At 47.3% G+C, this 119,522-nt stretch overlaps 2 protein-coding genes across 4 annotated transcripts; both read left to right on the forward strand.

Annotated features, from left to right (window-relative positions):
- Positions 1-6,663: 6,663 nt before the first annotated feature.
- PRICKLE2 (prickle planar cell polarity protein 2) lies at positions 6,664-96,004 on the forward strand. Of its 3 annotated transcripts, XM_072347215.1 has the most exons (9): positions 6,664-6,771; positions 6,964-7,049; positions 68,009-68,192; positions 77,991-78,104; positions 79,371-79,508; positions 79,873-80,076; positions 81,501-81,687; positions 83,914-84,768; positions 93,554-95,998. In XM_072347215.1, the coding sequence occupies exons 1-9, from the start codon at positions 6,730-6,732 to the stop codon at positions 94,420-94,422; spliced, it is 2,679 nt and encodes an 892-aa protein (XP_072203316.1). In that variant the 5' UTR covers positions 6,664-6,729; the 3' UTR covers positions 94,423-95,998. The 3 variants fall into 3 exon arrangements, with proteins under 3 accessions (XP_072203316.1, XP_072203318.1, XP_072203317.1); XM_072347217.1 differs by lacking the exons at positions 6,664-6,771; positions 6,964-7,049 and adding an exon at positions 47,824-47,956; XM_072347216.1 differs by lacking the exons at positions 6,664-6,771; positions 6,964-7,049 and adding an exon at positions 60,001-60,475 and having other exon boundaries at positions 93,554-96,004.
- Positions 96,005-110,441: 14,437 nt separating this feature from the next.
- On the forward strand, positions 110,442-116,228 carry PSMD6 (proteasome 26S subunit, non-ATPase 6). Its single transcript, XM_072347165.1, has 8 exons — positions 110,442-110,696; positions 110,956-111,161; positions 112,566-112,711; positions 113,514-113,733; positions 113,843-113,951; positions 114,330-114,498; positions 115,702-115,779; positions 115,926-116,228. Exons 1-8 carry the CDS (start codon positions 110,552-110,554, stop codon positions 116,020-116,022), a joined length of 1,170 nt encoding a protein of 389 aa, XP_072203266.1. The 5' UTR covers positions 110,442-110,551; the 3' UTR covers positions 116,023-116,228.
- Positions 116,229-119,522: the final 3,294 nt, after the last annotated feature.

The following is a 119,522-nucleotide window of genomic DNA, read 5'->3' on the forward strand; positions in this document are numbered from 1 at the left end:
GAGGTGGATCAGGAATTAGATGACCCCATTAATGGTTTACTGGAAATCTTCACTGATTATGGAAGGAAAAATATGCAGTCTCTAAAATGTTGCTTTGGGGAGGACTGTGAATTCAGGCTGAGGATCTGTGACCTGATCGTGATCAGCTTCAGCATGGAATTGCCACCCCACCAGCTCCCAATACCTGGAGGTGGAAGAAAAGCCTTCCCCTGGCTGTTTGGTTTGCAGCTGGAATGGCCTTAATGGCCCCTGCTGGCACTATGACCATTAGCCTGTGACCAAAAATGTCCTTCTTCACTGTCATTTTTCTTTAATAAATGATTAAAAAGACTCAAATGTGGGCTGCTGTGGAGCCACGTCTCCATGCGTGGCTCCTGAATAATGTTTCCCTTTCCAGCCCAATATAATGATGGGGTTATTTTAACACTTCTGACTGTTGGCTCCAGTAATTCTGTGAAAATTACAGTGCATTCCTCTAGCCTTGTTGCACAACCTACAAGTACTAATTGCTTCAGAGGCACAGTTGATCTCTTCAGCCTTCTCTCCTGCCCTAACAGTGAGCATTTCTTCTTCTCTAGAGAAACTCATTTTGTTGAAGGCTGCTGGAAAGATGTCTCAGGGAGCTTGGTTTGAATCAAGGTGTTTACTAGAAAACTGTCTTCTGTATGGCCATGAACATCATATTGAGAAATGGGGAGAGGTGGAAAAGACCGAGGATGGTGAACATTTCCCACTGAGGCACTCACAAACTGGATCTCCTGACCGAGTCCTGTTCCCAACAGCTGACTGAGGGCTGGCTTAGGGAAGGCATTAACAACCCAGCCGAGTCAGTAAGTCCTCCCATCACTTGAACTCTTCACACTGAGAGAAACGCCTTTTCGAGAATGACATCTGAGTTCATCCAGAAGTCTCTACGCTTTGAGCTGCTGCTCATTCATTGGGAGGGGATGGGTGCCTTCCCAGTACAAATTCCTGGCTCCCGCTCTGTAGCTTTGTACAGGAGGAAGGAGCAGAACGCCCAAAGCGGTGCCTGTCGGTCTCTCAGCATTTTCCAAGTATTTTTGCCTGTTCTGGAGCAATCCAGGCAGCGGGGATTGTAGCCTTCCAGAAGCAGATTTAGTTGACAAGTTTCTGACCTCTCTTTGCAATAGTGAGATGAAGAATGCTGGGAAGTTATTTTTGGCCTTCTCAGAAGAGTCTGACTTTCCACTTCAAAGCTGGCTTAATTTTTAAGCTATGTTCTATTACCAAACATAAGGCACCGTTTTTGAAAACTCAGAATGAGAACAGAGTACTGCTTTAACCTAACCCACATGCTTTTTGTATTTTATTTCCTAGGGGAAGATTGGTTTGTTTGTTCCAATAAAAGAAATAAAAACATCAGAACTGAAATTTCTATGAAATGATTTCTGCCCCTCTCTGGTTATAAAAGGGATTTCTGAAGTGTTTGGAAACACGACCTGTTGGCTGTCAGTACACAGAGACCTGATGCAGGCGCCAGGAGAAGGCAGAAACATGTTTGTCCTTCCTGAAGCTGAGACAGGGGTTGGTCCTTCATGGCACAGGACGATTCATGGCCATGCCCATCAACACACTGTCACCAGCAAAACCTCAGCCCTGCTTTGGGGTGAAGCTGCGCTGCCAGCTGTGGCATCCAGCTGTGGAGTGTTTGCTGGTACTTGGCATCTCCGGTTTTCAAAGCATGAGGAGAAGAGCCAGGAGTTCAGAGAATCCTCTCCTTTGTATAGGAGGCAGAGGGTGCCAGGGGAGGCAGGGCTTTGCATACATTCTCCCTTTAAATCATTATTTGGCTCCATTCACATGCTTATAATTTCTTCATCCTACTCTAATCTGTGACTACATTTCAAACAAGCAATTAAATTAATCAAGTCTTTGCTGCATTGTCCTTTTCTAATCCATCCTCTCTGGCTTGCTGACCTTTCCCTTTGATGCTGTTCTCTGCTTACTGCTGCTTTCCCCCACCCTACGCAGAAAAGAACATTTGGTGTGAGATGATTTAATTACTCCTGTAGCAGGGAAGGAGAACAGCTCCCTGCAAGCATCCCAGCAAAAGCCAACATAGCCAACAAACAGTGGCAGGGGCTTGTTTGCTCCCATGCCTCCGGATTTTGAAACACAGAATGATAGAATGGATTGGTTTGGAAGGGACATCAAAGATTATCTAGTTCCAGCCCCCAGCTTTGGCCAGCCCTTGGAGCAGGGCCAGATGGGTGATGCTGGGAGTGAGCATATCTCTGAATCCTGGCATTCTGGGGACCAATGCACCCAGGTCTGTGACACGTCAGATCTAAGGGACCTTCAGCCATTACGTTCTATTTTAGAGGTGTTGCCAAATTCTGCTGACTGGATTGCATAAAGTGCCTTGGAGTGTCTTAAAATCCTCCCAGCGCTTTTGTCAACATCTACAGCACCATACAGCTCTGTGCATGGCTCACCTGGAATGACCTGGGAGCTGCCTTTGTCAGATGCCTGAGATAATCTGATAATTTCCACCGCTACATCATCTTTACTCTGCGTTATGCAAATGGTATGTGAAGCTTTCTAGATATGACTTGCATTTGGATTTTTCCTATTTCATCATGCCTGGGCCTTTCAAGAGCCTAAATGCACAGAAATATGTCACCTGGGAGCATGCAAGCTGTAGGCAGTGAGTATCATAGAATCATCCCAGAACCACAGAATGGCTTGGGGTGGATGGGATCTCAAAAATCATCTGGTTCCAACCCCCCTGCCTCACTCAGGGCTGCCAACCACTAAACCAGGCAGCAGCTCAGGCTGCCCAGGGCCCCATCCAACCCGGCCTTGAGCATCTCCAGGGATGGGGCACCCACAGCTCTGGGCAGCTGTGCCACTGCCTCACTGCCCTCTGAAATACTTCCCCCCAGCAACTTACCTGAATCTTCCCTTTTAGTTTAAAACCATTCCCCTTGTCTCATGTTACCCCACGTGTCTTTGATACTTTTCTCATCTTCAGGAATGCTCCTGAAATGTTGAAGTAGCCTGGAAAGAGTGCGGCTTTAAGGTGCAAAGCAAATCATCCTGCTGGGTAGCAAGCAAGCTCAAGGGAGTGAGAAATAGCAAAAAGTTGCTTGTTGCTATAGAAAGAGGAAGTTGTGTACCAAGTGGCAGTGCCACTCTGTGTGGCTCTGTGCAGCTTCCAGTTGAGCACAAAGCAGCACAATGTAGCACATCTCCATCCTCAGTGAGAGGCAAGAAGCAGGACTGATCTGAACAGCAAAGAAACTCGGTTCTGGGGCAAAAGGGATATAAAGCAGCAATTTGAGGGAGTGAGGATGTGCTGTGCCCAGAGGATGCACACAGCGCACACTTCGCCACGCTGGCACCAGAGGGCATTGGAGCCTGAGCTTAGCTCCGTCCTGCAGAACTTCCTGATCCCACAGCCACAGTGATAGAGGGGAGGGTACACTGCTTCTTTTTCTCCCCTTTATTCTCCCTTGTTTTATTATTACTATTTGGGATCGTTGTGTTCCTTCTTGGCTCCGTGCTTCCCAGCAGGTGCTCGCCTCCGCACAGCGGGGCTGGGCTGCAGGTTTTATTGGTGCAGAGCCCAACTCCTCAGCACTATTTACAGGGAAACTGAAGACTGCCTTCAAAATTAACAATATCTGACTATAAATCTTACTGCGTTCCCTAGCAACTAACACAATAAAACCCTAAGGTTAAAAGGAGAAGGGTAATTTGGAGATACCTCAGGGAGCGCGTCATGGCCATTTGCATTCCTGGTTGGGAGGACAAAAAAAGAAAACAGATCCATGTGATATTTACAAATTACTGTATTGACGGAGGAGAAAGGTGGGATCATTCGGTGTGATTTTAATCAAAGCACCTCAGAATCGACAAACCCAACAGAAAAACCTCCCTGCAATAGTCAGACGGCTGTGATTAAAGAGCGCTCTGTAAACGTGCGGCCATCTGCAGAAATGGCGGAAGGGTTTTGTTGAGTTGCTAAACCCACTTTGTTACTGGTTTTGACATCTCAAGTGTGTGTACCACAGATTATAAATGTTCGAAGTAAATCTGACCGGAACGAGCCTGATGGAATATGCCCTAGAAAAGCCTACGCAGTGAAAAAAAACACATTTCAAACTGAAGTAACATAGCATGATTCATCCCAGCCTGGGTTCCTGTTATGCACAGCACAGATTGAAATTCCATATCCCCACCTCAAACTGAGGTTTATGTGCAATCTTTTCTGCCTGCAGTCATTGCAAATCTCAAAGCTGGAAGGAGAGGAAATACTGACTTGTTCCCCTCCTGAAAGACCCTCATGGGGGCATGTTTATTCAGGGAGGAGGTTTGGGAGGAGAAATAAAAGCCTCGTCCCTCACATGCTCATTCAGCAGACGTGGCATTGAGAGACATTTTTAAGCCCTCCTGTTGCTGTTGGAAGGCTTCAGATAATAACAGTTGGGCACCTATCACTTTTAGGGTGACAGGATTCATGTTGGGCTGTACATCACGGGCTGCTGCCAGGAGATGCACAAGAGGATGATGGGACCAAACCCGCCTGGATGTGGCACTGGGGAGAAACCAGCAGGCAAAATGAGGCTGCTTCAGAAGGGAAGAGGGTCCTTCTTGCTGCGTACAAATGGAGATAACTGGGATTCAGGCTGCCTTAGTCACGAGAAGGGCTGTGAGTGTCATCCTGAGGAAGGTTTGGTTGAAACACGAATGGGAGGAGAAGATGATGTATAGAACAATATAAGTGACAGCAGCAACAATAATTTGTCAGACAAACTGTCTGGCATAGATTATCCGTGTCTCAGTTTCTGAGTCTATGTGACAGCAGCATCTGACAGCCCCCACCTCCAAGCTGAGCCGATCTTCTCCTGAGAGGAAGATCTACGTGTTTAGAAAAAGAAATATATATATATATATATATGGGAAAACAAAGTAAAAACTTTAGGATGTACTTCATGTGCCAGCACAGGTAGGCCCAAAGCTGTGTGCCTGTCCCCTGCCCTCCTTGCCATGCCAGCATTTGTGCATCATCCCCCTGAATACAGCGAGCACAAGGGAGTGGGAGTGATTTCCTGAGAAGTCTTCACTCTCAGCAGCTTTTCTGGGGGAGGAAAGAGGAGCACTCAGGGCAGTGAGATAATGTTTCCCCTCCCTTTCCCAAACACATCCTAAAGACGATGTTCTGGCCTGATTTTCTTCTTATGCAGCATTTGAGCATCCCAAAAATGTGGATTGAGTCCTCCTGACAGCCCTGGGCCTGAGGAGGACAATGACTCCTACTTTGTCTTTGATGTCTCAGGTCAGAGAGAACAAGTGTTGGTAGTTAGATTTCCCAGATGGACCCAATCCCATGGGGGCTGTGTAACCTCGATGTGTTTGTGGCTCTGGGTGCTGAGCACTCCTCTTGCCTACCAACCTGAAGCTGGCAGACATGGGTGTAGAGCGATGGGCAGGTTTGGTGGCCCCATGGAGATGCTGGGTTGGAGGACAGGAGACCAGCTTTGCTTCATTGAAGTTTCAGACCTGCCTCTCCATCAGCAGACTGTGATTCAGCACAGCCACACCTCCAAGGACTGTACCCTCCAACTTTGACTTACTTTTGCTGTTTTAAACTTAGAGCCGATGTCCTCACCGGCCCTGTTATTGAGGGCACACAGCATCTCTTGCAACAGCAAGGCAATTAAAAGGATTTGCAGGTCACCTTTAAAGCATTTCCCACAGCACGTCGAGTCTTGTTATAAGTTCTCTATCCATTAATGCTTTTATTTCAGCAGTTTTAATTGAAGTTTTAAATATTCTGAACCTTATGCAAGACACCCAAAGTGCTGCTGAATTGCAGGTCCTCTCTTGCACAATGTTCATTCCCTGAAATCCTATTGACCTTCAGTGGAGACGACAGTCACTCTGTACCACTGATATTACTGTGTCCTATATGGTATATCATGTGGTGGAGTCGCCATCCCTGGAGCTGTTAAAGAGCCGTGGAGGTGCAGCACTGAGGGTTGTGGTCAGTGGGCATGGTGGGGGTGGGTTGGTATTTTGTGATTCTATACAGGTAGGGATGTTCTAATGTGACACCATCTGTATGTGTTCGAGGAGTTTGCCTCTGTCCCTGAGCGTTCCTAACATATCCTTGCAATAATAGCACAGGAACAAGAAATTGAGAGGGAAACCAAAAAGGAAAATGATGTGAACATTTGGCAGAAAGGAGCAATGAGAAGAAGCTGGGGGGGGGGGGAAGCTGGAGGGGCAAAAATAGCAACTGCAGAACAGAATGGGGAGGGAATGTTAATGTTTTCCCACTGACACGGAAAAACCCCGTGCAACAGGATTATCTTTCAGAATCGATCACCCTGGAACTTTTTGCACGAGACATTCCAAAGGCAGCCACACTGCTCCCGGCCACACTGCTGGTCACAGCTGTAACCTCAGCCTTTGCCCCTTCGGAGCAGCACGATCCCATCCCTTCGGGGTCTTTCCATTTTTCACCCTCGTGCTGCGGAGCGCTGCAGCGGCACGGTGATGGGGGGGGGGGGGGTGGGATGTTCACTCTGAAGCGGAGCGACGGCACCCGGCGGTGCGGGGCGGCGGGCGGACAGGCGCTCCCGGGGCGGTGCCTGGCGGCTCGGGGGCGGGGAGGAAGGGGCGGGGGCCCGGCGGAGGGGCGGGGGCGGCTCGGGGCGGCCACTGCCGCGCACTCGGGCTCGGACTCGGCTCGGCGGGGCCATGTTCGGCCGCGGTTCTCGTAAGCGGCTTTCGGGCCGTTCGGTGAGTGCTGGGGGCGAGGGTGGGTCTGTCTCCCTTCAGCCCTTCCCGGTTCCCACCTGTGGCTCCGTCCCGCTGCACGCGTGTGTCCCCGCTGTCTCCGAATGCTTCTTTTCTGGGTGTCCCTCACCTCCCCGTGTCCCTGTGCCCCCTATTTCCCCCCCTATCCCTGGATGACCTCTGCTTTTCTTGCAGCTGACGGCGTCGGGGGAACCGGAGCGGGGCCAGCCCTGCAACACCTGCGGGGATCAATGCCCCGGCTTCGCCCTGCACAAATGGAGGTAAGGCCCGGTGACACGCGTGTTCCCACTACTCAGATGCAGCGAGACTGGGTCCCACGGGTTGGGCTTCCTCCGGTGCTCTCCCCACGCAGAGTTTTGGAGCTCCACAGAGTATTTTCAGCAGTGTAAATGTGGCTTTTCAGGGAGTGTTTGTGCTGGTCTCGATGCCCCTGCTTCATCAGGTGGGTCTCTGTCTCCCGTGGGAGTTTTCTGCCCCGTGGAGCAGAACCTGGGTGTGTTGGTACCTGCTGTGGGGTGCAGCCCTGGGGGAACTGGTTTGTTCCATACCATGTGCTGCTGTCCTATGGAGTCAACCCTGGCAGAGAACAGCAAAAGTGGAATTGGCAAGGGGTCATCGTGTGGGACCCGTGGTTGGTGGTCCCAGGTGGCTTTGTGGAGCTCCCACCTCCCTTCTGATCGCGCATCAGGGTTTTGCCCCCTCTGTGATGCTGAGCAGTAATGCATCTAATGAGATAGATGAGCCCTCTCTTCCAGCAGAGTGTGGGAAAGACCAAGTCTTCTCACCTATTTCTCCTGTGTTCCATAAAGACAATAACATGGTGCCTATGGAGCACAGAGAACCCTGGCCTCATGCTGGGTCAGCCCCATTTTTCCTCCCCATGTGCTATCTGGAAGTGAGTTCTGTTCACAAGTGATTTGGGATTTAGTGATATTAAACCTTCTGGACTGGAGGGCTCTAGAAGCTGGTACTGACTTAGAGCCCTCAGTGACCTTTTAGCCTTACTTTATAGGCTATCCTCTTTTCCCCAGTATCTGCCATGCTTCTAGCACATCCTCCTTCTCAAAGCTGCATCTCAGCAGATTAAAGCGTGGGTCCAAAGCAAAGAGAGGGACACTGAATTGATTTATGAGTGCTGAGTTGTGTCTAAAGCTCCAGCCTTGCAGATGAGCAGTGCAGTGGAGCCCATGGGCCATGCTCTACCCTGGGGATGTGGCGTTGGTGCAGCTGCAGGTGGTGGATGAGTGGAGGTGATGGATGAGCCCTGATCCTCCAGCCTACACAGGTGCCAATCTGAGTAGCCCGTGCCCCACCTCAGACCTTCAGAAGGTCAGGACGTCTCCTGGCTGCAGGAGGTGTGCCCTCCTGCTAATTGGGATCTGCCATGTGTGTTAAATCTATGAAGTCACCCCTGAGTGTCTTTTTCCCAGGACTTATAAAATGGTTTCAATAGCCGCCCCAGGTTTTCTCATGGCTGAGGTCTGGGGCAGCAGGTGTTGTCACAGAGGTGCCTTTTAATAAGTTAAAGTGTCACAGAGAACTTTCAAGTGTAAGATAAAAAGGGGTGGTCAGCAGAGGGATTTTTACTCTACTCTGAATACTGTGCCCTGATTTTCTGTGCGCTGTGTTACCAATAGGTTTGCAAAATGAAGCGAGGAGTTGATACAATCTTACCAAAGGCCACTGAGCTTCTTGGGTGGTGTCAGATGTGTAGTGGTGACATGCTTGTGACCTCTGCAGCAGTGCTGCCTTCTGTGCTGCTCTGCAGAACCATTCAGCAGCAGGCTTTGCCCTGCTGGGAGCACCCACACGCAGCTGCCCCCTGCAGGTCCCACCATGGATTTGGGTTGAAATAGACAGATCCTTCTCATGAAGGAAGGGGTTACCTACCTTGGGCAGCAGTACATAGGATTGGGTGTGTGTCACAAGTGTCCCCTGCTCTGCATCCCGCAGTGGGGCAGGTGTGCTCCAGCTGCATGCCTTGCAGGGGATGGTAAGCCCTCCTGCATATGCATTCACATTTAATTGCCTCGATGTAAGAGTAATTATGCAATTAAAACAGAAAGGCAGCTTGTTTGCCAAAGCACAATAGAAAGGAAGGATGTTCATGTTTTACTAGTGAATGGCTTATTAGTGCCCAGGATGTGTAATAGCAGTTACTTCTGTCGTTCCCAAGCACGCTCAGGAGCAGTGCCCTGCGTGCATGGGGCCATGCAGCTCCTGCTGGGGATGCTCAAGGGGCACTTTAACTCCACAAATGGGATTGGAAAATAACAATAGTCTGTAAGGAGATCTACAGATTAAGGATACAAACCCAGATCAATTAACCACTGGAGATTTGTAAAGCTTTTTAAGACCCTTTAACAGCAGAATTTTGCTGATAAATGGGGATTGGGCTTTTTTCTTCCAAGACAGGAATTGGTGATGTGCTTTGGGGAGAAATAAAAGGATTTATGAGCTTGTAGGCGCTGAAACCAGAGCACGTCCCTGTTGCTGTCCTATATATACGTGATCGTGCAGGACTGAATTGCCTTGTTACCTGTGATTCTAGGTGTGATCTGTCCGTCAGGCAGGCAAATGGCTTTGTCAGGCACTAAAGGTTTTTGCACCCACATACTCTCTTGAAAGCCACTTTGCTCAGATGGAGAGGTGGCTTTGAGCATTGGCTACATTGATCATTCCTAGGAGCACACGCATCCTTCTGAGCCAGGGAAACCACTTGAAAGTAAATTGCATTCTGCAGAACTGCTGTATTTTCAGAATAAAGCCAATCTCTGTGATGTGGGGGGAAAAAAAAGATGAAAGGGGATTCCCAAGTAATGCAAAACTATCCCTGGCTTTAGAGTACATTTCTGAATATCCTTAATCTTACCCTTAAACTCTGATCTTGCGTTCAGGCTGGTGGATGAATTCCCTTGATAACGTGTTGCAGGGAGGGAGCTGCAGATCCTGTACCATTAGACCAGGACACATTGCCTGCTTTCACCCACTGCTACCAGATCCCATCTCTGATTGTAAGACACGAGTTCCATCCTCAGTGCTAAATCATTTAACCCCAAAGAGAACAAAGCAAGCCAGGTCTGAACAGACTAAAGGTTGTATTCTATCATCCCTGGGTGTGAAGTCTGTGAGGATGCAGCTTTAGGGATACAACCACAATAACCTGCAATTGCTTGTGTCCTGAACAGCAGAGCAACTCCTAATTCTGTCACGTTATTTTATGGCAGGCTGTCAGTAAGGTATGTAAGGACCTGTGTGGGCCACGGTCTTGAGGATGGAAACTGGGCACACACAGTAAAATCCCCGTTAATGCAGGCTGATATTTGAAAGGTGGCTTTGTGTGTGGGAGAAGTGAAATCAAATTCAATAAAAATCTCCAGCTCCTTGGGAGCCCGGTTGCCGTTTTCTAATCAGATCTGCATTACATTAAGCCGGGTACCATTCAGCTTGTTAACAGGCTTTAGTTTAAATAAAGCTGTCACTGGGGTTGGGTGAAGGGATGGCCATTAGAACGGTCTTTTGCATAATGTCCCGCAGAGAAGAGCCTGCAGAGAGGTGGGCTGGGAGGAGGGAGAAGGGAGGCGGAGGGAACTGCTGGCTGCTGCCTGATGCAATTAGTGCGGGTGTGCGAACCCTGAAGGTGACAAACAGCTCCGACACCACCCAGACTGCTGAAGGCCGAACCCAGCAGAGCTGTGCTGGGAGGTGTGGGGGGACACGAACCACCTGTGCTGCAAAGCTCAGGGACAGCAGAGTGCTGCAGCTCTCAGAGTGAAGGCAGTCAGGTGCTGTGGCAGATAATTTTAACAGTTGTCTTAGAACATTGGGAGAAGTCTTTGTTGCCATAGTTATTCTTCTCGCTTGCAGAAGTGGTAAATAACAGCAGTAAACATGACATAAGGCTGCCTCGCTGTTTTGCATCTTTTCTTGGCGTCTCTTTTTCTTGTGCGTGCGTAACTGTTGTCCCTTGCAAACACATGGGGTGAGGAGATCTGCTCGGCGTGTTCCTGTCACACTGCAGTGTGGGGTGACGTGTCCCAGGTCGTGCCTGGCCCTGGGCGGCTGTTTCTGGGCCAACTGACTCAGAACCCAGCAGTGTTCTGGGTTATTACTCAGGCGTTTCTTTGCTACCGTAACCCATTGCTTCGTTGTCATCTACTACAGAAGTCTGCTGACATCTGGTCTTGCCAGGCCTGGGAGGTGGAGAACATTGGGAAAAGAGTAGATGTGGCACTGAGGGCTGTGTGTTGGTGGGCTGGATGATCTTAATGATCTCTTCCAAACTTAATGACTCTGTGAAGCCCAGGTAATGCCTGCTCAGGGTGCTGAGTGATGGTGCATCACAGGAGCCCATAGACAAGGAAAGAGGAGATGGGTAGTATGATAAACCCACCAAGTAAGTGGTAGAACAGAACTGAGGAGATGTGTTAGGTTGCTGGATGGTGGTGGCTAGGTCGCATTGCATCGCGTGCCTCTGTTTTGTTGACAGTAGCTTGGGAGTTGCTAGTGGCAGTGTTTTTTTATGTTCTTTGCATGTTTATACAGTTCCTGTCCCCAGACATGATCCACCCTTGCGTGGAGAGCAGCACATACGGCCGTGGGGTGACAGGAGGCTGTGTGCTTGCAGCCCAAATATGCATCTTCCTTCCCACTGGTGACTTTTACCTCATCCAGAGAGGTGATAACACTTATAATGCAGCACGTGAACGAATAGCACCGAATCCTGAAGCATTTGTTTCTACTTCCAAAAAAAAAAAAAAAGTACAGATTATTGCTTCCATATGTTTCCAGCATTTTTAGTAGGTTATGTATCTCTCACACACACGCTCCCAGCTTTTCCCTTTCATGAATAACATGCTTTGTGCCTTTCTCCCCTTTAGGATTCAGATATTCTTCACTTCCTTGTATGTTTATTTGAAAGGCTTTGGGGATATGAGAACAGCAATGCCTTATCTTGAGCAGGCTTATGCTCTCATTGCTTCCCCGGTGAGCAGTGTTGAGTCCTGCAGTGTTTTGTTCAGATTTCCATTTTGCAGCACAGGAATGGGAAAGCTGTGCCAGTGGGGAGCGCAGCTCCAGAGGTGAGTCCCCATGGGGCTGCGGGGGTGGCTATCCCACAAGGACCCCCATTGAGGGATGCAGAGTAATCAGAAGTGGTTTTTGCTGGCTGATTTCTGAGCTCGTTGTTGGGTTGGTAAGATGAGCTTGTTCTTGGGGGCTGTTGTTGTAAGCAGGTCAGGCAGGGAGAAGCCAAGCCGTTCCTTGCCCCGTGACTCATTGCCAAAGCTGGTGTCCTTCAGCTGCTGTTGGGCCAGCTTTTGGGATGGGTGGCTGCCCATCACCTATGCTGCACCTCCCTTGCTATAAATGACCTCAGCTGTCCTACTCACCTGCACCTGTGAGATTAAGCACTTGTGCAAGCATTTGAGAATTCAAGGCTGAATTTTCCACTGAGAGACTCAGAGCAAAGGTGGAGTTCCCTGAAGGTGTTTGAACCATGTTGAGGTCCCCAAATGCAGGCTAGGGCTTTGCCTTGGATGGGCAGTGGGCACATCCTGCCTGTGGGTCTCACTATACTTTGCCAAAGGGCAGCATGACATCAGAATATGGCTCTGGGCACATCAGGGAGTAAGGATCCCCATGGGTTTTCCAGCTTCACCCTGGAATAATCCTTTCCATAAATGCCCAGAGAACAGCTGAGTCTGGGGGCTCCCGATCAGATTTTTTTTGGCTGTCCCTTGTACACTGTCATACCCCACTGCTAACACAGCCCCTAAGCCAACAGGGACAGATAAGGTGTCCTGTTTGTATTGGCTGTGAGACACCATATCCATTTTAACACAGCACCACAACATTACAAGGCAGTGTTGTCACTGGCAAAAAGCCTGAAATAAATTCTTTAATTTTTTTTTCTGTGTGATGTACAAGGGAGCAGGTTAGGTACGTGCCTGTATCTGGGCAAGCCCAGGGAGCCTGTCTGAAGTCCTTTACAAGCCATTGGGGATTGGATTGCAAGAGCTCAAAGGAGCTGGGACGCTTCTTGATTGAATTTCATCTGAACACAGGAGCCCCAGTCTGCAGCTGGTGTAACTGGAGTTGCTGCAGGCTGAGCTGCCCAGGAAAGCCCAAATAGCAAATTTCTCATAGGAAAGTGCTGTGTGGATATGTTTTCTGCATGTTTTGAAGCAGCCTCGTGTAATTCTAGTTTTATGAATGGGGTGAAAAAAGGCTAGTAGTGTGATGTGGGGTTTATTTAGTCAGCTTTTGGGGGGGGTTATTTTGTTCTTGTGAGTGGACCTGATGAGTGAGGGGGTAGAGCAGAAAAACACTGAGCTCTGATTTTACTTTATGTATCTTTTACTTTATACTCTTAGACTAAACAACTACTTTGTAAGTGTGAGGTTTTCTTTTGTGGGATTTTTTTATTGTTATTGGTTGGTTTGGTTTTTTGTTTGTTTGCACTAATTCTTTGGACAAATGCCTTCAGCTGCATCTCAGCACTCAATGAGTGAGGTGCTCCCATGCTTCTTGCCTAGTGTGAGCATGAATGTGTGTGTCCTAACTTCCCAATGGCAGCAGGGCAGCAGCCACCCTTTCTCAGGGCCTGGGTCCAACCCTCAGCCACATCACTGAGCTGATTGTCATCACCAAACACATCTCCATCCCAGATGAAATCACCCAAGACACAGAGCTCACAAAGTGCATGGCCAGGATAGATGGGCTTGCATGAGGGATTTCCTTCAAGCAGAAAGCTGTCAGCGCTGAAGGCTACAGCTACAAATTCGGGTGCCACATTGCATGTGATTTAGTGGGAGGTGGTGCACTGATTTAACAGCTCGCCGCGGCTGGGTGGGCAAGATGCTGTACCCCCTGCAGCCCCCAGCCCGAGCAATGGGGCATGTCAAAAACTTGGGAGGAGCAGAGGGATGAATGCCCTCCTCTGCTGCCCTGAGCTGCTCAGCCCTTTGGAGAGTTTCACTTGGGTTTTGTTCCCTGCTTGCCGTTAAAAAGTCAATCGGCAGCCCTTTATTCTGTTCAGGCTCCCCTCCCTCCAGCCCCAGTAATCCATCCTTATTATACCACTGAGTCACTCTTCAAATAATCAATTGCGTTTTCATTGTCTGCCTTGTAAGTATATCACCCAGCTTAAGGACTGCAGATAGCATCAGCCTGGCTCTTTGGCAGATGGTTTTGTAGTTCATGATGATGCTCGTTTGGATGTTTACTTTTTCCTCTGATGAATAAACTCCCAGGAAAGCTGGGCTGGGGACTCTTCCCCATCCTTCTGCTCTGTGGTCGCTATCTAATGTTGGAGGAATTTGTAATGTTAGCAGAATTGTCCAATATGAGGGAAGCTGATTATGGGGTGAGCATGGCTGATGTTGCCATGAGCCTTTATCTTAGGGAAACCCCAATGGCTGGAGCTGTCCTCAGATTTGACAGAATAGATCCGTAAGAAATTCAGGGTGCATTCTGCCATTGGAGAGGCCATTTCTTCCCCCTTGTGTGACTCTCTCCAGGACCCTGATGCTGGAGCTTAGCACTCCGAATGCTAAGGATCACAATTACTATTCTCACCTCCTTGGGAGGCGCTTTGTGCTCTGCCATCACTGCAAATATTTCATCCCCTATCCATTGCCCTCGTACGGATTCTGCTGCTGCGGCGATAAAAGACATAATGGCTGCTTTCACTGATAAGGAGAGTATAGAAATGTAATTACTGAAATCCTTATGTGGGTGGAGGAATCCCTGTGAGGGGTTCTCATGCTCATGAGCCCTTGGCTGTTCTGGGGAAGCTGCCTGCAGCTCCTGGCAGCCGGGTTGGAGCTGCTTGGCCGCAGCTGGGAGCAATTAGGAAGCACTGTCTTTCTCCTCTCCCTCCCTCCCCACTTTTTTTCCTCCTCCTCTTCTTGAAACCAACCCATTGGCCCTGGGGAACCAGGAAGGAAAGCCCCACAGCTGATAGTGCGTGGGTCTCTTCAGTCTGGCCCTCACGAGGAGTGCACTATAGCCAAGGGGAGAGGTATTATATAAAGTAGGCCAACAAAAAAAATATTTCCATGGCAGCAGTAACTACAGGAGACCTCCCCAATGTGTGCAGGGTGCGTCCTGTTTCCCTGCCTTCAGCTGTTTGCTTTGCAGTGTGCCCAGTGTGGCACCAGCAGTGACTGGCCACACTACTGTCCCCTGCTGTGGCCATGGGGATGCATTGCTGTGCCTGTGTTCTGCACTCTGTCTGGCTGCTAAAAAGATGTTTTCAGAGGGTTCCTTAGATGCCAAGAAGTCTCAAAGCCACCTTTTACCTTCTGTCATCTCACAAATGCATGTTTGATCCTTAAATACCCACGGCATGACAGTGAATAGGCTTTCCAGGATCCAATTCTTCCTTTTTATAGCGTCTTAGAAAGATGCTTTTATGTTCCCTCTGGCTCAGCCAGTGATGCTTGGCCTGCAACCAAGATGGTGAAACTAGGACAAGAATCACTTAGACAAGCAAGCTGAAAAGTTGTTAAGGATACCAACTTTTTTGTCGGGGGAAAATATTGATGGATGGTTTAATTTAAAAGAAAAAAAAATGAGTATTTCTCATGGAATCATAAAATTGCTTGAGTTGCAAGGGACCTCTTATGGCCATCTGGTCCAACTTCCCTGCAATGAACAGGGACACCTAGAGCTCGATCAGGTTGCCCTTTTTGATCAGCTTAATCTGAATGCACTTACAAGAAGGTTTAAGGGAAGGAGAGTTTTTGGGGTGCTGCCACCTCTAGGAAATGCTGGCTGGAAAGTGACCGCCTATACTGGGAGTGGAGTTATAGAATCATAGAATCACTCAGGTTGCAAAAGACCTCAAAGATCATCAAGTCTAACCGCAGCCTAACCGTAGTACTCTAACGACCCTCTGCTAAATCATATCTCTGAGCAATCATATCTCTGAGTCCTCCCAGCAGGAGCATAGGCAGGCAGCTGGGATTTCTGGGTGCTGTGCAGCTTCAAGCACTATTCTTGCAAAGGCCACAGCCCTGCAGGAAGCAGGTTGTTGCTCGAGGCTGCCCAATATATAAGGAAGCTGAAGGCAGAGGAGGACAGGGCTGATCAGCTTTCCCTGCTCACGTGCCAAACAAATGGTAACATTCATCACCGAGCCCTGTCTGTGCCTTATTAAATCTGTTTTTGGATTTAATAAGGCCATGTGCTGGTAGTGCGGCCCCTTTAAATGTCAGGTTGGAGAGGAGCTGGGAAGCGAGAAGACAATAAAAGTTAATATTCTGAAGTCAAGTATGTGCAGTGTAGCTCAGATTTTTAATATCAAGTGCATAATTTATTACAGGATGTAGAGGTTTCCAATACATACATTTGAATATGTTTTAATATTATCTTTCCTTCCAGTAGCAGGAACAATGGTGTTTAACAAAAGAAAAATGATTCCATGTTTCCATTCGTTGGTTCCAGCGTGTACCTCTAATAGGTGTGGGATGCACCGAAGCGTGAAGGCTATCTGATAAATGCCTGGATGATAAAGCTGTATTGTTTGCTCTGATTTCTTTCAGCTATTTTCAAACATATAAATAAAACATTTTTGAAGTGTACACCACGCAGTTGAGCACAGGTTATTTACTTTGTGCTGATGTACCCTACAGGGGACACCGTGAGCCCTTTGGTGCCCGAGAGCAGCGACCTCATGGCATTAGTTCTGCACGTTGCATTCGAGGTGGTTGCACATCATTTTAACAAATGTTTTATCCTAAGTGAAGTTACATGTATTTAAAATGCTATCAGTCTCCTCTTTAAGAAGCATTTGTCTTTGTGTACAGCAGAGGGCACTCGGTGCTGCTAAGCTGGGAGGCTCGTGGAGAAAACCATGGGGCTCGCGTTCTGTTTTGTATATGTGTGTGTGCATATAAAAAGACGTAGGGTGGCATATGTATAAAAATAATTCTAGCATGTCATATCCAACTGAAATGCTTGCAATGTTGCTGGAGTTGGATGGGGTGAGTGCTTTGATGTTTCCATACTCAGTGTGTGAAGGCAAAAAGAAGAGGCCCTGGGTAGCAAAGGGTAACAAGCTTAGTTTTCATTGCACTCACAGTCTAGAGATGAATTTTTTAGTTGTTAATTCGTGAGGAATTCAGATGTCCTCTGTCATCCCCAGGAAGCTACTTATCATAGAGTTGTTTGATTTGGAAGGGACCCTTAAAGGCCATGTGTTCCATCTCCCCTGCACGGTGCAATGACGCCTACAGCTCGATCAGGTGCTCAAAGCCCTGTATTTGAGTTGGGTTGATCTGAATCTTTGATAAGAGATACTGCAAGAGGTGGACATGTGGACACCTGCATGAAATACAGGTCAGCAAGCAGTGTGAGAGGGCGTGAGGTTGGAGATAACCAACAGATGCCAAGCACACATCTAGGTGGATTTTGCCATTGGGTGCTGTGGAGTGTGGAGATCAGAGAAATGTGGGAATGTTGGAGGGGCCTTATTGTAACAGGCACTAATTAAGGTTTGGATATATGGGAGTAACCCAAGATTAGAGGTAGGGGTTTTGTAAGCAGACTCATGGGAGGGCAGCAGGCTGTGCTGCAAGGCTGCAAACAGTCTGTATGGGGTTGTCACAAGCAGCATTCATCCTTGTCTGAGTGTTTTGTAAGACCTTGGTGCAGCTCAGGCACAACACACGTGAGGGTGCGGCTGGTGGCATACTGCAGAGACCCTTCCCACTTGGGTAAAAGTGCACTTACATTGATGGATACCGATAATTATCCATGGGCAGCATTCCTGGAGACCTTGCTGGGCTATGGGATGGGATCAGACTTGTTAGACCGATTCCTGTTTTACACATTTTGGAGCTAGGCGATCAGCCGGGCACCATCTCACCAGATCGATGTTCCTAAGCTAACTGGGACGCACTGGGATTTAACCCCCTGCAGCTTCAGGACAGGAACAGAGAGCAGAACAACAATATCACACCACAGCCAGGACCCCAACATGTACCCATGCTTCTTGGCTTTACCTATCCTATAGGCTTTGCTGGTCATTATCCTGCTTTGGACAGGCGGCTCACTGGGAAATGAGGGTTACAACATGTTTTGCAGGAGCTTTGCATCATTAACACAGATTTGGCAGTGTGAAGTTGGACAGAGTGTGCTTGTGGGCAGCCAGAGTTGTAGGAGCGACCTTCGAGCCTCAGGGCTCACCTTAGCCAATGTCAATAAGCTATGAATGAAATGAAATGAAACTACTTAAATACACCATTAAAATATGTTGTTATGTTAGCGTGTGGACCTTCGTGCAAGATTGCTCTTTAACTGTAGCCATTAAAGGACCCCCATGGAAGAGCTATAGGAGGCTGCTAAAAGCCATCTCTGGCCTTAACCACTTGTTGGCTACTGAGCAGATTTTGCACAGAGGTGAAAGCACCGTGATTTGGAGCATCTGCATCAACTTTGCAGCTTGAGGATCTTGTAGACAGTAAGAAGAAATGAATTTAAAAGGTGCTGTGTGTTGTTTTCAGGCGTCAAAGCCCAGCTGCCCTGTCTGCTGGCTCTTGTCCTCTTTACATGTGGTGCCCAAATCCTGGTGGCAGAGATGTGTTTAAGGGGGTCCTGCACGTCGTTTTGCCTTCTGGACTTTTCCAGATGATGCTGGAATTTGAGTAGTTCATAAAAAGAGCAAGTAGCCAAATAAAGGGAGTTGGTGGAAAGGCCCAATATATTTTATGAAGAAAGAAATGTATCCTCTAACGTGAGAGTTGTGTATTGTAAAATTTTGCAGGGCTGCTAGTGCTGTTAAATGCTGGCTTTTCCTCCAACCACTCTCTGAGTGCACGCAGGAACTGTGCAAACTTTCTTTTTGGCCTGAACTCCTCCAGGTCTGGGTGGGATCCTGGCCCTGGGGAAGTTGGTGGGAGACGTGCCCTGAGTTTCTCAGGGACCTGACATGTGGTCTTCAGCATGAGGCAGGCGATGATAGACTTTGAATGAAAAGTATTCGGCCTTTTATAGGCATTTTAGGCTAGGTAAAATACAGCTTTACATCTTCTTAATGCTTTTTGATGGCAAGAACTGCAGCTAAAAGGCCAAAATCTGTCTCGATGGTGGTTCTCCCTGGGAAATGCCTTTGTGCAAGCCAGGAAAAGTTAAGCTGTTTTGATTTAAGCAATGGATGGGTTTGCAGCATGGCGACGGTGCACGCTCTCACTGCATTTCTAACCATGGCAACCCAACAAGTGAAATTTCAGACCGGCCCCGAGGCTGAGCACAAGGCTTATCAATGGTTAAAATCCCCCCTAAAGCTGTTTGGGGTCTTCAAGCAGGCTGTGATCACTTGGGGTGAGCTGTCTGCTTGGGTGGATTTCATGCACCATTCACAGTTGCAGAGATCTTTCTCTTTTTGCTGCCCTCAAGCACATAGGGTAGCGAAATGGTTTACCTACGTGTAGCATTACTGGAGGCTGAGCCCCTGCCTGTCATTTAAGAGACACACAGGTTTGGAGAATAGCAGAACAAATGGGGATTTTGTTCCAGATTCAGCATTCTTTTGCTTTTCTGCAGAGTTGTCTGCAGCTTCAGCCTTGGTGCTGGCTGACCGGTGAGATTTTAACTGAGGCTTTTTAGTATTCTCCTTGTGCAGCCTGGATTTGTTCCGATGGGCTGCAGAGATGTGCTGCTGCTCCAGCTAAGCTTGAATTTCTTCACTGATAAAAATTTGATGTAATTCTTCTATCTTGGCCCCAAAGGTCAGGGTTGCTGAGCTCAGCTGATTGTACGAGACCCATGGAGTTCTGATCTGATCTGACCCTAAGAGTGTGTTCTTCTCTACCCAGATTTTAAAATAAGGTAAAATCCTAATTTCTAAGCTGCAGTTACAATGTAGTCCAAATCAACCATCTCTCCCCTCTCCCTTCTGGGGCCACTCGGCTCCTGCCTGTTTTCACAGGGTCGTGATGATCATGGAATCATAGAACTGTTCATGTTGGAAGGGACCATTAAAAGTCATCTGGTTCAACTTCCCTGTAATGAACAGGGATGTCCACAGCTAGATAATGCTCTTATGGAGAGTGGGGCTTAGAAATAGGACGTGGGGCCACACCAAGTGCCATGCAGACCACTGTGCTCTTCAATCCCCAACCCCTTTCTATGAGCTTCCTCCAAGGCGATGGTGTTTGCTGCTAGGGCTTGGCTGCTCTTGCTCTCCTGGTGTCCACCTTTTGAAGGGATCCACTGTTGGCTTTATTAGGAACTGTCCTAGGATTTTTCTTGCTTGCGAATGTGATCTTAGATGTCTCCAAGTCTGTGTGAATCGTGGTATTAGAGCTGCTTTGATGTCTGCATCGATACTTCTTAAGGCAGCTCAGAACAATTTTATGCAGTAGCCCCAAGGTGCTTGCACAGAAAAAGGTGCTTTGGAAATATGAATTCTGTTTGAGGACAGATTTTTCTCTCCTGCTCTCTCTCAATTCAGGACAAGGCAGTGAAAATGTAGCATTTAATTAAAGTTAGTAAAGGTTTGGAAGTGAATTGCTATAAACATAAAAGGCATAATCAAATGCCTGCCTAATCCCCACCTTTAGGGCACATTCAATGCAGAAAGAGCATAATGTGTGTGAGACTTGGATTGAAAAGCGATGAGGATTTGGGAGCAGATCTTTTATAGCTGGAGCTTCTAAATTCTTTCACTTCAGGCTTAAGGATTTAAATATCTGTGTATTATAGGAAAGCATAAAGCTTGGTTGATGCAGTCTGACACCATCCCATCAATCATTGTGGCTGTACACCTATATAGGCCTCGCAGTGGGTAGTACGGCACAGTGTCCCAAACATGGGTGTGATGGGAACCAGCCCCCAGTGAATGCCAGCCTCTGTCATGGGCTTCTCCTTCTCTGAAGCTCTTCAGACAAAAGCACCTGAAGTATTTCCCTTATTGTCCTAAAGCAGGATTGGAAAGGGATTATGTTGTTAATGCAGTTTCAGCCAGAGGAGCTGGGCTTCTGCAGCTGCCTTCTGCAATCTTAAGCTGCAGTTTAAAATAAATAAATAAAATTGAAACAATCTTTTATCCTGAAACAGTCAGAGAGAAGGAACCAAATGCTGTTATCTCCCTGGGTCTCCAGAGAAATAAAAGCTCAGTGCATTGGAGCTGCCCAGCTCTATTACCATCTCCCTTACCTGCCCACGTGTCCCCTGAAGCCAGGTGTCCTGCAGAGCATTATTTCCTCGTTTCCCTAGAACAATTTTTCCTTCAAGCACTGTCTTGTCAGTGCTCTGGTGTGGGACACAGGGGGATGTGATGGCACGTGGTGTATTGCAAGCCAGACGAGACAAGAGAAATAAGGAATCCTGCATGCAAAGGTTTCTGCCCTACAGTGTGATATGGTGACCGCAGCCACCACCCAGACCTGTGATGTGGTACAGGAGTGCATACCAAAGTGGCTGGCAGCAGGCTGCTGTTGCTCTGTGCAGGTGGGATGGCAGTGAAGTGGTGTTTGTAGCTATTGGAGATTGAGTGAAAAGGATCATCTATACATTGGCTTGAATCAAAAGGACTTCAGAGTGGTATTTTTGGAGACAGGACTATTGGGAGTGAGGCTGGGGAGTGGAAAGAACCATGGTTAAGGCCAGGATTTGTGTTGTGATCGAGTGCTCCATGGTTTTGCTTTGCAATTAAGTGGTATTCGGCTTTGTTTAGCTTTGGGTAGGAACCAGGCTTTGTTCTGTGGTCTGGCTGTGATTTCTGTTGCTGGTTTTAAGGTGTGAAAATCAGGAGTATTTCTCTTGGTTGAGAAGGAGCAGTGAGGTTTCATTTAGACGCTGAGCCATGTGTCTGCAGGAAGTATTTCCTATCCCACAGGGCTGCAGGGAGCAGACTGGCAACCTGGGATTGCCCAGCTGAGAGCATCAGCAATGGGATATGTAACCCAACAGAGAATGAAACAATCCCATAAATGACAAGGGGCAGAAGGCAGAGCCCTGTGTACTTGGTGGCCAAGATGAGAGATGCCCAGCACAGGGTAACATTAGTCCCATGCCTTGTGGTGCGGGGCCCCATGGAAACGGGAAGGGCTTTCTTTTTCTGTTGAATCGGGCTCTAAGCCAGGTGAAAGAAAACATTTTCCCAACACCAAATGGAAAAATGCAAGGCAGACGTCTTAAATGAACTGTTAAAGGAATAGAGCTGTGAAAAGAGTATGTTTTCTGTGTGCCGGGGTTATGCATTTAGCAGATTTTTGACTATTGGAGACCTCTGCAATTTGTAGACAGATAAATCTGTTGCAGCAGCTCACGGTGTAGCAAAAACTGAAGACAAACACTGGGATCTCATCAGTGTTTCAAAGCTCACTTGGACGGTACCATTCTGTCCTTCCAAAAAATCTAGGGGCATTTTTCCTTACCCCTTCCAGCCCTCTCCACTCTGTTCCTGCAGATCACTGGCAGCTCTACTCGTGCTTTAAAATAACCCAAGCTAAAAAGTGTGATTTGTGTTTCAGCGATTTTGATTACACCCACATACTATATTTATTGCCGTTTAAATCGTCTGTGTTAGCTCGAGATGTGTTTCTTTTGAGCAAGTAAAGAAAAAGAAAAGACTTGACTGTTGCTAACTGTTGCTAAGGAAAAGAAGATATTTATTCATCGGGGCACTTCTTTCACATTGTGAGGCTGGTAGCTATGGAGGAGGAACATAAGGAAAAGACACGGTTATATATTTCAGCCTTTCCATTATTGCTGTTGGACTGCAGCCATATCTACTGATGGGCAGCAGATGTCATTCCCCTCCAGGATCATACATCTCAGTGTGGTGAGAGTTATAGGTGCCTGATGTGAAAACCCACTGAGCATCCCTGGGCACTGCTGGGTCCCAAGCGTATGAGGCTCCAGTGGTCTGCAGCTCCACAGAGACTCCCTTCTCCTTAGCTTCAGCTTATCATTTTCAAAACTCCCCATCAAACCAAAGAGCCAAACGTGAAGCACGTGGCCATGTTCCTTCCCTGAGCTCCTGCTTCTGGGAATGTGCAGCAGTACCATTAGCTGCTTGTTGCAGTTAAGAGGTTTTCCTTTTAGCTGTCATAGCAACAAGAAAATATTGTTTTGACAGAAATCGAATTAAAAATTAAATTTGTCTCTTTCCTAGTAAGCGAATTGCTCACTTGTGAAAAATATAAATCACTTTGATCGGGATGGATATCGTTGTAAGTACCTCTGCGTGCTTCCAAAGTGAGTTTTGCAAATGCCTCATGCCACATTCTGTCCCTGCTGAGTTCGTTTAGAGCATCCCGTGAATCTGAGCTTTATTTAATGTCAGGCTTGGGCTGAAAAGCTTCCTTGGCAAAACTTTCTTGGTGCTTGCAACCTGCTAGAGCTTGGGGGGAAGAAACAGGTCTGTCGAGTTCCTGGGAGCAAAGGGAATGACTCCTCCAATGTAGCGTTTCTGTTCTTTCGATTGAAGCTCTGGTGTCAAAGCCCAGACAAACAGCAATCCCATGGCTGTGGTTCTTGGAGCACGATGCTGTCTGTGAGCTGGGAGCAAGGAGAGGTGGTGAGTCAGGGAGTGGTGCGGCTGGTGGGGCGCGGGGAGCAGTGCTGATGGCTTTGGGTTGCTCTTCCCCACCCAGAACATGGGCTGCTCAGGGACTTTCTGAGCCAGGTACGATTCACAGCAGTTCTTAACCCCAGGTGTTTTTCTGTCCCATGAGCTGCCCATTCTCCCTGAGAATCCACACTTGCTCTTGGCACTCAAGAGTTCCTTCTGGTGTCGCTGGGCTGGCACCTCCTCATTCTGTTGTTCTTCAGAGCTGAATGGCTTCCTGCAGCAAGTCTTGGAGCTGCGTGGGGTGAGGGTGGGGGGAGAAGGAGGAACAGAGGAGAAAGGGAAGAGACCTACCCAGCTGGGGTTTTCACATACAAGTGCTGCTCCAAAAGTAATGCCTCCTATTTTATTACATTGGCCCACAACATCAGAGGTGGATGTTAGTGATATGGCATTAGAGGCTGAACCTTCCTGCCAATATCCTATTACACTCTGTTGCCACACAACAGATGGCTGGAGAGAAGCAGTCTGACTAAATGGTGTCTGACATGGAAGTGCACTTGAAGAAGCAAAGGTGTTAAAATGAATTCTTCCATGTGGGCAACAATAGCACCCATTGGCATTCATCAACGCTTGCTAAATGTTATGAAGTGGATGTTGTGACAGTGGATGGTAGCATAGGAAAAGCTGGACTGCAAGGGCAGTGTTTTCCTAGCAACAACACCATCATAGCAGCTATGAAGCAGTGGATCCACCTCAGCTGGTGCAGATTTTTATGAGCATGCCATGCAGTCTCTTGTTCATCACTGGTGAAAATGCACAGATAATGGTGGTGGCCATGTTGAAAAGCAGTGTATTATAGCTGAGAACTGTCTCTGCCAAATAGTATTATTGTATTCTTTGCATTACTTTTGGAGCCACTGATGTGCATGGGGTGCATGATGTTTAGAGGGGACATCCCAGTGCATGACCCTCTAAGCTGCTATATGTACAAGCTTCAGTGTGGTGTTTCCAGAAGTAGGGAGAAGGGGAGAAACCACCTGGAACATCACCAGGTCCACCTTCTCAGAGGAGATCTGTGGACTATCAGTCATCTCAGCCATTCAGGTGCCCAGCTTATGGTTGAAAGTCAGCTTCCTTGTTTGAAATGTCAGCATTGAACTTTATAGCAGAAAATTTGCTTTCTCCTCATGGAAATCCCCAAACATAGCCTTTTCCAGCCAGCTCTGTTCTTAAGCATTCAGTATTGATCTGTGAAATAAAATCAGGCTCAGTCGGCGGCAGTATTATCTGCCACATGCTGATGCAGAAAATGATGCTGGCATTGATTCCTCTTTGCACACGAGGATGCCGAGGCAGGCTGTGTCCATGATCACCCAGTTTTGCTCAAACACTCTTTTTCCCCTAACTGAGCTCTGCAGCGGTGCTTCTCAGCATTTAATGCGGGTTATACTTCTATTTTTTGCATGTGTTTGTCGTCAGCAATGTGCAGAGCAATGCAGGCGTGCTGCTGAGAATTATTACATCACTGCTTTTTTCCACGCACGTTTGAAAAAGCAACACAAAAATTACACATATAAACAGCAGCATCTGTGACAGCAGCCTGGCCCAGGCAAATTACTACTTGAGAAAGTCAGCAAGGATCTCATGTGATTCACTTCCCTGCTCGCCAGAGCCACATCGTGCCCAGCGCTTTATTCCAGCCGCGATAGGTGTGTCTTTTTCTTTTCCACCCACATCAAATTCTTAAAATAAGAGCGCTATAAAAGGAAAAAAAATAACCGGAGTTTATTTTTCTCTGGAGCACGCTGGGCTCTGGAAGTTGTTATTATAGGTGAAGTCATCGCAGAGGAGCTTGTGGAGCCCTTGGGGAAGGGTGGGAGCAATGCTGTTCTTCCAGAAAGAGCAGCACTGGTGATGTCCTTGGGCAAGGGGATGAAGGATGGAGAAATCACTGTCGATTTCTCACTGTGATTTTGGCCAAAGGTTGGGTATTTCAGTGTGCATCCCCCTCCAGCACAGGGCTGCCGGGAGCAGAGCGGATCCACCCTGCAGTGCTGTCCCTCTGCTGGCTGCGCTGCCCAGGCCACGCAGACAGCTGGATTGTAGCTATTCTTTCTTTATTTCACATAAAAAGGAGTTAGATCCTTGTTGCCATGGAAACCAGCAGCCCTAATTATAAGGAGTTTGATTCAGTGGATGTAAAAAGCTACAGTTCTTCCTTTTTTTCTTATTAAAAAAGAAAAAAAAAAGAAGAAGAAGAATAAAAGAAACCAGCCATGAGATGATAACCCAATGACTGGTGTGAGGCCCATCTCAAGAGTTTTCCAGGAATATGCAGAATAATACCACTTGACCTCTCTGGCAGCGAGCTGGGCTGGGATCAGCAATCCCATCCTTGGCTGCCCATTACTTGTGCTCAGTCACAGCTGCCTTCAGGCAACCGGCTCAAAACAAATCTCAGTCATCATATTCTGTTTGATTTGCTTGGTGTTGCCATTGTCACTTGCAGTCAAAGGGCATAGGTGGAAGTAATCTGCCTGGTTTAGGTACTGCTCAGGGATCTGGGAAAGCAGCTCAGCACCTCTGGGTGCAAGAAGGGCTGTCCATGAATAGCCCCATTGAGCAGCTGCTGGGCTTGGAGCTAAGCAGTGTGTTAACTGCTTTGCCAGATCTGCAGGAATTTGCTAGTTTTGCAGACGGCAGTGAAGTAGGATTTACATCAAAACAGGATGCGAGTGGAGATGTAAACAATGCGTAAAGAATGCAGTGTGTGTGTGTGTGTGTGTGTAAAGTGGCCTTTTCAAGTGGCCTCTGAGTTCATCTCCCCCCTGTTGGTCTGCCCTTCTGTTCTTCTGAGGGAAATCAGCAGAAAACTACAAAATTAGGGAGTGTTTTCTCTTTTGGCTTTCTGGTTTGTTTTCTTTCCAGCAAGCAGTGAGCAGAGGTGAATGTCCCGCACGGGTCGGAGTGTGGGTTGTATTTGGGTCAGGAGGGTTACTGGGGGGGGAGGGCAGAGATTTGCACATGGATTTCATTATTTTATTCCATTTTTAGAATGTGCTTACTGCGAGTTAAAACTCAAATTCGTCTTGTAACACAGATACTTAAATCCTGGCCTGGAACCTTAGCTGAGAGGGGAGCGTTTAATACTCGCTAAATCCCTATTTCAAATAAACATGTGAGAGAGTGGCTTTCTGTTTTATTGGTGAAGAAACAAAGCTGATATTTTAGAATATACCCAATTAAATTCTGCAGAGCGGGCTTTCATAAGGGGATAAAGGACTGAGGCTGAAAAGCAGGGACTGTTCAGTGGGTGCTCTGATGTGCCATGAGGCCTCCCCTCAGTTTGCTCTCTGGGCTGAACAACCTAAGGGACCTCAGCATCTCCTGTTTCCTTCCAGACCCTTCCCCATCTTTGCAGCCCTCCTTTGGGCTCTCTGCTGGTTTTATGTGAGGCTGGTTCTGCTAATAGCTTCCCATTAACGGTGTGCTGATACCATGGTTAAGTGGCATGGTTAAAGTTGCACACGTGGGTGGTTTATCACAGGCAGCAGAGCCTCCTCCTGTGCTTAGCAGTAGGCTTGTGGTTTAAGTGCCGTGCTGAACCCTAGCAAAAGCTCCTCACCCCAAGCAAGACTTGAACCGGGCTTTTTCAGGACTGAAAGAATTTTTCTGGCTTTTAAATGCCTGGGGCTTTTTACAAGACATCCATCTCTGCTTTTAAAACCCCGCCACCGTGGTGTATCAGCACCTGACAGCTGTGACCAGGTAAGAATTATGATGTCTTGAACAGAATTTATGAAACTACAAATTACCTTTTGCCCACAGAAAACTAGAACAGTGTTAGTGGTTTGGGGTTAATACAAAGGAACCACAGTATTTTTTTTTCATTCAGCAATCGCCATGTGACTGATATAATTTTTTAATGTACCTGCCCTCCCAGAGTTTGGAATGTAGAAATATATATAAGGTATTAAAAAAAAATTACAAAAACCATTAGGCAGGAATAGCACGTTAAAATGTATTTTACATGTTTTTCTTAGCCCCAGTTAACCATATGTTAAAATAAACTTCAGCAATGGCAACAATTCTCATTCGAGATTATGTCTTAATAAAATAGTATGTGGGTGGTAAATACAAGCAAATACATTGCTGCACCGGAATGGGGGCTGAGCTGTTTTATATGATATTTATCTAAACCATCCCTGCTGAGCAGCTTCCACCTTGCATCGCCTGTGCTAAGGGTTTGGTCCCCTTCCCATTGGAGTTGATGGGACATCCCCGGGGGGCAGTGCTGCCGATCCGTTTCTGCTCGTTTTAATTGTCTTTTTACTTTCCAACTCTTCACAGAACCGAAGAGGAAACGATTCTGTCTGTATTTCATTTCTTTTTAAGCAGGAAAAAGTAGCCGGGGTCAGCTGCAGGTTGTGTGTTAGTGAGGGTTTCTGGAAAGCTCATCAGCTGGTAACCTGAGTGTGTTGCTGTGCTCTGAGGAGTCATCTCCCCGCCCCATGCAGATGGTCACTCCCTGTTTAGGTTTTGAGGGTGTCGTTTTGTGTTGTATTGCTCTGGTCATTTCTGCTCACCCAGTGAAGGCCAAGCAGTGTTTCCATGCATTGCCTACATGCAGTTGCTGTGATTTTAAGTGGTCATGCATTGCTGCTTGCTCTCTTCTCAGAGAGGAGAACAATGTCCAGGTGATGCTCCTGCCCAGAGCCATAAGCCTTTCAACTCCTTCTGCCCTTGAACAAACAAGATTTGTATTTTGATACTGCTTTTCCCCTAGTTCACAGAAAATTGCTTTTCCGTGTGCAGCTTTCCTTCTTGGCCAGTGCTCTGGAACTTGCTGCAGTAGTAGCAATGAACGACTAAATCTGCATTAAGGGCCAGCAATTTCCTTGCGTGGCTGACACCGCTCTAATGGCCAGGAAGGGGAATAGCTCAGCCTCACAGTCCTGTGACCTGGATTTCAGTGGCACAGCCAGACCATTACTCCTCGTTCTCTTTTCATAGCACCTGATTTTCTATCCAGGTGATAAAGGCAGCAAAGTGCCATGGAGGCAAATAAGCTGCAGCATGTGGATAAATCAAGGGGCTGTCTCTGGATATCCATTGCTCTCCTGCATTCTGGGGCTCAGGATTGCTTTAGGTTTCAGGACCCAGGCTTTGCAGGCATGGCAGGTGTGGTGTTTGGGGCTGGGTCCCATTCCCCTGCAGTGGCTCAGTGTCCCACCCTCGTCGGATGCATGCCGGCACTTGGGTTTTCCCCTCCTATCTATCTTCACTGCTGATCATTTACTTAACTTTACATTTATTTAGAATTGAACTCCAGCAGGCTGTTTTAATTGGTGGGATTGTGGCAGTGTTGTGCTAAACTGGAGACAGATGGTGCTTACACACAGACCACACATGGAGGTGCTGGGGGGGCGGCAGGAGGACTGGCGCTGGAAGCTCACCTCTGCTGTTTTCCTTCTTGCACAAGTGTATCCTAGAAAAGCAGCAGTTTGTTGGCCCTGTCACTTTGTCAGGACACCCAAAGAGCTCTTTTTGCTGGGGACAGATGGATGGGGTAGTCCCTGGTCCCAGCAGCATCGCAGAGCTTTGGCGGACACTGCCTCACCTTGCATCTAGCACAGGGTGTGGGGATGAAGCTGGGCAAAGGCTCTCTAATGAGGCAATATAATGCTTCATTATGAAGCGTTGTGTACAGACATAATTAGCTTAGCACACCAGTTGCCATGGTGTCTGACACACGTTGGTGTGAGCGCTGGGTTAACAATGTGTCCAAATGCTCAGCCAGTTCCTTTCATCGCCTGGAGCTGGAAGAAAGGAAAAATCCCCAATCCTGATGTGCAGAAGGGAGGTGCTGGGTGGGCAGGGAGCTGGGGCTGGGTGGGCATGGGCTGTCACTGTGGCCCCAGCCCAGTGGGGCTTCTTGTGATCTTCATGGATCTGTTAGAAGATGCTGCTCCAAGTGAGTGGGGAGCACTCTTGTCTGCTTCTGCTTTCTGGGGGGTTAAGTTGTACAACCAAGTAGGATAAACTAGTTCTCTCATTGAGGGGATTGCAAAGTCATAGTGTAGAGTTATCCCTGTGTGGGTAATGTGTTGGTTTGGTGCCTGGCTTGTCTCTGAGCTCCCTCCCAGTGCAGAGATGCCCTCCCTTCAGCCTCTACACCCACAGCTGGAGATGTAGGGCAGTGCCCCAGAGTGCTGATCATGCAACCAGAGATGTTTCTTGGTCTCAGGCTTTGCCTGGGAGGCTGTGATTGAAAGGCGCCCTCTGAGATTAGATTTGCCCACCTTGGCCATCTTGAAACTCTGAGGAAGATAAAAGGAATAAACCTGTCCTCCTGTTTTGGGTCCTACAAGTGGGCAGTGCACTGGTCAGTGGTTTGGGGAGCCAAGAAAATGTGCTGACCATGTGAAAGGGCAGGCTTGGCGCAAGGGTGTACTTGCCTCCCAAACGGAAATTGTGTTGCAACTTGGAACAAAGAATCTGTAAATGGTGCTGCAATGAGAAACTCATGTCTGACTTGACTCTGGTGGGATAAGGCAGCTTCTGACCTTACTCAAAGTCAATGGCAAAGTAACAACTGCTCGGAGCCTGGCAGCTGGATTAAGAGTGATCATAATAGAGTACTAACATGGCAGTAAAATCAGACAGAAATGCTGGGACATGCTAAGAAGTACAACTGGAGAAGCCCCATTCTGTCTTCCTACTGACTATATGCTCCCAAATGTTTGGTCTGGGCTTGGCAAATGGCTCCAGAAGTGGGACTGGGTCTGGGGCTGCATATCTCTGATACGTGTGATGATGAGAAAGGCAGAGAGCACTGTCTTAGGGTATGATTTGCCCAGGACGAACTGAAATGTACTCCTTGGTTGTTTGCTGTGCTGCAGCCAGGGCGCTGCTACGTGCATTTTTATGAGGCATTTTATCTAGAAGTGTTTTTTCTCTCGAGGACACTTTAAGTTGATTTTCCACATCAATTTATTTTTATAATTGCATCATGTTTACTGATTCTGGCTCATGAATTTCTAACATCTGAATGTTGTAACTGCAAGGCAGCCAGCCCTTCTGTGGAGATTGCATTTCATAAATACAGAGCAGAGAAACAGATACAGTCAATTAATTAGCTCGCACTTAGCCTCAGTAACAAAGTGAGTCAGAGGGTGTTTCCACCGGGCTGCACCCCACTCGGGGCTTTGCCACAGGCAGCTTCTTGCTTTATTTCCATCAACAGAAAGTCTGGTTGCACAGGGGATGTTCTCTGAATGTGGGAAGCAGGTGTGATGTTGTTTTAATACACCCCGACATGTGGTGCTGCTTCCTCACACCACCCTGTGCTGCTCCCCCTTTGCTTGGCATCCTGTCTGCATGAGAGCTTGCTCCAGTTGCAGACAGCTGCAGTGATTTCGTTGTGACACAGCAGCCACTAGGTACATTGCTCTTTCAAAAGGCATTGCCTTCTTCTTAATGGGAAGTATAAATAAACATAGAGAAAAGAACAACCATTGCAGTGTTTATGAAGCAAGCTAGTAGTAACACAGGTGAATGGGGGAAGGTTGGGAGTCATTAGTGATATTAGCAAGGATGAGCCAGGATTTCAATTAGATTCTCCTATGGATTTTGTCGCTGGCACTGAACTTGTATCAGCTGCTTGCTCAGCCATTTGGGAGTGCCATTTAACTTAGGAGTGCTTATTTCCATCCCTGAAGCAGTGATCAGCCGTACAAACCAGCACTCCCCAATGGTGCATCCCAATACCCTCCTGACTCTGTGACAAAACAGTGCCGCAAAGCAAAAAGCCACCCCAGCTTTGCCATCATCTGTCATTTCTCTTCAGAAATATGTGTCTTTTTTGAACCGGTTGGGACTTGCAGAAAATTGCTTTGTGCCTTTAGATGACTTGTGATCATTAGATTGCGATGTGCCACGGCCTGTTATGGCATGTGGTGCTCAGGAATATCCCCCTGGCTTATCCCCCTTGATGGCCTTGCATTGAGCTTTCCCACATCTCTCAGATTTTCTGGCTTCCTGGGCCTCAGTGCAGGCATTGCACTTTGTGCCTCCTGTTAATAAATGGTATTTACATAAGTAAGAGGGTGGAATATTGCTCGCAGCCCTTGTTTGGTGTAGAGTAGCTCTCGAGCGATAAACTGTTTATGTCTAAGAGGTAAATGATGTTTAAATGAAAGGGATGAGCGCATAGCTGAGGTTGGTGAGCAGAGGCAAGCAGCAGAGCAGAAGTCAAATATTCGATTTGCAAGGAGTAAAATCATTTTCTGTCCCTGTTCCTTTCCCAGTGCAGCACCCGGTGGGACGTGCGCTAACGTTCACCCCGTGCGGAACATTTCCTTACATTGCTGGCAAGCAGGACGTTTTTCAACAGCTTTGTGAACAATATGTCAATGGCAACTAAACAACTTTTAAATAACGTTTACAGACGGGTGGAGAACAGCATTTTTCTCCCAATATCAGCTTCTCCAAAAACACAAGTGCCGGTTTGTTCTGTGATACTCTGCTAACGTGATTTATTACCAGCTTCATCGTTTTATGGCCTTTGTAAATAATTTTTGATTAATTCCGAGAGTTTCTTTGGTGGCTTTCGAATGGCAAAGGAAAGAGCCAAGCTTGGCAGTTGGATAGTTTGACGTATTTATTGAGATCTGTGTACACTGATTATCACGCCCTCCAGCTCCTCAATGGTTTTGTTTACTCTGAATAGGGGTTTATGCACTGCACATGGAAGTACTATAAAAATTAAAACAACTTACATTTGTTTTCCTTGCTGTCTGAGCTCCAGCCTTGCAATCCATCCCAGCCGCCCAGCAGGCTGGGAGAAGAATTTAACAGGGCAGAAGCAAGATATGGCAATTCTCACTTAAAGTGTAGCCTCTTCTGAGTTAAAAAGGCCTATTCTTCACCAATAAAACACCCTAAACTCAGGGTACATGCATGAGACACGCAAATTAAAGCAGAGCTATTATAGAGTCTTGTTGGAAATATATGACCACTTTGTCTGTGTGGTATATATTCTTTTTATTTTATTTAAAAAAGAGAGCTGTTTGCAATCTCTGTTTATGAGTGGTCCCATCTGGAAACCATTCCTTCAGACGTGCATCCTACACAATAGATCAGTATTTTGCTGTTTAATATCAGTCTGGCTCCCCTGAGCATACAGTATATCCAGGCACTGGATGTATTTCTTATCATCTATATTGCTTCATTAATACTGCACATAGTGACCTTGTATCCGTGCAGTCGCTTTTGTGTGGTTGCTGTCGTCTCTTGTAGCCAAACAAAAGTGCGTGCCAAGTAACCGAGGTCACAAATCTGGGCACACAGATGCTTATGGGGCTGTTAACCACCACCGGCCAATTAAACGTGGCCTCTGTTCTCTAAGCCTTTGACCTGACAGATTGCTGGAGGATTTATTTATTTTTTTATTTTTAATGTTGTTTTGTTTTGTTTTGTTTTTAAATCGATGTAAAACTCGTGTTGGAAAGAGCAAGGAAAAATGTTGTCAGACCGTCTCTCAATGGCTGGAGTTAGCTTTGCCAGGCTGAAGGATTGCTTTGCGCCACCTGTGCCGATGTTGCACTTTGGAGGCATCTGAATGGGGACTGTGTGCTTAATCTGAATGCTCTTGTCTCAGCCAGCAGCTTTTCTGCATCCATGATGCTGAGCTGATTTAAATGACCCTCAAACAAGTCTCCTGAATGTGGGAATGCCTTTTTTTTTTTTTTTAAGCCATAGTATAAATGGTAACGTTGTCCTCTGCAAGTGGATGGGGGAACATGGGACACTTCCAATACGGATGAATGCATGAGGGAACTCTCTCCCTTCTCCTAAAAGGAGAAGAAAAAGAAAAAATGAGGAAAAAAAAGAAGGAAAAAAAACAATGCAGAAAGACCCAGGATTGAGAATTGCTCAGTCCGATCTGGACCCATCAGGCCCTGCCCTGGGCCGTGTACAAGTGAGGAGGATAGCAAGGAAGCTCGACCTTGCTGAAACCCAGCAGGATTTGTTACTTCAGTGAAGAAGCATGCAAGCCTTTCCTTGCATCTGTCTGAGAAGAGTTATGCACACCCAAGGAACCATAGAAACAACAAGTAATAACAGCGGCACTAAATGGCTTGCTCTAATCAAAAGCAGACTGTTGTGGTTTATATTTGAGCACTGTCATTACAAGAAACTCTGTAATGAGAATTATTTTTCTTTTCACATGCATCAAACGGATTCCCTGTATTAACATTAACAACCTTCCATGGAGCCCAAGGTATTTACAAATTGGACAGTGCTGCTTCCATCTTTCAGGAAGATTTTCAGTTCCTATTTAAATCACCCAAGGCAGTTGTGCTAGGCAGATTGAAAACATGAGCTACGTGGAAAATAATGTGCATGAGCTTTGCTGTCGATGAATATTTGTAGTTCTGAAGAGACTCAGAGCATTGCCCTGTGTTCGGTTTTGACTTACTGAGCTGCATTTCTAATGTCGAATGTTTGGAGCATCTGAAAAGATAAAGATGGAACATCCTTCTGCAAGTGGCAACTGAAGCTGAGTTTCCCTCATTTGATGAAACCCTCAAGGCCTTATTGTAAGCAACTCTGGATTTTGATATGTGATAATTGGGTTTATGCAGAGAGTGGGGCTCTTCCTAGCGGAGATGCAAGCTGCCAGAAGTACAGTGGTTAATCTTATTTTTTTTTCCCTTTGGAGAAGTTGTATGTCAAAGGGGACAGTGTTGATGTTCTGTCTAGCACAGAATAGGCAAATCTGCTTTGGGATAAGCTGAAATGCTTTTTCAGCCTCATTTTTAAGAAGCACTGGTGGAAACATTCTGCTAATCACTGCTGTGGCATTCATTTACTTTGCAAACAAAAGGCGCGTTTATAGTGGATAGAGTCTATCCTTAATTGCTTGACAAGAAAGCGTGGCTGTGAACTTGCAGGAGAGTTACACACATTCCTGCCATTACAGTTGGGCTGCCATCAGTTGACTGAGTTTTTGCTTCCATTTCCAGCTGCCACTCAGAAGCAAAATGCCTGCCAGCCTCAACCTTGCATCTCCTAGAGTGTTAGCAGGGATTATATGCTTGCATGCAGTTATTCCAACAGATAATCACACCTACCTGGTGTGGTATATGTGTTGGAGAGATGATGCTCAAAGCATGAAGTCAACAGCTAGCAACTCTGGAAAAATATTTTTTTCTTCATATATATATATATATATATTTAATAAAATTAGTTATGATGGTGTGATATGTTGCAGTGAACAAGCAATGTTGAGAAAAGAGAGCCCTGTTTGGAGGGTATCACAGCAGCTGGACCTTTGATGCTGAGGGCTTGGAGGAAGCCTTCAGGAAGGACAGGCAGTGAGGTTTTGGTTGTGCATGGGGACATCCAGCCCTGCTGAACACAGCAAGGAATTGGGCCAGGGAGGAGGTAGTGCCCTGGAGAAATACTTCCTTGTTTCTCAGGATAGGTATAATGGGATAATCCAGATTGATTTGCTGTGGGTTAAAGCACCAGGATTAGTTCCTTTGCCGAAGTGCTTAGCATGCAGAGTGCGTGTGGTGTCCTCCAATAAAGCACAGCCATGAGTGTTTAAGGGAGCATTACAAGTATTTTAATGACATTTTTCCCCAGGTGTGTTTGTCCATTTCCTCCTTTAGTTGTGTCTGATGGGCCTGTAAAAGCACAGGGAATGAATGAAGCTATACATGAGCAGTGTGGGGCTGTCTAACAAGGAAGTTTCCAGAAATGAAATGGTGATGCCAATTCATGATTCTCTGGCCAGTTACAATTTTGCATCCCAGCCAGTTAAGCACTGTGATCACCCCGACGAGGGTCCCAGGTTGGGTTATTGAGCACAGGGACTTAATGTATAAATCTCAGGGTCTGTTTCTCTGATAAGTATCCCACATGAGAGAAGAGGAGGCAGAGCTGCAATGGCTATCTGCGTCTTCATAATGTTTTGTTGGTGCATCCAAAGTTTTGGGGCTTTTTTTTGCTTTTTGCTATCCCCCCCCACCCTCCCCAACTCAACAGAAATTATTCCACTTGATTGTTCTCCAGAAAATAGCCATTAAAGCAGAATCTCCCTGTTTCTGCTCTGACACAGTGCTGTGTGATTGCTCAGGCTGCTGGGTCATCTCTCATCAGTTCAGTCAACACCCTGGGTGAACACATCTGTAAAATTTAGTATGTGTTTAAATTGGAAATGAAAAATTCTTCTTTTTGGGTCTTAATTCAGTATTTAGTATTGAAGAGTTGAGTGAGCTTTTGGAAGTCACGTCTGGTGGCAGCTTTCATTCTCTTTTGGCACCTAGACATTAATTAGGTATGAACCAAGCAGCTCAGCTGAGGAGCCCATTGTCCCCACCCATGAATGCATATGGGGATAAACGAGTGCCTTGACTGGGGCAAGCGTGCGCTCTCCCTCTGTGCGAATTCACATCCCTCCCTTTGAAACTGATGCACAAATCTACGTGTCACCATGCTGCATTCTCAATGTATTTAGCATGTGTGTCACGGGAGTAGTTGAATCATAGTGTAATTCAGAGCAGCACAACTGCTGTTGGTTCAGCTTTGTCCTCATCGTTGTCCTTATCAACTGTGATCTTGACTTCGGGCACCAGTCTTGCTGTTGGACACACGACAGCTGTTTTGTTGAGGTTGCTGTTTGCACATTGGTTTGTGGCGCTGCCGTTTTGGGCAATAACAAAAACATTGAACTTCCTTTTTTATAATATTGGTTTTCTGCTGTGTATGTTTATGGTATCTTGGAAGTAAAGTGTACTTTTGCACGTTATATTTTACATTGCGGAGAAGTGGTCCAAGAATATTTGGTATTACCAAGTTGTTTTTTAATGGGAAACATCTCTGCAGATACAGACTCAAATTTTCATTGCATGCTTAGTTACTACCAGTTGTGTGCTCAGTTAAGCAGATGCATCCACACCCATTTCCTCCAGTTGGAGTTCAATAGGATGATTTGCTTGCGAGACCTGTAGGATTTCAATAAGCCAAATTTGCAATGACAAACAAGGGAATTATAAGTTTTGCAGAGGTTTGTGTGTGCTGCTGTTAAGGTACAGGAAGTACTGTTTTTTCAGGTGTAACCTGGGTTATTACACACTTGTTCATGACAAGGTGGTCTTGCAATAGAGTTCTTCCAACTCATCCTGCAGTGTGTACAATTGCCTCTGCAGTCAGTGCATCAAACCCTCAGGGCATGGGGCTGGGCCAAATGACTTTGCTTGATTCTTTCTTTTTTTCTTTATGGTTAGTTGTTTGAGATAGTGACTTTATATCTCGTGTACACATAGTTCTGCAACAGGCTACTAGTTTCATACCGATTCCTGATCTTGAAAAGAGTTTTGCAAGGTGGTAAGCATTCGTCAGAGAATTACTATTCAATTTTGTGGTTGTTCAAACTTGACAGCAGCTGCTGATGTTGAATCTCCCTGATAGCTATTGCAGAAACCTTTCCCCACAGCAACCATTATAGCAGGGAATATCTCAGCAGTGACCAGATCCATCCTGCCTGGTTCTGAAAGGCATAGATCAGATACCCTATTGCATGTGTGGTGGGATTGCGAATGGGTGGCATGAAGTTAATCTTGCATGGCATCACTCTGCTTTCATGCCCCTTTCAGGGCCCGGTGAGCCATTTTGAGCCCAGGTGTGTGTGATCCTTTTGAAATGTGTGGAGCTGTGATACATTAATCATAAGTCATGAAAACTCGGTGTTTTTCTACACTGACCTTGTGCACCACAGCCTTTTGTTGAGTATTGAAAGTCAGTGGTGTGACTTATGGTTCAGCTGTTGATAAAGATGCCCAGCACTTTTTGCAGGAGGCTGCAGTGATTTGTTTTGAATGTCAATCTCACTTCACGTGTTTTGATAAACATCCTTAGTATATCATGTCTTTCTCAATCTCTCTCTCTCTCTGTTTCCTGGAGTGGTAATGGATTGTAGGAACCTTAATAAGCAAATTCAGACTGATCCATCAAATAACAGGGCTGAAAGGCGTCGTGTCGTTCTCTCGCTCAGCAAACAGACACGGGATATTAGGACTGTGAGTTGCAGACCTGTGTGAATTTAATGGGCAGGTTCTCATGATTCCCAGGGCCTTTGCCTGGAGCTCTAAAATAAATTATCCTCCATAATTTTAATATTTCATGAAATCTTGCAAAGTGATGGCATTGCGGGTAGATTAATACAAAAGCTATAAAATGCACATGTGCCATATGTTAGATGAGCACCAAATGGGATGCCTGGGATTCTTAGCGTCAGTATCATTTTTATGTTGGCATTAACAGTGATTAATGATGTACTCCTCCCTAGTAAGAACCTCGATAACGTGAGTGTTGTTACTTCACTGTGCATTTGCTTCATGCCAATAAACTGATTATTTGGCTAGATTTATGAAGGACGGAGATAAAACACCTGTGCCTTGGAAAGGCTGTTCTGTGCAGCACAGTCCTTCTGGCTACAGTGGAGCTCAGTCACCCGTGGCAATTAGTCCTACCTGACTTGAAAAATCCCCCGAAACCTGGCTCCCGAGTGTTTGATAGGATGTGGATGGTGCTGCTTTACCTCTGTAACTCTGCGGGGGCCTACAGTCATGACTGAATCGAGCGGAAACAGGAGAAAGTGAAATGTCAGGGAGGCTCAGAGTTCTAGCAGTAGGAGACTGTGGGAGCAGTTAGCAGTGCTATGATAGTGCGTTAATAAGAAGCATAACCATTTGGTTATTCTGCATGTGTGGTGTTTGTTGGGGTAGTCAGGCTGTGGAAGGTCTCCAGGCCATCACGGTTCCTGCAGAACCAGGTCGGTGCTGTGCTCCCCGTCTCACCTCTGTGCACTGATGTCTAATTCAATCTGTTAAATAGCTGGGCTCAATTACGCCAGGTTCATGCTTGGTGCAGACGTGAGCTCTTTGACAATGCTCGCTTCCACACTAATGAGCCGTCTTGGGTTTCTGCATTAATTCCATCTGTCCTGCTTTCTCTTCTCACACCGGCCTCCCCAGGCGCCTCTCATTTAAGCAGCCCTGTTTAAAAGTAACAGCTGAAATGTGAGTGCAATGATCCTCCCTTAGTCCTGTTCCAGGTGCGAGTCCTTGCACCCAGCCTGCTCTACTGGTGCTCTTTGTAAACCAACAATACTAAAAACAAGTTCTCTTTAGATCTTCCTCTGGAGTCTGGTGAAAACACCAGAAAACACCAGAAGATCTTCCTCTGGAGTCTGGTGAAAACACCAAACTGACATCTGCCAGTTGATTTGTATCATTTTTTTTTTCACTGGCATCAAGGCAGCACTGTGCCTTGGTGTTTTGCTGTGTCCTCCACAGCCGCCGTGTCTTTTCCTTCCCCTGGGTCCCTCCTTTACTTCAGCCTTTTGCACCCAGGCTGCTTTCTCTCTTTCACCCAGTCTCCTTTTCAGGACAGGGTGGCAGGAGGTGACAGGGACGTTTTGAATAGAGTGCACTTCTAACCAGGAGTTCATTCTGCAGCTCACTGGGAGGTTTTAAAAATTCATCCCCTTTGTGTTGGGTCTTCCTTTGATAACTGAGCACAAAACTATGTTTTTCTTCCTGTGTTTCCTGGTTAACATTCTAGTCGGTGCTCTTTGTAAGGAGTAAACAGAGTTCACTTGTTAAATATTCAGTTCTCAGTGTTTTAGGCTGCCACTTTTTCTTAAAAAAAAACACAAAACCAGAACCATAAAGAAATGCAGACGTATGTAGTACTCACAAAGTACTCAGACAAGAGAAGATTAGTTGGCAACTTCTTTGTGTTTTTGTAGGAAGAATCACAGAGGACATGAGTCTAACCCCTGTGTGCAGCATTCGTTCTCTTTGTGCTATTTGTTCAAAACAGAAAACAACTGAAGTGTATGGGAGCTGCTGGCAGCCACCATCCTTCCCCAGCACTCTTAGAGCGCTCTGAGTCTTCTGCTGGTGTCTTTGGAACGTGCCCATGCCCACCTGGGAGGGCACCCTTGGGTTAATTCTGAGCATCCTTCCTCCTTTAGCAGAACGAGCACTAGCAGGGTTTTGTTTCTAATGTCAGTTGGCCAGCATAGGGAAAGTGATGTCAGGAAAACCATTTCTCAGTGACAGTGTGATTAATTTCTTCTTAAGGGAAAGAAAGACTTGGGTATTTTTTTCTTTCCCGGCGTTGCCTAAAGATGGACTGACAGTAAAGAACCCCGTGATTAATTGCACCAAAAGACATATAATAGACACCTTTTCTTGGCACGATAAGCGTTTTGTCTGAATTTGCTGTTATCTAGTTGGCTCAATGCAGAAAAATAATCTCCGAGACTGCTGTAAGGGATGTTAACTGCATATTCCTTATTATAGATTGATCTTTGATATCTGCTTTTCTTTGAGCTGTTTTATTCCCACAAGTGATACAAACCCTCTGCCATTTTCCATATATCGTGTTCAAGTAGCTCAATACATTTTGGAGCCTGTATGGGGACATTTAATAAAGACTTGATGATTGCCTTATTCTGAAGGTTATGTGATATGAAAAATTATATATTGTTTTAATAACTGAATATATCTATGCTCTCAATTTCAGATAAAACAATATTTTTCTAATAAGGCTGAGAAATAATACCTTTATTTTTGTCTGCTTGTGTCGTCTAGAGTGTGAATATTTTTCCATCTGTGGTTTCCAGTAAAATGGATTTTCCACCTCTCTGAAATTTCTGCTGAAGTCCTAGCGATATTTGCTTAAAAGTAATCAGGTATTACCCAAATCTCTGTTCAAAGCAGCAGTGACCTTACCAGTGGTGAGCAATAATTGGATTATTTTCAGAGATGTAGGAAGATTCACTGTAATAACAAAGAAGAAATACCAAGTGATAACACCACTTGTCTTCCACAGCACTTTCCATAGGATGGTTTAATAGCTTAGCATATTATGAATAATATGAATAAGAAAGGCTTGGGGAATAGGCACTGCTTTGCAGTTGGGGGTGATGCACGTTTCACTGGGCTTTTTGATAGGTTCTTATTACTCAAATGCATTTACTAGGACACCTTCATAGGGGCAGGATGCAGACCATCTTTGCACCATCAGGGTGAGTAAACACACAGCCTGTATGCCATAGCCTGGTAGCAGTAGGCATGGTCCTATTCCATGTCCACCTGTCTGAATGGGTGCCACCACCACACCTTTTGCAGCCCATGGAGGACAGTGGCCCTGCAGCCACTTACTGCCCTGGGTTGCAGGATCGAGCTAGTGGGGTTTCTCTCTGAGAAGCTGAGCTGCTGTGAAGACAAATTGGAAGCCATTTGGAAGTGCAAATCCATAACAGCACGCTGTCGGGTGAGCCTGATTGCCTCGCACTCTGGTTTTAATTGTAATGAGTTATATGGCTCTGCACGACAGGGTGCCAAGCATCTTGGCTGAAACTTGCGTAATTCACGTAAGTGTTTACACAAAAGCCAAGTAAATGTTAAGCTTCCTACAGACTTCAATATACACGAGCTCTAGTTTGTATTCAGTTTTAGAGACAGGCAGAGGAAAAGCAGAGCGTGTGTCTGCCTATGTGTGAGCTGCATGAGTTAAAAGATACAAGAGCAAAAAAGAAAAGCCTGACCGCTAGCTTTCCTTTTAGCAGGCTCTGCAGTGACCTGACAGGTTCCTCTTCCCAAAACAGAATTCTGTGTAATTCAGTTTTATTACAAGATGCTCGAGGGCTCTTGTGAATTTTTGCTTGTTGACCACTAAAAAGAGGCTTCTGCCATTGAGGTTCCCAGTGTGCTTTGAAGTTCTCCTGTGATGCTTCTAATTACTGCAAGCAAGCCTTCTACAGCACAGCTTGCCACGTCATTTAGCCCACTGCTGCTATCCAGATGGGACCCTCCCAGCTATGGCCATGTCCGCCATGTCAGGCATGTGGATCAGTCTTAAGTCTTGACCCTTAGTAGTGCTTAACTGCTGGGACGTGACCTTGGCTGCAGCATCAGTTCCAACTATGTCACATGCCATATTGACCTGAGAAGAGCTGAAATTTGGGACCCTGCCCAGCAGCCAAACCCTACATCTGTAGGACACTGGTGATGCCAGGATGGCTTTGAGATAGCACAACCAACCAGCTATTTGGGAGTCTATTCAGATACTTCCCTGGGCACTCTGCAGCCTTGAGAGCTGTATACCTGAATGTAATTTTATTTTTAGAAAGCACACCAGAGAGCTTAACGGCCTCATTAACATGACAATTGCAACCCTTACTGTTGGAGAGTCTTTTAATTGTCTCCATTCTCTGTGCAGAGCCACTTGTAGTGGGGGGTTTAAACTGGGAAATGCAAGGAAGAAAGTGTTTGTGTGACTGGAAACCATGTGGACTTTGAAGTAGAAAGGCAAGTGCTTGTTTTGAAGCATCCTTGCAAGATTCTCCCACAAAGCATCCAAATATACAAGTTAATTCCCAGTATTAGGGAGGCCTTTCCTTCAAAGAGAAGAACCAGCTCTTCTCAGTGCCTTCAGAAGAGGCAATTTTTTGCTATTTTTAAGACTTTCTCTGGGAAAATAAAACTAAGTAAAAGCGTTTAAAAGGCAGCCCAAGCTCCCATTTAAGCAGGTGGATCAGGAAGTTGGGAAATAAGAGAACTGCCTCCCAGAAACAGCCAATGCTATGGCATGGGGATCACTGACCCGAGGGTTTGTGCCTTAGCTATCAGGACGTCTAACCTCCTCACTGCTGCTGTGCCAAAAAGAATGCATAAAAACAGGTAAAAGAGAGAGGAAGGGAGAGGAAAAAGGATTGATGTTTGGTTTTCTAGGGAACTCTGATTATTCAGCAGGAGTGGGAAAAAAAGCTGCGGAAGATGTCAATAATCTTCAGGATTATGCTAAAGCCAAGCTTCAGTCGTTTTACTGGAAAAATGCATGAGGTCTGCCCATTTAATAACCATCAACAAGAATTTCTCTAGGGCTTACTGTACTTTCATGAAAAGGATCAGTTGTCTTTAAGAGAAATGGTAATTCTGGTATCTACAAATACCCTTTGGAAAGCGTGTTCCAGGTTGGTACGCTTCTTTGATTGGTCTTTTTCTTCTCGTTTTCTTTTTATGATAATATCTTACACTCGCATCCACAGTTACACAGTAAAGTGATCAAAAGCAAAGAGTGGTTTATCATGGAAAGGCAAACCCCAGCTGTACGCCATGGTGCGGGCTGCGTCGAGGTAAAAACACGACGTGATTTTTAGCTACTGCTGTGTTTGTATTTGGTGCCAGAGGTTCTCAAGTGATTTTGCAGAGCGTGGATACGGTGCAGTCAGGGTTTCCAAAAAATCTGCAATATCTTGAAATCTATATAAGATCTCACCCTGCTGGGCTTAATTTTAGACTATGGAGTTTATCGTTCAAGGAGGAGAAATGGATTTGCGGTGTGCTGTATTTAATCAAGTGCAGCAAAAATCTGTCGCAGGCATCGTTCATCTTTGTGAGCCAATATTTGTTTCCATTTTAGCTATAGAATAACCCTGCCCCAGCGCAATGGGCTTCTTCGTTGTGCAGATCTGGTGTCACTGGGATTATTGCTCTGGGCAGGTGCTGGCTGGCTGGTGGGGCAGGGCAGTCCCTGTGTGTGTTATTTCTTTTCTTTTTTTCTTTAATGGGGTTGCAATACTGAGAAATGTATTCAATTGTTGTGAGAGTGCCAAGGGCTCAGGGTTTGGGGATGCTTGGAAATATGGGAAAGTACACGCTGTTCTCATGTTGGCTTCCAAAGGATGAGATATGTCCTGAGAGCCTGAGCCATTATATTTCCAGGAGTAAGAGGGTTTCAGGTGCATGCTTTTCCTAGAGGGCAATGAGAGGTGATGGGAGTGGGGTGAGGAGTTTCCACCCTATATTGTGGTAATAGACCAGGCTGTCCAGTTGTGAGCATCTCCTTTGCATGGGTCATGCCAAAACCTAAGCTATGGGTAGCAGAGTAATTGCAGCTAGAGAACATTTTATGATTTAATGAAGACTTTTACGAAATAGTATGATTTCACCCAGCTGGACCTCAGTGCATATGTGTAGCAGGGCCCATAGCAATGTGTATGAAGAGCTCCAGCCCCTCCAGCAGCTGACGGAGCAGCCAGGATTCTTGCTGGCAGAAATGTGGGGCTGGCAGGTAGAAAATCCAACCCTCGTGTGTGGTGTTAATGAAACACCCAGCTTTGTACCTAGAGCCCTTTGTGTGGTGGGGCTGTTTGGATTTATCACTGCATGAGGCTCAGCACCACGGGACTTGTGTTGCCTGGGGAAGAACTCCAATAATGGCCACAAATAGACCTCTCCTGTATCTCATTTCCAGCAGCCCTTAATTCAAGAAACAGTTTCTATCACTCTGGGTTCTGCCACAGGCAGAGAAATGGCTGAGGGAGAAAGAAGCGACGCTCCCTGAGCTGTGGGGAGGGGTGGTTGGATTCTTCTTAATTTGATGCATTAAAAAACATAATCTCCTGATTCTGTTCTGAGCGCCGTCGTTGCCTCATATATCTGCATGTCCTGCAGCAGTGAGTTCTCCAGCTTTGCACGAGCCTGGAGCGATGTCTTGTGAGCCAAAAAAATAAAAAGCAATGTGAGGAGGGGGCAGGGAGGGATGTGATGCCAAGTGGAACAGCTCTGTCTCACCCACCCCGGAGAGAAATCATTCGGATGCTGAAAGAGACAGGCTCCGTTGCGCAGATTAATGTGCAGTGTTTGGAAGCAGCCAGGAACATTTTATCCGCTCTTGGTGAGGTGGGAAGGAGCTGGGCAGTTCATCTCTGCAGAAGCCATTCTTTTCCCTAAGAGGGCATTTAGAGAAAAAATAAAAAGAGTACAGAGGTCTCTGGGAGCTCTCAGGCACTTTAATTGGCTGAACAGAGCACTTTTTGGTTGGGATTAATATGGATATTTCTTAATAACCTGTCACCTTGTCAGGAGCGTCAGGGTCAGGATTGCAAGGCTGCTTGCAGCTGGAGTTCTCGCCTTTCCTTCTGGTTTTTATTATTACAATAGCTCCTGTTGTTGCATATTCAGAGGCATAGGAAGATGGCGGGGTGTTGGTTTCTGCTTTTCTTCACTTGCAACTATTGTGGGAGCCAGAAAGATGCACCAGGTCAGACTGTAGAGAAAAGCTGCTCTGAAAAGATGAATGCTGGTTCTCTGGGACTGGGGGGACCCCAGCATTGCCCCCACCTGGGGCACTCCAGACTGGATCAGCACTTGATGGCTGGAGCCTCTGAATGCACACGGCATAATCAGAACAAAGCCAAGCAAATCCCAGGCAGAACACGAAGAAAACAAGTGATTTAGCAGCACTCAAAGATGGCTTCAAAGGTCCTGAGCCCATAAGCACTGTTACAAGTATTTTGCCACTGCTCTTGCTGCCTTTCATCTCTCAGTGGCCACCAGGCAGGGATGCCTGCAGGGAGCAGGCCGCTCCTTTGTGCAATTGTTGGAGGTTAATTTGTTTTTCACCCTTTTCCACCCTTTTCTCACTACCCTTCCCCTCCCTGTAGTTTCAGTGCAGCCCCAGGAGCCCCAACCTCCTCAATCAGTGGGCATCATTTCCACAAGCCTTCCTGGGAGCAGTATGGATGCACTCTGAAGGCTTCTCCAGTTTTGTCCTCCTGAAGCAATTATCTCCTGTCTTGGATAACCACCACCTCGCCTGCCCCAGGAGAGCTGTCTGCAGAACAGAGGGAGCTGCAGCCTTCCCTGCTCCCTAATGCTGTTAGACATTGCAGCTGATAAAGCCTTAGCGAGGCATTTGCTCCTATAATTACTCTCTTTTATCCACTGATAATTTTGATAGAGTTGCTTTTGCAGACCCCGCTGTCATCAAAGCTCTGTGAGTTGCCCTGTTAATTGTAGTGGGAATTAATGGGAATTACGGGCGCTGTGGGCCTGACTGACCGAGGGGAACACAGAACTGGACCTGTTCTGTGCTGCCCTTCAAGCTGCTGGTAAAGCAGTTCCTGGGTAAAAGTGGGTGTGGAGAAGGTAGGTTTGAGCATAAGCACAAGATAAAGAGCTTAATTGCAGGGAGTGCACGTGCATTTTCATTGCATTCATGGTGTAATTAGCAAAGACTTTCAGATTAACAAGGGGGGAACAGGGCCACCACTCACAGCCTTTGTGGTGACTGTCATCAGATGTGCTGGGATGAGGCCATCTCTTGATGGTGCTCCTGTGGTGTAAATTGATTTATCACCGTTGATGGGAAGTGAGTTGGAATCAAAGCATCCCTGCTGCTGCCTGACACCACCTGAGGTCCGGGCTGTCTCCAGGTATTCCCAAACAGCCATAGACACCACACAGAGCGCTTCCTCCAAGTTATCTTTGCAGAGAAGTTTACTTAAAGATGACGTGCAGCCTGCAGAGATGAAAAGAGTAATGTGTCTTACCTGCACAGAAGACCCATAAAGTCTTTGAATATGGGAGTCACATAGAGACCGTCCTTAGAAGTTCATTAAGGATAATGCAGCATATTGCTTTTAAATGCTCTTGTCATATCTGCCTGTTCAAAATGCACACCCAGTCTGTTGTTTGGAGCAAAGGGCAGTGATTAGAAAATGCCCTTAATAAGGAGCACGCATTCCCGGGAGGGAGGGAAAGGTAATGGCAGAATTGAGGCACTTCTTTTCTAACAATGAATGGATGAACAGCACTTAATCAGTTCCATGTGTGCGCGTCAGGGTGTTTTAAAGTCTGTTTGCTGGTTTTTGGACTCATCTGGTGTGGAGGAGGGGCAGTTTCTCTGCAGTGTTTGCAAGCAAACAGTTTGCACGTTGGTAAACACAATGAAGTCCTGCTGCTGAGTGCTTTGCAGGCTCTGTTGCTGCCTGGATACAAACTGTACCCCCCCCAGTCTCAGATGCAATTGCAAAGCAGGGAGTGAAAGCCTCAGGTGCAGGGAGGATATATGCTTAGGAAAAGGGAAACACCTTTCATAAATCATGAATGTCTTGTTGGGCCCTTTAGGATGGCATTTAAGAGCAGGAGGGAGAACATTTGTGATACTGTTACCCATGTCTCTGATTGTGGGCAGCCCTAACATGGTTTGTTGTGGGGATGCTCCCCGCTGTCTCTCATGGCAAGGTGCTACCGCTCACCTGCCAGAAGCAAAGCAATAAGGGAAGCTCAGATTTGCAGTACAAGGGTGGGGAAAGCCTATTTTGGGTCGGCTGTCAGTCAGCTTGACACTAATTGGTTGCAGTAAGTAATCGTTCTCCATGTAAATTAGACTCCAATTTCCTCTGTAGTCTGTCTGCTGTGTGGGCTTTGGGCTCTAATGAGGTTCTCACGTGGCGAACCTGGTTTGTAGCTGCTTTTGTTCCTGGAGATCCAGCCCAGCCCTCCCCACTGAGGGGGCTTTTTGGTCCCTCCCCTGGGAGAGATGGCTTGAGGCTCCCCATGTTGCCCAGTCCAAAATAATAACTTTAGTGTAATGCATGTTTGGATTATTTCTAACTTTAAAACTTGCAAAGGGACTTATTAGACGTACAATGGGAATATCCCTCAGAAATATTCCCTCCGAGTGGTGGGGAGCCTTGTTTGCTTCCCTATGAATGGAGCCCATTCAGCCCTAACCTCTGCCATGGCTGTGGAGCTGCTTGCACCTGGCCCTGCAGCTATGCACCTGGAGCACACAACTCTGGGCCTCTCTGTTAGAAAGTAACCACGCACGCATGCAAAGCTCACCCAGATGCTGGTCTGCATCTTGGAGCCACTCCAGAGCTGAGTATCTGTAACGAAGCACAGAAATCTGCATTTGCACAAGGGGCTGTTACCTGCGGCCACCCATTGTTTGCAAATCCAGGTCGCTGTGTGCAAGAGGAACCAACCATACATGGGGCAGCTCTGGTGCTGCTGCTGTGAGGGATGGCCAGGTCTGTGTGCTGCATCTCGACAGTTAACGTCTGCAGGAAAGGAGAACCATATGTGGGCACTAGGCAGGCTGCTCTTTGCCAGGAGCATTTAGTGATTCAGCAGTCAGCTTTGTGAAATTTGGTGCAACTTCAGGAACTGTGCTCTCACTACTTCTATAAGCCCTTTCTTTATACGGTACAGTCATGCCCTAAGTGTGCTGGTGTATGGTTGGACATTGTGATACGTACTGTTTTTATTGGCCTTAGCAAGTTGTGATCAGGGGGTACGTGCAGAGAGGGGCTGGTGGTTGTCTTTCTGCAGGAAGATAGGGATTCCTTACAAGTGGGTTAGGGAGAAAGAGGTAAAGCAAACCGAGTGTGGGTTTTTTATTGCTCCTCTTTCTGTGCTTTGCACACAGGCAAGGTAAGCGTGCTCAGACCGCTAGTCAAAACCATAAGGGGATGCTGGCTCCACCGAGAGCTAAATTTGGGTAAAGGGACAGGATTGGATTAAGGCTTACGATTTTCACCAATAAGCTAAAAACGGCGGTGGGCGTCACTCCGCGAGCTGGGGAAGCAGCCCTGAGCTCCAACTCCCCAGATGACCTCCGGCAGCTGAAGGCACAGCGGCTGCAGCAGGATGCAGCCTGGCCCTGGCACCAACCTCAGCGCCGAGCTCAGCCCCAGCCTCTTGCCTGCCCCTGTGCCATACCTGGGGGGCTTTCAGCATGTGACCTGCGTGCCCGTTTAGCCCAGTAAGTGATCACCCTCAATTTACAGCATATGAAAGTGTAAGCTCTTTTAGTACTGTACAAATGTTTGCATTGGGAAATGATTTTCTTTCCAGCTCGGGTTTCCACCCACACTGCGTTACCCGCTGCGTTCAGTGCCCATTGCCCCTGTGCTGTTGGGGCAGATGGGGCTGGCATTTGGACCTATGGGCTCCATGCAGCCTTTAGGTGCTCTGCTGTCCCAGCTTCTGAAGCTGTACTGCTTTCTTACTCTGCCTAAGAAATCTGAAGTGAGGAACCCTGTGGGAGCCTGGAGCTTATCGTCAGCGCTCGCTCTCCAGACATGGTGTGTGTGTCTTCTCAGCTGCTGCAGGGATTTGCGTGGCATGACAAAATGTGAATTCTGAACCTTTGGCAGCTGTGTTTAATAGAGAGGAAAGGGTTATTTTTAACTTTTAGATGTTGCTTTTTTTTCTTCTTCTCCTGAGTTATTGTAAATTCTGGGGAAAATGTCCAATTTATTTGAGGCAAAACAAAGGTTTCTTTTAAGTGAAACAAAGGCTTCAAAGTCCTTAATCAAGCTTTCTGGATTCAATTGCTTTCAAATGCTTTTGGAATTAAGCAGAGAGGAAGCTGCATTTTACAACTCGGCTGCTCGGTGACAAATTATGTGTTTGGTTGGAAAAAAGGATCCCTACATGGGAGGAGCAGGAATCTGCACTGAGCTGCTTGTTTACCTCTGTTTGTGTTTGTTTAAGCAGCGCAAATGAGCTGCATGCCTCCCTCAGGAAGCAGATGTTTCTATCCGTGCATCTGGTGGGGCAATTGGAGAGACAGGCAGGGTGCTGGTATGCACGCATACAAACCCAACACCCATTGCATTGGGTGGGAGCCTTAAAATATTCGGGTAGCAGAACGTGGGAGTGTGTGGCTGTTGGGGGAAAGGTGCTGAGAGAGCCTGGGTGGTGATAAATGTAGATTTCAAGTTCTGTGTGTTGTAGGAGAAAGTAGCTCTCAATGGGAATAAATGTGGAATGGATGGGTGCAGGGAGCCGATGCATTGCTGCATCCCTTGGAGGAGCACAGCATGTCCCATGAGCAGCCGTAAAGATGCCAAAAGAGAAATGCCTGTAGCCCGACCTGTTGGGCTGTATTCCTGTTAGAAGCTGCTTCCCCCTCACCGGGCAGATGCAGGGCTGCATCCCACAGCAGGACTGCGCTTGTTCGTGGGGCAAATTCCTTTGGAAGTGTGAATCATTGAGTTGGGATTTTTGCGGTGGAGGCTGGGAGATGATTAAATGTTCTGTCTGCAGGAAATTACCAGGAGATTTCAGTATTTTCCTGAATCAGCCTCAGATGGTGTGCAGCTTTTGGTTCATACAAACGAGCAGTGTTACGTGGAAGTCCCTGGGCTCGGCTGCTGGCAGGGCTGGACCCAATGAGTTCCTTACTGCTCTGTTGTGCAAGTGTGTTTGTGCTCTGGTACCATTTAAATAATGGCAGCAGCATGCTGATTCCTCTAATGATCTTGATTAAATTATCGGTTATTTCCTTAATTAGTCACTTGATCTACTTGCACCTCAAATTAGTCTGTTCACATAAAGAAAGAAAGAAAAGAAATCTCCCCTTTTTTTTTTTCTTTCACTTTTTAAGTCTTGTCCTCACCAAAACGTGGCTGCTATCTCATCTGTGTGCTCCTGCATCAGGGCTGGACCCCCCAAAAAGCCTCTTATTTGGGGTCCTTTGGTGGCCTTTCCAATAGAACCGAGGCTGGTGACCTGGAAACCCTCCAGCCATCTCAGTCCAGTGGTGGACATGGTGCCAGTCTTCTCTGGTGTGACACTGAGAGATGAGCATCCATGCTCCCCAGGGGCTACTCTGATAACTGGGGATTTAAAAAGCGATGGTGTAGGTGTGTGTCTGTTCCCGTGTTATGTGAACAGAGCAGTATGAATGCATTGTTCTCGTGTATTAACAATAAAAATTATCTGAAGCAATGTTGGCACAGCCTCCTTGCTGCACAGGAGGTTTTGGGTGTGCTCACTGTGCAGCCAGGATGTGCAGTCGTCTTTGGGAAAGCTCACGTATTGGAGGCACAAGGGACAGTGTCTTGGGGAGCCCTCCAACCACCATTTGTTGCCTTCACCCCCATATCTTAGAAAGACTCAGTCTACACTTTGGGGACTCCTTGTGATACGCATAGAGTGGCTCATGCTTCAGACAGCCAATTTGTTCTTGCTTTTGTACTGTGTATCACTCTTAATGACATTCCCCTTGTTAGCCTTATCTTCACACCTCCCTGCTGCAGAACTTGCTGAAACACGGATTGCGTAAGGAGGCTGTATACATTGGAGAGATGTAAGTTGGGACTCTCCCAGCTAAAACAGAACTAAATGCTTGCCCTCTGGTTAAATTTTACTATTGATGCCAAGAAACTATGTATTTGGGATGAATTACCGAGAGCTTAAACATACACAAGTATTATTCCTTGGAGCCTTCTATATTTTTAGCAGTGTGGCATGAATTTGGGCTGTATGACTCCCCTCTGCTAGCAGACCTTCCTGTGGCTGTATGATTGCTGGCACACCAAGCGTGGCACCTGGCTGGGACAGCTCTCTCAGCGTACAGAATGATAGGTGGGAAATATTCCAAAGTACCAATTGTAATGGCTTGGAAGGCAGAAAATACCCTATTAGTTTTATGTCTTGATTCCTAAATGGTTGTCCTGACTCTGGAGGTGGTGAGCTCTCACAGTCCGCTGTATTCTGAGATGCTGGAGTGTGGCCAAGTGTTGCAATGCCAGAGGGTGATGCTTCTGGGAGAGGATGGAGCAATCCCATCCCTCCCTATGTCCATCCTTGCTTAGCCACAGCTGAATAATGGATGTGCTCTCAGGCTTCAGATGTGGGAATAGCAGCCCAACCCCTGTTTTGCGTGTAGGTGGCAGAGCAGAGCTGGCCGTGGCAGTGGTTCCCAGGTGTGGTTGTATCCAGGCAGTATGGGCAGTTGTGTCTCATTGGGGTTGGGAACCTCCACATGCAATTAAGAAAGCCAAGGGATGGCAATATCAGACAAGTAAGTACAGTCAAAAAGTAACTGTGGTGCTGGCTTGTTCCCTCTGCCTTTATCTACATGTCTTGAAAGGCTGCAGAGATTGAATGCTTGCTCCAAAAGGGCTGGATTTCTCCTTATGTTCCCCTGAGGTTTGTGTTTGGTTTCTATCCTTTTAGTGTCGGTTTCTGTGCTGACATTTCCAACTTGATGCAAAGATAAAAACAAAAGAAAGATGGGCCTTGGTAATGAGGAGGCTATTTAACCAGGGAAGGACTAGCAAGAAAATGTGCACTGAATATTCATGGAGCTGTATCTATTAACATTTTAACTGTGCTGGCCCTGGGCAGAGCAGGAAAGCTGTCAAGAAGTGGAGCTGCTGTTATGCAGCAGACGGAAGGTGATGGCTCTCACCTTACTGCAGGTTCCATTCCTGGATCTGGACTTGCAGCAGCAAGCAGTATTTCCACAGTTTCAGGATTTAGAGTCCTGAAAATGCTCACAGTAAATATTTCAGGCCTGATTTCTCTGCCTGGCATTAATTCATCTCCACGCCTGTGTGAGTGCGGGTGGCTGACACCAGAACCCTGATTCACAGGCAGGCAATTAGAGAGATAAGCCAAAGTGACTTCATGTGTCTCCTTTTTAGATTGCTCAACTTGGAGTTGCTTTAAAGGGATGGGATTAGCAGAGATTGAGCCCTCAGCTGCTGCCTGGGGCTTCTATCCAACATTGGCTGTAGGTACCAAGTCAGGGAGTGCGTTGTTCGTCATGTGAAACTGTGCCAGGAAGATTAGAACTGATGATAAAATGGCATTAACACTTGCTTCATTAATGGAGTAGAAGGCATCAAATTATTCTGGTGTCATATATCTAAAATATTTCCTGTATTTTGTAAGTATGCTACTTAATTGATTGAGATACATTTGCTTTCTGGCTGTTGCATCCTCGACTACAAGGATCATGGCAGAGGCCATTGGACTAACAGAGCAGTATGTGGAAAGTCTGAAGCCATGGCTATTTGGTAGGCTAAGAGGAGGTGGGTTATTGTGTCAGGTTCTAGGATACCTGTTTCTAGACTGTACTGCTTGCCAGTGTCTATCTTATTTGGGGGTTGGATTGGAAGCCTTGTGTGCACGATGCTGGCCATGTCCCTTTTGTGCTGGCCATCTCCCACGGGTTTTCTGTAGAGCATCATGAGACAAACTTGGTATTCTATCTGCAAATGTAAAAGTGACATATGCAGATATAAGAAAAATACCTGCTTTACCTGGATGCCTTTTGTGTAAAATAAATGCTAATCTTAACTAATGAGCTAATAGATTCAGTGTGGATGTCTCTGGGGTCCATTTACATCCTTCAGAGGTCCATTAATTTCCACAGGCTTCAGTGTAGACAGGCCTTTTGCTTTACCAGAAATGAGCTTCTCTGCTCCCAGTCACAGTAACACTAGCACAAATTGTGTGGCTTGTTCCATCACATGGTGCTGAGCATTGCTCACTGCACATCACTGTTGTGTCACATTTTGCCACTTTGCATGAACCAAGGCATTGCTGCGTGCTGCATGCTGCATGCATAGGTTTGATTAATGTAAGCTGTTAACCTTTGTTAACAGAGAAGGCAGCAGCTCAGAGATGCTCAGGCTCCTTGTGAACCCCATCACTTGCGGGAGTGAGAGATGATCAAAGTCACAGCAAATGGCTCTTTTGCTCTTCTTGTTACCTTGGCGTGATGCTTGTCAGGGGAGTACAAATGTGTTTCTTTGCACTGGGAAATTAAAGAAAGCCTTGTTCTGGCTTCTCGTGGCATGGTTTTAACCCTTCAGCATGGTGTTTGTTGACATCCTGGTCCCAGCAGTTCACCACCTGCATGCAATTACTGTTGAGCCCTTCAGCCTGGCCTCACCCAGAGCTTGTTTCACAAAGGGGTTAAATTTCCTCAGTGGTAAACATTTTCTGCTTTTGGAGCTTGTCATTATTTGTTTTCTCAATGCTCTTATTTTCTGAAGCGCTGTTGAACCCACACTGTGGGGAGCAGCCCCTTGCATGACGAGCGTAGAGCTCACACTTCCAAACATCTTCACATCAGACACGTTATCAGTGACTAACAGCCACTAAAAATCAGCGGGAGCTCAGTGCTTAACTCCTGCCCAAATATCCATTAGGGCCCATGCAGCCTACTGCTCCCCTTGGCCATCTCTGTTGACAAAGGCCTGGCAGAGAAGGAGAGAGATGGAGCAATCCTCCCTGAGACTGCATTCACAGTGTGCCCGGGGTCTTGGAAGCTGCCTGTGTCTAAGCCACAATGTACTTTCCTCTTTAGGACCCATGGCTGTCACTTAAGCTTGACACCCTGCTGCTTGCTGCATTTGTGATCCAGTAATGCCCTCAAACTGATAAGGGGTTGGGTGGTAGAGCAGCATGAGTAAGGTGAGTCATTCTCCTCTGTCGCAGTGCAGTCCCCAAAAGGAAATGAGGAGCAGCAAGTGGTCATTTGGGATACCAGGGGTACGCTGGAGAGCTCAGTCCTTGGCTCTCCAAAACTTGGGGAAGGGCCACTTGAACTCCATAGTGTGAGGCATAAGTTTGACACACCAAGCAAAAAGCTCATCCAATGCCCATAGCAAAACCTGATAGAAATACTTCACTATTTTCTATGCAGTGGTTCCTCTCTGAGGTTCCGTGGGCTTTAGGTTTGTCTCAGCTGAGAGGTGATGAGGTTTTGTTCTAAGCCTTGTATGAAATCAGGCAGGAGCAAAGCGGAGTCCATATTCAGGACCATCCTTCTGTTTGCTCATGTGGAGTGGCTGCAGAACAGGATGGATGCTTTCCCCATGTCTTACTGGAAGGAAAATTTCAGTGAAGTCAAGACTTCAAAGCAGAGGTGCTCAAAGCACAGCAAGTGTCAGAATGCTCCTCGTCCTCGGGTTTGTGCTACATGCAGCAGCCGCTCGCTGGGGGGAAGGCAGCTGTTGAGCAGTGATTGCTGCTTATTACACTAATTATAACATTCTCGCCAGTATCGTGAGCTCCCCTTCTCCTTCCCCATCTGTCTGTTTGGCCATCCATAGCTGCTCATCTTTGAGATGTCTTTCAGGAGGATGCGTTTGGAGTGCTTGGTGCTGCAGGGAGCCTAGCTGTCCCCCTCTGCTTCCCCACACTGATACAGGGGGTCATCATGGTTTACACATAGAAGGGATTTGAGGCATTGAGCTGGTTTCTGTGGGCTTATTTCAGAGCCAGGTAAGAGACTGCTCAGGTCATAGTGCTCCCCATCTCTTCTGTGCTGTGACAGCTTGGGGGAGCAAAGCATTTTGATCCCCACTTTTGGACTCAAAATTAGCTTCAAAACATCAGCTGTTCTTTTGTGGCAAGGAAACAATGCAAGTTACGTGCTCAACAAAATGCAATCCCAGCTCCTCTGGACTCCCAACCTGGTTTTTATTTTGTGGGAGGTTATTCACAGTCACACAGCTCTCACTTTGAAGAGCAGCCCATTCTGAACCATGAAACAATGAGGCTTGCTAAGTCTCTAGCAGCATTAATTGCTTCTAAAAGGCTGATGTATTTAGTCTGCTAATGTTTAGCAAACAAATTTGTTTTGCCCCTTTGAAGATAATGCTTTATGCAGCACAGTTTGGTAGGGGGAAAAAGGAAGAAGAAATGGCCTGTGGCTTTCAGCCTATTGAACAAGTAAATAGCATCTGGTAGGAAAAACTGCAGTTGCTATTGCTGTTGTCCCCCACTAAAAAGTGACTGGGTGCCTTCAGCCCTCCTGGTGCCTGCTGCGAGCAGGCGGCCCTGCTGGAAGCACCATCAGTAGGTGATATTGTGCTGGTGTGGTGACACTGGTGTCATCCTCATGCTCCTCCATGGGTGGGATGCAACCATGCAACTCCCCAGCTGGGGACAGCTGTAAGCTGTGCCTTGTTGTTGTGACAGCATCACCTCCTTGCAAGGTGGTCAACCCAGACCTGATATGGTCTTAATCCCTCCCTTGGAGTCCCGCTCGTTTTGCAGCTGGTTTAGTTGCATTTCCCTGTAGATTGCGATAAGATAAAAGCTGGGCCATGTCTTACAATAAAGGAAACCAGTTTAGGAGATGACAGGTTATACGAGGGAGGGATTGGGGCTTCTCGACCGCAGCTGCCTTTGATGGGGGCTGTGATTGATTCCGCACCGCGCTGACCTTTTCATGATGGGCTGAGCAGCTCTAATGATCTAGATGGGGCTGGTGATTTGGATATTGTACTTGATGTATAAGGCTTGACGTGGCGTTGAGAAATGGGACTGGGAGATGACTGACAGGCCTGTTCTGTTAAGGATGCTGAGGGCATAGGCTGCTTTCCAGTGATTTCTTTCAGTGTGAATGTTTTTGCTGGATTGTGTTGTAGCAGAGAAGTTTTGCTGTTAAGTATCTGCCTGTATACAGCATCTATGCTGTTAAAAATGATAAGGGTGTAGTAACTTGCAGGACAAAAGGCTTATCATTAAAAAATCTGTTTGAATTTATACTTAAATTAATGAATATACAGTGAATTGATTGTACCCTGATTTTAACGCTTGGGCTCCTCAGGCAAATAAAACAACAGAATAATCTGCACCCATTATTTATCAACAGAATAAAATATCAAATCTTGGAGGTCTTGCAGGCAGCATTAAAGACCTTTTAACTTCCATGAGCTGAGCTCTGTTTAAATCACACCCTGGCTGGCATATCTCATGGGTGCTTGTGGCAAGAGTAATGAATTTCATGGTTTGTTATGAGCTACTAAAACCAATACAAACACAGAAAACCCACGGTAATCTCAGCGTATCGTTCAAGGAAGCAATTTCTAAGTATGAACAAATGTCAAGCTACGATAACAAATTGTTGGTCCTAATTAAAAGGAAGAATAGCAAACAACTCGTGTCATATGTATCTGATGCCAAGTGGTCTCGGGGACATGTGGTGTCCATCAAACCTTTATGCCAGGGCAGTCAGGATGCAAACCTGTTGGTGTCTTAAAATGCATTGATCTGACGTGTGCTTCAGGTCCGTGATCCTGAAGAGTCTGGGTTGGTGAAATTAAATGGAACTGCCCATTTTGTATCATTTTATTATTATTAGTTTAAATTTAATCATAGAATCACAGAATCACAGGGGTTGGAAAAGACCTCTAAGATCACCCAGTCCAACCATCCACCTATCACAATGTCAAGGTTAGTGTGGAAGCCTTGTAATGAGTAAAGTTTGGGGTGGGCCAAACAAATGTGCCACAGCCCATCTGCTCTTCCAGGATGTATCACCCAGGTCTGCTTCACACTCTTGGGTAGGAAGGAAAAACCTGTTTTGCTACCTTTTTTCCCCACTGAGTGATTAGCTGTGACTCATCTCCCTGCCTTTGGAACGTCACTTGGACATGTGCTGCTTTTGCAGGACCCTGGAACAACTCACATCTGGCCGCTGAGCACAGGGACAGCTGAAAAGGGAGAAACAAAACATCAGGGATTTGCACAGCTTTTGGGGGCAGCAGGTGGAGGCAGAGCCTTCCTGTGCATGGCGCAGAGAGAAGCTCTGTGAGCAGACACGTGAAACCCTCAGGGCGTAACTACTGACCCGAAACACCCGATCAGACAGGTTTGAAGCAAAAAAAATGAAACAAAATTCATGTAAAATGACAGCAACCCTGGCTGTGTCAGGTGGTGAGGTGCGTGGTGGAACAGGGCTGTCCTGTAAGTGCATCTTCAGCTTGGTGTAAATGGACAGTTAATTTGCGTTGCCGATCTAAGGTTTAGATCTTTGGAAAATTTACCATGAGATAAGCTGAAGATTTATGGATTTCCTTTGTAGCCTGTTTTCACGGAGCACTTTATTGTTTGTGGAAAGGCCCCAAGAAAAATATTTAATTAAAAAAATAGTGCTTTGAGTTTGTTTAGCTTAAGTTTTGATACAGAGCTCTAATGAGGCTTTGGTAGACATTATTAAAGGACGCTGTTAAAAAGCCTTTAAATAAGGATACTGCCAGGCTAGCAAAGGGGGAAAAAATAAAGCATAAGCATGCAGATTGTTGTTCACATTCTGTTACAAATTTGATTGTAACATACTAAAATAAAAAGCATTGCAGCGCAGAGTTAAAGCCAGAGGTTATGAAAAGCCTTATTGTTGTTAAGCTCTGCAAAGCTTCTTGCATTGAGGTGATTTTAAAAAAAGGGGGGAGGAGAGGGGGGAGTGATGCAGTGATGGATTGGAATCCAGTCTGCAACTCCAGCATGGGAACAGTCTGCCTGCACTGTGTGTCCTGAGCAGTGTGCCTTGCTCTGAATGACACTATGTGGAGCAGTTCTGTTTGCTGGCTATCTAAGGACCACAGAAAGCTGTTCTTATGGACTGTGTGTCTGCTGTTGGGCTTGATGGTGTTTTAAAAGCTAAATTACTTGTTACCTACCCATCACACCACTGTCCCTAAGCCACTCAGAAGTCAGCCTACACCCCATGGGCAGCTTTTTGGGACAGCAGATATCCTCAGGCAGCACATCCCTGTCAAGCTGCAGCAGAGGATGTTCAGTAAATAATTCAGTAAGGCAACTTGACCTGACACCCATCAGGTTCAGCAGTATCTGTGTGGCTGCAGGTGGCCGTGCCCTGTCTCCTGCTGTGACCATAATGTCACGTGGAGCGCAGTGGGTTGTTGGCTGAGCAATATGCCAAGTGAAGGGAGAACACGGCACTTTAGGGGGCTCATGGAGTGATTTGTTCGATTAGCTGCAGGGATGAGCTTGTACAAATGCAGAAATTGTGATGTTCAGGTCTTTGCCTTTACAACTAGCAGCAGAGGACAAAAAGATATGGCTAAAATCACAAGAAGTTATCCATCACGTGCTTCTGAACCTGAGCATGGGCTCCCTGCTCTTGGTGAAGCTGCTTTTCATTCTGTATTTCAGCAGCTAAGGTTTTACCTCGGGTTGTTGGCTTCCTTGCAGACAGCTGTTAGCATCCCTCCTTGTAGAGGTGCAAGTCCTCCACGTGACCTTCAGAATTGTGCTCCAGTTGCTCAGTCCTCACGGTGCTGCTTAACGAAACACCATCCAGCAAGGAATACTGTGTGCCTTCTAGAGTTATCCCAACACGTGGCCTTTTCTCAAGTGTTGCATTAGGGAACAGTAATACATAGAGATTGCCAGCAGTCTGTTAGTGCTCAGAGCTCGAAGGCTCATTTCCACTTGCCTAAGACAGTTACATGTCCAAAAGTGGCATCTCCTAATCTGATTTCTAGTCTCAGAATAGCCCACTCATTGGATTTTGTGGATGTTCAGGCCTGCGAGTGTTGGAGTAGGAAGAATGCCAGGAACAATGGTAATACTTGCTGTCTGGAGATGCCAAGCTCTTTTACTTATAGCTAGCCATGAAGCTGAGAGGCTATAAGCTGTGGTTTTTTGTTGATCCTTTACATCAGCTCATGATTGTTACCCACATTTTATGTGCATCAGCCTTGGAGTATATTTGCAGTTTCTGGTGTGATTCCTTTCTTTGGATGATCGTGTTGGTCAGGACAGCCAAGCAGAACATACTACAGAATGCATTTTTGCTGTAGGATGCCGAGATGGGGACATGGGGCTCACACCTCCATTTGTCCCACATTGGGGTAATCTTGGGAGGTCATATCTGCTGCTGACTGCATCATGGGGACAGGGGGTGGGGTTGGACGATGGTTCTGCTGCTGGAGAGACAGTCAGAGCACTGATAGATGCTCTGTTCCCAAGGCTTTATAGCCAAGAGCCTTTGCTTCTTGGGAGTGAGTGCAGATAAAGTCAGGCATTTTATTGGTGCTCAGCAAAAAGGAGCACCTACAGGACCCATCACATGGCATGGTACACGTTCTTGTGCCAGCTGCAACCCCTTGTTACTCTGCTTTTAACAACATATTTCCAGGAAGATCATTACAGTAAACGTGGGTAATTTCTGCTCTGCATACAGGCTTTCTGTTCTACACTATCATTTTACAAGCAGGCTTCTTTATTTGCTTTTACCCTGCTTAGTTTTGTCTCGCTTCCTTTGTATTTTAATTAACATGTTCTGAAGTTAAGAGGAAAATACATTATCGTGGGGCCTTGGCACATGAAGCAGACAGAGGCAAGCTGACAGCCTGCCTACAATGCCAGCACAAGCTGGGAGGGACAGGATGTGCAAGTGCAGGAGGCTGAGGGGCTGCAGGAGCTTATTTCCTATGAGCATTGCTCTAGAACATCCTCTCCATCACCATGCAATAGAGAGGCAAAGGTGATGCTGTTGGCACCAGGGACCCAGTTGGGCACAGCAACAGGCTGAGGGCTCAACTCCTGCACTTGCAGCTGTGCTTATAAATAAATCAAAAGATTTGCAAGTGTTCAACTATTCCAGTAATGGCTGTGAATATTGGGAATTAAAGGAGGGGAGCTTCAGCCTCCCTGCTGGGGCAGCTGCTCCTGGGGGACACAGAAGGTGCGAATCGGGCATCTTTCAGGACTGTGCAAAAGAAAATGTATTAAAATATGCGGTGCCCATAAGGCTGTGCTAATAACTTGCATTTCCCAGAATATTTAGCCCTGCTGGTGCGCAAACAGGCTGTGTCGAAAAACCAGTGGGGAATCGGAGCAAATGACTGCAGAAAATAATTAAGAGGGCATTAAAAGCCAGGAGAAAAACGATCCACCGCTCGGAGCCAGCAGATCGCTGCTTTAATAGCCCGCTTACCTACGAAGCAGTACTTTAAGTTTGACAGCGAGTTGCGATTCGGTCAGTGTCAAATGAGATGATAGTCGGAGAAGGATAATTAGCGGCTTCACACCATTCAATTGGGGCAGCTGGTGCGGAGCCAACAGTTTGCCAGGCGCACATGCAAGCCAGAGGGAAGGATTTGCTCTCCCTTCCCTGAAGCAGCCTGCGGGGCTTATTGATTTATAAGAGCAGGCTGATTTCCATGTAAATAAATGCGAGGGTGGCCGGGCAGCGGCGCGCGGTCCGGATGCGGTGACTTTGGCTTGCTGACATCATTGCTCATTAGCATGCAGGAGAGGAGAGCAATGCAACAGCAGAGCCCCGCGCCGCTCCCGCACCCGCAGTTATTCTCTGCGGGCTGCATCTCTGCTTGTTAGTGCCTGGTGCTTGGAGAGCAAATCGGACGTCCTATTGCCGCCACTGAGGGTTTTAGCGGAAGGTGGGGTCCGTCCAGATTGGGAGCTGGAATCCAAGCAAATCAACTGAAGAGAAAGCTTAGCGTGTGGGGGAAAAGCAGTCTGTTTCTCCAGGGGTGATTTTTCTCTGCTGCTGCCACGTAACATCCTACAGGAGTCCGCTCTGAGCAGCTCCAGCCGCAGCCCTGCGTCTCGCCCCACCGCCCGGCAGCGGGTGCACGCGGGCTGTCGTGCCGTTCTGCCCGCATCCAGGATGCTTCACTGTGCTGCCGTGCTGCGAGCAGCTGGGCAGAGCCGAGTGAGCTGGGACGAGTAGCAGCAGTGTCATCTACACGGGCAGGTAAGAAGCCACCTTTGGAACAACTTCGGAGCTGTCATACATTTTTAGGGGGGAATAGAAGAAGAGAAGTGGAGGGATGAGCAGCGTTCCATGCGTGCGCATCACTGCGCGCTAACTTTGCTCCACGCTCTGTAAGCAGTGACCTTTGGAGGGGTTGTGGGTTTCTTCCCAGCCTTTTCTGTTCTTGTTGTTTATGGTTGGAAAAGGTTAATGGTTAAATTGCAGCTCTGCAGCTGCAGGAAGGTGGACGTAGGGATGCCACTTGAACAGATTTTTCATTTTAAAAACTATCAGAGAGGCTCAGCTGGCTTTAAATGAGAGTAAGCATTACAAAAGCCTCCTTTCTCGATGCTGATTTCATTGCTTGCATTTCAGTGCATCACTAGGAAGCCTGGCTTCTCTGGGCATTGCTGAGCAGACTGTGCAGGCTGTACTTGGATGATGACATTACAGCTCAGATGTTTATTGTGCTGCTTTTGGATTCCCAAGGATAGGGAGTTTTAAAGTAATAATCTTTCTACATCCTTCTTTTTAATGCCACAATGCCTAAGTATAAACCAACCTAGAACTGAAACCTGGAGGCTGTGTTTTGCAGTGCAATCTTGTAAAGTCAGATTTCCTCTTTTTTTTCTGTTCCTTGGAGGAACATTATAAGCAGATGTGACATGGACGTGACCTGTGACCACGGAAAGATTTTAATCCAGTTTTGCAGTCGTGATGCCTTGGTTAAACAGTGATTGAATCTTTTTGAGCTGTTGAGGATTAGCACTGGGCAGAATAATGCCAAAATAATTATTGGCACCAGATGCAGCGTCGTCCTTTCAGTTTTAGCTCTGTTATCATGTAACCCATCTGACTTATTTTTATTCCGCTATTATTTCACCTGCTGCGGGAGCACTCGCACGTCTGGCATCAATGCTTTGTATTTATCGGGGTACTGGTGTGAAGCCTGGGTTACAGATTTGTAAAGGAAAACGATCTGCAGCTAACCAGATTACGTTTTACTTTGCATGTTAATCTCCTCCTGCTGCTTGTTTCAGACCAGCCGGCTTCAGCCGAAGCGAGCACCCAGTGCCGTGCCCTCGCTGCTGGCTGGGGTTAGCTGCGCACTGAGCGGTCTGGCAGTGATTGCTTGCTCAAATGGGCCAATATGATGTCTCAGGGGATGCTGCATAAGCCTCAGCTTTTGAAATAATGACCATTTCCAGAGCAGTTCATCCTGTGTCCGAGTATTTGGCCTATCAGCTGTTTGTTTGTTTTTTTCCCCTTTCAGGCATAGGGCCTAAGATGTGCTCAGATAGAAATGTGTTTACTGCTTCTCAGGGTTTCTGTTTGTCATGCCACAAATGCAAGCCGGTGCTGTCCCTTTAAATAGCACATCCAGCCTCAGGGCAAAGCCCAGCTCCTGCTCTGGCAGGGTCATTGCAAAAGGGAGAAACTGCTGGAGCTGCAGAGTGGTGGGTGAAGAGAGAGGGGCAAGGGGATGGATGCTGCTCACAGAGAGACCTGAGTCATACAGGCTTGGAAGGCTGAGGACTTTGTGTTGAACCTGTGGCTTGGAGGCAATTTTCTTCCTTCAGTTAAGCAGCGGGAAGAAACCCATTGAAATACAGCTCTGTATCTTGTTGGTCTGGAAAGCTGCTGAATGGTCTAATTAAAAATCTGACAAGATCAGCCGTGGCATAGGGCAGCACCGTGCAGCACACACATGGGAGTGATGCTGAGCCCAGAGCAAGGGCTCAGTCCCCGGCGGCCACAGCTGAGCCCTGGGTCTGGCATCCCTGGGGACAGCTCTGTGCTGCTGGCTCCTGTCCGCCATATGATGCCAAACCCACAGCCAGCAGAACCAGAGGCAGCCTGGGGGCTCCTCTGGGCTGTGCCCCAGGGAAGCAGGGACCAGGGAAAACGTGGTACGGACCCATCCTCAAGCGGATGGTCTGACTCACCAAGAAGGCAGCTCAAGAAATCCTCTGAGACTGTTTCTGCAGTGCTAGGGGTTGCTCTTGATTTTTTTTTGTTTTTCTTCATTAGCAATTGCTGCTGTTGGCACCAGGATGATCAGGAGGAATTATAATAAGAGAGTCTTACTGCAAACCTTTCAGGAGATGGGCACCTATGCCATCTCCACTGTCAGCACTGGAGCTGCATCTATGGGAACAGTTTGGTTACTGGATTATTCCTTCCTTCATTTCATGGCATTGCTGTACTCTGTTGCTGTTGCCTTATATTGATCTTTTAAGCCAACTGTTCTTACAGCATCTTGGGTCAAGTGAGCTGTCCTAGGAAGGACACCAAGAGCACCTTGTCCTTTGGACTGCTGCTACTGGAAATGTCTGTGGCCCTTCCATTGACTTCTAGCATCCCACTTTTGCAGATAAAAGCTTTCCTTTTCAACCCAAAGATGACACAAATTCTTTGCAATTCACTGCTGCTGAGAGTTTTTTGTTTGTTTGTTTATTTGTTTGTTTGTTTGTTTTTTGGAGTCTGTAAGAGTGTGAAATGGCAAAAGGTTTTGCCCAGAGAGACGTTGGTTTGCAGCTGAGCTTTGTTGGGCACCCAGCATTTCTCTTGAGGTTCTTGTGTAGAAGCTGATGTTTCAGGTGTCAGTGTGTACCTGGGCTGTGTGTACCCTATGAGCCCCACAACACATCCTGCTGCCATGTCTCAGCTTTCCCATCTGTAAAATGGCAGAGCAGTGCCTGTACTGGACGAGATTTGCAGGGCACTCTGAGGAAGCGTAGGGCTGTGTTTGTTTTCCAGTTTGGGCAGATTTCTGCCTTGCCTATGGGATCTGGGGAAATGGAACGGTGTAGCTGGAGCTCAGGGTGGCAGGATGCCTGATTAGCTCCCAAATGAAGGGAGGAGATAACAGGCAGGGTCATTGAGAAGCCCTTGTTAAGAGGCTCAGGGGTCACATGAGCCACTCCAAATCCTCAGCCTCACCCTTTTTCCATGAAGTCTTGTAGTTTGGTGACTGAAAAGTCTGATTGCAATCAGAATGATGGCTCAATCCTAGGAAGAAATCGGACCACCATATACCTCTTACACCTCAATGCAAGGGAATTACCCATTATATTTTACGCAGAGCATCCAAGCTGAGTAGAGAATTGTTCTTTTTTTTGAGGGATTCCCAATCTTGCATGCTAATGTGAGCACAAATGCATGCAAATCCTTTATAATAAAGCGTAACACAGTCGTCTGGTAGCCCTGTGCTGCAGATGAGGCTCTATTCACACATTGTGTCAGTGACAGGGTTGCTCCCTCATGCAACCCATTTATTTCCATCCCAGAAAAAAAAAAAAAGCAAGGAGCAGAAATAAGCAGTGCCAGTGGGTGATAAGCGCTGTTTGCCCAGTTCCTTCTATATGCAAGAGGATTTTAACATGGTGGCGTTTGCTGCGTGATGCCCATGTGCCCATCCAGTTGAGCTGGAAATAAGATCCTCAACAAGGCAGACAGGGCTTATGTGGGCAGGAGCGTTGCATTAACAAGCCCAGGAGAGCAAATCCCTGCTCGTGTAGCCTGAGAGCTGTTGGCTGGAGGGACGCAGTATGAGGCCAGCTTGGCAGGCACCATTCCTGCTGTCCCAAACCATTTGCAAAGAGCTGTTTTCTTCCTCCCGCTGTCTTGGCTTCAGGCTCTCTCTGCTCTCAGTCCTGCCTTTCCCAGGGTTTTTTCAGCAGCTTGACTTACTGTTGGTGCTGTTGAGGTTATGGGCTCTGGCAATGGCAGAGGCTGTGCCCTGTTAACTGCTGTATGTAACAAGAGACGTCCTTGTCCTACAGACCCTGCACATCAATTGGGCTCCTGTTGAACATGATGGAGATGGACCTTGCCTGGAAACATACTTCTGCATCCTAAGCAAGAGGGGCTTGGGAGCCAGATTTTCCTCTGATCTGTTTGGCCCTGCTTCCTTCACATTCCCTTGTTGGGTTTTGTTTTGTCTCGTTTTAATGCTGTAGAAGGAGGAGTGCTCAGCTGAGGGCTGCTTGGGACGGTGGGTCCCACGTGTGCCAGCAGCACCATGTCAAGCAGCCTTTGTAAAATCACATCCCTCCATCTTGTAACTTCATCGGATGAATTACTGACCTTAAGTCGAACAAATTTTTCAATCTGTTTTTGAGCCGCTGCTGCTTTGTACCATGTGCAGTCAATTCAAGGCGGGCTTCTTTCCAGCTAAATCTGAAACCAGGAAATGTTATTTTCTCCCAGTGTTCTTCCCTCCCTCTCAGTCTGGCTGTGGGGCTGCCCCATGCACAGCTCCTGGGGATGCTCTGTAGCCATGCTTCCCACAGCAGCACATTCCCTCTCTCCTTTGTTCTTTGCCCACAGGCTCCTGCTGCTTGGCAGCTCTTCTATTTGCTCTCTGGGCCCAAGACTGGGGATGCCATCAACTTTCTGTGCTTTATTAACAAGCATAGAGTCACTAGGCTTCTGTTCAGCAGTCCTTACTCAGCTCTGAATCAAACAAGTTTCTGAGACATTTCATGAACAGCATCAGTGGCTTCTCTGTTGTTGGGCATCTCTGATACTCACCAGGGCAGCACTGTTGCATGATAAGCTTGCAGATCTCTTTTGCTTTCTCTGGGACACCCCAGTGTGCTCATCCCTCAACCTCGGTAATGCCTAATGAGCTGGAGGGAGCTGTGAGGCATGCTGGCAGCCTCAAATATCTCCCAAAGCCTTTGGCTCTGCACCAAAGTATCAGCACCACTAGGATCTTGTCACTTATGCCACCATCCATGCGATCCAGCATCAGCACTTTGTTGCGGTGTTGTTATCCTGCTTAACGCCACTCTGAGTGCGGTTGGGGATATTGCTTTTCCAATTTCATCTCACGTTTTGAAACGTACAATTTGATATTAAGCTTTTACTACCGGGAATTATTTTTAATTATAGAGAGCTGGAAGATGATAAAGTTGAGTAAGTGAGACCTATGTGAAGAAGTCATGGAAACCATATCATAGAAGTAGAAAGATACTCCTAAGATGCTTAGTATTGTTCCCATGAAACAACATATCCTAACATAAAGAAAATAATTGTAATTAAAACTGTTAATCTTCTGTTTTTAACAAGGGAAAAGAAAGAGAAGTGAACCTTTCAAGGGCAAGCTCTTGAAGTTGGTGTGATTTACCCAGGGAGGTGGTGGCAGAGCCATGCCTGGAGATGCTCACTGTTTGACAATGGAGAGTGGTTACAAAGCCTATTGTCCTGGCCTGGGGACGTCACCGCTGAGCAGATGGGCTCCGTGTGTCCTTCTCAGCCTTTGCTTTTCTGATCCTCCCAGGCAGTTTTTAAGCAATCTGACTTCTGCCCTCAGGAGAGTATGGCTAGTGAATAATCCTCATGAAAACCTCTTCTAGCCGCCGCTGGAAGATGTGAAGCTGATTCCAAAACCCAGATGGCAGTGGGAACTCCTTTCCATCATGCTTCTGTGGTACCCATGGCCCCCGGTACGTAGTGCATCCCAGAGCTCTGGGATAGAGGCTGCCCTCACTCAGCCTCCCTCCTGGGGCTGTTCTCTGCATCCTGCCACCTGATACCACCATTTCTCTCATTAGTTTTCCAAGAGCAGACTGCTGGGCTGTCACCCTTTGAAGCGTGTGATTGATGTCCTGAAAATTAAATTTGGCAAAAGAGTCCTAAACTCCACTAGGATAACCGCCCAAGTCACAAACGCTGAATTCGAGGCTCTGGAGCTATTAATTATTCTTAACATCTTGTTGCATGTTGAGCTGCTTCTAATCATATCATGAAATGAGATGGAAAGAGCTAAGAAACGAACAGCTTTGCTGCGGCAGAGCCTTTCCACAGTAGCTGATAAATTAACATATTCACATGAAGTTGCGCCTTGATTATTTTTTAAGGTAACAGCCAGAGGCGGTGCCGAGACTTTCTGGCTGGATGCGAACCAGACGCTCGGTGTGCGTTTGGGTCTGTGTGTATGTTAGGTCTGATGAAAGGCAGGAAATGGGAAAATCTGGCAAATCTCCCTGGCTTGACTGAACGGAGCCTCTTGACTTTTGCTAGAGTGCATTTTTTGTGCTGTAATGGCCAAGTGGAAATTTAGACTCAAAGCTGGATCTGAGCACTGGTATGCTTCGCTGGCCTGTATGCAGCGGTGAAAAAGAGGGAAAGGTGTTTGAGAATTCAAGCCCTGATGTTTAACTATTGCTGCCCTCCTATTTTCTTTGGTTTCGGTTATAGCAGAGAAAGCTGCAATGCTCACAGAAACTTCTCTCTTCCTTTGTTGTCTGTTACCTTATTATTTCTGAGACGTAGGCCTGATTCCCCCTTCCACTGCATGAAGAAAAGCAAAAGGATACCTAATTCCATAGAAGTCACCCATCTTTGATTAGCACAAATTAATTCAAAATCCTGTGTGGTTACTTCAAAATAGATACCATTGACCCATATTGTGGAGGAGCATTGTATTTTCAGAAATAGAAACTAATTTATCAGTGCTCACCATAACCCCTTTTTTGAGGTTTTCAGCCCGATTCGTCCTTCGCTCTCACCCCTGTCTGTCCTTTGCTCAGCTCTAAGCCCACAAAAAAATCTCCCATCGACCACCAGCTGTAGGAATAAACCTTCAAAAGGAATGTTAAGAAGTGGTAGTTGTATTGAATTAAGCTAATGTGTGCTAAATGGCAACCTTTGGTTGTGCTTTTGGTTTTTATTATGTGTCCGGGGCAGTGTGTAAGTTGTTGAGCCAGGCTGTTAGCATCCCGCTGGCTTGCAACCCTGGCTTACGTTGCCTCCCTTAATTTAATTTAGCTTTATATGTTCAGGCTATAATCAATTTTTATGCTACTTTAATAAGCAAATTTATGCTATCAGCATGCTAAAAAGACTTGTCATTCACAGCTTCCCAGTCAATCCACCATTTTGTGCATTAGCCAAGTGCTCGACTGTCCTAAATTTGATTGCTGTCCTAAATTTGGTCGCTGCCCTACAATTACCAGCTGGCACGTTGCTCCTGCCAGGCAGGCACGTGGCCCTCGCACCGAGTGGCCTCTTTAAATGCTCTTTGCATTGCAGTATAGGGAAGAGCAATTACTTAGCCCCAAACATTTGACAGCCTGACCCAGCTGGATTGCCAAATGTTGTCATAGAAAATATGGACTTTTATTTGCTTCATGTGAGAGAGACAAATACTGTGTTAGGAAGTGCCTGAGCACTAAAATAACGGTTGTGTTGAGCGGTGATGGGCCAGTGTCTGGCAGGAAGCTCTCCTCTTTCCCATTTACAGCTCACTGGGGAGTCTCATCTTTAAACTGAAAGAGAACAGATTTAGGTTTGATATTAGGAGGAAATTCTTTACTCAGAGGGTGGTGAGGCAGAGGCACGGCTGCCCAGAGCTGTGGGTGCCCATCCCTGGAAGTGCCCAAGGCTATGATGGGACCCTGGGCAGCCTGAGCTGGTGGGGAGCAGCCCTGCCCATGGCACGGGGTTGGAACTGGGTGAGCTTTAAAGACTTTTCAACCCAACCATTCTATGATTCTATGATCTGTTCTTTTTCCCCTCTTGCAGGAAGATTTGTCTCCACTGTAAGTGCTCCCAGGAAGAGCACATTGTAACAGTTATGCCTCTGGAGATGGAGAAGACCGTCACCAAGCTGATGTTCGACTTCCAGAGGAATTCCACCTCCGACGATGACTCTGGCTGTGCACTGGAGGAGTATGCATGGGTGCCTCCTGGCCTGAAACCCGAGCAGGTAATCCTAACGTTGGGCTTCCCAAATATGTAGTATGAATTCACTCTCAGAAATAATCGCCCTTGTTTTCTTGTAGGAATACGAATGCTTGCTGCTTGCAATTCATGTCTGTTCTGAACACACCAATGAATTAAAATAGAGATGTAACCCTTGTAGGACTTTGGTTTTGTTGTGTCTGTAGGTATAACTGGCAACTGAGAGATGGAGAAACAAAGTACCTTTGGGATGGGGTTTGTTGCAGTGATGAAAGGAAACAGGAAAAACATGCCTGCTGCTGTTTTGTGGGGGAAAGACTGATAGGATGCTTGTGTGTCCAGGGCATGTGTCTTGTTCCCCTGGGCCTCCATGCTGCTCCATGGAGGGCCAGCACCAGCAGCTTGCTGTATAAATAGGCCAAAGGTTTTGGAGTTGGGCACTTCAGTCATGATGTTTGTGACTTGCTTGAGCTTCACAGGAGCAGTTCTTTCCAGCATCTCTGCTAGAGGAGTTTAATGGGATGGATTAGACCTTAGCATGCTGTGTGGAAAGCACATTGATTTCTGCTCTGTGCACTTCACAGGATTCGTTTAGTTTTTATGCTGTTCTTTTACATGTTCAACTCCGAACTTAATTTGCAGAGGAGATTGCAGAATGTGCTTAGCCTTGATAATTGCTATGGCAATCATTTTAAATCGTGTAAGGAGGTTGGGAGAATGTGGAAGGCTTTCATTCTTATTGTTACAGTCACTGTCCTTAAATACTGTGTTTTCCTGAGCTTGTATTCAGAAGGGTTCAGGCATTTCCTGAAATATTTTGGCACCATCCATAGGCTGTAAATATTATCTGTCTGTTTAGAGAAAATCCAGTTGTTTGGGTTTCCTTTTTTCCCCCCTCTGGTCTGTGCAAGCCTGGCTCAGTGCTTGCTCTCAGCTCCACAGCACTGTACGTTTCACTTGGTGCCAGCCAAGCATGCAAATCAAGGAGCAGCCCTGCCTTCTGTCCACTTCCCTGTGGTAGATGCTCCCTTTGAGCCTCCCAGGAGGCACTGGGTGTATGGTCTGGTACAGATGGTGCTGATGTCCTCCGCACCAAGGGGCACAAACCAGGTGAGTTTCAGAAGTCCCTCTCGAGGACCATGCCCAAGCTGGTACCTCTAGCAGCAGGCACCGAAGTCTCGTGTATTACCCAGGATAGTGTATTTTTACGTTCTTCCAGCATCTGTTTCTTTCTGAGTTCACTGTGCTCCTCAATACAAATGCTGACTACACTTCTCTAGGTGCATTGCTGGGGTTTTCAGCAGGTCTGACTTCTCTAAGCACCATGGAGATGAAGAGCAGCCATAGGCACTGAAATCCTTCCAGCATAGCTCATTTGCTGGCCTCCTGAGTACGTTTTACACCTCAGATGAGCCTCTAAAGAGACAAAAACAAAGTGTGGCTGCAGAATTGCTGCGTGGGGCCAGGAGTTGTCCTTGCATGGAGAACAGCTCCCTGAGTTTCTGATTTCTGTTTGTGTTCAGGGTAGGGGCAGTGTTTGGGGTGAGAGAAAGTGCAGGATCACCATCTGAATGGGGCTGTAAAAGGTCTGCCAAAGGAAGTGTATGGCACTGAATATACTTGAGTTTTTGTACTTTACTGTATGAGCTCTGTGTGGGTTCTACTGGACCTGGATGCTGATGAGATTTTGGTTTATGCTTGTAGGTGGTGGTGATGGTTGTGGTGTGGAGAGAATGTGCTGTGCAGCCTCCTGAATGCTGGTGTCTGAGCCTGCAGCTGCTGGGAGCTTTGGGTGGTGGACGCAGCTGCAGGCTGGGACATTGCTGTCAGGCTGGGGTGAAAATACAGATTTGCAGACAGTGAAATTTTCTCTGCCTTCCACTGCCTCGCTGTTGTATTTCTCTGACGTGAAACAGATGAAACGAAACAACTTTTTCTGCAATATTCTACATTATTAAAATCTCCGCACAGCATATGAGCCAGGGAGGTAAGTAGTCCCCTGAAAGACTAATGCAGCTCTCTTATTGTACTTGGACAGCAGCCTTTCTACCTTGCTGTTCTTGGGAGACAGTGTTCGTGTCTCACTCAGCACAGCAATTTGCAGGATTTCAGGGGGGGGGGAAGCTGGCCAGCAACCATAACATGAGTTTTTGGCAGTTTCAGCAGGTCATCCTGAATTTGGAGAGTCCCTTCCATCCATACCTTAAAGTATTTATTAAATATAATCTAAATGGAAACCAGCCCAAACATATGAGGTCTCATTGGATTCCTGGACGCTGATTTGGGAGAGGTCAGCTGGTCCATGCTATGTGCCAACCGTGTGAAAATAGCATTGGTTACTGAAGCATTGGTCCAGTGTTTACAGATCATGATCCAAACACTGTGTTGAAGAGTGGAGCTCAAGTTTTCCCATGTATTATGTCTGATCAGCATACAGGACTACAAAGTCCTTACACAACAGTCATGTCTGTTGTGTATTTCTAAGCAAGCTTATACCACAGGGTTGAACTTAGTAACATAAAAAATGTTAAAATTCAACTGCATAAGTTATGGTAAAATTTCATCAGGAAAATGGGCTAAAATTAATGATGCCTAGGCTCAAGAAAGAGAATTTGAACAGGAAGGAGACTGGAAATATTAATGTGCGGAGGAGTCCAGAAGAGTTGGTTTGTTTGGTGTCCCCAGCCGAAGGGCTGGATCACTCCCTATGCATTATAGGAGGAAGAGCACTTACTCAAGCTAAAACTTTGGCATACAGACACAGATAGAAACTGGCTCTGAATGCATTCAGGCAGGAAATTGGAAGGGGTTTCAAACTATCAGAGGTGTAAGGCTCAGCGGCAGCCTGCCAACAGGGAAGGCGGAGGGTGAAAACCCAAGAGTGAGCTCCATAAATCACAACGCGATCAGAAAATGTGGTTTCTTGCAATAGCAGTTGGCTGTGCAGGGTGGCCGTGAGGTTGCAGTGAGCTCTCATCTCACCTGCGTCAGGACCCTGATGAAAAATGGTCTCGTGGCAGGAGGTGGATTTCTCTTCTGGAAGATGCAGCTGCTGTTGTGGATGGGAGCAGTGGGGATGTATGGAAGGAAAAACGGAAGCTTGGGGCTCAGAGTACTCCTTTCTGCCAGTCTGCAGTTCCCTGGACAGATAAAGAGATAGATGTGAAAGTCTTGAAATGAGTAGACAGCAATAGAAACCCATCCTGAGCAAACCCAAATCCCATGACATGGGGATGGGGAGCCAGCTTGTCTGCTGGGGCTGGCAGCCCGAGCGCTGGGCTGCCTCACGCTGACACCACATCTGGGAGCAGATGCATGAGAATAAGTGCTTCTGTAATGTGTTTTTCACATATTTAGGCAAGGGCTGTGTAAGTAATACATGTGAATGCTCAGCCTTGAATTCCTTGGGCCTGTGGTTTGGAGAAACCCAAAGATGTTACAACATGCCAGCTTGAGTTTCTGGATACAAGGGGCTTTTGAGGATTCCTGTCTTTATTGTGTCTCAATAATAGGAGCAGCTGGCTGTGGGCACAGCTCTCAAATGAAACAAAGGATAGGCCTCGACTTCAGCTGCAGTGTGGCTTTCTGTATGGCTCCAGCATGCCAGCATTCAAGACCTTTCTATGTGCTGTAAGAATTTAATTCCTTCTTGCTGACAGCACGCTTGCTTGAATTGAGCCCCATAAAAGTTAGGAAAATCTCATCTGAGCTAAAATTAGCCATGCTAAAGTTCAGAAGACCGTTTTCTTCTAAGGCAGGCACAAGGACCGGGACCTCAGGAGCTTCTCAGTGTGGTGTGAGGCTGTCGGTGTCACAGGGAATTTGTTCAGGAGTTGATGTACATGTTGATTCCCATGTTTGGATCTTTTGCAAGGTTTATACTGCAGCCCTGAGTTACAGAACCTCCAGGCTCCATCAGCTGCTGTTCATTAAGTGAGCAAAGGATAGTGGAGACAAACCTACAGCAAGCGTGCATTTACAACTTACCTACATATAGCTGCTTTCATCTCCTCAATGCAACAGAAAGTCATTTATCTGGGCCAGCTGTCTGTGGGGATGTGCCTCACTTGGGCCCATGGATCATGACCGAGTGCATTTTACCTTTTCACCCTTTCTTGAGCCCTATAAATCCAGCAAACTGTTTCACTCCTTGTGTACAGCGAGGGATAGTCAAGACAGACAAAAGCAACCCTATGCCTTAAGCCCCAAAACAAGGGGAAAGTGAGAATTTGTGGCCAGGAATAACAAGATCTTCATGAATAACTCCTGATCTTACCCTGATGCTGAGAGCAGTTGTACCTCATGAGCTCATGGCCTGGAGCTGAGCTGCTCCCCCACCCTGCAATGGACCAGTGGAGGAGGAGGCATGAGAATGTTCCCAGTCTACTAGAGGAAAACAGTGTACAACCATGTATCTGGACCTCTGTTCTCTTTCTGTGTCCTAAGGCATCGGTTCGATGGTTGTGAGCCAATGGGAGCTGTTAAAACAATTTAATTCTTGAGCTGTCTTGTCAGGGAAGGAATTGGCTGCTTTTGTCAGCCACAGAAACAAAAAAAAACCCCACTGATCAGACATGGGTTGCACAGTTCTCAGATTTGAAGCACCCATGTGATGGATGACAGAGGTAAGAGGCAGGGGAAGAGCAGGGAATGGAAAATAAAACAGAGCCATCCCAGTGTATTGTCCTGGAGCTTTATTCCAGTGTACGGTTACAGCCTCTACTCACTGCAGCATTACTGTAGCACGCTATCCCACAGCTTATAAATACAAGAGCATTTTAAGTGGCATACCCAGAGGAATTATCAGCTGCAATCAATGCAGCGGATGATTGCTATAACTGCCGGTGCTCCCGAGGGCTGTGAGGGTCTGCTGGACAGTACACCACAGCCAGACCACCTTCATATGCTTCGGAAAGCACTGTTTCTGTCTCTGTTTAATCCAATTTTTTTGCTCCAAAAGAAAAACCTCATGGCACGTCCTTTCACAAGCCTAAAACTTGTGGATGTGTGTCCTTGATTCAAATGTTCTTCTTTAGTGCCAGCAGGAAGCAATGTCTCTGCAGGATCTTTTATAGAGCAAGAGCTGCTCCAAAAGCTTGACAGAAATTGATGTCATTCTCTACAAGAAACCAGGGAACAGCAACGCTCAAGTGGATGCGCTGCCATTAGTCGTGAGAGGAGTGCATGGAGAGCTGCACAGTGTGCCAGAACAAATAGATGTTATGGGAATTGTTTCTTTTTGTTCCCTGCCTTTGTCCTTATGATTCTGGGGTAGGTTTGCAGGAGCAGGGATGCAGGACAGCCCAGCGCTGGGGATGCTCTCTGCTGTCAGCGCATGGGTTTGGGGACTGATCTCCCACCTGAGGCTTTTGTGTGTCTCTCTCCACATTTCTCCTCATTTGTGGCACTTTTCCAGCACAATTTGCAGCCCTGGAGTTGCTGGTTTTGTCCACACTTTCTGGGGGTTCCTCAATTATGAGATGGGACAGATAGTTCTGAATAACAGCAAGCAAACACGCCAAGATGCCTTTAATGCCTCCCATCCAGCAGCTCCCTGGTTGCAGGGCAGCCTGCTCGTGGGCACAGCAGGGAGGTGGGCCTGTGGTTACCCGGCAGGGTGTCCTGCTGCCATGGGACGTGCCCGGCTGCAGCCCCGCAGTGCTAGCTCCTGCTTTGTTCCAGGATGCCTGGCCTTGCTGCCAGGGCTGTTTTGCTCTGAGGAATAAAGAAGCGCTTTGTATCGTGATGTCTATGGAGGAGGAGGTCGTGCCAGGTGTGGACCCAACTGAGCCCATTTTCTAGCTTCATTCTGGCTGTGATCTGTAGTGCTCTTTTGTGAGTGTATGTGTGCAAGCACTTGCAAAATGTTGCAGATGCTTTGATAGAGTTATTTATATGTGGTGTGTTTGTTTTCCATCTTCTTTTTTCCACCGGAAGCCAGCAGGAATTGTAGAGTTAACAAAGGTATCGGTATTGTTCTGCTGTTGATTCCAAGTGCTCAGTGTAGAAGATCCTGGAGACATCCAAGGTCAGACTGGATGGGCTGCGAGCACCTGTTTGAGCTGTAGGTATCCGTATTTATTGCAGCAGAGTTGGACTAGATGACCTGTAAGGGTCCCTTGTAACTCAAAGTGATTCTATGATCACCCCATGTCTCACGTGCCTCTAAAAGGCCAGCATGGGCTTGTTGCAGCTGCTTGGGCCAAAACTCATCATGCTCCCAAATCTCCCACGCCCCTGCTTATCCAACCACGGTCCCTTTTTGGGGTCATGTCCGGGCACTGTGTTGGATGAGGTGCATCCTGCCCTGGCAGGGCTGGTTTGGGGAAGGCAAAGCAGGACTACTGCCCAGCTGTTGTGGCTCTGCAAGTCGTCACTTGCAGCTTCAGCATGCCAGGACACCTCATGCTCCTTTATGGCCCTTCCAGCAGTACGGTCACACTGAGCAGCCTTGCCTGATGGGTGCTTGGGGTGTTGTGATTGGGGTGCACCTGGCGGAAGGGTGTTGTGTTTGCAACCTGAGCACGCGCTGCCTGAAAGCACTTGCTTTTCCACCCCCACTTTTATTTCTTTGATCAAAGAAATCTTTCATAAATGCCATAAGCTCACAAGTTGTTTGCAAACCTTTCCTTCCTGGAGGAGGTGTAGAACCTTGCCTGCAGAGGGTCCAGGGGTGCTTTGCCTTTGGTGAGGATCCTGTGGGGCCACTAGCAGAAGCCGTGCTTCTGCCTGTGTTTGGCAGGGATGGGGTGGGTTTGTAAGCTGACAAAGTTAAACTGGAAACAGAGCCCGAACCTAGGAAGGCTGCAGAACACAAAGGCATTTGTAAACTAATGTAATTACTTTCCTCAGTGCCTTTGAATAAAGTTGGCTCCACTTTAAAGGCTTTTCTCTACCCTCATATTACATTGTGTTCTTTCCTTTCTCCTGGTTTCTATCTTCCTTATTTCTCTTTTAGCTTGGAGGAGATGTTAAGTTCCAAAGTGCATATCAGCAGTTGTTATCCGTGCCCTCGCTAAAACACAGGGCCCTTGGAACATTTCCTTTTGAAGATGAGGATAGTGCACGGAATGGGGAGGATGGCTGGGAAGGTCCAGGCACAGCATGGAAAGAACCCTGGTGGCATCTGGGGCCCCCAGCCTACACTGAAGTCTTATTGTGACTTGGTGTGATGTTCAGATACTTCAGTGGATTCTCCCATGAAGATGGGAGCAGAGGGGTGAGTGGGGAAGCCTAGCAGGAAATGCCAGCCATGTCCCTCAAGTGGCTCATGAGCTTCTTGGTTAGGATAATTATGGACAAAGTAGGTCTGTTGCAAGGGGAGATAGCAAGACACTGAGTTTCTGCATTGTACAACACAAGTATTTAATAAAAAAGCAATTATCCGGTGTAGCTCATGCTGCAGGGCCTGGAAGGTCAGCAGAGAGCTGTCCACCAATGCCCAGGGGTTGGGATCAGCCCCTTGGCCGCAGTGGCTCTGCAGAGGGTTCATGGCTCTAAGGCTTGTGCATTTTTTGAACCAGAACTGAATGGAGGGTGAGCTTTTTTTTTCTCTCTCATGGAAAATGCTGACCTTTTGTACAAAAGCAAAGTGCAGACAGAGCAGTTTTACTTTTCCAGCGAGTTAACATTTTCTGCAGGCCTTTCTCCTTGGAAAGCCAAATGTATCTGAAAATCCCTTTTTCCTTTATTTTTCCTCATTCTCAAGCATCACGGCTTCATGGCTGGGTTTTGCCAGCCCAACTCTGGCAGCCTGCAGCTGGGAATTGGCAATAAATGAGAGGTTGTGTTACCTGAATTATGGTCACCTGGGCAAGGGCTTCTGCTCATCACCTGTGTGTGGTGGGGGCTTGTTTATTACCCATAGCCATGAGGAAGGACCAGCAGCTGCCTCTGCAGCCCTTCTGCAAGCATCCATGCAGAAGGTCCTGCTGGCTGCCTTGACCCCAAAGCAAACCCTTTTGGGTTATTGCAGGCAGCAGAACACAGGTTGGAGCCTGTTGTATTTGTTTTGCTTTTCAAACTGAACTGCCCATCCCTGCCAAGTAATGTTGCTGGTGTGATGAGAGCCGGTTCCCACAGACCTGTTGGGGTTAAATGGAAAACTTCCCAGCGGAAGCAGGAGAAGGAGCCATGCGCACACGCAGTGCCATGCTGAGCTCACGGGAAGGCAGCTCCTAGCTCCCCATGCTGAGGGAAAGGCACGTATCCCTGCTTCTTACCTAGGGCGCACGTCTCACAGCTCATTGCTATAGGGGACGGAGCAGGCTGATGTCATTTGGCAGCTCTTCAAACAAAAAACAAACAACCAACACAAAAAGATTTCTGGTCGCTGCCAACTTCAAGGACACAACGGGCGAAAGAACTTCATCACAAGGAAGACAAACGGAGCACCCTGAGTGCAGATGGAGCCGGGCAGCCCAGCCAATGCACCTCAAGGGTTGGCCTAGAGGAGCTAGCAGTGCTCAGAGCCCCAGGACAGCAGCACAGGGAGAAGCCAGAGCCCAACAGCTGGACAGAGACCATGGCAGGAGGGACACAGCAGTGAGTTTGCTGCTGCGAGCTCTACTGTGGACCTGGTGCATGAAGTCAGGAAGCTCACCAAACATTGTTACGCCATCAATAGTGCTTTCCAGTGGATATATTTGCTCCCTTGTGTTGCGTGTCAGAGGAATGTGTTTTCAGTGTGCTTTGATGTCCTTGGATGAAGGATGCTCTATAAATGCAAAGTAAGTGTTATAACCTGCATAAGTTTGTTCCCTTTTTTAACGTAACAAAATGCTTTTCAGCCTTTGGTGGTTTCTATAGCTGGTGGGTCTGTTCCTCCTGTGCTTTAGCAAAGCAAATCCAGGGGTTCACATGGCACACACACAGTGTGTTCCTCAGCTTGGTGACGTGAGCAAGTCCCCCTGTCAGCACCACAGCTGGAAACACAGCTGAGCTCCTCTGTCATAAAATCCCATGATGGGTAAGCTGGATCCAAGAATTGGTTCGGAGAGGAATGGAGACGTTGAGAAGAAAACACCACAGCAATGGTGTCCAAAAAGCGCCCAAAAGCAGAGGAAACACTTTAGGGGGGTTCATCCCATGGTAGCAAAAGCAGAAAGCAGTTTGTATCTTTCTAGCCAAGCGCAGATTGATAGAAGCCATCCATCCCCCTTCTCCTGCCCCAGCATCCAGAGCCTCCTGATCGCAGCCGAGCAACAAGAGCTTTCCTTACCTTCACCCCCTCCTGCTTCTCCCCATGCTGTTGAGCCCCTGCCTGGCCGTTTTGGGGCTGCTGCGAGGCCAGGGAGCCACATCCCGGCCCTTCCATGCACATCCCAGGTGTGGCAGCCGGAGCGCAAAGTTCAGGGCGTGCTTCCTCACCAGGCTCTTCCTGCACCAGGGCACGCCAGGCCCCACCATGCTGCGCTTGTCATAATTGTTTTAATTATATACTCTGAGACGAAAGAGAAGGAAAGAACAGCAAACAAGGCTTCCAACAGATGTTATCTGCTGTTTATTTTCACAAATTGCTGCAGAAAAGGCCCAGAGGGTTTTGATGGAGGTGGAGGCTGAGATATAGCCAGCAACACAGAGGCTGCCGGGGCACAGGCTTTGTAACCTGCCCTGCCGAGGCAGGTGCCGACACATCCCCGCAGCCGGCCAAGCATGCTAACGCTATGGAGGCTGACAGAGCAAACGGTAACAAGCCGGCGGGCGCTGCCGCCCTCCTCGAGCTCTCTTTTGAGCAAAAGACAGCAAAACCAAGGCAGCACGTGGCTGTTTTGCTTTGCTCTGCTCGGTCAGAAATAACCTGTGCCTGGTTTTTGCTCCCTAGGTGCACCAGTACTACAGTTGCCTTCCAGAAGACAAGGTGCCCTACGTCAACAGCCCAGGGGAAAAATCTCGCATCAAGCAGCTTCTGCACCAGCTGCCTCCTCATGACAATGAGGTGAGTGACCTTGTGATGTTGGTGACTGAAGGGGATGGGATGCTCTTCCTGGGGTCTCTCTGTTCGGAGGTGCGGGTGGTTCTTTCTGCAGCCCTTTTTGCTTTTCCATGGAGTTTGGCAGCACTGCTGTTGCAACAGAGTTGAAACTGCTGTTTGCTACCTGTTAGGATTCTGCTGGAGGTTGGGAGCTGTTTGTTTTTAGAGTCTCAGCTTTTGTTTTTGAAATTATCTGCGCTTCTCTGACATAAAAGCACTCCCTCAGCCCTTGGAAGCCACACTCAAAGCAGCTCCAAGTGCTGTTTATCTCAGCCAGATGCAAAGTAACAAAAGCCTTTCCCAGGCACTTCTTCCAGCTCACCTTGACATGCACCAAGTTGGTGAGGTGCTTTTCTCACAAGCTGTGAGCCTGGGAGGCCGGGGTTTGAGTCAACACCTGCAGAGCAAGCACACCTTGCTGCATCTTGCAGGAAAGACGTGTGAGGCAGCAGAAAGGGGCTGCTTTCTGACGTCTCTTTTTATCAGGGAGAACATTGGCTGCTGCTAGCCCACAGAATTTCCCTTTGTAAACAACGACAGGAAAAAAAAAGAGTTTTGTGCTCCTTTTGAAGAAGCTGCTCTGGAAAAGACAAGTGGGTACTTTGTCTCATCTAGGTCAGGAATTCATGAGTTTCCCAAGCGTGGCTGGGTGCCACTGGAACAGCGCAGCACTGCCGGCACCATGCAGGGGCTTCGAATGCACCCTTGGGCCCAAACCTGCCTGCCTGCCTCCCCTGACAGCATCAGAAACCCACAACTAGAAAACGCTGGGATAAATGCACAGCAAAGCAAAGCTGCTGCAGGCTGGAACCGCAAGCAAGTGTTGTTTCCCTGAGCATTGCTTCCCTGAGCATTTTACATCCAGTTCCCGCTCGTGCTTGGTTTTGCTTCTCTTGAAGTGTTGAGAAACAACAGTTGGAGTTCCCAAATAGCTGGAACTCCATCGTTTACGCAGGGAAAGTGGGCTATGCTTGAGAAACACCAACAAAACATTTGGATGCTGCTGTAACATCTCTGCCATAAGGCAGCTGGGGGGGGAAGTAAGCCTGGTTGTACATTTCCAGTTGATTTTCACTTATGCACGGTTGAAGTGGTGGCTGGAAGGGTCTGAATTTCTGCTGAAATCACACCTATGGAAGTGGCTGTACGTTTTCCTGGATTCCTTTAGTGAGCTTTGCAGAACCTATGGGATTATGGCTCAGAGTACTGAGCATCACTTCTGTTTTCTAGGTCCGTTACTGCAATTCATTGGATGAGGAGGAGAAGAGGGAGCTCAAGCTCTTCAGCAATCAAAGGAAGAGAGAAAACTTAGGGAGAGGAAATGTCCGGCCGTTCCCTGTGACCATGACAGGAGCCATCTGTGAGCAGGTGGGTAGCAGGCAACAGAGTGGTAGGAGTACCTGGGTTTGGGGCACCAGAGCTGTCAGTTTGACTAATCCCATAGCTTGTGCAGAGAAAGCTTCCTGGGGATAGAATTACAGAATCATTAAGGTTGTAAAAGACCTCTAAGATCATCCAGTCCAACCATTGGCTTACCTCCACCATGCCCACTAACCACATCCCTCAGTGCCACATCTCCACAGTTCTTGAACACCTCCAGGGACAGATTCATAGGGAGGAAGCAGGAAGGGTGTTCTTGAACAGCGAATTGGCACTTTCTGCCTCTTTTGCAAAAGCATCTCGTTAGGGAAGGACTCACTGGTCTCATGTCTCACACTGGCTTCTCTAACAGTGCGGTGGGCAGATCAATGGAGGGGACATTGCCGTCTTCGCCTCGCGAGCTGGGCATGGTGTTTGCTGGCACCCTCCTTGCTTCATCTGCAGTGTCTGCAATGAACTGCTGGTTGATCTGATCTACTTCTACCAGGACGGCAAGATTTACTGTGGCAGGCACCATGCTGAGTGCCTCAAGCCTCGGTGTGCAGCGTGCGATGAGGTAAGAGCCCACAAATCCCATTAAATCCCCACTACCCACCTCTGTACCCTGTTTTTCTATAGCATGAGGTTTTTTTTTTCTTGAGTGACTCATAAGAATAAAGCAGAATCCACAGTAGGCAGTGATTTGAATTTGGGAGCCAAGAGCTGGACTGAAGGGGTACCACCAAAAAGATGCACCCCAGCACAGATGCATAAGGTATTTCCTCTCTGTACACAGTGGGAGCGGATGCAAAGTATGATGCTTTGGCTTTGCCTTGCAAGTTTTTTGTAGGGTTTCCATTTGGCATCCTGTGGGATTTTGTGTTGAAATCTACCCAAAGCGTTTCCAGTAACAACACACCCACCCATGCTTTGTAATTTCAGCCTGGTTCTGTATGCCCTTCCTTCCTTCTCCTCTCTTCCCCCAGAGGAAGCCTCTGGTGGGATGAGTGTTGTGTTTCTTACAAGCAGTAGTGTTTGAGTGCACGCCGAGCCAAAACAGGCTTGCAGAGAGGAGATTAAAGGGATGCAGGAAGCTGAACAAATGGAATACAAAACGAACGTAGAAAACCGTGCAGAGTTGACTGAACATTTCTCAAGTGTCAGTCTCTGTATAAAAGGCTGGTGAAGGAAATTGTTCTGGCTTCTAAAGCTAAGAAAACCATAGTGTGGAAAACCATATGTACTATAAAATACCAAGTCCCATCTATGCAAGCGTATAATAGTAAAAATCCAGGGCTATGTGCACTCAAAATATGAAGAACATTGATGTATGTATCCAATTATTTTGTAATGTTACCAGTGAAGAAACAGCTCCTAACCATGCAACTGGCCCAGTTTCCTCGTGGTTTAGGCTGGGTAATTTCTTTTCTTGTACTTTTTATCCTTGCAAATTCTTACACTGGGCTTTCATTCAGCTCCTTCTTTCACACACGCTTCTTCCATTGGAGCATCCAGCGCTTACTGTGACAAGGGAACTCAGAAAGAGGAAAGCTGTTGGTGCAAGCAGGTGGCAGCAGGGTGGGGATGATGGTGAGGAGCCAGGTAGCTCTGTTTCCCCTCCAGAGACCTGCCACTTTTCATTGTGCTTTCAGTCATCCTTTGTAGTCAGATCCCTGTTTCAGAGCCGGGTAGATGTGTTTTAATAAGTGGCTGTTCATTTCTTCTAAAGTCCCCCAGATCGATAGGTTGTATATAAGTGTGTTTATTACCCTCATCGACCCCTTCTGCTGATGGATGTGCTTACGAGCACCCCTAGGACCCATTACTGCAAGCTGGGCATTAACACTTTCTGGTCTGTGCACCAATTTGCATTTTAACAGAGTGTGAGGCTGGGGGTTCAGCTGTGAAATTCAGAGGTTGTGTGAGCAAAAGAGACACAAAGACCACATCTGGGTCCCCTCTCTGACTGACTCTGCTCCATCGTTGCTTTTCTTCCCCCAGATCATTTTTGCTGATGAATGCACCGAGGCTGAAGGGCGGCACTGGCACATGAAGCACTTCTGCTGCTTCGAGTGCGAGACCGTGCTGGGGGGGCAGAGGTACATCATGAAGGATGGGAGGCCCTATTGCTGCAGCTGCTTCGAATCCCTCTATGCTGAGTACTGCGACACCTGCGCCCAGCACATCGGTACGTGTGCTCCTCCCTGTCCATGGCAGAGCAGTCCCAGGAGCTGTGTAACAAGGGAGAGCTTTCTCTGGCAGAATTTAGTGCACACATTGTTCTTTTAAACCTCATTTTCCTGTAAGCAGCCTATGTCTTTGAATCTCAGCTTCCTCCCAGATCAGCTAGCTGAAGGCTCGCACAGGAGTTAATGAGCTACTGATGCAAAAGGTGGTTGCTTATTAGGCATCGTGATTGCTTCTGTTTGCCTTTTTTTAATTAACCTGCAGACAGATGTTCTCAGACAGAAAGAAATAGTGCATCAGAGTCAACCTGCCTTTCTGGAGCAGGGAGATGGGCTGTCTTGGGGTGTGCTTTGCACCGAGCCTGGCTCTTTGCTCAGTGCAGGGCTGCATGGCTTGCTTTGCCCTTTGGCTGAGCATTTGCATGCGGTTGCATGCGTGACGCGCAGGCAGCCTTTGTCTGTCTGTGGAGGTGAACTCATGTGCTTGTGCAGCGTTCCAATCATTCACAGGCTGGAGGGAAAGAAAAACCATTTTGCTCTTGTGCAGCAGGCAGGTGGCACAGGGGAAGACACGAGGTTTCAACAAAGCACTTGGAAGATGTGTTTGCTGCAACCTATAGCACATCTTTTCTGAAAGCTCAGCTGCAGAGCAGTGCAGAAGCAGCTGTTGTGCCTCTCACAGTATCTTCCCTTGTGTTCCGCGCATCTGCTGCCAATTCTTTGCTACAGAGCCCTGCATAGACTGATCCCTGCTAACCGGCCACTTGCATCCCCTTCCCCATAGCAGATGGGATTGCATTTTGCCAGGCCTCATTAGAAGAGAGATGCCTGTAACAGGTAAACACAATGGCTGATCACCTGGTGTGAGCACTTTGGCCAGGGCTGGTGCAGGGAGTTGGCACTGAGCATGCTCACTGCCAGGTTTTCCTTCCAGATCCCGTTTTGCTGTGTGTCTGCACATTTCTAGCAAAGAATGGCTGCAGGCATTTTGCTACAACTTGCTCGTGGTAGTTGCTAAATGTGCTTAGCAGCTGTGGAAATTGGAATTGGGCATGTGCTTGAGACTTGGAGGGACTGGTTGTATGGCAGAGCTGCTGAGCAGGGAAGCTGTGCCCCTGTCTCTGCAAGATGGCTATGGATCATTGAAAAAGGAGATGATGAAATCCCACCCGCTGTCTTTTCTCTCTTTTGTCTGCAAGGGCACTCCAGCCTCTGTATAAAAGCATTTCACTCATTATGAGGGGAGGAAAAAACAACTAGGCTAAAGCAAGTTTGATTTGGAATAAAAGGGATTGTGAACATATAGTTCATGTGTAAGTCAACCAGTGGCATCAGGCACTTCCAATGGCAGGGCTGCTGCATGTGTGTGAGCAGGGGCTGCAGTGTGCTTGCAAGCAGGGCCATGCACACGTGCAGCAAGGCTCCCCACAGCTCAGCCTGCCTGCATCCTGTGTAGCTGTTTCTCAGGTAACAGGGGCTTTTGCCCAGAATGGCAGCTCAAACAGCAAATAAATGCTGTAATTGAAGCCTTGGAAGCTCTGCTCATGGCTCTGATGTCTGTAGCAGGCACGTGCTGCAGCGGCTCTGGCTGACGCCTGCAACTAGCCTGGGGTGTCACTGGCTGGGGACAGGCTCTTTGCATTCATTCCATTGCTTATCCCAAGAGGCTTGGCAGGAGAAAATTTGGCTGAGTAGGAAGCATGGGGATGCACTTAAATCTCTGGAGCAGGCTCTGTCTGCCTTTTGGAAAAGGGGCCCCAGCAGCCAGAATAAAGCAAAGCTGGGAAGGCAGTCAGGACTGGAGCAGTGAGGGGCAAGGATGAGATCTGCTCTGTTTTGTACTTACAGATCCCTCTTTATGGTTTGGTTGGATGCTTTTTGGTTTTTAAATAGGCAGCATATTATTGCTTTGGCTTCAAGGACTTTATGGAGAACTTCTTGCATTCCTCTGCTTTATGATCGGAAATATCCCCATTTAATGTGAAATAGCTTGAGGCTCGCCTTCACTGCCTTTCCCAACATTGAGCAGCTCCCTAGCAAAGGCCTGCAACCTGCAAAGAATTAGGAATGGGTGTAACTTCACACGCCAGAGAAACCCCACCAAAGGGCTTTTAAGAGCAAGTATAGGTAGGTGTCACGGGGTGGCCAAGCAGTGAGCACATAGGGTTTGGGGCAGGAAGCAATGAGCATCCATTAGGTGGCCTAACTCTGTGCATGTTTCCCCCAAGGTATTGACCAGGGCCAGATGACATACGATGGTCAGCACTGGCACGCCACTGAGACCTGCTTCTGCTGCGCGCAGTGCAAGAAGTCCCTCCTGGGCCGACCCTTCCTGCCCAAGCAGGGGCAGATCTTCTGCTCACGGGCCTGCAGTGTGGGTGATGACCCCAATGGCTCCGACTCCTCCGACTCAGCCTTCCAGAGTGCACGGGCCAAGGAGTCCCGCCGCAGCGCCAAGATCGGCAAGAACAAGGGCAAGGCGGAGGAGGCGGCGCTGAACCAGCTGCAGGTCACCTCCAACCGCCTCTCCACCGACGTGGACCCTCTCTCGCTGCAGATGGACCTGCTGAGCCTGGCCAGCCAGACTCCGAGTCTCAACCGGGAACACGTATGGAGGAGCAGGGATGAGCTCTACCACTATGGGAATAAAATGGAGCAGGGACAGGCCCAAAGCCCCCTGCAGCTTCTCAGCCAATGCAATATCAGGACTTCCTATAACCCCAGCCAGGTCCCAGGCTCGCAGCCAGATTTATGGGCTAAGCATTTCAGCAACCCGAAAAGGAGCTCCTCGCTGGCCATGAAGGGGCATGGAGGCAGCTTCATCCAGGATTGCAGAGAGGACTACTACTCGGGGAGGCTTCGCTCTCAGGAGAGCTACAGCGACATGTCCAACCAGAGCTTTCCTGAGACACGGGGAAGCCTCAAAGTCCCCAAGTATGAAGAGGAAGAGGAAGGTGGGATGCCCACACCACAGTGCCGCACCCGGCACCCCATCAACGCCCTGAAGTTCACAGAGGACCTGACGCCCACCGAGCAGACTCCCCGTGGCTCCATGGAGTCCCTGGCTCTTTCCAATGCCACAGGTATGTCATTGCTTCCCTTTGTATGTCACATGGCCCTGGTGCTCAGCAAGGCTCCGTGTACAGGGTCACTGTGGCAGGGGTCTTCCAGCATTTCCTCCTATTGAAACAGATTCCGGATCTGCAAAGCACATGGCCACCCTGGGCTGGGACACACAAGCTGGGCTCATTATAACCTGTTGTAATGAATGCAGGGGGCAGTGGGGTGCTTCTATCTCTCTCCTGCTTGCCACCAGTCGTGCTGGCACTAGGGCAGGGTGGGTACCAAGGGATATGGCTGGGGGCCACCGGCTGCCTGCCTGGCAGCCCCCTCTTGCTTGATCTGCCTGTTTAGCAAATGCAATGCTTTGTAAATGGTTGGCCTTTCTGCATAGCTCGAAACAAATGTTTTCAAGCTCTTTAATCCTCTCTTTTGTGCAAAGGGAGAAAAAAATCAAGGCTAACTGCTAAAGCAGAGACAGATTCCAGCATTCAGCGCTTTGAGGACTTCTGTCAGCTGCCATTGTGGGCTAGAAATATTTTTAAATGCTTTGAAACTATCACAGTTAACCCTTTTACACAGTGTGCAGCTATGGAGCTCATGGTTAGTTAAGGCAAATTCCTTCCCCTTTCTGTAGAGCTTTTTTTTCTCCTCTTCCAGTCCTCCTGTAACGGTGAGAAAAACTCATGCAAATTGGGCATAATGTCTTGCACGAGTGCTGGGCCTTTTTGTCCCAGGTGCATCCCAGTGTGTCATCTCACTGCAGATGCATTTGGGTTTTGCTTTTTGGAGTAGCTGCATGGAGATAAGCACTAGGTTAGGGTGCAGCCCTGCATGACAGCTCTCTCCTCTCAGCCATGCTCATTTGACACAGCTACCGATTGTTTCAAAGTCCCTGCACTTAAAACTTCTGGGTAAAGAAAACACCAAGCCTGCTTTTCTTTCCGGAGATGCTGCCTTGTTCTTTCCTCCCTCAGCCTGTTCCCATATTAACAAGCATTGTTTGGATCTGGGCTCATCATAGCCCCGTGAAATCAAGTTCCTCTCCTGTTATCCCCATCCACGAGCTGCTTGGATGCTGCCTGGTGTCCGATCTTGAGGGGTCCCCACCTGGGGACATGCTGGGAGCATCACCACATGCTGCTAAACCCCAGCTCAGTGTCCTCCCATCCTGGCTGGGCAGGTTTCCTTTGATACGCCCATGCCTCCTCACCCCATTGATGGGTTTCAGCATGTTTTTTAAGGTAGTTGCCAGCCCCACGCCAAGAAGTGAAACAATCTTTGTTTTCAGCCAGGATCTCCCTAACCAGCAAATGTGAGCGTACAGGGGGAGCACAGTGATGAGCTGGAGCAGGCTTTGCTCATACAGCCTCAGACAGGCACAAAGAAAAACAAGATGTGAAATGCAGAGGGAGCTGGGGCTGCTCCGCATAGCAAAGCCCCATGTTTCAGAAACCACCCCTGTTCCTGAAAACTCCTCTTGTGCAAACCCCAGTACGAATATTCTTGAGCAACACCGAGTTCCTATGAGCAATATCTGAATATTGAAGCGACTGTTTCCTTCTTTGGAACTGAAGTGTAACAAGGTTTCCAGGATACGGGTCAAGAGACAAAAAACGTGGCAAATCTTTCTTATTAGAGTGAAAACTCAATATGGATTTTGCTTTAGAAACCCCTTTAGAAATGCTGGAAGATCTCCCAGCAGCATCCTCTGTCGTGTAGCTGCAGTGTGTCTCCTTGCAGACAGTGCCCGCACAGTGATTCGCTTCTTTCCTGCTTTTCGGGGAAGTAGCTCAGCATGATGGGGCTTGTAAGGCATGTAAGCAGTATCTCCGAAGGGGGAGGTGATAACATTTTTATTAATGTGTAAGATCTAATAATCTCCTTTGCTCTTGGACCTGGCTCAGCTTTGCAGGGGCACTGGGCTAATGACAGGCAGCTCCCAGCGCTGTGCTGCTGGCAGAGAGAGCCAGGAACAAAGGCAGAATTATCCCATTTCATGGGCAGCGTTTGGAGGACAGACTCGGTGACCTGGACAAGGTCTGTGATTTGGAACCCAGGTGCAAGGCTGAAATTTGGCTGTGGGGCACAGTCTCTGCCTTTCCTTCTCCCCTCAAAGCAAACCCTGTGGTGCATATCACGCAAATACAAACCAGGCTGCTGCACTGCTTGCTTTTCCCCATGCACATCCAGTAAATCATGCTAAAAAAAAACACACAAGGTCTGCCAGTAGCTCCTCTGGTTTGCAGCCCCTTGCAGAGCACACTCCAGCTGCTCCAGTGCTCCTCTCCTGCCCAAGTCCCTTTGTGTTACCAACTCTGCATGGTTGCTTCACCTTATAGCTGAAATAAGGAGTACTGAGTCCATCTGATACTTTATGGCATTGCTGAAAACATTCTTTTTTTTATGGTGTGCTGAAGGGCAAACAGTCCCTGACCTGCAGAGCACGTATTAAAAATGGAGTCGTTCCACCCTGGCAGCAGATTGTGCTGCAATGTTTCTGTTATCACTTAACTAATAATTAGAGCTGAGATGTCAGTAAGAGCAGGCAGCAACACGGGCATGCAGCGGTGCTTCCTATCCTATGGACAGAAGAGTTAACTCAAGTCCGAGGAGCCTTTTGCAGCTAGACTCTGCTGGTTGCATTGCCCTCTAAAAAGGTTTTGCAAGCACTGTGTGTGCCTAGCAGCTAAATCAGACACCAAGAGCTGCTCTCTGATGATTCCAAGCCATTTCCACAAAATCCCAGCTGGTCAAATAACCCACTTAAGGAAGTACCTGCAGGCTAAATGTTTCTCTGTGGTGACAGCCTCTTTGTGTGCAGCCTGCAGAGAGCGTGAGTGCTTGGAGGGGAAGCTGCACTGAGTGGTGACACTGTCGCATGCAGAAGGAGACAGAGATTAGAAGTACTGAGAAAATGTGTTTGTGTGGGGGTAACAGATGAGCTTCGTTTCCGCTTCTCATCTGTCACAGGCATAAATCCAGGAGAAAAAATGTTAACTGGTGCTGATGCAGAGTGCAGTGTGACTGCGCATGCATGGCACACGTCTCTGTTATCTTCTCTGTTACAAGATGCCCAGAGGCCCCAAACAGTTTGTTTTTTTCCAGGACTACACAGCAACTGTGATCTGGCCAGAAAGCAGAGAGAGATGATGTATGAATGCGAGAAAATGAATGAGTGCCGGTGCCTGCGACACTTTGCTGTGTCACCGCATGGCACAGCCCCTGCTCCTCTGTGTGGGAGAAGCTGAAAGCTGGGACTTAAAGGGGAAAAATGCCATTTCTCAGGGCTGAGATCTGATTTCCAAGAAGGCATACTGTGGCTCAGCAGCTCCTGCAGCGAGAGCTTGAGAGCAGCTCCTGACCTCATCCCACACACCAGTGGGGATGGACTTCAGGAGGAGCAGGGTCCAAGGGCTGATCCTAGCCCTGTGCCCCACTGCAAGGGGATGTCCAGTGCTCCCTGTGCTTCATCCTGTGCTTTGTTTTGATCTCTGCTCAGCTCAGGGATGTGCCCAGCATGTGAAGATGTGTCAGCGCTGAAGTGCTGTATAAGTGCCAGGAACATTTCTTCTCCTGTTCTCTGGCATTTTGTCATCGAGTGTCATGAGGTTTGGCGTGCTTCTGTACAGCTTCATCTCTTCTGCTCTGCACATGGACCTGCAGAGGCAGAGTAAAGACCAGAGGGAGAAGAGAGAGGGCAGCAGTAGCACCTCAGGCCCTCCGCATCCCTGACCCCATGTGCTGGCCAGCTGAATCACAGAATTATTTGAGTTGGAAGGGACCCTTAAAGGCCATCTGGTCCAACCCCTCTGCAGTGCACAGGTACACATACAGCTCTGTCAGGTGCTCAGAGCCCATTCAGCCTGATCTCGGGTGTCTCTAGGTGTTGGGCATCACCACCTCTCTGTGCAACTTGTGCCAGCGACTCACTGCCCTTATCCTGATCAGTTTTTCCTTATATCCTATGTAAATCTCCTCTCTCTTAGTTTAGAGCCATTTCCCTCTTGCCCTATCACAACAGACCCTACTAATGAGTCTGTTCCCTTCTGTCTTATATTTGAAGATGGTGCAGGAGCTGGTGGTGGCCTTCGGCTTCACTGCTGCTTTCCTAGCAGTTACCCTTCAGACAAGGATGGTGGTTGTCTGTGGGGCCAGTGGCACAGATTTCCAAAAGAAGCTGCTGCAAGCGTGCTCACTGTGACTCTTCCAACTAAACATCACCCTGGGAACGCTGTGGGAGATGTTTGCTGGGAACAGAGGAATGATGTCCTGATTTCATAAGTGATGTAGAGAAGCCTGGCTGGAGATGGCCACCTAAGGTCTTCTGTTAGTGAGCCAGACAGAGGGGGCTGGACTGAATTCCCTAACTTGCGGGGCACCTGGCTTTCCCTTCGCAGCCTGTTTACTTTCCGTGCCTTTCAGTTACATAATGGCTCTGCTTTATTTCTGCACACCCCAAGGTCGGTCAGCTACGAAGCGAGGCTGAGTTATAAACAAATCCCTGGGAAGGCTGTTTGTCCTTAAGTTCTTTTTTAGTTCTTGGGGTTGAATTGAAAATTAATCATGTTTCAGAAGTGGGGAGGACGTGCCTGCCCTGTGCTGCGGAAGAGACTGAGCTCTGACATGGGGCAATGGGAGATGGCACACGGTCCCTGCCAGGCACCTCTGCGGGGTGCCAAGGACTGCTATGTGCAGGTGATTGCCTGTACTCTGGTGAATGTGAAGGTGAGGAGAGTGAGGCAGTACAGCCCTGTTTGCTTGCAGTATGATAAGTTCTGCATTCCCCTGCTGGGCTGAGGCAGACGACACCATCCCTGCAGTGGGACATGGGCTGCAGCGATGCCTTGCCAGTGTTAGCCAAGCTTCACAGGGAGTTTAGTGGAATGGGGACTGAGAGCTGCTTCCCCTCCCGGGTGCCTCATTTGCAGCCTCACACCAAGCCTACGTGCTCACTGCAGCCCCTTTGCTGTCATTTGCTCAGTGTTTTAATAATCCATAATTAATGCAACCTGCAGCCCTGGCTTAGCAAAGCACACACAGCGCAGCCGGGGAAATTGAAGCGCGCTGAAGAGCTTTGTTGTGGCAAGGTTTTCGAGGTGATGCATGCAGGGAATATCAGTTCTTTGGACTTTGTGCTGTTGGTTTGCTTCTTCTGCTGTTATTTTCCTTGAAACCCTTATATAGGATTGACAAAGCTTTTGCTGTCGGGTGGGGAAGGGCTTTCAGACGGGCTCATCCTGCTTGTTCCTAAACAGAAGCCTGCTTTGTGCCCCAGTGCTGCAGCCAGCTCCAGCTTCATGTCGAGTGCCCAAAGACAAGCTGCATCTTTCACTTGTGTTCATCCGAAGCAAACTTGTTTCCATGGCTTCAGTGCACACAGCAGCGAGTGGCAGCTAAATAACCACTGTGTCCTTGTGCAGAGCTGCGGCTTTGGGGCGTGGTGTGTAGCAAGGAGATGCTCAATAACATTTAGGATTTTTGCATCCAAAGCCCCATGTGGTGCATTTATTGCATGTACCGGTGGGACTCCAAGCATGCCTTTGCAGAAGGAAAGTACCGTGGGAGCCATCACTAGGTTTGTGTCACCCCAAGGTGGGAGCAAGGCTCCTGCATAGCCCTATGCAGTAGGTTCTCAGATTTCCTAATAGAAGATAGCCACTGCATGGCAGAGTCTCCCCTTCACACTCCCTTTTTGCCAGGTTAGGGCTCGATTGGGTTATATTAACTGTGTTCCCAGATGAAACACGTCATTAAGAGGGAGCAGCAGCAGCTGTAAATAAGTGCAGGTAACTGGAGGAGCTTGGGCCTCACTGCGGGCTCAGTGGCCGTAGGAGGGGAGGGGCAGTGCAGGACCACAGCAGTGTCCCCAGGGCTCTGAGGAGCAGCAGCAGCCATCCATGCTGAGCAGCTGTTTCCTTCCAGTATCTCATTTTGCAGCCTTCTAACTGCTTTTATTGCTGAAATTCTCCTTGCAGTTCAGCAGACCTGGAGAAGGATACATTCCCCTCCTCTCTGCAAGCGTTTTTTTCTGCATACTGAAGGCTGCTACATCCCCTTCAACCTTCTCTTCTCTAGACTAAACAAGCCCCGCTCTTTTCAAACTTTATTCCTAGGTTGTGTTTTCTAGATGACATTTTTATACAAACTGTTACTGCTGTCCCTGTGCTCCCTGCACCCAGGCTGGAAGGTTCCTGCTGTGCTTCACTGAGGTTTTGGCTTGCAGGAGAGGGACAGGATTCTGTAATCTCTAACTTGCAGCTCTGTGGTCTTCCCCCTCTGCATGGCAGGGCTGTGCTCCCTCTGAAGCCAGCTCAGCATTCAGCCTTGCTACAGTCAATGCTTTCCTAGCGATGCGAGATCTTATAATGCATGTGCTTAATTATATCCAGGCCATCCAGATCAACAGCCAGAAACATCCCTTGGACCTAATAATCACTGATTAAACCCTGTGCTGGGACATGAGTTGTGCATGTATCTCAGGGCCCGTGTCCAAAATTGTTTTCCTGTGTGCAGACAGGAGGAAAAGGAAAAGCCTCTGTGCCTGCAAGAGGCTGGAGCCCCGTGTCCTCTGTAACTCAACCTGAGCATCACTGAGTCCTCTCCTGCATGCAGGGCTCCCACGGATGCTCTGCTCTCCCTGTGCCTTGGTAGCCTGTCCCTGTATGCTCCCAGCTATTCTCACTGTATGCAGCCCTACAGGAGCTGAGAACGCAGGTGCTGTGTCAGACATGGCAAGGCCCTTGCAAGCGATGCTGCCAATATGTATCCTGCAAAGCACTGTATCGTTCTTTCTCACTACAGAGCTTTGCTGCTTCTTTAAGAAGGAGTTGTGTGGATGTCACCATGGGTTCATTTGCTTTGGCATCAGCTATTGTCTGACACAGCCGATTGAGGCAGAGTTCAGCTGGCGGCAGCTGTGATTCACGCTTGGATCAGCACTGCCCATGCAAAAGGCTTCTGCTCACGTTGTGAGGGTGCTCACACAGAGGGGACTGGGGTTAAGTGCACAATGTGATCCCAGTGTAACCGGGACCAAAGCGGCAGCCGCTCCACTGCTATAAGCCAGACATTGCCGCAAGGCAGCAGCAGGGATAGGAAACATCGTGTGGGGCTGCTTCCAAACAGAGGAGGTGAGGGGCAGCTGCAGAAGCTGGCAGGGTTGGGCTAATCTTCCTGAGAGGCACCAACTTGGTGTGAAGTGCATCCTCTTCTTGAACAAAACACAGCTTTGCTTTTCTAAGCTCTGCCTCTCCCTGTCCCCACAGCATTCAGGAATTGCCTTCATTTAGTTGGGTTGAGAACTTTTAGAAAACCTTGCAGGATCTTAGAGTCACAGAATGGCTTGGGTTGGAAGGGGTCTTAAAAATCAGCCAGTTTCAACCCCATGCTCTAGGCTGGTAGCCCCACACCAGTTCAGGCTGCCCAGGGCCCATCCAGGCTGGTCTTGAGCACACCCAGGGATGGGGCACCCACAGCTCCTTTGGGCAGCCTGATCTTGCTGCTGAGTCCCAAAGATGAACTGAAATGGACTGTGAGCAGAGTTAGTGACAGCAGCCCTTGTTCTCACTCATTTTTGACTTGCAATGGCTAATGCCAAAGGAGCTGAGCTCTTGATGAAATGCAAGCAGCTTTTGTTAAGGGGAAAAAAAAAAAGAAAAAGTTCCTTCTTGAATTGAGGGTTGGGTTGTTGGGCTTTCTAATTCATTTACAAAGTCATAAATTCTTGGTGATTGCATAAGGGGTGTGTGTCATGCTGAAAATCCTGCTGATGGTGCACAGCGCTCCCAGTTCGGTCTGCACGGGGAGATTGTGACGGGGAGCAAAGTGCCAAAGCAAACACTCTGCATTTGATTTGGGATGAACTGTATTTCCTTTGAAACAGCTTGCAAAATATGTTGTCCTGAGCTTGTAAATGTAAGCACTCACTGCTGCCAGTAGTCAAGCCAACATGGAGGTAGTCAGAAAATGGTCAGAAAATACAGAATCACAGAATGGCTTAGGTTGGAACGGACCTTAAAGATATCCAGTTCCAAGGCCCTATTGTGGGCTGGTTGCCTCCTCCCATATCAGACTGCTTAGGGTCCAATGCAGCCTGGCCTTACACCCTTCCAAGTATAGGGCATAAAATTCCCAGAAGAAAGGCCAGGGCTATGGTGCCATGTGGCATGTTGAATTTCTTGACCTTGTGATAGTGCCAAGCAGAAACCCTATTTCTCTGTAGTGGGATTAAGGCTTCTTGGGCTGCAGGGAAGCCCCTTGTACTTGGCTAAGGCACTTGCCATCCTACCATGAGTGTCACCTGAGGACCAGACAGTGCAGCTCAGTGACAAGCCTGAATTGGTTGATGGCCCTGTTTTCGGCTGCTCCTGTCACTGCTCAGTCCTTCAAAACATGTCTTTGCTGAGCAAGAAGTGGGTGCTGGATCATGGCACCCTACTTATCTCAGTGTGCAGGAGGCCTCGGGTTACCTCTGACGCATGGGTTTGTTGCTGGCATCAGTAGTTATTCCTATCAAGCCACAGACAGCATAGACATATGGAGAAGGAAGTTGTGAAAAGCAACTAGCAGTCCTTGGAGTCCAACTCAAAACACCTTAAGTTGGTGTGATTTCCCCAGAGGAGAATCTGTCTCCTCTTAAAAAAAATAGCCTTGAAGGGCTCTTCAGGACAGCATCTCAAGAACTGAGCTGATTTTAAAATGAAAGGCCACAGTTACAGACCAAAGACAGCCTTTTCCCTGCACCCCTGGTGACAGGATGTTCTCCTGAACTCTCTTTTTTCCCTCCCTTTCCCCTTCCCTATAAAGGCCTCTCTGCAGATGGCGGAGCCAAGCGCCAGGAACACCTCTCCCGCTTCTCCATGCCCGACCTGAGCAAAGACTCAGGCATGAACATCTCAGAGAAGCTGAGCACCATGGGGACTCTCAATTCCTCCGTGCAGTTCCGCAGTGCCGAATCCGTCCGCAGTCTGCTCTCAGTGCAGCAGTACCAAGACCTGGAGCCCAACCTGCATGACTTGGCCAGCCCCATGGGCTACCGTGATCGACCGGCACATGGCCGCCTGCACCAGAGCTTTGACTACGGCAGCGGGGTGCCCGGGGGCAAGCTGACAGCACAGGACAGCACCAGGCATGCCCCCATGAGCGAGCGCACACGCCGGCGAACTCCACTGCGGGACGATGAGCGGCACTACCGCCCACACCGGCCACGGCGCTCCAGGCGCTCCCGCTCAGATAACGCCCTGCACTTGGCCAGTGAGCAGTGCTGCCGACTGAAGGAGAGGCCCTCGCTGCGAGCCAGGGAGGATTACGATCAGTTCATGCACCAGAGGAGCTGCAGAGAGAGCCTGGAGCAGGGTTCCCGCAGGGATGCCTACGGCCACTGTCCCAGGACGGTGTCAGACCTCGCCCTGCAGAACCACTTGGGTGAACGGTGGGGGCCCTACTTTGCCGAGTACGACTGGTGCTCGACGTGCTCCTCCTCCTCCGAGTCTGACAACGAGGGCTATTTCCTTGGGGAGCCGATCCCCCAACCTGCCCGCCTGCGGTACGTGACCAGCGAGGAGCTGCTGCACAAGTATGGCTCCTACAGCATGCCCAAGTCTTCCACCTTGGGCGGCAGGGGACAGTTGCACAGTCGGAAAAGACAGAAGAGCAAAAACTGTATCATATCCTAATGGCATCCTTGCAGGGGCACCTTCGGAGAATGTAGATTAACTCACAAACTTGCACTGTTCTAGATCATGTAAGCGCTTTTATTGTAAGAAAAGGACCCGAAGAGGAAGGGTTTGTAAGAAGGCTGTAGACTGGCTTCTATAAATAGTTATAATCCTGGGCACGGTGAATATATTTTGCACATCTTACCTTGGAAACACAGAAAAAAGAAGTTCACTTTAGCCTGTAATATTTACCAAGTAGTTTCTCTTCTTTCTCTCAGATGCCACCCTGTTGAGTTCGTTCTGTTACCACTCTTTGCTATCACCATCTGGTCACTGGTAGCTTTTGCTTCCCACCACATCATCGTTTTCCACAACCCATTTTGGTACGCCTTTGTCTCTCTCAGTGTGGGAGCCTAAGTTAATGTCCACGACTGTTGTAAATGAGATGTAAATGAGAGTTTGGAGAAAATATTTTTGTATTTTGTAATATCGGAGGAATTTCTATATCTTAGGAGTCACTGGGAAAATGCATGCACATCCATTGCTGTTTTCTGCCTGAGCTGAACAGAGAACTTTGGGCCCTCCCTGTTCAATTCATCATCAAATTTCTTAAGTGTATCAGTGAGAATTTGATTTTTTTTTAATTTTTTTTTTTTTCCGTTTTTTTTTATTCCTGGTAGGGAAAGAAAACATTTTTCAGACTCATTAAATCTTGAAGAGCCCAAGGCAGCACTTTGAAGCCTGCTCACACCTGTGGTTTTCAGGTACACTTATCAGTCAAATACAGGAATCCTGACAGCTGCAAAAATGACTTTTTTTTTTGTCAAATAGGAAAGAACAGAACTACCAAATGTCTGCAAAGTTGTCAATGACCAAAGCTGGAGAAGGAATTTTACACCTCTGTAGAGAATGCTAAAGTTAACTAAACGTCGAACTATTCTTTGGAGTAAATAAAAGTGTAAATGGTGCAATTGTGTGATGTCAGCATGACGTTGTTTTGAATATAGACTTGTCTTATGGTGCTCTAGTTTCCTGGGTTATGTTAACTGCTGTTCATTACCAAGTGGAAGTCTCAGCATTGCCTACTGCCTAACACTTCAGAGACCCAACTGCAAGCTGCCCCCCGCTGGCCAACGCCGTTGTGTGTCACAGCGGTAGGGCTCAGCCGTGTTGTGTTCTGGTGGACGTGAGTTGTTCTCTGTACGCTTTCAACCATCGGGGCAGCAAAATGCAGTACGGGAGGTGGATGCTCTGCGTGCTCTGCCCTTCATAGCAGCAGCCCTGGCATCCCCGTTGCCTCCCAATGGGAGCTGGGGAGGACAGAAGGTCCCCACTTCTCCCCCACTGCAGGAGCAGCACTGGTGGGGGACGTGGGGTTGCCCACCCACAGCAGCAGATGCAGAAAAATTGTGAAGATGAGTGTCTCCGTGCCACAAAATATTGCTAGGATTTTTTTTTTTCCTGTTGTTTGTAAAGGACTATGTGATAATTATTATTCCTTGAAAAAGAAAAAAAAAGATGACAAGTATATTTAAAAAAAAATACTGTTTTTTTGTTTTTTTTTTCCAGTTGGAATAAATGGAAGTATTCATCCAAAGGGAAGAGTCTTGGGTGTATGTTTCTACTCTGAAGGCGTGTTGGTTAATTGTGAAGCAATTAACAAAGGCCTTATTTTCACTTAGCCCTTACTACAGTCACAGCATAAGGGTCACCTGGGTCCCATCCCCAGCTCCATCTCTCAAAGCAGGGGGGGGAGGCTTCTGCCCCCATTGGTTTCTCTGTGCTAAACAAGCCAGGTCTTCACCTGGTGCAAATCAGCACACCCAGCTGCCATCCATTGCACTGTTCTGCATTGTGCCAGGCAAGGTTTCAACCTGTAATTTATAAATAACAGCCTTCTCCTTAGAAAGATCACAGATCCTCACTTGTTTTCCCAAACAGGCCTGGTGAGGGGGGTAGGGGCATTGCTTTCAGTGACAAGTGTGACGCTAACTACAGGTTATTATATAATTGGCTTTTAATATGTACAATTTAATTCTCTGTCACTGATTAACCGCACAATGAGTGTTGCCTATCAGCCCTAAGTACCTTGTACAGCTGAGCTGCCTGAGGACTGACGACTGTTTGTACAGCAAGCTCTGCATTGCTCAGGAAATGGGCAAGAGCTAATCCCTAGGCATAACCAACCAGCCTTCGCCTCTCTGCAAATTAACTCAAGCAGGGTAATTCTGCCTGTTGCCCAATAAGCATCCAAGACTTACTGACCATCAGAATTGCAGTGCATTTCCTTAATAAATGGATGGGCTCATTGAGCAGGGGCTTCTCAGCACCCCAAGCAGGGCTGTGTCCTTCACAACACCACGTCCAGTCCTCCTGCAGCACTGAAATCAGAGCAGACAGGCAGCAAATTAACCAGTATCTTCTTGTGCTCCCTTCCTCCGTGCCCTTTGCCAGCACAGCACAAAGGTCTCACATCATGTTCCCAAAGAAAGAAAACACCAAGTTGGTACAAATTCCAGCAGTAAAAACGTAAACCTGGTTTCCAAACCTTTTTCATTTTTCATATGGGCTCCAGCAGTCCCATGGGGGAAAAACTGGTTGTTTTTCTGGGAGGGTTATTCGGAATATGATTAACCATTTCTGACAAACCCACTGAGCCTGAGGGCTGGAGCTATGAGCCCGTAAAATCCTGCTCCCACACCATCTGGCCCCGCTGGGTTACTTACCATGGTGCACCCACTGCCTACATGCAGGTTGCCAGCACCTGGGAGCAGCCTTCACACCCACCCTGCTGCCTTCCCCTGCTCCCAGAATTTGGAATCCGTGGCTCCAGCTGCAGGTGGGGATGAGCACCAGGTGGTGGGGAGCCGGGATGATGCTGGTGGAGGGGCTTTGCCAAGAGAGCCCTTGACAGCTGTGGAATGTGAGTGATCCTGGCACCACGTCAACTTTGCTATTAAATAAGAAAAAAAAAAAAAAAAAGCATTAAAAGTTTGTTTAGGTCCATTGCTAACATTCCTTTTTTTTTTTTTTTCTCCTCAAAGGATATTTTTTGTTCTTATTTTCCTGCCCCCCAGAAAGAGCACTGAGGATTTAATGACTGCTCTCCTCAGAGGGCCTTGAGGCTCTGTGCAGCCCATTGCCACAGTCAAATGTGCCCTGTACGGGTAACACATTGGCCCCAAAACCACCAAACTTTGCAGAGAAGCATCCAGTACACCGAGCCTTATTTTTCAGGAAGCCAAAAGCCACGCAGGCTCGAAGCCTAGCAGATAAATTACAACCAGATGAGCAGAGGTTCTGCAGAGAGACGTAGCAACGGGAAGGACAAAGTCAGGAACTCTGTAGCACACAGCTCAGCCCATATTTGCAAACAGCACGCACAGCTCTGGCGAGGCGAGGTGCCACCCTGCAGCCACCTTCTGCCATCCTTAGCCAAACCCAGCCAGACAGGAGCTGTCATCCTGGCATGTTGGCACAGGGAGCTGCCACCTGAGCTGGCAAAATTTGCTCCTTCAGGATGAGAAAAAGAAGCAAGCTCCCCAGCAAGCTCCCAGCATTTACATACAATCATGCTATTTATGAAATCTAGGCTGCCCTCGTTCCCCTGCAGATTATTAGACTGCCATCCTCTGTGGCCAGGGGAAGCTCATTAGCTAAGAGCAATTTCAGACTACTTGGTTGGAAAGCTCAAGTGGCCTGTCTGTTTGTGTGCGTGTGTGTCCCATTTTCTCACACCTCCTGACATGACAGTGAAGAGCAGCACATTTTCAACCCAGATCCTTCCAACTATTTAGGAATTCAAGTCCCATTTGAGTACAAGGGGAGTTGGTGGCCAGGGATGCCGAGGGCCACAAACACGTCACAAGAGAGCTGGGGCTATTTCCAAAAGCATCTGCAAGCCATCACACTGCAGTATCAGTGCACTCACAGCCAGTACCTGATAATAACATTTTTCCTTCAAGATCCAGATGGAATATTTCAGTTCTGCACCATGGGAGCCCCATTAGCCAGGCTGGGCTTTGCAACCAAAGGGTTCTCCATATCTCCATACATGCTTTTACTTTAGAGAGCTCTACAAGCGTCTGCCCATGTGCGCCCTACAAAAGGCCTTCCCATTTTTCACTATTCTTTTTGACAATATTAAGAAGATATCTTTCCTTAGACACCACATCCATGCTTGGTCTCCACCCGGGAGCATGGGAGCTCAGAGCCACACAGTGCACCTCCACCTCGCTGCTCTGGGACCTCTTATCTGCAGCCCCACCTTTGTGCTGCTATGCTTCTGATTAATAACACGGAGAATTACTGGTGCCCCTGTGCTAAGCACGGCCGCAGCCGTTTGCTAAAGCATTCTCAGGAGAGTTTTCCCGTTGTAAAAGCAAATATTTATATCTGCTGCTCTCTTCGAGGCTCTGGATATGATCAACTCTTAAAGTGAGATTTAGCTGAAAGAACTGATTTATTAAAATGGATAAACAAAGTGCTGCGAAGCAAGTTAATTCGGTCTAAATAAAGCATTAAACTCTGAAGAGCTCACATCACATCACAGCATACGCATATACACGCATACATATACATGCACACAGCTATATACACGTCTCTATACACACACATAATTCATACAATCAAACCCACAGCCCCTGGGCTGTGAACCCACAGCAGCTTCAACCCCAGGGGACACCAAGCCATGCCCACATCAGTGTGTGCAGGGATTTATAGCAGCTCCAGCCCAGCCCAGCTGCTGCTTCTGTCCAGGCTTGGTGCCTCAGTTTCCCCATCTCCAAAGCTCCACTGTAATAATGTTTTATCTGTAAGAATCCCGAGCTCTTTTCTGTGTGCTGGTATCTAATTGGCCCTATTTGCTCATGAGTACTCTTTTATGGCTGATGCTGGAGCAGGCTCAAGAAGCTTTTATTTTCGTGCTTGGCTTAATTAGCTTTTTTGGAACAGCAAAGCAGGGCAATATCCATTCTTGCTGCTCATCACATATTCATTATTTACATTTCCAGTATCCCAAGTAACTCGGCACAGAAAACAAATAAATAAAGAGTGAGGCATATACAAAACATCTGGAGGTGCTGTAATTACTACTGATTGTTTGCAGTGCTCAAGGGCTCCATGGAGCACGTGACAGAGCCCATCTGTCTGTTAGAAAAGACAGCAATGTTTTGGCTAAATGGAGGTTTTTGCTGCGGTGTGTCCAGCAAGGAGCTCCCCATCTGTGGTACCCACATGGGTTTGGCTGTTCCTGGACTCTGAGCCAAGAGGTGAAGCAGTGACGTTTCTGGTTGGAGTCTGGAGGCAGCAGCCTTTGGAGCTCTTGGCCACCGGTAGTAAATACAGCTGGTCAAACCAGAGCTGTCAAATAATTTATGGCATGACTTTTCAAAATAGTAAATCCCACCATCCATCCTTCATCAGATGATGCGCCTGGTGAACAGTTTATGAATATTTAAGAAGTTTTACTCAATTAATAGAACCTTGTAAAAAACAGTTTAAAAATATCCAGTGAAACATTTGCATGTCATGTTTCTCAGCTTACAGGGGCAGGAAATGGGAACCAGTGAGTGATGTTACAAATCAAACATGCCCATAGGCCCAAATGTGCACGTGTTCATCTGGCACCCAACCATGAGCACCCCCTGACCCACCCCTCCTGCACCCTCACACTCGGGTGGGACATGGGTGGAGCAGAACTTCTCCATGCCAAGTTTCTGGGGACATTTGGAGTCAGGTTGATGTGGGTTTGATGGAGATGGGGATGGGAATGAGGATGGGAATGGGAATGGGAATGGGAAGGAGAGGGGAGGGGAGGGGAGGGGAGGGGAGGGGAGGGGAGGGGAGGGGAGGGGAGGGCAGGAAAGGAAAGGAAAGGAAAGGAAAGGAAAGGAAAGGAAAGGAAAGGAAAGGAAAGGAAAGGAAAGGAAAGGAAAGGAAAGGAAAGGAAAGGAAAGGAAAGGAAAGGAAAGGAAAGGAAAGGAAAGGAAAGGAAAGGAAAGGAAAGGAAAGGAAAGGAAAGGAAAGGAAAGGAAAGGAAAGGAAAGGAAAGGAAAGGAAAGGAAAGGAAAGGAAAGGAAAGGAAAGGAAGAAGTCCATTTGGTGCTGGAGACCTGTGCCCATCAGCCTGCATTATTGAGCAGCCTCCTTTCCTACAAAATCCATCTCCAACAGCTTGTATTTTGGATTTTTTAGTGCTGAGAGTCAGCAATGCCTGCTTCACCACCTGGCCCAGCCATGACGGCTGAGGGCTCTGCTCAGGGGAGCAATGCTTTGCATATATGTATGAACACAGTCACTCATGGTGAAAGATGCAGAGAGGAAGTTGATTTGGGATGCACAGAGAGCTGGAGAAAACAAGCACTGCTCCCTATGGAGGCTTTATGGCAGCCCCAGAGATCTGAAGCTTTAATGATGCTTGCTTGTTAACAGCCATGAGAGTGCCGGAGAGCCTGGCTGGGGGAAAGAAAAGTGGAATGTTCCCAGAATCACCTCCATAATTTGGAATATCAAACCAAAGGTTGTAAGGCCATCATTATTGCCGAGCATCCACTGGGCTCAGGGCATAAAATTCCTTTTATTCTTCTCAAGAGTCAGGATTTGCAAGTGCAAGAGATTTCCAGGTGCTTGTCTAGTTCCCAGTTTGTATGCAAATGATGCTGTAACATTTCGTAGGCTGAACGAGCTGATTTTAGTTAGCGTCAGTCAAAGTGTATCAGCCTTGTCAGAACAGAGATAGTTTGATTCTTTCAGGTCATAACAACCCAAAACTCTTGACAGAATATTCAGGCAGTTTGAAGACATGACGAGCAAAATGAGAACGGTTTAAAGCATTATCCTTTTCAATGAAATTATTACCTTGAGATGCGCAGCCACTGCCTGGGATCTCCCCAGCATCTCCAGCAGGTTTCTACTGCTTGCATTAAAGTGGGGACCGAGCCCCTGAATTTGCTGGGGTAAGTGAGCTGGTGTCAGGGATCAGCCTGAGAATGGTGTGCCCCAGCAGGTGCTGGGACTGGGCTGCCGTGGGAGCACCCTAGCACTGGGCTGGTTTGTCCTCAGCTCTGTCCTTTCTGCCCAGGAGCCAGAACCAGCTTTGCAGGATGAAAGAACTCTCCAGAGGATCCTGAGCTGCTAAACTGGGCAAGTCTGGGATCCAGGAGATCTTCTGGGAGAAAGCTGAAAGCCTGTTCATTAACCTCTATTGCCAGAGCAGCTGCTTACCTGTCCTAAGCCAGTTACTGCAAGTTTCCCATTTCTGCTGCATGCAACTTTTACACCTTCATATACCACTGCTCTCCGCAAAAGACAAAAGAAGCAGACATTGCTCTGCAATGAGCTCTGAAAGCAGATGGATTTTCATTGACAGTGGCAAGCACAATGCGCTCTCACACACAGAGAGTTCTGCATCACAGCCCCTATCATCTCCATGAAGCACCGTGAGGAAATAACACGTTTTAATACCAGCATGCACACACCCCTTGAGCTCTGGCTGATAAGGCAGTAATCAAGTTTCACCACCGCAGAGCGAGCTGCTTTGTTATCTCTGTCCCAGAGATAAGCCAGCCCCAGAGCTGCGGGGTACCCCTTCCCATCAGCACGTGTGCTCCTCCAGAGCAGGGATTTCTCCAATACCCACTCCATCACCCTGCAGTCAGAATATCCAAATCCACGCTGGTTCCCGATGTGTTTTCATCCAACAGCCCCGATAACCACGCTGGCTTCATTTTCATCCTGCATTATTTATTCATTGCAAATTTAGCAAATGCGGCCCATGCCATTCCAGCAGGGCAAGCAGTGAGGATGAATTTACTGCTGTAATAATGCTGTAATAGCTCGGTATAGCATAACTCCGTCCTTCTAAATTAAGCATATGGAGTGGGTAGATGGTAGAATGTACTGTTGGACATGTGGTGGTGGTGGTGACTGCAAACTTCGGTTTGAAAAAGTGGGAAAAAAAGCCCAACTGTTTGCTCCATTTTCAAGGTCAGCCATTCTGTCCTGTACACAGAGAAGGAAACGCTAACACTTCTCCAGCTGTTCCTAGACAACTGAAATCTGCTGCTTAATTCCAAGGCCATTTGGTCCCCATCTCCAACCTTCAGCTAAAAATGCACTGATTGCTGACGGGCTGAAGCAAGAAGAAAGAGCATTTCGTGTTCCTGCAGAAATACAAAGAGACACAAAAATCTGCTGCATCCCGTAACTCCAATCCCACAATTAGGTCTCCTGTCATTTTTTTTTAGATGCTCTGCCCTATTTATCCATGACTTCCTGACCCTGTTTCTATATCTGATAATAAAAAACAGTATTCTTGACCTCAGGTGACCGAAATCTACAGGAACTGCACTAACTTTTAGGAGGGGATGATTGCTGCCATGGAGCAGGACTTGGTAAGTTGGACAATGGGAGATGGGCAATGCCACGCAGTGCCACCAGCCCATCCAATGGCTGTCCCCAGACCTGGCATTGAGATGAGAGGTATTTTCTCATTGCTGGTGGCACTGCCTGCAGAATTCTGATCTTTTTGGCAAACCCAGAGCTGCGAAACACAGGTGGTGGCTGAGCCCTCAGGGAAGCTTGTGCAGGGCATGCAGAGAGGATGCAATCATCCTGCCTCCAAATGAGAGTCAAGATTAATTAACAGTGATAACCTTCCTGCCCGTGAAACGCTACCTGCTTCCAGCCAGATAGAAGTGGTGAAACTGTGTTCCTAAATGCCAAATCTAAGAATAGATGAGCCATGTGTCAGCCACGTCACCTTCTTGTCTGGTAGATGTATATTTCGTAAAGGCAGAATATCTGTTGCATGAAAGCCAGCCACCTGCCACTGAATGGCAACCTTTGCTGTGCCACAGCATGTTCTCAGTTAACTGAACACACAGAATCATACAATCATTAAGGTTGGAAAAGACCTCTAAGATCATCCTGTCCGACCCTACCACCCGTATTGTCCACTAAATCATGCCCCTAAGTACAGCATATTCCCTTTCCTTAAACACCTCCAGGGACGGTGACTCCACCATCTAATGCTAACTCCCAGCACTAAGTGCCCCAAAAGCAGCCTCTGAGGGGAGCACAACAATCCTCAGCCAGGTCAGCAAGGCCAGCAAAGAGCATCCAACATGAACATCAGGCTGTGACAACTGACACAGAGAACTCCTCCCCTACTGCTTTTGCAGACGTAGGTCTCAGGCTCAGCTCTGTCACTCTGATCCCTCTGAGCCCACCCAGCCCTTGATACATGCCCTGGTGTCCCCAACACCTCTCCAAGCAGCAGCATCCTGAACTTCTGCCTCCTCCCACCCGAGCCACATGCAGCCTGTGTCCCTGGGAGGGATGTAAGGGGCTCTGCTGTGGGTATAGCCGTGGTCGATGTGTCTCACAGCCAGCCCTGGCATCTCCATGGCAACCTCAGGGATGCTCACAGTCACTGCACGTAACCTCCGCTCTCCGAGTGCGCACACAACAAGCAGATGTCATCATGTTCTGTCTTGGTCATCTCTAAGGGGGCAGTGGAGTAATGCTCAGGGAATTAATGAGAGGCAGCAAACTGCTTTAAATACAGTAATTACTGCCATGATTCCGCTGGATTAAAATCAGCCTCTTCCTTAAGATGCACAAAATCTCTCCCATCTCTCAGGGATTGCTCTGCTGATGCCACTCACTGAAGCCCTGCATGTGCTGCTGCAGTGATGTCTGTGTCACTGCCGGCATCCATTCCTGAGCCCTTCCCTTCAGGGGAAGCTCAGCCCTTTTCTGCTGCTCAGGGTGCCTTTCTGTCTCACAGCTTACCTATGCACCCCAGATTCTCCCTCTCTCCTAGTCCAGCACTGTGCTCCAGGATGCGGGGAAGAACCAATTACGTTGTTTTTAGGGTTAACGGGTTTGTATTCATATTCCAAGCCTTGCTTTCACATCTATAACTCATTTTCCAACATCTTCAAGCAAATTTCACACTGTTGGAAAAATGTCAAGGGTTTAATCTGATATGTGTGATATTTACTGTTGCCACCAGGGAGGGAGATGATCGTATCTTCCACTTCCCATCATGTTTCTTACAGAAGCGAAAACGTATCAGGAGAATTCTCTGTCTTAAGCCCATGCACTGTATATGCAAATGAACATAAATCAAACTGAGGAGCACAGACAAGTAACCTTGCTTATAAGAGACTCAAGGAAGTTTTTTGCAGTTAATGGTTTTTAGGGTTCATAGCTCTGCCAACACGCTGTACTATGCAGGACCTGGTGCTATGGGGCTCTTCTGAGCACCTGCAAGCCCAGGGCACGAAAGCTCTGGTGCCACAGCAGGGAGGATGCTCCTTGCTTGCTATCACTCACAGAGGAGCCTCTCCCGGCTCATGTATTAAACACAGCTATAATTAATGCATGGCATTCTGCTGATAGCCAGATATCAATCGATAGTATCGACTTCGGTGAATTTCAAGCTGAGCTTATAAATGTAATTTAATTTCACCCAGATCGAAGGAAAGATAAAAAAAAAAACAAAACCAGGAAGAGGAAGAAAGGAAAAAGCATGCTGCATGAAAGCAATATTGCTAAGGAATCATTTTGGTCAGATATCCGGATCTCAGAAATGGGACTTGAAGTGTTTGTGGCAAGGAATATGCTTAATTAGATTCATGCCTGAGAAGTCCCCAGCTGTTCTGCAGACAAACAGAAATATCTGAGATTTCTTCCAGCTCTGCGGAGTCGCAGAGATTGGCTCCTCTCCCCGCTGCCCCAGTCTGAGAGATTTGCAGATGTGATTACTCTCTGGTGCTCTGTTGCAGACAATACAAGATGCCACGCAACCTCTGAGCACAGAGCAAATATCTCAGCGTTTTGCTCCATGATTACTTCCACTGTGTTCACTGCAGCAGCTGAAAAAGCTTTCGCTATTTTCTCAGGCAAAAGGCTTTCTGGAAGTTGGACATAACACACAGTCATTATGAAATGAAAATACCTCGTGTTCAGGACAGAAAAAAAAAGAAGAGAGCTTTGTGAGCATATTAAAAACAAGAGCGCTCACCATGTGGATCGTTGTGCCAAGGCAAAAATCCCTCTTCTCAGGAGTGTCAGTGCCTTTGTGTACCCAGTGCCCGCTGTGTTCTCGTGGTCACCCAACTTAGAGGTAGACGCTGGCTGCCCTGTAATGATGGTGGGGGACTGCAGAGCAGCCGCACTTCAACTCCATCAACCCCCAAAGGGTGAACCCACTGATGATAAAGTGCTCTCAGCTCCTGGATCTCAGGGCAAACCCATGTGCTGCAGGGGATTATCATGCACAGACCGCACAGCTGGGGTGAAGCCAAAACAAGAAGCAGGTGCCAAACCACTGCCAGTCATAAACCCCCCATGCTCAGTGGGGAAACAAGCCCAGACCCTCCAACTGCCCACATCCCCGGGTCACCAAGTCCAACCACAGGCAGAATGTTGCTGTCTGAGAGCCCCAGCTGTGATTCTCAGGCTCATTCCATTACTTGCTCCCTGCTGCTACCTCAGCCCAGGTTTTGAGGTCCCACCTCCAGCCCTGGGCCTGGGGTGCTGAGTATGGGGCTGGTTGTCCACAGTCCACTTTCCTTCTCCTTTCTGCCTTTCCTTCTCATTCCTCCCCTTCCTTCTCATTCCTCCCCTTCCTTCTCATTTCTCCATTTCTCCTGCCACCCCTTGGGCTGCTCCAGAGCTCACCTCACTGCACAGGCTGGGAGGTCTATGGATGCTCTATGAATCACGCAGCCAACTGCAGTGGACCGTGTGCTGCTCTCCCTGTCCTCCAGAACACCCATTTCCATTTACATTAAGGGAAATTAAGAATGCTTAGAAGATGATCACTTCGGCTCTTAAAGCTTTTCTTTCTGATTCGGTGTGTTTGTGCCTTAGAACAGTGTTTCAAATATTGTGGCACTCGGGATGATCTCTGTTTCAGTGACGGGCAGGTAACTGCAATTAGTTTTATCACGGTGCAAATTCAGAATCCACTCTGAATGCTTTCTTTTGAATTGAGTTAAAAGGAGCTGTTTGAGCTGACAATCATTTTGACTGCAGTGTGTGAGAAAGACTCCAATTCTAAACTTACGGGAAAGGCTCATTTTACTGCTGGGCTGAGAGTCTGCCGTCTCCGAGCTCGTTGGCATCACTAGGTGAGAGCCAGAGCCAGAGCAAATATTTCTCTGGGCTCCCACATCCATGCAGTGTGTTTTAGATTACACTGAAGTGGATTCACAAAAGGAAGCCGGGGGATGGCAGGGAGGTGAGCGTGGATGGAGGCAGCGCATGGGATAATGGAAGGAAATGGTCAAACGAAGACAAAGCAGAGGCAGGCAGAGAAATGGCAAAGGGCTTCGGGTTGAGAGCTGCTAAAGGAGAAAGTTAAAGTTATTTGTATCATTCTAAGCAGGTTAATAGAGCACACAGCACCTGCCCCCCCCCCCCCCACCCACCCATCCCCTGCTCTCATCACTCTGTTACGGTGATGGGTACGAAACACGCTACACCTGAGATAGGAAAATAAAGGGGTTTAATTGTGCATGCATGGCTGCAGACAGCTCTTCAGATGGGCAAGAGCAAGGACAGCTTTGCAAAACAGCAACCAAGGACAAGGCTGCCTGCAACTCTGAGAATTGTCATGGAAACTACAAGGAAAGTAGCACACAGCGCCAGGGAAGGTAGGAAGGAAAAAGGCACTGGAAATAGCTGCTGCAGGAAAGTCTCCTTGCTGGGCTTCTAGACATTAGAAGTCAATTGAATAAATTGTTTGGTAATTTTAGATGTTCTTTGAAAAAAAAAAAAAAGTTTTTAAAGGGGGTAAAGAAAAATAGAGTCAAAGGCTCAGCAAAATGACCAGGAGGAAAATGCTCTGGAAGGAAAAAGAGTGAATGCAAATAAGCATCCTGCAATGTGTATTACGTAGGCAGATACACATAGATTGATACAGTCACACTTGTGTGTGTTTGCTTATATACAGCATGCTATACATATATGCTATTTGTACAGTATATGTATAGTTATATGTGTAACTATATATGTGGTATGTATAATATATACAGCATATATATAACAGTATTATATATATGTGTGTGTGTGTGTATATAGGTGTCAGTCTGTGTGTGTCAGGACAAGGCAAACAGAGGTTGATTCAGAGGGTGAGTATCTGCAAAGTGCACAGGCGTTGTACCCTGCTCACATGAGTTACAGGGAGTTCTAAATCACACCACGTAAAACACAGCATCTGATATACTGCAGTACAAACTCAAACTGAAAGGAGGTGACAGCAGGAGAACTGTCTCATTTACCAGGTGAGGTGAATTGCCATCCCCCAAATGCAAAAAGCACATGGGATAAGGAAAGGTCTGGAGCAGAAGGGATGAGGAAGGGAAAGCCATGGCTGAAAGGAAGCAGGAAGAAAAATATCACAGCACTGCCATGCTGGTGCAGCTCACATCCCCACCTTTGGACTTGGTGCACTCAGGACAAGGAGCATCAGCGGCTTCTCCAGCTAATTTGATACCCAAATCAATGGGCTTTAGGTAGGTGCACTCCAGGTACAAAAGCAGTGGTCAGAGCCAAACTCCCATCAGTTCTTGAGTATCTTGCTCTGTGAATCCAGCAGTCTGCTCAGACTGCATCCATCCAACGTGGAGTTTATTTTAAAAGACAGCCTAATGTTAGACTGCTCTCATGTTTGCATCAAACACCGCATGCCTTGATTAATACATGTTTGCCTGATTTGCTATGAGATCTGAATAGAAGTTACACGACGCTTCTCAGCCCCGGCGCTTTTCTTTGCATGATGTGAAAATGACCTGTCATTACAAAGAGTGAAAACTAAAACGAGGCTGTGTGTTTGAAAAGAAGCTGTGCAAAAGACCTGCCAAAGCACATCAATATTTGTAATTACAGTGGCAGGTGCTGCTCTGTGCGCACACACCACTGAGGGCTGCTTTCCCACAGATCAGCTATTCTTTCTCCCATCTTGCCCCCATCGCCACCAGCGCAGCGCTCCCACCTCTTACAATGTGCCTCATCAATACCCATCACGTTTCCCTTCCTTGCCTTCATCCTGGGATGGCCATACAGCCAACCCCACTGCTGATCTCCTTCCCTACGAGCAGTCTGTGCCAGAGGCATTGGCATTGGTGTTGAGATGCAGGCATGGGTTAACTGCAACTGCTTCTCATTCCCAGCTCATCTCAGCCCTTACCTGGCTTGCGCCTGAGTTCAAGCAATTGGCCATCACTGAGAACTTGTGACAGCTGACAAATTTAGTTCAGGTTGACCCTGGGGTTTAAAATGCATTTGAGAACAGACACACAGACTGACAGGCAGGCGGTATGATTGCGTGAGGCTATTTCCTTTGACAAAAGAAGCCTTAAAAACCCACGAAGGACAAAAGTTACTGAAGCGCCTCAAAAAAAGGCTGACAGGAAGGGGAAAATGGAGTAACTCCCAAAGCAGCAGAAACATGGGAAGATGTTAAAATTCTCACTCTCCGTTTCAAATTATCTCAGTAAAAAAAGGCCCGACTATAGGATCATAGAATCACAGAATCCTTGGAGCTGGAAGGGACCTTTAAAGGTCATCTAGTCCAACTCCTGTGCAATGAACAGGGACATCCATAGCTGGATCACGTTGCCCAGGGCCTGATCCAACCTCACCTTGAAAAGTCTGCAGTGATGAAGCATCCAGGAGACCTTATATAACACCAAGGGTTTTAAGTGAGTTTTTTGCTACCAGCACATGAATTCCAAACAGATGGCTTATTTAAAGATCACGTGATACGCACTGAAATCAATATCCAGATTACAGTGGGGCTGCTTCAGGGAAATAGATATAATTGTAGACGTGTGAAAACCATCCAGTCTGGACAAAGATTGGGGCAAGAGGGATCAGCGCTTCTTCAAGTCTTAGAAAGGCAAAGAAAGAGTTGAAGTGCACGTAATTACCAGTGAGAGGCATCGCAGCAAAGCAGATAAAGTTAATTATACAGTAAAGGAGCATTTCCAGTTGGTGCGGTAGTAATCACAGTCAACTGAGAAGTGCCCAATGGAAGGAATCACATATAATAAAAGCAATCATTTAGTGTAAGTGTACAGCACAAATGACCTACAAAGACAGAGGCAGATGCAGACACACAGCTGGAGATGACAAACCTTAATGAAGGCTCGTGGGGTTCTACAACCAATAGGAAGAATAGGAAGCAGACCCTACCCTGCATGCTGTGTCCCACCGAACCCTCACACCCATACGCAGGAGCTATTGGTCTGTGCATTCTGACATGGGGGGGGGGGGGTGAAACGTAATACCTGAAATCAAAGGCAGCCTTTAAGGTTTGAGCATAGATCATTTGCATGTGTGTATGTTCTATTGCTGTATGGGAGCAGCATGGGAGCAGCACAGAGACGCTGTACCAAGGGCTGCAGCAGGTGTTAGGACAGAGGAGGAGCCCCACAGCCGCCCTGCCTGTCCCTTGGTGCCCCACTGCTGTTAGATACTATCGGATTCCCAGACCTCTAACCAACAATGAGCTTTAGTTTTGTCCCCCTCAGCTACTAACTCCAACCAACAGACCCTAACGCTGCAAAAGACTTAATTTGGGGCTTAAATGACACGTTGCTCTTGGCAGCATCCCCGACGTGCTAACAGGGGAGGACCTGCCGATTCGAAAGCGTCCGGATAAAGAAATAAAGGGCACCGATGAAAGCGAAACGGACACCCGTCCGATCAGATGGAAACGGCTGAGGCTCACAGCACGGCTCCAAGCGAAGTTCATTGGTATGAGCGGGGTGGGCCCGCAGCTCGTGGCACCGCACACACTCCATACACCCCCTATAGCCCTTCCCACCCGCACACACGCGCTGTGCACGTGCACCCCCTATAGACCGCGCGCGGCCGCTTCGGCCCGTTCTGCGCAAGCGCGCTGCCGCGACTCTCGCTCCACCCCCCCCATCACGCACGGCTGCCACTCCACGCATGCGCACATCCCGGTCGCTGGACGCCGACACCTCCGGGCCAATAGGGAGCGCTGCAGAGCGGCTGGCAGCGCCGGAAGTGAGGTCAGCGTTTCCGCCCGTCGCGGCTGAGTCACTGGGCCGCGCCGCCGTCCCGGTGCCCGCCGCCGTCCCGAGCCGCCCCGAGCCGCCCCGCCATGCCGCTGGAGAACCTGGAGGAAGAGGGGCTGCCCAAGAACCCCGACCTCCGGATCGCACAGCTCCGCTTCCTCCTCAGCCTCCGGCCCCGTGCGCCCGACCCGGCCGCGAGGGATGAGTTGATGGCGGCTGTGAGGCTTCACAGTGAGTGCGGGCGGAGCGGGGAGCGGCGGGTCGGCCTGTCTGCGGGACGGGGCTGCATCGGGTTGGTCCTGGGGTGGTCGGGGAGTCGTGTGTCCGTGCGGGGATACGTGTGTATGGATGTACCGTCCTGTGTATGGATGTACCGTCCTGTGTATGGATGTACCGTCCTGTGTCCGGCTGTGCCGTCCCGGCTGCAGAAGGACACGGTGGTCGGCCGTGTTGTCCTTCGGTAACCAAAGCGTTCCGGCTTTTCTTTTAGACATGGCTCCGTATTACGAAGCTCTGTGCAAGTCTCTGGAGTGGCAGATGGACACGGAGCTGTTGAGCAAAATGAAGAAAGCTAACGAAGAGGAATTGAAACGGCTTGATAATGAACTGGAAGATGCTGAAAAGATCCTGGGGGAGAGTGAAATCCGAGATGCGATGATGGCCAAAGCTGAGTACCTGTGCAGGATTGGGGACAAGGTGGGATCACAGCTGTTGTACTGAAGCTGGCAGGTGGCTGAGCACCACACGGCCATTCGCTCACTCCCTCATCTTCCTTGTGGGAATGGGGGAGAGACCTGGAGGGAAAAGGGAGGGAGTAGAACTGGTGGGTTAAGATAAAACTATTTACTAAGATAGAGAATCACAGAATCACAGAATCACAGAATGACCCGGGTTGGAAGGGACCTCAAGGGTCATGTAGTTCCAACCCCCCTGCCTAGCAGGGCCACCAAACATACGCCTTTACTAGATCAGGTTGCCCAGAGCCCCGTCCAACCTGGTCTTGAACACCCCCAAGGTCGGGGCATCCACAACCTCCCTGGGCAGCCTGTTCCAGGACCTAACCACTCTCCTAGTAAAGAACTTCCCCCTAACATCCAACCTAAATCTTCCCTCTTTTAACTTAAAACCATTTCCCCTAGTCCTGCTATTATCAGCCCTTTCGAAGAGTTTGCTCCCCTCCTGGGAGTAAGTTCCCTTCAGGTATTGAAAGGCTGCAATGAGGTCACCCCGCAACCTTCTCTTCTCCAGGCTGAACAAACCCAACTCCCTCAGCCTGTCCTCATAGGGGAGGTGCTCCAGCCCCCTGATCATCTTCGTGGCCCGAGGGTTATGATTATGTGTATACGTGTGTATGTACATATATGGATATATACATACGTATGTATATGTAAATTTATGTCACAAGTGATGCACAAGCAGTTGCTTACTGCCCCCCCAAACAGCCCACCCCCTTCAAAACTCTCCTTCTGCATGATGTCATATAGAATGGGATTGCCCCTTGGCTGCTGTCCTAATTCTGTCCCCTCCCAGCTCTTTGGAATCCCTCCTCCCCAGCCCTTCCCTAATAAGAGCTGAGAAACTGGCTTTGGTTCTGTGCAACACTGCTTTGCAACAGCTAGAAACATCAGTGTGGTATCAGTGTTGTTTTCTTTCTAAAACCAAATCATAGCACCATGCTAGACCCTGGAGGAAAACAACTCCGTCCCAGCTGAAACTAACACAATAGCATGAGTTTTATGAATTCATATAGAAACACCAAACTGTAACTGGTCAGAAGTCACTCCAGAGAGTGCTGAATGGAAACTGGCTGCCTTGCAGTGGCTTTTTTCTATGGCACAGCACATACATGGGCTTCAGATTGGGGGAGGGTGTTACTGGAGTTAAAATGAAGCAGTGAAAAAGCAAGTAGGCTGTAAAAGGAAACGCTTCCTGGAAAGGGAGAGAGCTGTTTTCTATTGGTAGATATCGATTTTCACTTACTTTGTGTCTGTAGTTGATGGAATAGTTGATGGAATGCAATTAATGCACCCACGGCAGATGTTTTTCGAATACTCTTGATTGCTTTGAACTTTGTTGTAATGCAAATGGTTGTTTGGTTAGGAGGGAGCTCTGACTGCGTTCCGCAAGACTTACGACAAAACCGTGGCCCTGGGACATCGTCTGGATATTGTGTTCTATCTGCTGCGGATCGGCTTGTTCTACATGGACAACGACCTCATCACACGGAACATTGAAAAGGCCAAAAGGTACAACAGTTTGGGTTGGCCGGGGGCAAGAAAGCACTTGTCAGACAGACTGTAGCAAAATAGATGGATAAAAACAAACCACGTTGCCATCAAGAAATGCCACTGACAGCCTATGAGACAGAAGCACAGAACGGTGGGCTGGTGTTAACTTGGACTAAAGAGTTTCCTGTTTCTCAGTCTTTCATGCAGAATGTTCATGCAGAAGCAGTAGCAAGGCTAGTGGGTTGCTTCAGCTATTTTCCTAGCAACTGACTTGATTGGACTTTGTAGCCCACCCCGCTTTCTCTCCTGTAGCCGTTAGAAGACAAGTTTGGATGTAATGATGTTGTATAATTTTATTACTGCAGGGATGCCACCTGAACCCAACACATCCAGTTTCTCTTCTAGAAGTAAGAGCCCGGTGCCAGGATGGTATCCCCTCATTTCCACAGCTGGCTTATCTCTGCGCTGTCAGCATTTAATACTTCACTGTTATAATCTTATAACGTTAATGTCACTCCTGTGATTGTTGAAAGTTTGCCCGTTCCATTGGTAACTTTTCTATGCTGTTAGTTGGACAGCTTTGATTTTAGCAGCCAAAGAAGTGGAGGTCTGTTGTCACAGCTGAGGTTGATGGTAATATTGATGTGCACATCTCGAGGAAGGTCTCATTGCTACCCCATGAAACCTGGACTGTATCTACAAGTTATAGCATATAAGAGATTTTTGCCTTCTGTAATCAGGTGGTATCATGTATGATTTACTGTATGACTTATCCCATAATGATTTTACAGAAGTAATTTTCTTTTTGTTCTATTTTAAGTCTAATAGAAGAAGGAGGAGACTGGGATAGGAGAAATCGTCTCAAAGTCTACCAGGGTCTGTACTGTGTAGCTATTCGAGATTTCAAACAGGCAGCAGAGCTCTTCCTTGATACAGTTTCAACGTTTACGTCCTATGAACTTATGGATTACAAAACATTTGTAACCTACACTGTCTACGTCAGCATGATCGCGTTAGACAGACCTGACCTTAGGGAAAAGGTAAGGAAAGCAAGTGATGGCTGGTCCCAACAGACCCAGCCTTTCTTTAACATGCTGATCTCCAGGCTAAAAGGGATAGTCTTTAAATGTGTTTTTTGTTTGTTTTCAGGTTATTAAAGGAGCAGAGATTCTGGAAGTGTTACACAGTTTGCCAGCTGTACGACAGTACCTCTTTTCTCTGTACGAATGCCGATACGCAGCCTTTTTCCAGTCATTAGGTAAAGCTATCTTGTTTCTTATAAGAGCATTTCAGGTGCTGTAGTGGCTTGTTTCACATCATTCACAGCTTCTGTGGAGTAGCTACAGCGCACAGAAAGAGCGGGAAACAAAACACAATTTAGACAGTGACATAAAGTTTGATGCTGTAGTGTCACTGGCTTTGTCACAATATCGATTGCATTTAATTACTACTTCTGATTCTAGAACTATAATAGTCATAACAAACTGTGTTTTGTATAGCACAGAATATCTTTCATATCCGGAACTATGCAAGAATATAATGTAGTTGTGTTCACACTGATGATGTATTAACAGTTTGACTTACCTAGACGGTACCTCACATTTCTTACTCATTAGATTTCTTTCTCTTGTTTCAGCTATTGTAGAGCAAGAGATGAAGAAGGATTGGCTGTTTGCACCTCATTATCGATATTACGTACGGGAAATGAGGATCCATGCATACAGCCAGCTCCTAGAGTCGTACCGCTCCTTGACATTAGGATACATGGCAGAAGCTTTTGGAGTCAGTGTAGAGTTCATAGATCAGTAAGTTGTTAAGCTCTTTAAGTGAAATGTTTGCTCTGAACCTACTTAAGTTACGCTTTCGTGGAGGAGATTGGCTGCATTTGAATGTAATGTTTCAGGAAAGAAAATAATCGGAGTGCAGTTTCTCATGAGAACGGTTCCAGTTCTGCTTTAACTCTGAGGGTCCTGTGTAAAACTATTCCTTTGTGCCTAAGTTTGTTCTTCATCCTGCTATTCCTATGCACCTTAATAAGCCACAACCTTTAACATTCTAGAAAACAACACAGTTCACAAATACAGCAAGGTGAATATTCACATTCACACGCGTTACCTGCCCTACACATCTGATGGTGTAGCTTTGCTTGCTTTCTGCTAGGTAAATAGAATCTGGTGTTTTTCACTTAAATCAGGCTTATGTTGCAGTCTCAATTTGCAATTCACTTTCTGCTGTAAGAAATCAGATCAGCTTTAGATCATGGCAGTAACGAATATGAAGTGAGACGGTGGCATCCCCTCGGCTGTGTATGTGAAACGCTTTGAATGCTTTCTTCTCTTAAAGGAATTTCAGATTTTTCTAACATAGGAAAGTGTTGTGAAATGTTCAGAACTGAATCAGTTGGTGTTTCAAGATGCACCAGATAGCACTCAGTTCAGAGGTAAACGTTTCTAAGTCACACTGCCTTGTGTGCTTCTCAGTCATTTAGTAGTAGCCGAGGCTTTGTCTTGCAGTAGATCATGCCAGGCTTTTTTCTAATTAGTATTATTTCCTATAACATCAGCAGTGTCACATAGAACAGCGGCTGATGAAGCAAAGCAAACAGAACGTTTAGAACCGCTAGGAAATAAGGAGCTGCTACGAGACTCTTTAAACAGACTGGTGATATTTACAGCAGGATGAATTCTGGATGCGTTTTTTTGCTGAGTGCCACCTCTGAATCTGAACTGCTGAGCATAATGATGAGCCTCAATTAACTTGAGAGGGAGATTTTGGCCTCAGAAGAAAACACAAGTTGTGTTAGAATTGTTGGAACGATTGTGCTTGTTTCATGTCCAAGCTTTAAAAAGATGAGAGTGTCTAAGATACCTCATGGGAATGTATTGCATGTACTTCAGAAATAGGTGACTGTGATGTTTTGTAACAGCAGATTCGATGCTGGTAGGCCTGTAGTTCCTTGGTGGTGTTGAACAGTCATTTATTGATGGTTTTTTTTCCTCTTTATTTAGGGAGCTTTCAAGATTTATTGCAGCTGGGCGATTGCACTGCAAAATAGACAAAGTAAATGAGATTGTAGAAACCAACAGGTAGGACATCGATTCCTGGACGTTACATTTTACAGCCCTGTGGAGTTCTGTACATTCTGCTCACGTTTATGTAGTAAGTTTCCATGAGGTAAAAGATCTCAACTCTGACTGCTTTTTTTTTTCCCCCTCTCCTTTGCACTTTCTAGGCCGGATAGCAAGAATTGGCAGTACCAGGAAACCATCAAGAAAGGAGATTTGCTGCTAAACAGAGTTCAGAAACTTTCCAGAGTAATTAATATGTAATTTTTCTAATGCAAGGGAATGCAAAATGTAGATGTTTAAAGCATTTTGGAAATAACCTATAAATATATTGTATAACTTGGTATACTGTAGGTAAAAAAACCAGTAGCGAGAGCGCTCACGTTTTTACTTTCCACTTCATTATGTACACACTGTTTTGTTTTGGTGTATGGATCCCAGTTCATTTATTAAATGTATGGTACAATTGATCTCTTGTAATAGATTTTATTCCTTCGCTTGGATGTGTGTTATGTTCAGTGCTTCCTAGTAAAGCAAGATCTGTACAGAAAGAACACGGCCATCCTTTTTCTAAGACCTTTATATTTGAATCAAAGGTGAAAAGAACTAATTGCATAATAAGGAAATAGCCAAAGATGTGCTGGTTTTTGAGCACTATTTAGACAAGGCAAGTTCTTACCGTGAGGGAATTGCAGCGTAAGGCAGAATAAGAGGCATTTTCATTTTCTAGCCCTGATGTAGACCAGAGCAGGAAGACTTCAGTTCCGGCTGCCTTTTGGTAACATCTTTTCCACTGTCCACAGATACAGATGTTAAGGATATTAGATGGCAGTACTGCAAACAGTGTGAGCCACAGGGCTCATTGAATTGAGGGATTTCCTTTTTGGTGCAGAAGTGAGTTTTCCTTCCAAAATCTTTGTATTTCTCGAGACGGCAGCACTGTGTGGAACAACAGGAATTGCACCGGATGGTTCTTAAAGACCCTTTGATTTGCCTCAGTTTGTTTTCTGATCTGAGCGTAGCACTTCAGTTTCCATGTCAAGCAGAAATGATGGGATTTCTGCTTCCTTCAAGCACCGTGAGGTAACTCTCAGTTATCTTTCAGTGCCTGGTGATAACGGTACGTTTTCCTTTGGCTTGTTTCAGCTCATGATTTCAATTTAGTTCTGATTGTGTCAGGCTGACCCAATTTGTACGTTGTACCTATCCATAGATTTATAGTCTGCATGCCAAAGTTGTACATGCTCTCTTGTAATTTAATCCTGTGCAGTTCCTTGAACTACTGCCATTCTCCAGTTTCCCCTTGGGAGGCCAACTTAGCTCTGGCACGGAGGTAGTCGGACTCAGATGCTGCTTCCAAGCTGCAGCCCTACAACCCTACGTTAAGCTGTGGGAACGTTATGGTCTGTGGGTAAAGCTCTTCTACATAGTTGTTGAAATGTAATTTGTGTGTGACTGTCCTTTGGTTCACCTGTGTCTGCTGGCTTGCCAAAGACTCCATTTCCTCTCTCACTGAAGATGGGACTCCAGAGCTTGAGCTCTGGCCTTACAGGCAACAGACTCAGTTGCTATTGAAAATAAAAACCTGTTGTGGACAGAAGCGGATACAGGCAAGTGAATGGAGCTCATCTATAAAGCAGAGGATGGAGGAAACTTCCAGCACTGTTAGAGAGCAGCAAAACCAAGCAGCAGTGCTCTGTCCCTGCTGCTTTGTATGGATTGGACAACAGCTGTCACAATGACAACTGTATCTCGCTTGCTTGGACACGGCCTGCTGTTTGCATGTCTCAGGCTGCTTTTCCCTCCTTGCAATTAAGTTTAAATCCAGGTTCATCTGAACAACTTCAGAAAAGGTTTATGAGAGTCTCCTGAAGTTTGGTGCTCCAGAAGAACAAGAGCAAATCAAGCACACGCTGCTTTTCTGCAACAAAGGTCCCATGCTGCTTGTTAGGAACCAATCCAATAGTTAATGCAGTATTGAGCCAAAGCACTGAGAAAAGCATTCAGTCAAATTAAGAGCCTCACAGCAGATCATACAAGCCACGTGTGTTTGATTATTTGTTGCAGCAGAACGTGATGATAATAAAGGAACCCAAATTTGCATTTAAATAAAGCCAATGGCAAAGCTCTTCTATCAGCTGCTTCAGTAGCTGGCGTAAGTAAGTGAGGGCAGGCTGTGGTGTGCCAGGGCTCACAGGGCTTTGCTGTGCTCATTGCATTTGTGGTTGTCACGGAGCCGATGCCTTGTCCTGGGTACAGGCATCTTCCTATGAGCGTGGCAGCAGAGGCACCACTTTCTGTCCACAAACTCCAGGACTTAAGTAAGGCTACGCTCCAGCTGTGATCAAAAGGTATTTTCCATGGCAAACCTCTGCTACTGAGTAGACGAACTTGCTTTGCTGGGAGAAGCAGCAGCCAATGGCAGTCTCTGCTCACTCCCATGCAGAGTTGCGGTGCCCAGTGCAGCAAAGGGAGAGACAGCACATGCAGAGCTCCAGGACACCTCACAGAGCTCAGTTACATGGATAAACTAAGCTGTATTTCTTTACCTTGTCAATCTTAGGGTATACAGACTCCTACTTTAAATGCAGCTGACAGCAGTTGAGCCCTCAGTTCTGATGGATCTGATGGCAAGCAGAGCGCTGCTGCATGAATGCACGTCTCTGGTAGAGCCCAGCACAACTCCGGTACCAGCAGCTGATAACAGGGAGCAGCAGTTAGGAAGAAAAAGGGGGAAAATAAATAGCAGAAGGTAAATGGATGTTTGCAGGAAGGTGAGATAGATAGATAAAAACATTTCAGCCAACACTACAGTAATGCAGGTATTGAAACACTGGTACTGGAAGCAAAGAACCTGCTGACTGCCTGACCCGCCATTTCTTCCAGCATTCATTCCAAACAATGAAAAAAAAAAACCCTTTTTACTTGGTGCTAAAATAAAATAAGAAGGAAAAAAAGAAGAGAGAAAGTAAACCAAAAGAAGAGCAGTGCCCGGGCTGTGGAGTCGGACCGGTTGTGCAGAGCTCTGTACAGCTCCACTGTCCCATCACAGCTCTTGGGTTCCTCCGAGGGATCGTAAAATGAAGCAGAAACATCGGATGCGTTCCATGCAACCAACCTCATTTATTGAAAAGTCCTAATTTTATTGCCTTGTTTAGTAACATGTTTGTTCAACAAACTAATCTTCGTCATGAAGCAAAGCACAACTTTTTTTTCTTATAAATAGTATAAATTATTTTATTTACAGAAACTTGTTACAAAACAAATAGACTATATATTTATTTTTTTTTCTTTTAAATATCCAAAGTAATTTTTCTATCCCATGACATTTGTTCATGTACTGTACAGCAGCCAACGCGGAGTTCAGCTGATCGGATGCTCTTGATTATGTATACAAATGATCCAAACTATTCACACATTGTACACAGGAGATTGCTTTTAGAACCAGGCTCAACACCGAGCAAGATGCTTTCGAGGCCTACATTCACATTGACATCACGTAGTGCTCGTTTTTAATATGACCATCTTTACAACGTAAAACATCCCGCACAGAACGGAAAAAAAAAAATAGATGATTATTTTCTGCTGAACGGCGAAACGTGAAGAATCTTTCCAAGCCCAATTCCCACCTCCAGGCCAGAATGAGTGAGAGATGAGAGATTCCTTGGCAAGAGAACTCTTACGGGAAGACAAACTGCCTTAGAAATGTCATTTGGAAATCACATCTCTGTTTCCGAGTGGTGTCCAGAGGTACTTCAAGGTTT

Source organism: Excalfactoria chinensis, chromosome 12 (genome assembly GCF_039878825.1).
Source record: "Excalfactoria chinensis isolate bCotChi1 chromosome 12, bCotChi1.hap2, whole genome shotgun sequence".
NCBI lineage: Eukaryota > Metazoa > Chordata > Aves > Galliformes > Phasianidae > Excalfactoria > Excalfactoria chinensis.

Excerpts from the sequence above, each read along its gene's own strand:
- PRICKLE2 (XM_072347215.1), top strand. The coding sequence starts at position 6,730 with ATGTTCGGCCGCGGTTCTCGTAAGCGGCTTTCGGGCCGTTCG. Across the intron at positions 7,050-68,008 it reads TTCGCCCTGCACAAATGGAG|GAAGATTTGTCTCCACTGTA; the intron begins GTAAGGCCCGGT and ends CCCCTCTTGCAG. Across the intron at positions 78,105-79,370 it reads TGCCTCCTCATGACAATGAG|GTCCGTTACTGCAATTCATT; the intron begins GTGAGTGACCTT and ends TCTGTTTTCTAG.
- PSMD6 (XM_072347165.1), top strand. The coding sequence starts at position 110,552 with ATGCCGCTGGAGAACCTGGAGGAAGAGGGGCTGCCCAAGAACCCCGAC. Across the intron at positions 110,697-110,955 it reads GGCGGCTGTGAGGCTTCACA|ACATGGCTCCGTATTACGAA; the intron begins GTGAGTGCGGGC and ends CTTTTCTTTTAG. Across the intron at positions 113,734-113,842 it reads GACCTGACCTTAGGGAAAAG|GTTATTAAAGGAGCAGAGAT; the intron begins GTAAGGAAAGCA and ends GTTTGTTTTCAG.